At 48.0% G+C, this 144,179-nt stretch overlaps 1 protein-coding gene across 1 annotated transcript; it reads right to left on the reverse strand.

The window, feature by feature from the left end:
- Positions 1–25,157: 25,157 nt before the first annotated feature.
- On the reverse strand, positions 25,158–92,416 carry TCERG1L (transcription elongation regulator 1 like). Its single transcript, XM_086752832.1, has 14 exons — positions 92,294–92,416; positions 92,027–92,158; positions 90,719–90,865; positions 89,668–89,848; positions 80,536–80,718; positions 52,778–52,903; positions 45,931–46,025; positions 44,199–44,287; positions 41,570–41,724; positions 36,635–36,704; positions 33,900–34,035; positions 30,276–30,365; positions 27,419–27,537; positions 25,158–26,142 (listed from the first exon to the last, which is right to left on the reverse strand). Exons 1-14 carry the CDS (start codon positions 92,414–92,416, stop codon positions 25,986–25,988), a joined length of 1,803 nt encoding a protein of 600 aa, XP_086608958.1. The 3' UTR covers positions 25,158–25,985.
- Between the last annotated feature and the right edge of the window lie 51,763 nt (positions 92,417–144,179).

Raw genomic sequence — 144,179 nt, forward strand, 5'->3', positions numbered from 1 at the left:
ACACCAACATGACAAGAGTGCAAACTCTTTGAATGACACCAAACTCAACGAGATGACTGAGTGTGTGTGTCAGGTACATGACTCTGAAACCCACAGAGATCAGCGCAGAGCCCTCGTTTCAATCACAGGAGTCATTTCAGAAAAGCCAGTAAGAGCCTGGATGGAACTGGGGGCCCAATAGCACTCTGAAACGCCACTGTGGGAAATGCCAGGGACCCCTCGGTCAGTCAGGCAGTCTCTTGACATTGGGCAGCGCGAGAGCCATCCTTCACTTACACATTTCTAAAAACCCAAATGCAACAACGAGGCTTAAGTGGCAGAAAGGAGTTGAAATGGTGGCAACAATCTGCTCTGAGCATCCGCACACATCATGGCCCTGACCTGAGATACAGGTGGAGAACCTCACATGCGAAAGCTGGCCTCGGTGAGAGACACAGAGAGAGCAGCGGAGCAGAGGGAGAAGCAGGCAAGAGACACCAGCAAAGCAACGGGGGCATCGGTAGCATCACCTACACACAGAAACAGCAAAATAAAAAGGCAGGAAAAGATAGTGACAAGTGGCGGATGAAAAGGGGTTTGAACGACGAGCAAAGCAACTCCAGCCACTTGAGCCTGGCTACACGGAGGGAACTGGCGCCTTGTGCAGCCTGTATCACCAGACCTGCATCACAAAGTCCGACTCCAGCTCCAAACTTCTCTTCCTCAGAAACCTAACTTTGCCTAAGTGCTAGAGTGACAAGTGTAATAAAAACAACACTAGGAAACGTATGAAGAATTTCCCTGCCTTAATATCAGATCTTAAAAAGCAAAATAAACATTAATTCTCCACTGTCCCACCGGTGACACTGATGTGATTCATGGCCATTCATCCGCACAAGGCTATGTTCTTTTCTTTGAGAAAAAGAATATAAATCTTCAGATGAGCTATCAAATGGCTTTATGATTAATTCTGTGTTATCCTTGAATGTAATGCCAACGGGTGGGAGGAGAAGAAGAATATCCCACAGAAGGGGAACGGAGCATCAGAGAGACTCGGAAGCTCCCCAAGGTTAATCTGAGTGAGTTTCCCTCTCACAAATCACAACACTTCGGGGCTGGTGCTGGTGGTTCCTCCCCAAGCCCCGCAGAGGATCTGCCGCGGGCTCTGGAAAGCACAGGGAAAATCCTGCTCCCTTTCTGCCTGCTGTGCCCAAACGCTTTCGGCGCAGCTCCCCTTCGAAAGCCAAAGCCCTGCTGCTGCCGCGTCCCGCAGCAAGGGTTGTTTTGCAAAAGCTGAGCAAGCTCAGGCTGCGTCTGCCTGGCTCCCCAGAACACACAGATGTCTTAGAAAAGGCTGCACAATTCCCTCTTTCCTCATCTGTGCAAATCTAGTAGAACTGTCCTAATTTCAATTGGTGTGGAAAAATTATTTTTATTTGAGGTTAGTTAATTAAAAAAAAAAAACAAAAACTAAGACATTCCTACATGCCTGATACAAGCAAGGAATTTCACTGAAAGTGGTAAAAGATTTTATATCAGCTTTGGCTTGTATAGACCACAAATTAGCTGCTGTCTGCTTTGGTCTCAGGAGGCTCACCTTGTTCTGATCGCCAGGTTGGACCGTGCTAAGAAGCACCGTGTCAAGTAAGATGGATCAATGGCACTGGTGCTATGTGACTCTTGGTAAAATTCACCAATAATTTTATTTTTGAAGTTCTTGTTCTTGTAGAAAGGCACTCACCAGTGTGGAAAGTTGTGTTTAGTGGAACAACAGGGCAAAGTGCAGCCCTGTCCCCCGTCCTGCGCCCAAGGGATCCCAGGGTAGGGACCCCCAAGCCCCCAGCCATGCGTGGGAGATGTCTCTCCATTGAGTGAGCCAGTGTGGGTTACATTTACCATGAGGATGGGGATTTTTTTTTTTTTTTTTTTCATTCTGTCACCTGTGTGCTATCAGCTAGGTAGAGGCTGCCAGCTCCTCCACCGAGCCAAGAAGCTGTCGGCTCACGTTAAGGAGCACTGAATGCTACTGACAGGTTGTGAATGAATATTCATGGCCATTATTCTGCAATCTGGACCCTATGTAGGTATTACCTGTAAAAAAAAAAAAAAAAAAAAAAAAAAAAAAAAAAAATCTGAACTGATCTCTCAAGCTCGAGTCACAAAATTTTGTCAAAATAAAATGTGGTTAAAAATAATCGAGGTGGCAGACTGTGTTGTCCCTGGCACAGATTGCTGCTTCCTTGGGCATCTCTGGTCTCCAGCAGTGTAAAACACCCAAGTTCCCTAGGGAAAAGCTACAGATGGGTGTTGCAGACATAGCCATTGTACTAAAAGAAGTAGTTCCACATGGCTGGGTATTTAGAGAAAAGAGTAGCAGCACTCAGGGCCTTCTCTGCTTGGTTTTATAGAAGGAGGAATGGCCACTCCCTCAGGAGGTACCACCACAGCTTCCAGACCTATGACCCCAGCAAGCTTTTAAGAAACTTCTGGGAATTTTCTCAGAAAGTTCAGGCTTTTTATTTGTCATGACTCAGAAAAAACAGAAATGAAGGTCAAAGCATGAATGGCCAAGACTTACTAGAGTTTAAATTAAATCTGGAAAAGAGACTGAGAAATACAATGTGAAAATTGTTGATGCCATAAATTACTAGAAACCAGTCAAAGGTCAAAAAAAAAAAACCAAACCAAATAGACTGCGAGGACAGTTAGTGGGTACCAAATGAGCCCAGGTCAGTTGGTAGGATGATGGTGGAGGAATCCATATCTTGTCAAAGACACATTAGTACAAATTTTGGAAGATTTCTTGCAGTTATGTTGGGATCAGAGCTGGGAATCATTTGTAAGAGTAAGCTCATTTGCCCACTGCGTGGTATTGCTCACTGTGAGTAAAGTGCTTGGTAGCATAAAAACAGAGTAGGAATCAAACACCACGAAGGATACCTTAGTATCCTACATAAATTTATATTCTTCTAAACAAGAGTGGCCTTACTTGGAAAATACCCTCAGCGTTTCTTACTACCTCAGAAGAGTTGGGCAGACATAGAAAGTCATCTGAGTTAATAATCTGGGTGAAAAATCAAAAAGATGGGATAGTTGAATTCCAGATGAAATAAGAGGACATAGTTAGATGTAGATATTTAAGGAATTGCAAAAAGAACATACATTAAACTTGACACCTGATCTATCTTGTTATACATAAAATACCACCACTTTCTAACGCAAAATTACTTTTACTTTTGACTTATTTTATTTTGCTGAAGGAAAAGTCTTCCACAGAGTAAAGCATCCCATCCTACAATGACAACATTTCAGACAGTCATGGAGAAGGACCTGACAGAAGTCACCCCTGCGAGTTCATGGGTGACGGTGCCAGGGCTTGTGCCTCCTACGGGTACCACTGAGGTCATGGGCCCCACAGGATTAAGTAAAAAAAAAAAAAAAAAAAAAACAAAAAAAAAAACCACTCCTCCTATCAATTAAAATATCCAAACATGTTATGTTAGGTCAAAACAAATAAGGAAGATAAACTCCCATTCACCATGGTAAAATTCAATTACGAACTATCTGGGTTTGCAAGAACTAATCCTAAGAGGTGCTTCTCCACAACACCCAAGCTGATGATCAGAAGAGACAGACAGAATAACTTACAAACATGGCCATCACCCAGAAGAGCAGTGCCTGTGCTCGAGGGGTGGCAGGAACTGAAAACCAAGAGTGGGTTTGGCCCTAGCAGCCAGAGAAAGCAACGGCTACTCTTCACGTTGATTAACTTGCTACAGTACAAAGCAGTAACGATATGGACACTTCTCTGCGAGCTGGAAACACATCTTACAAGGGTGGGGTCTATGTACTGGAGCATGAGTATGTCGTGCATGCATAAAAACAAAGGAGCAGGAGGCGGCTTTAAAACAGGCCAGAACTGAGCCAAATACACCGTGCAATTCCATGCAGGAGTCAAGAAAACGTGCATGGTCTTTGAACGGAAAAGCGAGAATAAACGAGAGAGCAAAACCGTCTTGTTTTTCCAAAAGGAGCTTGTACCGGCTGCTGTACCACCTAAAAGATGTAGAAACTCAATGTTTAGGAAAGTCTCAAGAGCATCAGAGGACAAAAAAAGTAACTGAAATATTCTGCTTTCATCAGTTTTCAGCTAGGAGGTGTCAGCAACGCATCTGCCCTATCTCCCCCATCCACCACAGGGAAAGGAAGCTTTAGGTCTACAGAAGAACTGGCTTTTTAAATTCTAGTTGTGCTTTTGCAAATCTCTGCAAAAGTTTAAATAAAAAACAAAAGGAGAGAACACACAGCTGGTATCCTCAGGAATGATGCACATGAAGAGCAATGAGAGCCGCACATAAATAATAACTAAAGTCTACCATGGAGGCGGTCACATCCAACGGTTAAAGTACCCGTGGCTGCTCACTTTCACTCAACAGTGGAGATCAAACTCACCAGGACGCCAAGGCTCACTGGAGAAGGCACACGTAGGTACGTGGTCCTTCAGGGTTCCAGGCAAAACCCTGCCACACGCTTCTCTATCCATTCTTTTGAAAATTATTCTCTTTTTGACAAAAGAATGTGGGATAGAAATTAGTGACCTCGCTACAAATCACTAACACATGAATTAGAATTACTTAAAGCATCATTAAATTATCTTGTAATGTTTATTCCATTTTGCTTATACTGTAGGTTTTTTTTATTATTTATTACAGAAATAAACGATTTCATTTCTCCAGCCTGCGCTCCAGATAAGGCACGGCACTTGGGAGCTATGGAATATATATGTTAATCAGCTCCGCCGCTGCCCCTGCCATTACCAGCCCCGTTCATTTGTTCCCTGTTGTCATTCCCGATTACACATTTTTGGAACAGATTACTGCAATAACAGGGGGCGGGCAGGCAGCTCCCCTGCTATAGGTGTCCTCAGATCAATCTTCCGATGGCAGGTGAAACAGATTTTTTCTAATAAATTGCTGGTCTGCTTTATGTTGCCTGTAACTTTTCCGTTTCGGAAATCAATTAATATTAGCGACCCCGAGGAAAGGTGGCTACAGCTTTGAAAACAACGTAACGAATCACTATCAAAAGAGTAAGTGAAATACAGTACTGGTGTTATTTGGAACAGCAGATTGAAGACTTGAATTATTTTTCTGGGCCTCCTAATTCAGCACCCTTTGAAAAGAAAATCGGCTCAGCCTCAGAGCCAGACATCTCAAGCAACGTGCTCGTAACGCCAGCTTTTTCCTGCTGCTTTGTTCTGGGACTGTCTGCTTGGGTTGGCTGCTCAGTTTGCTATTGATTTCTTTGTGTTTTAAAACTATCCTGAGCAAATTGTCCTCCCGAGCGGGTCTCTCAGCACAGAGTTCGGCTGCGCTCCACGTTCAGATTCCGTACAGATGCACGAGCGAGTCATCGTTGCCGCCAAGATGGCTGCTCCTTTCTGCATTTCTTCTCAGCAAAACTAAAAACGGCACAAGATATTGAACGTAGTACCGATGAATTACAGATATACGCTCATGTACTATGCACAGCACAGCATACGTAGCTGCTGCCTTTGAAACCCAGTAACTGGGGGCTTTTGATCATGTAGACCCTGTCAAAACACCACAAAAGTCTGCACCTCACAAGAAAAGTCAAATAGAAACCCTCCCCGTCTGCCGTTTTGAGTGAGTAGGTGCTCCTCAAACTGTTGAATTTTATCAGAAAGCCATCGATTAATAACAAAACCCAAGACCAATGCACCTCTACCCAAAAGGCATTGTTGACACAACTTCCCTGTTCCTCTTGACCAGCCTTCAAAGGCCTCCTTTTTCCGTCTCTGCCACTGAGCAAATATCCAACTGCTTCCCAGGCGAGCAAAGGCCTTAGACCCAAACCGCACAAGACGCATCCCTGGAGCCGCAGGGAGCCCAGCTGCAGCCAGACGCCACTCTGCGCAGAGCTCATCTCGGCTTCAGATGCATCTCAGCCTTTCCAGCCGTTGAGGCTGGAGCAATGACTTAATAGACACAGGCATGGCCTGGCACGTTCCATCAGCTGAAACAAAATGGGATTGGAGCCACATGGAACTGATAATTAGAGTATAAACTCATACTCAATAACAAAGACCAGCAGCGGAAAACCCCAGATAGATAAAGCTGGAGTAAGAGAATATGTTGTTTCATCGTCTCATTTCTTTTATTCATGTAGTAGAAAATTACTGTCTGTCTCAAAACGCTCCCTCATACCTCTGTTTTCAGAGGGGTGGGTCATGGGGAGAACAGACCTCTTACATCCTTCTGAGGTCTAGCAACCACCAGGTTACATTGAGACCTTCTCACCACAAGCCACCACACGGACATGGGTGGCTGCTGCGGATGGGACCACGGTTGCCCACCTGCTCTTGGTGAGCAGAGCGAGGCGCAGCCTGGGCTCGCCCAGCACTGGAAGGGCGTCCTGAGGCACCAGGGCAAACACTGGGCCTCTGCATGCCGAGGTGAGAGCTTATCATCCACCCAACAGACAGCCGGCTGTATTTCTGGCATTAAGGTGCCCTTCAGACATGATGCAAGGAGATATTTGCAGTCAACTCTAACAGCAGAACACTTCTGTATAAAATATTTTCTACTCAAATGTAAGAAGTGCATCCCAATTTCAACCTGCTGGAAAAACCCTGTGCCGGGAGGAGAGCAGGGGGGATGCAGCAGCGGAGCAGCATCCCACCAAGCAGCGCCAAGACCAAGCTGCACCTCCCGCAGCTCCACACCGCCCCGTCTCCCTCAAGCCCACATGCCTCGTGGGGTGGGGACCGCTCCGTTCCCATGGCTGACTCTTTCCAGCAACCTCAGGGTGATTTCCCTCATTCCAAACACAATGCAATAAACCCCAGAATGACTCAGTCGCATATTCAATAAAGAGCTTTACTTCAATTAATGACTTTCTTTCAATAATTACTTCATTTGTTTCGAATTAGGAACTGTGAATCCACTGATAAATTGACTGATTCGAAAGATTTATTCCCACTGTAGCTTCTGCTAGTTGGTTTTTGCGCAGCAACACATCGCGGTGATTTACGCCCGGCACTCAGCTCCCCCAGCAGCGCCGGGACGGGGCAGGGCAAGGGCTGCCAGCCCCCCACGAGGCTTGCCCACCGCAGCCCCCCTTGTGCTCCCTTTGCTTTTTCCTCTCTGTCCCCACAAGCACGGCGCGGGGCACAGGCCAGCACTTCACCCACATGTGCCTCAGTACCCAGTGCTGCACATGGCTGAAACACAGTCATGCTCCAAAAATAGCCCCTAAGTGGCCGTGGTCAAAGCCTCTCACATTTTCCAAAGACAAGGGTTAATTACTGATATCTAATTACTTCAGATATTAATCTAAACACTGTCCCAGGTTGCCCAGAGAGGCGGTGGATGCCCCATCCCTGGAAACATTCCAGGCCAGGTTGGCCGGGGCTCTGAGCAACCTGATGTGGTTGGAGATGCCCCTGCTCCTGGCAGGGGGGTTGGACTGGGTGGGCTTTGAAGGCCCCTTCCAACCCAAACCATTCTATGATTCTATGTGTGCATGCAAAAGAGCCTCTTAAAAACAAACAAACAAACAAAAAAACCAAAAACACCCTTATTTTCAAACTTTTCCCAGTTCTTAAGTCAACCCAACCTGTCTGATCTGCCTCTTTGCATTTTCCGTTTCCTCCCCACTCCCAGTATTCGCAGGTGATGTTATTACACGCCAGCTTCCATGACAGGAGAAGTAAAACCCTGACACAGAACATTTTCCAGAGCTTTTTTCAGGTTAAACGTAAGTAGATTTGGTCTGGAGGAGCTAATCCTTTCCAGACACATTTAGCTGTCTCCCCAAGGAGCGGATCAAACTGTGCGTATTTCAGAGCTCACCAATCACATTAAAAACCACTTCATTCCACTGCAGATATCCCTAACGCCTCCCCGCACAAAATGGGAGCCTACGCATGAATTCCGGGCGCTTTCCCCCTCCTCCCCAGTGCCACAGGCGAGCCAAGCCCACAGGAGCTGCTGGATGGGGCAGGGCAGAGCCCCGTGCCTGAACCCGCCCTCTGCCCGCCGAGAAATGGGAAAGAAAGGCACAACCCTGCCTTGCCCGTTTGGGTCCACTGTTCCTGTGATCAGTTAAACAATTTGCTGAACTGCTGAGAGGAAACACCTTGCAGTCACTCACTCACTACTCTGCTACACCGGTCTAGTGCCAAACTGCTTGCAGGCTGACACAACCATAGCAGCAAAGTATTTTTGTTAGTTTAAGTATTTAGTACGGATTAGTTATTGGACACACATAAAGGTTTATTATCTCCATTTGTCCCTTTTCTGCTGGATTGCTGAAGGCACAGGATGAGCTGCTAGCCACGAGTGTTAAATCCTCACGATGGGCTCCTCTGGGATGGAGCCTGGAGCCTGGCCCTGGGGAATATTTCATTTCCCACAGGAATTGCAAGGTGATTGAGGGCTTTTTCATGGAAGTTCACCTTCATTGAGAAAAAACACCCCACACCACACTGAAACAGGGGAATCTGTGCCCATTCACAGGGTCCCGCTGCTGCCCGTGCCACTGCTGCCTGGCCTCGAGCTTCCCTTCTCCTATGGGAGCTGGAAACCAGGCTGAAGATGGAGCCCTCCAGCACTGCTGGGAACCAAAACTGGGGTTTGTTTTAATTATTAAATGTCCTGAAAAAGTGATGAGGCTCCGTGAGTGGTAAGAAGCAGAGCAAGGAACTCATAGGCATCTGTCTGCACTCAGAAGATGCTCTAGATGAGTTCGCTGAGCAGTAAATGGAAAGAGCAGCCAAACTATTCCCAAACACCAGTGCTCTGATACAAAGAGAGCCCAGTCTTGTTCCCTTTTTTCATTCAACCACATTAGAAGGCTAATGAGGAAGGTGTGATCTACAGGAAGAGGGCATACAGGATTTCTATTAAGAAGTCTATAAGCCTAACCAGATCCGCAATACCAGCGGTAACAAAATACCATTCTGTGATCCTCACAACTGAGATTAAAGCCTTCAAGCATCCCACAAGATTAAGTAAATTACTCCCATCAAGCATAATCTGCTGCCCTTTCAGGACTTGGCTTAGCCACACAGTCAACCAGGGAAGAATATTTTATCCTTCTAAGCAAAAAAAATATTTTTTACAATGACACTTCTTTGTAAAAACCAGAATTTTTAGAGATAACCAAATCCAATTTTCTTTGGCCTGGCTTCTGCAGGACAGCAATGACCAGCTGGATGTTGTAAACCACTCCTCAAAGCTCCCAGGGCCGGGTTTAGCCCAATCCCTGCCTGCTGGTCGCTGTGGCAGAGCGGAGGAGCGAGCCCCTCTCCTGGCATCAGGGTACCGACGTCCCGCGTGTTCCACTCGCACCATGCTGAGCGTGGGTTGGGTCACAAACCCTACCATTTCTAACTGGCTGCAGAGAAAAAACGCTTACCTAGCATGAAACAAACTCCATTGTGATTCGACTGAAAAAGCAAGAAATCTACCCAGAGATGCTTTCAGGTGACCTCACACCAGACCGTGCTTTCCACCTTCAGCCATGTGTGTCCAAGGCATCAGGGTGTTCTCCACGTCACCGCTTTTCGACCAGACCTGCCCCTGGGTGCCAGCCACCGCCGCCCCCACACTTCGGCTTTTGCAGGGCAAGAGCCAGAACCAGAGCAGGAGGGAAAACAAACCAGGAGAGTCCATTACAATCGCAGTTTAAATATTTATTCTGAGGGTTATTACCAAGATTAATGCCTGTGCACAAACTTGTTGAATTAGTACCCAGGTTAATTGAGGACAGGATAATTGTACAATTTCTATATGCATAGTTCAGTATATATATCAGGTAAATGAATAATAATAGAATAATATTATTTCTATTCCTCATTGTTAATGAAGTTTTAATGTAAAACTCCATCAGGTCTGCTATCAGGTTTCGATGTTTTTAAATTATCGCAGCAAAGTAGGCCAAGAAAAAAGCGGGAGGTCGGGCACGGATGAGAAGCCTGAACCTGCAGAGCTGAGCGGGAGGGAGCGGCGGCAGCGCTGGCCCTGTCCAGCACAGGGCACGCCTCCACTCGAGACATGGCCAGCGTTAAGGGCAAATTAAAAGCACGTTAGGAGGAATCTCAAGATGTTCAACAAAATGTTATGGAGGAGTGATGTGGGGCAAATGGCTTCACCTGACACTTACGAGCGTCACAAAGGGATGCAAGCATCAATTTGACAAAATTATCGCAGGAGTAAAAGACTCCAGGGAGCCAGCTCAGCTGGGAAGGAGCACATTCGATCAGAGCAATGCAGATGGTAATGGAGTTTTCGCTTTAAGTGACGCGATAGGGCATTACAGGAGAGTGATGCAAATTTTAACAACCAAAGTGTTGGAAAACCCCTGCCTGGCCCATGGGGAGGCTGCTTCTGCCTGGCACTGTGGGAGTTCGTGGTACCAACCCCCATGGCAAGACAGGGGAGGCCAAGAGATGAACCTGCACCAAGGAGGCTTTCCATTTACCCCAGGACAGAAAAAAGAAAAAGTAATAATTAAAGTTGATGAGAGGATAACAGGCAATGGCTGCGTGCACAGAGAGCAAGGTCTTAGCTCAACCCTTTGCTGTGACAGGAACAAGGAAACTGAAATTTCCAACCAGAAACCACAGTCCAACCGAAATGAGAAAGCAGCATCTTAAAACCAGGGAGGGTTTTTCTGGGAAGCGGGCACTTTCCCACCCTGAGCGAGTGCAGAGAGGAGCACGAGCAGCAGCTGCAGGAAGCGGCACGTCTCCATCCCTCCCCACTTCACCTCCCTGGTTAATTGGCCGTAACGGCAGTTATTCCTTGTCTGGAATAAATGAGGTGTCACTTTTCTGGGACAGCACCATGGAAGCAGCTGTGTGCTCACCCTCCCAGCATCAGGCAGAAAAATACAGCTCTGAAAGTGCTAGGGGAAAGGAGTCTAAAGGCAAAATTTAATTTGCCTTGTACCTCCAATGTCCTCCTCGAACAGCTATAAACTTCTCCCAGAGCACCCTTCAGTTTGGCATTTAACTCTTTCCAAGGCAGGCAGCCCAAAAGCCCATTGAAGTCGGATGCCCTCATGCCGTGCTTAGTCCATGCCTTCTGAACAACAGTTCTCCCTTGCTTCCCAGAGATGTGAAATCTAAGCAAGTTATGTTTGCAAATGTAATTAATTGTTGTCAGCACACCTATCTCTGAAGGCATTCAAAGAACGTGTGGACGTGGCACTCCAGGACATGGTGGTGTTGGGTTGACGGTTGGACCTGATGATCTTGGAGGTCTCTTCCAACCTTAAGATTCTGTGATTCTATGATTTCCAAGGCTCTTCAAGCGTGTGTTAAGTACAGCAATGTGAGGGAGGTGCTCAGACAATAGCACAGGAGACGGTGGATCCCTCCTCTACACAGCAGATTGTGGTAAAATAGCCACCACATCGCAGCTCTCCCAGGGCATCAGCACGTTGCCCAGGGGAAATGGAATGGGGCTGGGGGGCCAAAACTGTGTGGATGGGAAATGCAGACTTCCCCAGTTAACACAGCAGCAAGCAGCTTTCTGGCTGGCACTCTCTTTCGTTCAAAGAACAAAAGCAGGTTAAATGGCAAGCAGAGAAAGACCCTGCTCATTAATGGGGTTCATTATTTCCTGAGCTCTGCTTAATCACCCTTTTAAAGCTGCTGTTTGCTAATTGAACACTTCCCCTTTTTATCAGGAGATAAAAGGAACGAGGAGCTGTTGGAAATGGTTGATTATACACACGTACACTGGGCTGCTTAAAGATTCTGGTAGAGAAGAAATTTGTGTTTACCCTAAACTAACCAGCTGCTTTGCTCTCCCTGTTTTCTGGGGACTTCTCCCAGCTCCCTTTGCAAATGGCCTCACACATGAAACGCACTGCTCATGACCGCCAGTCACTCATGTCGGCTGCGGATCAAGGTTGGCTGGCACCACCCAAACTTGGGGCAGGTCCCAGCACGTGTGCATCCATGCAGGTGACAGACAGTGTGATGGAGACAACGGCGGCAAGCCGCAAGCATGGGGCAGCAGCGGGATGTCCTGCGCTAACGTGGCTGGGGCGTTTCCTATGGGCTCAAACCTAACAGTCAGAGATGTGACCCAGCACTCACATCTGTATAATTGTCTGCAAAAAACCTAACTCTAAAAGTTGTGTGTCTGTAAGAGTTGCTAGAAAAGAGATTTTAAGGTCATTTACACCAGCACTGCCATCAGAATCATGGTCTCCTCTCCAAACAGCAGCGGCTCCGTAGCTTGTGACAACTACTCAGCTTGTGACCAAGAGAGGGAAATCAAACCCAAAGTCTACTTGATCACAGCTTGGAGAGTGGCTGAAGATGTTCACACGGCCGTCATGAAACGCCCTATGAGATGCAAGCTGAGCTGGGGTAGCGCGTGTGCAGAGGGGACAACACAGGCACAACAGGCGGGCAAATCCCCAGCGCACAAGCACCCTGCCCTGCCGCAGCCTCCTCGAGCAGATCTTGCCTTGGCCCACCGAAGGAAGATATTTTTCCGGTGCATCACGGAAGACAGATTAACCGAAAGCACATCTCACTCGGGATGGGCAGAGCATGGTGCTGCAGATACCAACCCAGCTGAGGGAGGTTGGCAGGACTCGTGTGGGATTTACCCACAGTAGAGAGCTGGCTTTGCTCAATAGCTAGGCAGTTTTGAACAGAGTATCCCCTTTTTTTATCCCCCAAGCATAAATTATCAGGCATAACACATAATTGCAGTGAGAGAGAGGAAAACAAAAGTTAAATGAGCTAAACTGTAAACAGAGACACTATTTTGAACAAGATAAGTGTGAAGTAAGTGAACCAAGACTGGCTTAAACACAGGGGAGAGAGGATAATCGAGTTCAGGAATTAAAGTGAAAAAACAGGAGATGGAGTTTAGAAGGACATCTATCGAGCAGCATACCAAAAGATCGGGAAAGTCAAGCCAAGGATAATCCCATCCCAGCAGGATTCATACAAAGTGCTGTTCTCTGACTACAAACACTCTGCCCAGGCCTGTTTATGACCCTCACTGTTGTTTTTGGTTTATCGATAAATGCTGTGCCACTTTCCCATGTGGTGACGGGCTTTGGATGAGCTGTGGAAGGACAGGAACTGGCGACGGACTATGCTGGCCCCACGAGCCGCTTCTGCGCAGTGAGACCCTGCCCCAAGAGCGTGCGGGTGCCCAGCACCCTCCAGCTGCCCACCAACACCCATACAAATCCCAGTGCCACCGCTCTCATTTCCCTGTGCTGTTTCTGTATTTTCAATGTGCTGCTGCAGCTAGGCCAGGAGCATCACGAGCGGAGAAGGAAGCAGAGGAGATGGTAGCGGCAATAATTTTTTTCTGGTAGTCTCCATAAAGCAGTACGATTTCCCATTTCCTAGCGTTCATTTCCCAGTGTATTGCTTTGCCAAGAGGAGTTGCCCCAGTTACTTGGTATTTTCCTCCCTTTTCAAGCCCGGCCAATGCCGTGCTGCTGAGGCCACACTGTTTGCAGTACCTCTGCCCATCCTTCAAGCTTCACACGCGTTGAAGCACGCCCTCTCTCTCCTGGTCCCCAACCATCTGATTTTCTGTGGGTAGATAGAAGAGAAGAGCATCTTCTCTTTAATTAAAACCTGGGAGCATCTCCCCGAATGGATGGGAAGATGCAGGGATTCAGTGTGAAGGTATATTGTATATTTCCTTATGAAAAGCACCATGTCAGAAGTACAAGGAAGAACTAGAGCTATCGCATATTTCTTATCAGAGTGCCCTTAGCAGCATGCAAGGTAGCCACGAAGATTGCTTTAGAAATTATTCTGGCTGTGGAACATCAACTAAAGTTGGCTCAATTTATTTACTTTTTTTTTAAGCTTTGAAGTTATGTCCCTACATTGACATATATATATATATATAATCTATAGATCATATATTCATTTGCTGTGAAGTAGGTATCAAACTCCAGCCACAAACCCAACACATGGGTTGGGTAATTACCGTTACTCACAACAGCAGCTAAGACCATTTAATGAAGTATATATATTTAGCATAGCAGCCAGAATTAACGTTTGTTTATAGAAATACAAATAAAACCCATGTGCAAAACCATCTGCCCCTGTCATCACTGTCAGAAGCAGCTGAGCTACCACCAGCCGCCGAGCCACCAGCTTTACCATCGCTTTGCACGGGCGCGACTGAAGCTACCAAGCCCATCAGCCGCAACAGGTTCTCCAGTTTGTTTTGCTTGGCTTGGCTTTTTTTCATTTATTTGGGAATCAGACTGGAGCTGGCTGGACTGAAAAACAGCGTTTCTGTTTCACTTGGATCACAATCAGCTTTTTGCTGGGCTTCCTGCAGCGGGTTCCCCCGGCAGCGCCTGGGGATGCTCGTACAGGAGCGGGGACCTTGGTGCCCGGCCGTCTGCCTGCCTGCTCCGGGGCCGATGCCACAACACGCCACAGCAAAGCAATGCTCTGGTTTTTGCCTCTTCCTTACGGCACAGGTCCCCTCACTGGGAAACAGTCTGCTAAACACGCAAAGAGCCACCGTGAGAAATTAAGAGAGATCTGAAATACGTCTTGTCTTCCCGACCATCACGGCCGGACCGGTGGAACAAAACATCTTGTCCGTTGTTTTGAAACGAATACATTAAATAAAGTATCAAAACCCCCACCTCCACCTTATCCTGTCCAACACCACCAAATACCAGTTGGAAACACAATGGTTTTATCACCATGAAGGGTTTACCATGGAACAATAATCACAAGCTATTTACACAACCCAAGAAACAGCTGCCAGCTCCACCAAAGGAAACAAAACCCTTTCCTCTTGTGGTTAAAGCCTACCAGCCAAGACTAAAGACATCCAGAAACATGGACGGAAATCCAGAAACGTGTTTTTTATGCGGTGAGAACTCCTGTCTGAAGCCCTGAGGAGCAGCTGTGTGACTGGCTTCAGGAGCAGCGGTGGGATCCCGCCTCAGCACAGCCATCCGGATTCGTGGCGACTGGCGGTGGCGGCAGCTGCTGGCACTGGGATGAATAAATCAGTGCTGGGATGAAAACCTGCAATCCCTTCTCCTAAACGTGTTTCAGCTTACTTTTGGCATTCTGCATAATTTGTGTTATCATTCCCAGCATATAAAGTAAACAATCGTATGTCTTTTTTTGTTTTGTTTTTCCCTAGTATCTCTCCTGCCACAAAACTTTCCTCCTAACAGACGACACGTGCAGAATACTGAAAAAGAGCAGCAGAACAGAGGGGAAGAAGCTGCCTTTTCCCTTCCCAGTCTCCACTTTGGAGAACAACAAATGCAAAACTCCATGCTTACGGCGCTGGCGGCCCCCATGACGAGTGCAGTGGGGCAGGGCCGAGGCTGCAGACCCTTGCTGGAAAGAGCAACCCTTTCTTTTAATGGAAATATTCTGTACCGGACAGCCTCGGCGCAGGTTCTGAGATTCTCTCCGAGCAATAGGTATTTTTGGAAAAAGCAGAGGCTGTGCTCTTGGATAACGCGGGTCCCCAGAATAGTTGCCCTTTCACCGCAGGGCTCTGGCATCATGGTGTGAAATCCATGAACTCAGCATGGCGCAGGTGCACATCATTCCTTCTAGCATTTTCCTACCCACAATTAAATAAAAGTCCTTGCCCAAATTTTATTTATTTGTGCAGGGAGCCCCTGCACATTGACTCTTGGGAGGTGTCGAAACCACCGAAGCCTTGAGCAGATCTCAAGGAAAATGTGGCCACGCTGACCCTTTTAGCAGAGGTGAACGTGCCAGCATCAACCCCAGCGGGGTCGGGAACCAGCGGGAGCAGCCGGGGAGCTGGGCTGGGGCCAAGGGCTTGGCACAGAGAGCAGATTATGCTCTGCCGGGGGTTGGGTGTGGGGAAGAGGCTCGGTATCCTGGGGACCTGACCAGCAGAAAGTCATAGAAACAGAGGATTCACCAAATCATAGAATCATGGAATGGTTTGGGTGGGAAGGGGCTGTTAAACCCCACCCAGACCAACCCCCCCTGCAAGGAGCAGGGACATCTCCAACCAGATCAGGTTGCTCAGCTGATGGTATTTCCAAAGTGAAATTTCAAAATCGCCACAGAAAAGTGTAAGTTCTGATTTTTAATTTTTTTTACACTGACACAGAAATTCCTCACGCAAGCCACCCTTGTTAGCCAACTGCCCAGTACCGTGTGCCTCTCCTTCCGCCACCATTTTACCTCCTTCCCACGCAGCCACTGCAATGTTGGTAACAACTCTCCACCACGACGCATGAGGAAGACCCTTTGGCAGGTTATAATTCTGTCACTTTGTGTTTTATTTATTGCACTGCGTTTTGTGGGTTTTACTTAAATATTTTTGAAAAAAAAATTGACAGAAAAAACTTATTCATGCAATTAATGGAAACACAGAGCAGAATATTCATCCTCAATTTCAGTATTGAAATTTGTAGTTTGCATTTAAAAAAAAAAAGTCAAAATAGTTGGGTTTTTTTTCTTAAATTGCCTAAAGCAAATACTTTTATTTTACAGCAGTACCCTGATCTCCTTTTACCAAAGCAACCTAGGGCTGCACAGATTTTGGTGTAGCAGTCTCAAAAGCTGCCATGCTAAAACTGCAGAGACTTTAGCAACATAAAGTGATGGCAGAGATGTGAAAGACTTAATAACTTTTAATTAGCCAATATTTGTACAAATTGGCACTGACAAAAGCATGGAGTGCATTTGTCACCCACAATTCTCCCCTGCCAAAAGCCGAAGGCCCTGTTAGTGCTTCAGCCGTGCTTCTTGGCTTCCGGTGTCAGAAGCAGAGACGATCAGTTCTGCTTTACTGAGACGTTTCCCTGCTCACCAGCCACGGCACGGTGTTACTCGCCCAACCAACACCTGCTGAAGTGATTCCAATACAGAGAAATTAACGTGGGAGAGGGCTGGACTGCATTTCCCTTTGCAAGGCAACATGGATGCTCCCACATCTGAACCACCACCATTCCCGGAGGTTATTGGGACAGCTCCAGGGATGGAAAGACACCTCGGTGGAAAGAGTCAGAGCAACCCCTCAAAGCGACTGATTTGGGGCCAGAATAACACATGGAGATTGGCAGGGCCAAGAACAACGTCTGCTCAGAATCACAAAATCATTTAGGTTGGAAAAGACCTTTAAGAACATCAAGTCCAACCATTAACTCATGTCCCTAAGCACATCTACGCGTCTTTTAAATCCCTCCAGCAACGGTGACTCCACCACCTCCATGGGCAGCCTGTTCCAGTGCTTGACAACCCTTTTGGTAAAGACATTTTTCCCAATATCCAATCTAGCCCTCCCCCTTGAAAAGCAGCAAAGAGTGAGGGTTCTCTTTGTCCCATTTTAGCAGACACGCCACACAGATCCTCAGTGACCCAAAGATGCCAACGCATTGGTCCCACCATCGTGGCAGGCAGTGAGGTTGCCCACATGTCAGATAAAGGCTGGCGAGGCGACTTTTGAGCCATTCCCCAGCCCAGCATGAAGCACACAGACTGACTGGGGGGTACGTTCTCCAAAAAAAAGTCTCCAGGATAAATATGGACCAAGTACCTCATCTGTCTTATCCGTGCTGTATCCAGCTGTGCATTTTGGAGTTACCAGCTGAATGTTCTTTGTCTTGAGAGAAGTGAGGACATTTCAGAGCTGGAAATTATTTCATCTTTCCTGTAAGGAGCCCAAATACTCATGAAACCTGTGGCTTTTCTGATAGAAAAGAGAGGCATTTATAACTTGCAAGAATTAAACGCCATCAGGATCTCTCACGAGACAGGATCCCGCCCCAGGAGACTGGAGCTGCAGGTGACAAGCAATGACCGCCCCACTGCTCTCCAGTGGTCTGTAAATAATACACGTTAATTAAGGCCTGAAGTTCACCTTAGGCCACAGACAAAAACTTAGGAATGAATTAAACGCCTTTAATCTCCTTTAGGATTATAAGTACTCAATAGCAACACAGTGGAAAGAAAAAGCATTGCACTTTGTGCTGCCAAAACCAGCTCGTCAGCATTGCTCGAGTTCTTCAGATTTTCTAGTTTTTGCTATTTTATGACCTTCCTAGACAAAGCATCCAAACACATTTCCATCAACCATGGACAGGTTTTCGTGCAGTCCCCTGGGCCTCTTTGCACCTAGCACCCCGCGCCAAGAGCTCTTGGCTCTGAGCAGCACCATCGGTGCTGCAGGGAAGGGGATTCCCCCACCGCGAGACACCACAGCTACGCTGAATAGTCCTGAGAAAATACTAGCAGGTTTTGCTAAAAAATAAGAACATACTGTAGCAATTTGTAAGATTTATGCAGGTTAGACACAGCAACTTCCAGCTGACTACGTTTAAATCATTAAATCAATATTTTATTATTTTAGGAAGAAAAAATATCACATCTTATGGAAAATTATGTTTAATACAAACAAAACACAGGCCTTGGAAGTCTCAGCCTACCGTGCTTACAACCACGGCCTCTTTAGATGTGGAAGGTCTTTATTAAGAACACTCTTTGAAGTTAAACATACTCTTGTTTTCCATGCAGTGCTTGTTCCAAGCAGGAACACTGCTCTCCTGTGATGCCAGAGAAAATGTTCTCTCTTCAAAGCAGGAAAAGGAGAAATATTAAAAAAAAAAGAAAAAAAAAGACATTTTTCTTCACCAGATAAGGCCTGGTCTCAGAACACGGCAACGTAACGCTGCCGCTTGCCCTCCAGCCCACGGCATCGCGGCACAGTGCTGGGCTGCCTGGGATGTCCCAGCACCCTGCTCTCCTCCTCCCTCTCTCGTGAGGTCATTCAGCTCTTTTGGGGCAGTTCAGCCTTGATTTGGCACCAGCAGCAGCAAGTTACGCTGCTCAAAAAGTTGGGGGAAGGTGGTGAAGAACACAGCCTCTAACAAGTGCCCCGTGAAGTTGCGTTGCTTTGTGGTTTGTATTTGAGGAGGTGGCACCGCAGGAGTTTGTGGAAGGGTCGGTGGGGGTTCTTGTATCAGGAAGGACAACGTTGGAATTTAAATCTCACCTCAACTGCGCTCTGCCGTGAGGGCAACGACTGAGCATCGAACAGGAGAGCGGCTCTAGCTGAATTCATAACATAAAAATTACAAACACAAGACGATGTTGGTTTGATAAACACTGGGAGTTGTGTAAGAGAGCTATATATACGGGGGAAAAAAAACCTGAATGATTAGGCTTGGTTAATCCTGACGTGGTTTGGTTCAAAATCAATGATGGTGAAAGAAAAATAGGTCTCCACAGGCAAATGTGGAAAACTTAACTTTGAAAGGTACAGACTGGTCCTTACAGCACAGCAACACGTATGTAGAGTACAAATGGAGATTCTCCAGTGCAACTGAAAAGACCAAAATGTGCATCTCAAGCTGGAATAAGAACTCACAAGGACAGGCTTTTTTCCTTCCTAGATAAATAACAAGCTCACAAAGACAGGTAGATGTTCAGAGCATGTAAATAAAAAAGGCTAAATCACCAAAGAAATACATTTTTTTTTAAATCAGATGCTAACTGAAAAAAAAAAATGAACTACAGAAAATATCGTGATAAATATCTTGAAAATCTTTTTTTTCCAGTTAAATACTGAAAAGTTATTCAGTTTTATAAACAGAAAGAGAAGAAAAGAGGGATGTGTTGTGATCTTTAGTGAGGACAGGAACAGCTGTCTAACTGTAGCTTAAGAAAGAAATCCTTCATTTTTCTCCCCAAAGACAAACCCTGCTGAGCACCTGAGTATGGAAATACCATAGATCGGAAACGAGCTGCGAGCAAACTCAAACACTTTTGATGTGATCACAATCCCAACACCTTTAATGGGCAGGAAGAGCAGGAGGCACAGCAGGGACAAGAAGGGTGGAGAACAAACCCAGCGGAGCAGCTCATGGCTCCATGACTGGAGCAGAGCACTGGATTTTTTTTTTTTTTAAGGCAATTTATAGGCAAACCCCATCCATGTGATGCACCTGGGCTTCAGAGAAGGATGCCACACCACGAGGTGCTGCAGGAGAAACCCGGGGGCTACGCAGCATCAGCTTCAAGGCTTGGCACGGTCTCCACCACGTGCTGACCGCTAACGAACCTGACTCAAACTTAGGAGGCTTAAACAGCAGAAAGCTGGCAGGTGGGATGAACAGCAATGGGAAATGTTTAACAGTGAGAACTGTGAGGTCAGGTACCTGGGGATTAATTTGTGCTAAACCAAAGGCAATCATCGAGAAGAAACACAAAAGACTTAAATTTACCTGATACCTGTACGGCAATTGCACCTAATTATCAAGTTTGGCTGTAATCACTGAAAAAATTCTCCATAGATAAGAATGGTAGTCAGTGGAAATAAAAACTTAGAGACAACTGCAAAACTGAGTGTCTAACCAGAGAGGCTGGAAGAAATCTGCCAAATGGTGAGGGGTGGTGGGGGAGGGCACTTCCTACCACCACACTAAGCACTCTAAAGGAGGGGAAGAACAAGTGTTACAGGTTTTCTATGGTTTCATTTCAACTGGAAATTAGAAAAAAAAAAATATTGTCAGCAAAAAAGGGCTACAGTCTGGGAAAGCATCACACAACTCGGCCGGAGACGGGATGCAGGAGAACAGGGAACAGCTGAGCAGCACAGACCAAGTCCCTGCTTCCTTTGCCGTTTTCCAAATTTAAGCAGTTACAAACCAAGAGGTGAAGCCTGACCCTGCGGATGTCAGCAGGAAATTCAACAAAGCCCTGTATCTACACATTAATTTAAGGTTACCAGGTATTAGGAGCTTTGGACGCTTAGAAAAATGTAAACGCACTGTTCTCAGTGTCAGGTACACGCAGCGTGCCAGCGACTGCCGTGGCCTGCGCACCAACGCTCAGGAGTTGGGTTCCCAACAGATTTTCACACGTCCACCCATTTCATTTACACAGCTACGTATTTCACCTTCTGTCCTAAAAAAACAGGTTAACGCTCACTAAAACTACATACATCTGCAGGGTTTCCATTATCATCTCCCCTCTTGCCTGTAGGGTGCTCAAGGAAAAAAAGTCCAATTTATAGGAATTTTGATAAACCATAAAGCATTCAGTCAGGGTAGGCCAAGTAGCCAATTTACTATCTCAAGGTAACTTTTCACAAACTCATCAAAAGCCAAATACTCTTCATCATTCTTAGGTCCCTCTCTGCAGAAAGGTGCCAAACTCGGCCCCGTTTGCGAGAGGAAGCACGTTTTCCACATTTCCAGCTGCTGCCCTGCTTTCCTTCCCAATACGAAGACATTATTAAATACAACAACCTCAGAACAAGTTGGAAGAAAACCACAAAAACCTGTCTGGATACAAAGCAGCTCCGGTACAAGCAAACGTGCCAGAAGTGTACTCGTTATGAAAAGCATGCGGAGAGGCAACAACCCTGGATGTCACAGCCACTGCTGAAGAAATACAACAGATAGATATTTCATTGATGGCTGGAAGGATAAATAAAGTTAAATTGCTCACAGAAGCCAACCCAATGCCTCTTGCTGTGAATCTAGAGAAGTAAATTTGGAGTCTCTTGGGAATGTTGCCATCATTTGTTTTCATTTCTTTGACTTCTCTTCATTTATGCGAGAGATTAGCTCTCCCAACAATGATCACAGCAATATAGAAACGTGCTCCCAGAGGAACAGGATGAAAGTAATATTTACCAAAGTAAACCCAAGTGAAGAAATCAAACCAGAAACAACTAAGTTTAAAAAGGAACAAAAAAAAAAAAGAACAAAAAAAAGAGCCACAAACTACTCAGGAAAGGAAAAAAAATGACTAACTATCACTGAACCACCAAACTGCTACCCCACAATGTGTAGCCTTGTTAGGAGGCCAAAAAGCAGAGAAAAACCCAGGTCAAAACTCACGAAAACCCACCACCAGCAGTCCTTGGTATACTTTCACATTGCCCATGTTGTCCAGAATTCATTCACTAAGTATTTTTCATTTCCTAAAGAAAAACCCCATAAGATTATCACCTTAGTTTTGCCTCCTATTGACCTCCTTTGTGGCCAAATATAACCTGCTAAGGATACAAACACACTCCTCCTGAGCATTACTCAAGCCAAGTGACTATCAGTGTTTTATCAGCAGGTAAAGCCAACGTGCACCAAGCTCCAGCCCTTGGCAGTCCATTTCACCTCTACTTAGTTTTAAACTACACCTTCCTTAATTCTAGGTTTTGTTTGTAGGGGAGGCAAAGCCAGAGCTCCCTCGGGATACGCACCCTGTGCTCAGCCCAAATCCATTCCTCTTCCTCAAGTGGTTTCCCAGTGACCCAACCAATGTACAAACACATCTGCTGTACTTATCCTGTTCTGGGTATTTTTTGAGGTTTCAGGGCTGTCGTCTCTACACTGTTGATTGAACTGGGAACCATTGCACACTTTGTACTGTTGTGTTTTTTTTTTTTCCCCCCAGCTTGAAAACTGAGAAAGAGCAGATATCCAAAAACCCCAATGCACTTACCTGAGCAAAATAACACCAATTCAGGCATGGACAAGAAATCGTGGAGCAACTGAAGGAAGACACAGAGCAACCGGAGGCTCCAACAAGATCAACAAAACCAGTAGGCAAGCATCATCGTGTGAGCAGACAGCAAGTACTGCCCCAAGCACCGAGGTGGAACCTAGCCCGTTTCCTTCTCCCAGGCATTGCTCAGACAAGAGCCAGCTGTTTCAGATATATGGAGTTTCCACACCACAGGTAAATTGCTGCCTGTGCCCACATGGAGCCAACCAAACATCATGGGCTTCAGCTGGAGCGAGAGGTCCCACTGGAAGGGGAAACCCTCCCTGCTCAGAGCAGGCAGGGAGCAGTGCGTTGGGGTCTCTGAAATATCTTTTTTTCAGCAGGTTCAGAGAACCAGAACAGCCGAACGCCTGTCAGGAGGGGTTGTGCATAGTTAGGCTCCGGGGCATGGGGAACGGTCTAGAGGAACAGGGTGTTTTTGGGGTTTTTCCCCCCAACATTATTCCAAGTTTAATTTCCATGCATTTTTTTTTTCTTGCTACTTTAAAACACAGCAAAGGCTTTCTTCATAGAATCATAGAATCATAGAATGGTTAGGGTTGGAAGGGACCTTCAAAGGTCATCTAGTCCAACCCCCCTGCAAGGAAGATTCAGTTTTAGTTCTTATTCCCTTTTTTCCCCTGTAGAAATAGCAAATTCAGGGCCATTACGTGGTTTATTGGCTCCTTTAGGAGCACCTAGGGTCCTTCTAGAATTTTCTTCTAACTCTAACCAAAACCTGAAAGCCTCCCTCACATACACACTTCTTTTTCTTTCTCATTTTCAGAAATCCAGCACAATTTGACCTTTTTTCTCCTTTCAATAGCCAGAGCGTCACTGCTTGTCTCAGACTCAGGAGAAAGGGGCCCAGCAGCCCTGCACCAGCAGCCCCATGCTCCCCCTCTGCCCAGCCCTGGTCCCGGGGTTAAAAAATGGCATTGGGCTGGGGAGGGTGGGAGTGTGACCCCCCAGCAGCCTCCCAGCCCTGCACCAGGGCAGCGGCCTGGGATAAAGGAATCCCCCTCAGCAACCCGCCCGCCCCAGAGCATCCCAGGACTTAACGGATGGATTGCACTCATTTTGATGTGGCAGGGATTAGGAAGCACAGGATTCCTGGAGAGATGGACAAAATTAGTAAGAACAACCTGAACAATCTAGTGACGATCCACCCACAGTGCGACTCTTGAAATCACTCTAGAGAAAAATTCAGTGGGTTACTCAAGTCAGGAGTAATTAGGTTTTCCTCTTGGTTACCCAGATAACAGGGAGATGCCCTCAGTTCAGAAGGTAAAAAGAGTCCTGAAAATTGACTCCTAACTGATGAACATCAGTTTTCTCTGATCTGTTCCTGTGGAGCGGTTCAGGCCTGGTGAACGCCATCTCCCGTGCGCTGCCCACCGCTAGCGTGGCCGTGCAGAATAATGATCTCCCTTTCTAGACTCAACTGCACTGGCCAAGTCCGAGGCTTTCAGGGTTTTATTTTTGAACCCCCAGAAGAGCAGTACCCCATTTTATTCATATTTGGCAGAGGAGATGGCAGTACAGGCTGGAGATCCGCACACACATTTCAAACCACACCAGGGGTACCAGCCACAAGCGTCCAGTCATAACAGCGAGATCTCATCGGTTTTCTGCATCTTACTTTTTCTTTTTAACAGGAAAATGTGCAAAACCTTGTGAAAACCCCTGTGCAGTCTGTCTTCAAGTCTACAGAAAGCCCTGCATCTCTTTGCTGGGTGGCTGCTGCCCAGTCCCACCACACGCACATGTGAACAGCGTTGGGCTCTACTGAACTCAGATGGGATTCCCAGGCCACACACGGCTGGGAGCCAGCCAGGCTCTTCCAGTGATGTAAAAATAATTGTTCAATGAGGTGATGAGTGGCTATCAAGTCTTGCAAGCCATGTAAAATCAAATGGCAACTGACCAGCTCGCTGGGTCCTGACACACAACCCTCACTGGCAGAGACAAAGCAGGCAGTGTCTCCGTTGAACCTGGTGAATCCCACCCAGCAGCACCATTCCTCGCTCACCCCAGCAGCCACTTTGGGTCAGGTCTTCCTCTCATAGGAAGCACCAACAATTTTTTCTCACATGGAAGTTTGAAACTCTACGTACTTTCCAAACCACAACTTAGGTTAAGTACTCCTCTTTGAATTATTCTGAGTTGTCTCTTCCAAAGCTTTAGAAAATACCCTTTGTTTCCTTGATTATAAAAAATAACCAGCACACATCTAAAGAAAAATCACCAGTAGTTGGGGAAAATATCAAAATCCCCCCTACCAAATAGATATCTATAAATCTAATGAGTAATAACTTAAAAATTAGGTCAACTGAGAAAATGATTCTGATCACACACAGAGGAGAGTGTGTCTTTCCTGCAGCATAAAGGAAGGGATACATCGCTGATCAGCGGAGCTGTGCTGATGTTCTCTGGCCACGATGTCCGACCTTGGTAGCCAGAGTGATTATTTTGCTCTCAACATGCTCAGAACTCCAGTTATCTTAGTGGAATCTGCACACCAATCATGAGCATCAGGAGTTCTCCCTGGTTTTCTACCTCTCAAGCAAAAACCAGGATACCTGCACTACTTTACCTGGTATTTGAAAAAGTTTAGAAACTTAAAACCCCCTGAAAATTGGCTTAAAATATTTATTAATTAAAAAAGTTAAATATTTATTTATACAAATATGATGAGAAAAATCTCATGCAGACTTTTCACATACAGCAACATAACCGGAATCACACCGTGATGGCTGCACAAGAGAACTTCTTCCCGGGAACCCTGATGGAGATGAGCTGCGATGGCCTGCGCGCCCGAAGGCACCACTCATGGTAAGTGGAGAGCAATTTTTGGAACTTAAGAGTTTTCCTGTGGAACATATGCCAAGATTTTCACACTCTTCACTAAGATCAACAATTAATATCTGATCACTACTACTCAGAGGACTGGACAGAGACGCGTGAACACTGGTGACGAGTTCCTGCAGAGCACCGCACCTCAAACACTTCATGGTAATGACCAAAGTTGCCCAAAGATTGCTTTAGACGATCCCCCTAAATGACGAAAGTGTCTTGAGATTGTTATGGATGTCATCTGCTTCTGCGTAATTACAAATCTGCACTGGATTCATAATTTGTGTATATTACAAGTAATTTGCATAATTAAAACAATTAAGGGATTGACATATCATGGCAATTAGAAATGCATCAAACTCTGGATGTTGTACAAAAGAGAGCTTCAATATGAAACATTAATTCTTTGAGAACAAAATATCCTTCTGATTCCTGCAGAACAACTTTCACAGATCCAACGTTCAGCCAACTCCGGGGAGAGAAAGTTTTCCTCAGGGCGCTCGCATCCTCCTCACGCTGCGGCGAGGTCGGCCCCCAACGCTCACCCGCCACTGGAGCTCCCTCCGGCACCAGCACTGACCTGCGTGTTTATTGCCAGTTTCTGGAGTTTTTATCTCATTTTCCGTAGCCTTATCCTGTTTTCTTTGTCCCTCTTTTTAAGAATAAGTATGAACTGGTTGAAAAAATGCTCTTGGTCCTTCTTCTTCTGAACAAGGCGAAACCGCTGATCTCTCCCATATTTCTCTGCAAATTCCTTGAACGTTGTTCTGCAGAAAAGAGAGGCACGTTAAAGCTGCCCTTCGGCCTGGATCTCCCTTCACTTTTCCCACAGACACTAAAAATGGGCATTGCAGGGAATATTTGCCCAGACACAATGGTAAACCCCAGGAGGAGGGCTGTACCAGAACGGCCCAGGCTTGGGCTGAGGGATCAGCCTGCAATGGCCAACTTCCAGTTTTGGATTTAGAAAAGCCAGGGTGATAGCTGGCGGGACAATTTGGAATCATGAAGGCAGCGTTTGCTGCGGCCCAGGTCACTGAAGTTTAATCGACGGCCCGTATGTCAGTAATCAGCCTCTAACAGAGCGGAAAGCCGCAACGTGTGTAACCGCGCACAAACGCCCGGTGACGGCCAGCCATCCCGACACCTGATGAGACAGCACGCAGGTCTGATCCCTCCTAAGAAGAGCAAGAAATTAACTGTGACTCTGAGCGACAGGCACAGTGCAACCGGAACCCATAGGCAGCTCTGCTGGGGATGTCACCGTGGGGTCCAGCGTCTGACTGCCCATCAAACCAAGCCAGAGACCACTGCTGGGTTCTTCGATGCCATGGTCTCAAAAAAACCATTAACGGGTAAAACACTCTCTGTCCTGCAGGCCAGCACAATTTTGCCCTTGCAGACTGAGAACATCATTGCTGGAACCAGCGTTTAGCGGCTGCGTTAGCCCAGAATATTCCCAGTTTCGTTGTAAAAAACGTCTTATAATCACTGCTCCCACAGAGCCTGAGGTGTTCCTGTATCTGTGTGTCTGGGTACGCAGTGCTGTACAATTACCTGCACGTTTTAGCAGAGAAAACTGTAATTTCTTTGAATTTCATTAAATTGTTCCAACTATTTAACCAGATTATAATATATAAATCTCTCTATTTTCATACACCACACAAATGAGCAGGTGCTACCCTAAGCACTGCACTCGCCATTGCACAGTTTTGGGTCCGTTACTCAAAAATCAATGTAGAAAAATAAATCGCTGCATCGCATGCTTTATTTTAATTTAGTGATGTGGCATTAATACTGACTTCGTTAAATGATGTTTCTCTTCCATAAACAAACAAACCTAAATACAGCTTTTTCACTCCTTACACCTGTGTGCCTAACAGAAACGAGATTTACCACTCAGGTACCGACTTTATGCAGCTAATATAGATGTGTCTGGGTTCTATAATTCTACCCCATACATGCACAGACAATAAATGTGTTATGCAAAATATCACCCTTGAGCACGCTTCTCTGAACAGATCTTCCTAAGCAATGCCGTACCTTGGCGATAGCTTCGACTCTTCTAGGAGCTTTTTAAATTCTTCTTTGGCTAACAACAATTTATTTTTCTTCTCTTTGTACTCTTCTCTGATCCTGGTCTTGACAAACTGTTCAAATATCTTTCAGGAGAGGGAAACAAGATAGGGCGATTATTAACAGAGCTGTTATGGTATTTGCTCCTGATCAAAGGGCTGTCAATCTCCTGACGTACAGTTCTTATCGGGCTCGCACGCAGCTCAATCTGCGTCACACAGCACCGATCATGTTCTCACAAAGTAGCTGGAAGAAGGTGCTGGATAGACAGCATCGCCATTCCAACATCGACTGCAACGTAAATAAAAACTCCCTGGCTCCAGCGTCTTGCTCATGTTTTCACTCCTACAGCATTATTTTTGTGCATCCCTACAACTGGCTGCATTTCTTCAGCTGGGATCTTGCATCCTTCCCAGCTTGCTGAAACTCCTAGAACGCTAAATGTCAATATTCTGCAGGGTACCCCCAAGACAGCCTGGAGACCTTGCAAATCTGCTGTCAAAACTCACGAGCTTACACATGATCCTCATGCACACACAGGGTGGACAACCTTCCTCTAACAGCATCTGGCAGCAGGGCGCTCAGCAGCAGGATTTCCGGCATCGTGAAAAGGAGTTAAGGAGTTCACCACGTCACAAAGTTCTGCCAACTGCTTCAATCACATTTTTAGTACCCAAAATCTGGCCCTGCGGGTTTCACGCCCTAAAAAAGCACGGCGCACTAAGCCGTTGAACAAAAGGAGCTGCTCCTCCAAGCGCAATTAGCTTTCCATCCTCCCCACCCTTTCCAGCACAGATTACAGACATTAAATGTGATTGCCACGGTCGCTGCCGCGGGTGTTTTCTCAGCAGGTGCAGGTGCAAGCCTACACGTCCGGAAAGCTGGAGTAACCAAGCTACAACTGGTGTTTAGTATGGCATGTGGGAAAGGGAAGATTTAGCACTGGAAGAGTAAACACAAAAACGGCCATGATAGAAGCGCTATGAAAAACCTGGGAAATCTGGATATATTACACTGTATGCCATCGCATAGGGTGAGCGTGAGACGGAAAAACGGAACAAAAGGAACAGGGGACATTGTTATTACTCGCCTTTCTGGCGGCAGTGAGTCTATTATGAAGGTAATAAATCAAAATTAACAGATAGCTCGTTACTGTAATACAGCTGCTCCTTTACCCTTCACTGTTCCTTGCTTCAACACCTTTCATCTGTTAATAACCCTTGGACAGTATCGGTGAGCAAGCAGAGTGACTGCCGATGTTCAGTACAGATCGTTACGTTCCTTGGGCACTGAGGACACCCCCACACCAGCCTGTGCTCCTGGAAGTCCAACGCGCCTCAACAGACATTCAAGCCAAGAGCAAGCTCCCTCAGAGGCCTGCGGGTCACAGCCAGAACACCTTCCCTGTCCTCTCCAACCTCCCTGCCCGACCATGGTGAGAAGAAACCTGCCGTACAGCCCACCATGCACACATTCCTCCATTCCTTTGTTCCTCCATTCCTTCATTCCTCCATTCCCTCCTCCATTCCTCACTTGCACTGTGAGCCACTTCTCACCTCCAACCCCCTCCAACATAAATCCACGTGCGTAATTTAGAAAGCACTCAGACGCTCGCTGTTCAGGACGCAGCCAGCACGCGTGAAGGTAAATGTTTCCATAAACCTAAATAATGTCTGCTACTCATTTCAGCTGCACTTCAAGGAGTACGTTCATTACACCAGGCATCTACTCTCGTCTGGGTCTAGCTTGTCCCCCAGCAGTGCTCTAAGTACATTACATTATCTGTACCCAGGATGTATTTTTATTTTATCATCTCCAAGGCTGATCAAATGAAGATGTAACACATCCCGATTGACTCGTCAAGGCCTAGGCTCTGTCGTTGCCGATTCCCTGAAACGAACACAAACCTCCCCGCCTCGTCTCTTGTCCAGCAGTATTTCCCATTCTAGCAGTTCCTCTTACATTTTCATTCCCATCTTTCATTAGTATTTTATCTCACTTTTTTTCTTAGGAAAGAAAACATTGGAAAGGTACTGAATGAAGATGTATGTGCCCAGGCCCCCGGTGAACACCTATGAGCAGCTCTCTGGAGAATCACAAGACAATACAGGCCCCAGCAGGAATAAGTACATTTTTCATTGAGTTTATTTAAAAAATGGACAATTCCGTATTCAAAATTCTTCCTTCTCCAGGGTGACAAAAGACTGGTAAGGAAGAGAAATAGCTACAGAACAGAAGCATTCACCTTCTCCACAACATCCCTGCATCTCTCCTAAATTTTTTAGGCTAATCTGCAGCCCCCAGGCCCTTTCAGATCCCCAGCAGTAATTAACACCCAAACAAACAAGGCAGCAGAGTCCACTTCCCTATGCAGCCTGCCAGAAAAACTAAATCCTTCCCATCAGATGCCAGCGCAGCCACCGCGCTCCATCCATTTCTGTCTAGCAAGCTTAGTTATTGCAGAATACAGCAGTAAATACTGCCAAACCCCTAGAAAATATTCTAAGCAATAAACATGAAGTAGTCTCTCTACAGTATTTAAATAATTCAGAGTGGAAATGTTACCCGATGGCCATTCCCCGTTCCACAGACTCCGCAGGAGCTGTTCCTGCCACCCAGGAGAGCGTAGCTGCAAACCCGCTGCTCACCGCTTGCTTTTCAGAGGCAGCCCTTGCGTACGAGCAGAGCCTACATTACAAGACCCACTGAAAAAAATATAACTTTACGCAATTATTTTATCCAACCCAGACAATTACTCTGTCACTTCGCTGAATCTGGGAGACGTTTGCTGGCAATCAGAAGCCACGCTGGAGGTAACGCTCACCTGCTTGCGCTCTTCCGAATTCAGCAGAAGGTAGCGGGGATCAAACACTATCTTGTGTAACTCTTTTTCCCACGTAGAAAACGCCGAAACCTGTGAAGTACACAAACAGAGCTGCATGAAGGCATTTTAATAAGGATGGGAAGGAAGGAAATGTTCCAAGGTGAAGCAGAAGCGTAGTTCAGCAAGCTAATGAACCCTCCGACAGATGCCTCGGAGTGGCTGGGAGCTGAATTTTAATCTGGTTTTGGAAACGCTCTGGCCGCCCCCACACCACTAGCATTGATTTGCTCTAGGACATCTCAGCCAGTGTCTGGGAGACGTTCATGACACATTTTTGTGAAGGAAAGAATCTGTAGCAGAAAGGAAAACGCCATTTTATTATCCCCTTTGTACAACAGGAGCATCAATTGCCATTTCAGCAATCATCTCAGCTTTAACTGCCCTCCTCTCCAGAACTTCAATTATGGCCCAAACGAGGCGTCAGTGCATGCACACACCAAAAACCTGCAAAGCGCCGCGCGTCTGGAGGAAACACGCCGCTTCCCTCCCACAGCGCGGTTGCTGCATCTCCTCCATTTCCAGGCTTCTGCCTTTTCCCGCTGAATCCAGCTCTCCGGAGCGGGACCCCGGGCGCCCACCCGATGCCAGGCATCGCTCGCATTCCCACAGCGCATCGGAGGGAAATGTCACACTCCTGCAGAGGTTCTTCCATCTTCTCCAAAGCCCTTCTGGAGAGCCATCACACCACCGTCCCAGCCGGTCCCCCCCTTGCCCGGTCCCCGTGGCCCGGGGCCTCCTCCACACGCCGTCCCTCGCAGCCTGCAGCTCACCTCCACGCCCATGCAGGTGCAGAGTCCTGAGCTCTGGGTTTTTCCCCTTCAGAAGGATGAGCAGCGGAAATGCTCTTCTTCAGGATGTCTCTTGTGCTCTCTCCTGGACATCAGCTTTGTTTCCAGTACACAGGCCAGTCTGAACTCAGCGCTGGCTAAGCTCAGGCCGATTTATCATGTCATTATTCCTGCTTATGATTTCTTCTTTATTCATTATCAAATGTCACATGCTGCAGACACACATCTAAAATAAACGGTGGCTACTGATTTTCGTAACTTAACTCCAGCCACACGTCATATGCTGTTCAGGACACTCGTTCTGGAGCTCTGCACACACATACAAAACATGACTATTCTGACTCATCTCCCAGCACGTATTGTATCCTGGTCTCGTTCCCCACGACGGGGCTTCAACCAAGGAGCACATGCGTGGGACGGCGGGGTGGCACCTCCTCCCAGAATAAATAATGGCTCCTGAAGCCTAGCACCACCACGGAAGAACAGGAAAGGGATCCCAACTCGCCACGAGTTCCCAGTTACAAGCACAGGGACAAAACAGAGATGGGAAGGTGGGGGTTAGGAACCCCACTCCCCCTTTTTTCTCCCTAAGAAGATAAAATCTTGAGAGAAAATACCATTTTGAATCCTTAAAAAGGCATTGTTTCACTGACACCATCCCAGCAAGGAGCAGAAGTTCCTAGAAATGCAGACTGGAGAGCTTGGGTATTCTGATGCCATGGCTGTGAGGGAGCCAGGAAGAGGCTTTGATGTTCTCAAGATTTTGTGAAAGTTTTTAAACTTCCACAATCGGGTGACATTTTTACATCGGAAAACTTGCCGCAGAGTTAAGAATTCTGCTATTGTCTTGGAGCTACACCAAAATCACATTTTATTTTATTACCACAAATATTCTCCTGTTGATACAATTCATGTAGGAAGTCTCAGAAGTCCACTGAAGAACCCGATCCAGTCCAAGCTCTCTGTAATGCCATCAAGTAACCTCTTGAGAAATAATGCTACAGGGAAACGGCACGAGTCGTTCGTTCAAATAATCAGTTTAAGATAACACTAACGGCCTCACTGCATTTCAAGCAATGCCAACCAGCTGGTGCTAACCAGCGGCTTCTCTGGACACTTAAAAAATCCTCAGGGCAAAAGCAAAGTAACCTATTACCTACACATTTATAAATAATACCAGAACCAAACAGTTAACACCCTGAATTTCTTATTTCCATGAGCAAGTCTGAATCTTACACCGGAAACACTTGAGGAATCCTGCTATAGAATATCCACAATACTTCGAGATTTTGACTTAAAATACGCCAGAAGCCTTCAGCCAGTGCTCATTCATGGCGCTTCTGCATGTTTTAAGCATAAATAACAAAATGTATTAATAAGGCAGGTCTGGCGTGGAGATAATTTCCACTGGACTTCTGAAGGTCTAATTATCTGCCTTGAAAGTCTGCTGATTACTCGTGATAAATTTTACAGGCTTTACTGTCTAACAACGGCCACCTTGGATGTTTTTTCTGTACAGAAATCACATGAACGTCTACAGCACACCTATTTGCAGTGCTGGAAGGAGGCACAAACTCTGCACACGCTGCTCCAGCACACACCCATCTACATCTGCAAGGCGAGCCCCCAAACCTGGCATGCTGCTTACTCCACCCACGCTCAAAACCAGCAGTTCTCTGGAGGAAGGGACACTGCGAGAGGAGCTTTTGTGGAGGGGATTTTACGTACATGAATAACGGCATCTGCAATTCCTCACATTGATGGGAATCTTTATGCGGTCAGTTCAGCATCAGTTTAGAATAGCTGCCACAAAAAGCAGAAGTCAGGCCGAAGCTCTTTACAAAGCCAGTTGCGCTCTGTAATTCGTATTTCACCGACGGTCACGAGGCTCGCAGCACTGATGGGTTCCATCTGCAAACTGAATTTCTGCTCCATCTATCGACTCATAATCTTGCTTAGGTGATGGCAAACCGGCTGCAGTAACTCCGAGCCCTCCCGTAACCCGTACCAGCTCCAGGGCCACCAGGTCTGCAGGAGGGAACGACGCTCCGGCTGCTCTCGCCTGGCTGCCCGTGGGGGGGCCACCTCTTCTTGTCCCCGTTCAGCCCAAAGCCCTCAGCATCCCGTGCTCCTGCACCTCAGCCGCAGCTGGAACCCCCAGCTCTTCCCAGGGAAGTCCAAGGACAGCCAGGCAGGCGCTGTTCGCCCTCCTGAGATTCCATTACACCCTTTCCTAACAGACTGGGGGGATCTGGATGGCCAGCAAGTGAATTTGACTTCCCACTGCTGGGATCGCTGGAGTTTGGGTGATGAAACCTCTCCCAGGACAAAAAAAAAGCAAAGGGCTGGGCAGAACTGTTCCTGAGGCAGGCGCTGTCTCTCAGGTGACGTACGTGACAAGTCTTGGTCTCTGTTCATCATTTCTGGGGTTCACACAGGACCCCTGGGATAGTGTGTGGCTATGGTCCCCATGCCCCACCAAGCCACTGGTCTGTGCTGGTGGAGCTACCACCTCAGTTTCCTTTGGAATTTCTCTGGAACTGCACCTGCCAAGGGCTTTTGGTTCTGCACGGCCATGTTTCACTGGATGGCGTCGGAAGAAAAGTCCCAGTAAAGCAACACAAACCCGAGACGGTTACCAGACAGAAAAACCCCCTCTCAATAATTCTTCCTTGGACTGCCAAGTCATGGTTATGAGATGGTTCCTGCAGCGGTCCCAGATGACACCCTGCTTTCAAAAATGTGACATGTCAAGGAAAGGACGCGCGTTTCTTACCCCCCTCTCCAGAAGCATGTCTCGGAAACGGGTGATGCGCTCTTCCAGGGGAGGCGTCACCTGCGGCGCTGGTGTCTCCTCATTTTTCTCCTCTGTTTCAGCCTTCCCCTGGCCAGCAGCCTGGGAATCTTCTGTTCTTTAACAAGGTAAGACAGAAAACAGTTCAGTGATTGTCAACTTGGAGGGGATTTCTATCCCTCTCTGGAGAACCCTCCGGGACAGCAGGGCCGCTGGCGGGCAGGGCGTGGGCGCTGGCAGCTGAGAAGCGACCCCAACCTGAGTTCATTATTAAACTGCAGGGCCCCGCCAAGGGCCCTCCGACAGCTCGTTACGGGGAAGGATGGCCTATCGGCGTGATCAGAGAGGAGCTCGGCAGTGAAACACTGCGCTATATTTCAAGCTGCAGAAAAGTGACAGCTTTATATAAAATTTGTCAAGGAGTGGAGACTTTAAAGGAGCGACTGAAGAGACTCATCTTGTTTTATTTCTCTTTCCTCTGCTTTTGTGCCCCAAAACCTGAAAGCCAACACTAATCTCTAGTTTGTGTTCCCATGCACCCCACGAGCTCGCTTCTACGGGAAGCAATTGGGCAATGCATCGCACGGCCAAACCTGCGATAACGCATCGGCGAAGAACCTGCCCGTCGCCAGCGCCAGGGAGGTCTACGTTTATCCGGACAGCCAAGATTGCCTCTGATTAGTGGGTGGGTCTGATTGCTCTGAGCAGTGGGTGGGTCCAGTACAAACTACGTCTCTCTCTGGAAAGGTCAGGAGCCTTCAAGCGCTCCCATGGTTCAAGTGAGGATAATGACCATAAGGCTGTTTGATTTTCAGCCTCCTACAAGGCATGGCTGCATCTTCTACTGATGCAATTTTTCCCACTGTGGGATAATACTTAATCTGAAATTTCAACAGGAAAACAATTTTTTATTCCTAAGCAAATGAATTAGATCAGTACGTAATGTGAGCCCTGGCGTATTCTCTTCCTTCTACAAATAATTACATTGCTCTGACATTTATCCTAAAACGACGCTGCATTACCAGTGATTTGAGAGACACCAGATTGGTGTTCTTCACAGAACGACAGTGACTTTTATATCATAACAGCAAATTCTGTACTGTGACATGATCCATGAGAGGCCCAATCCAATTTCCAGTACGCACAAAGAGCTTTTTCAGGCTGAAATGGAGAGAAATACAGTGCACGGCTCCACCAGCCAAGCACCAAAGAGCCCTCGCGCCTTCCGTCGCCTTACGCAATGGAAAATGATGCTGCAAATCGCACGGACTCTTTTCTCATGCCAAAAAATGGCAATAAAGAATACCATTTTCTTTAGCAAATTATACAATAATCTGCACAAGCAGCTCTGTGACTTCCTACTCGGAAGGACACACGGGAAGTGCGATGTTGGAAGCCCGCAGATCTCCAAATGGAGTGGGCGGGGAGATGTTTTTGCGTAACTCCGGCACCCACGGAACAGAGCAGAAATGCTGGGAACTCCATCTAAGCAGAGGAAAAAGCATTTTTACTGTGCGGGTGGTGGGAGCGCGGGGCAGGCTGCCCAGGGAGGCTGCGGGGCTCCAGCCCTGGGGATGCTCAGAGCCCTGAGCGGGACCCCGAATCTGTGTCGCCTGTGACTCAAGCGACCTTTTTGAGGCCCAAAGGATGCAAACCCAGCCCACGGATGCTCTTGTCCGTGTGTGATGCCACTGCAGCATCGGCAGACAAATAAAATTATATCAGAATGGATTTCTACAATTAATAAAAAAATTAAAAGAAAATAATAAAAGATAAATTCTGCAAATATATTAAAAGGTGGTCCATATTTGGGTCTCAACTATTTTGACCATGTCCTTTTGAGTGTAAAGAAAATAAGAGCCTGAAAAACCCAGAGTTAGTCTTTAAGAGTAAGTCACGGAACTCCCGTGAAGACAAGACAATATTCCTTCTCCTCAAGCAGAGGGTGAGAGGCACTGCCCGACCTTCCGACACACGGCACAGACAAGTGCCTTTTTCTGGAATTTATGAACAAGCTTCTGGACTTTCTGAATTCCATTTATGTACAGTAATGGAACAGCATTTTCACATTTTCTCCGCCAGCCACTGACAGGAATCACATTAACAGTACACGGAAAATACCCGCTTCTGCACACAGGTCGTAACACCAGCTCGCTGTCGTCAGACGCGCTGACGCCAATAAAAGCATTCTTAAATAGTTTCACACTAAACATAAACTTTTATACTGTTTATAAATACTAAATACTATGTAAATAGCAAAAGTACATATTTAGTATATATGAAGGATAAATCTACTCTTTCATACAAAGGCATTAAATGCTTAAGTAGTCTGAGCATTCAGCTCAGGAGCATCTGACCCTTCCTTCACAGCAATACAAATGCCCCAACGAGGTCAAAGAGCCACCCAACGCAGCAGGGTAAGGACAGCAATTTAAGAGAGAACAGAATTATTTCCACTTTACCTCATTTTCTTGCTATTTTGGCAAAAGGTGAGGGAGTTGCTTATTTGCCACAGGATTTTTTTTTGCCTGTTACTTGACGGGAATTTGAAACACACATGGTGATAAAGGTGAAAGAGGAGCACACCTCCAGATATCTCTGACATCACAATTTACCGGGGCAGTTATCCACACAGAATTGCATTTCTCTTTGCAGTTATTTGTCCCAGACGTTAGCTTCCCCACATTACATACAGATAAGTAAACTTTAGAACTTACTTATTTCTCTTAGTTTTGGTGCTAAGATCATCATTTTCATCCCCCGGACAAGAACTAACACATTTGTCTGCTAAAAAGAAATAAACAGGTTTTAGGTTTGAAGTAGATAAAAGGGAACACAAATTCCTCAGATTAACCTTTCGTTTCTTGCCTTTGGCCGCTGCTCAGGCGTGTACCACCTTCCGCTCTCCACACAGAGCTTTAAAATACCAGGTATTTCACCAGACCCTCAGAAACACCGTCATCCCAACGAGAGACAGCAACAAACCCAACCAGTTTCGTTCTGAAAAACCACTCGTTGGTCATCTTGTGACTAAAACTGTTCATTGCTCATTTTCGACACGAAACGCGGAACAGACGTTTATTTCTGGAACCTAAACTTCTTTTTTGTGTACACAACCTGCAGCTTTCCCCAGCACCCCCACAGCCAGGCCAGCAGAAGCCGTGTCCACCCAGTGCCTGGTCTGTGCTGGGGACTCCTCCGAGGCTCACCAATGGGTTGGCTGAGAAACACCAACACCAAACTGGACGTGGTTAGCTTGGGAACACCAGAAACATCGCGCCTCAGCGGTTTGGTACGGGACTGGCACTGGAGAAATGTCTGGCTATTTAGGAAAGTATGAAAAAATAAGTTAAAAATAAACATAAAATTGAACTTAGATGATGGAGATAAAAGGTCTGAATAACTTGATATGGTGAGATGTGATCTCACTGCAACCAGATGAAACTCCAAGAGACCTGCTAGAACGCAGGGTCCATCTCTGTATCACTGAAGCCAACAGAAATTGGCCATTTATTTCAAGTCTCTATTTAAGAACCTTGTTCCTTAGCTCATTTTGTTTCCCTGTTTTAGGGAAATTGCATGTTTATTAGTCTGCTTGCAGCAAAAGTTACCTTCTATTTACATTCAGTGCTTGGACACAGCACACACTGAATCACCGCGAAAAGAACAGTAAAAATCAAATGCCAGCTGTAAGGTTGCGGTGTGCGAGGCCCGGGAACAGAGACCACGTGAGGAGGAAGGGCACAGCAGGGGCAAACGGATGCAGTGCCAACAATAACATGAAATGATAAATAAGGAGAAATGAATGGCATTGCAAAACGAGGAGCGTTTGATCTCAATTCCTGACAATACACGAGCATTATGAACAACACGCAGACGCTGCGCTACACTCAGACAGTATGAACCCCGACGGGATCATAGAATCATAGTATGGTTAGGGTTGGAAGGGACCTTCAAAGGTCATCTAGTCTAACCCCCCTGCAAGGAGCAGGGACATCTCCAACCAGATCAGGTTGCTCAGAGCCTCATCCAGCCTGGCCTGGAACGTTTCCAGGGATGGGGCATCCACCACCTTTCTGGGCAACCTGTTCCAGTGTTCTATGACTCGCATCGTAAAAAATTTTTTCCCAATATCTAATCTAAATCTACCCCCCTCTATTTTAAAACCATTACCTCTCGTCCTATTGCAACAGGCCCTACTAAACAGCCTTTCCCCATCTTTCTTGTAGGCCCCCTTGAGGTACTGGAAGACCGCTGTCAGGTCTCCCTGCTCGGCGAAGCCCAGCCCTGCAGCGAGCCTTCCCTGTGCGACCCTTCCACAGGACAAGAGCCAGCTCACTGGTGATGACCAATGCTTACGTGAAGCCCTCCAGCGACCTGAAGGTGAACTTGAATTTGAAGTCATCTTATGACAAGATCTTTCATAGATTTCTGAAAAGGATATATAATTTTTAAATTTCGTTGTGAAAAATATGTGAACTGGGCATTCATAAAACCAAATCTTTGATTATCGTATCGCTTTCAGGTAAAAGAACTCTGGTAGAATACAGCCTTATTCAGAGACGACATCCATCAGCTGGCTCCTACCGCTCCTCGCGTTCCAGCAAACCCTGCTTTGCTGTGGGCATATGGTCTGGCATAAACGGGATGAGAGTCAGCCTCATCACCTCATCCCTTAAAATGGCAGTGCAAACTCTGTACGACGTGGCAAGCGGTCTGTACGCTCTCACTCAGGAGAATCACATCGCACCACTGGATCCCAGTGAGATCGCAAACTGCCTGTGAAAGGGAAGAGAGCAGCCGAGCACAAACTCTAGTAATTGATTCAAAGCCCTGAGGAACAATATCGCCTGACAGTAACCTTTCCATGAAATCAGGAGGCAGAGCACTGTCCCTGTCTGACCATCTATCCAGCTTAGCGCTGGTTAATTGAATCACTCAGCTAATCCTAGCCATGCCGTGAATCCTGGTTCATTCCCAGCATTTCCAGGTGAGTTCAAGCGCTGTCAATCCACTGGCCACAGGCAAAAATCTGACTGGCAATTGTGCAAAGAGCCCTGGCACCCATGTGCCACAGGTAAGCCCAGGAACTTCCCGACGCTGCTCCCAGGGAAGGTGCTTCATGTCTTTGTCTGAATGCTGACGGCTCCAAAATCTTTGTGGGGATGGAGTAAACTAAATCATAACTTGTTTTGAACAGGGATCACACCAGCTATGAATCAATACGCTGCCAGACAGCCCTGACCGGGGACCAGGGAAGACCAAGGCACACGAGTCCTGGCACCGCCGTCCGTCCTGCAGCAGTGGGACCCCCACCCAGGCGACGTCCGCGCTGGAGGGCCTGGGTGCTGCCGGCCCAGAGCGGCTCCAGCACGGCTGCGCCTCCGCCCCAGTCCCACGGGACAGCCTGACGGGAACCCATCAGCGAAAAGCCCTGACGCCCTCATAAATCTCCCTGAGAACTAACGCTTTGTGGAGGCAGAGTAATTGATAAATGAGTAATTTTTCATTGATGCCTGAATTATGAGTGCACTTGATCTGAGCGATGTGCAGATAACCCGCAACACCCCGTGAATAACTACGCTTGCCAACTTCTTTTTGTGCCTTTGATTTAAAAACTCTAATTAAAACTCAGCAGCAGCAACTCAGCTAAATAAATTTGGCAACCATTGTTGCAAGCACACAGCTCATTTGCGTTATTTATTTACTCCAGATTACCAGCTATGAGAAATGGCCACAAATAATGCCTTTCAGCTCAGTAGCTAATATGTACTAATTATAACCTGGCTGTCTCAAACACCGAGGAACCGCGGGTCCCAGCGGATCAAGGAAGATGAAGACCATTAGCAGCCATGAAAACCACGGTCGTAAAGACAGCGGTGCCTGGAAATCTTGGTGGTACTTACAGGTAATAAATAAAAGGGATGGAGCAGACAGCAAAACCCAGATTTTTGAAGTGGCACATGTCAAGAATGACTTTAGGCTCTTCTCATTAATTAATAACAGACCACGCAGAGTGACCCTCAGTTTTGTCTTTGGCCATCGTTCCCCTTGTCAGTAATTAATCAATCTTTCACTGTATCCTGTAATAAAAACCGTATGTTACACTGTTCTCCTGGAGAATGAACTTCAGCAGATACGATACACTTTGGAATTATTAGATATATGGCTAAAGTTATTCAAGCTAAAGTTATTCCAGCCATAAACAAAAATTATATCTATATGAACATCTGACGATTGAAATTTATACTGAAAAGTATAAAGACATTTTATGTCGATAAGGACTACACTTAGAGAAAACCCCTCTCTGTGGCTTTTCCTCAGTAACCACCTGCTAATAACAAAAGTCCTGACCTTCGCTCCCTTTTATCTCCCTGCAGACGGGCGTCTCCTGGCCTCACGCAGCCTCACGGCCCCACTGCCGCAGCGGTTCACTGGGAGCCATGCCGGTGGATCACAGCGTGCGTTGCAGCCCCGGGACTGACAGAGCTACCTTCTTGTCAGTTATAAACTACTACACATTAAAAGAATGACAAAAGTGTCTTTTTTTTTTTCCCCCTTCCATTTTTCTAGACCTCACCGCTGAAGAGCGGGCACTGGCTGAGGGAGGCTCTCCACTGAAACTGCTGTAGAGCAGAATATTCAAGAACTACAAGGAGCTGACCAAGACAAGCAGCACTTCAAACAACTGCCGTGCACCTAGACATCCTCCCGGTAACAGGAAAGCCAACGTAAAGCGTCAGGAAATAAAAGCAGCAATGAGACAGCATGGAGCAGCTCCCAGCAACAGAGCAGAGAGAGCCAGCATCAATGGGTGAAGGAAAATCTGAGAGAAATGTGGTGGAACAAACTACGGAGCCACCACCGCAGATGTTGGGACACTGGGCTGCTCCCAGACAAGACCTGGACTGAACAGGCGATGGACAGCAGACCAAAAAGACAGCATGGTGAGGAGATGGGATGGGAGAGTCAGGCTGGGAAAACCGCCTCTGCGAACGGGCCATCTTGGGGAGGAGCAGACAGCAAACACCTTGGATCACTGGCAAGCCAAGGGGAGTCTTCCCAACTGTACTTTGAACCACTGCAGAACACACGCTATTCTTCAGCCACAGTTGTCCCCTCAAAACCAATTCTACAGCAGAACCACCTGCCACAGCACGTAGAGGGTGACTGTGGAGTCATGTTTAGCCAGAAGCACTCATGTTTCCACCAAACCTTTACCACTCATTAGAGATTTACTGCTGGGGCTTTCCCCCTCTACAACTTGGTTAGCTACGGACTATCTGCTTTGTGTAACAGCTGAACAACACATGGGTGATGCACTCCTAACACACATCTTGGAAAAAGTGTAATAAAACATAAAGACAGCGTCCGCTGAGGTGTATTTTATACATCAAAGGTTCATCCAACGTGAGAAGCCACCTGTTTCCTCACTGCCAATAACGAGAATGGTCCATCCTTCAGCTCAGCACTTCACTGAAAACAAGGATTTTGCAGTAAACATCAATTTTAACACAATACCTTATACGGAATTTCTAAAGGAAAACCCTTCTAATTACGGGTATCAAACTTTCACTGAACGTACTTAGCAGCCAAGTTTCACTCGACACTGGAGTTTAAAAAGAGGCAAATAATCACAGGGCTTTAGTTACTTGCTGCAGCTTCCAGCTTGCGCTTGTGAGGCGGATCCTCGATGATGCGGTTGATGTCGCCGCGGTGCCGCAGGTCCACGGGCTTCTCCCAGACCGACAGCTGCATTGTAGGGTTGAAGAAGAAGACCCGGTCATCTCCAGTCCAGACTACACACCTAGTCCAAGCGACAAACCGTGCTTAGAGAACGCCAGGTACGCCCACGAACGAGAAATTAAACCGCGCCTGGCTTGCTGCGTCCCGTGCGCAGCGCGTGGGCGAGGCTCCGCTCCGACCGACAGCCTGCCCCAGCCAGGGCCTCGCAGAGAACCTCTCCATAGCAATGAGATGCCACAGAAACGGTCTAAACACCCCCAAAACACCCAGGAGGTGAAATATTCTATTGCAGAAGGGAACCAGCCCCCGCAGAAGCCCGCCACAAAGGTTCGGGTTGATTGTTACCATCGGTTCGAATTTGAAAAATGCAACCAAGCTCTGCTGGGCAAACTGTGGTTTCTTGACTTGGTCAGGCAAAATATGCACGGCAGCAGCTCAGCCTTTTGTCCTGACATTCATTCTAAATCAGCTAAAATAATAAGAAAATAAGTATCGCGCCATCCTTAATAGACATTTGAATCCCTCATGTTGTACTTCACTAAATCTGTATGTAAATAAACAAACAGAGTACCAGTCTGGAGCCTGCACCTTCTGAATCCTAATGAAAACTAACAACCACCACACACACTCTTATAACGGGAAAACGTGGGTCTCTCTGAAGCACAAACACCTGGAAGGAACAAATCTTAGCAGCAGCAGCTCTGCTGCTTAACTGTTATTAAAAGCAGGGAACAAACCTGGTTTAAAAAGAATGCTGGTCTGGGTAAAAGACTGCAAGTACGAAAAAGGCTGCATCACTGCTGAGCACTGCAACGAGACATCCAACGCACCCGCGTACCAGGGGTGAGACATCACCACCCAAGCACAGAATGAAAAACGCACGACCTCTGGTTCGCATCACCCGCAGGAAGGAAGCCCTGATCCTCCCATCGGCAATGATCAGGTATCGCTACGACTTCTCACTCTGCGCCTCCGAGCTGCAGGAGCCCCAGTGCTCCCAGGAACACCAGCCCAGCAGCCCAAGCCTCTGCGGTGAACGGCTCAAAGCAAGTTCCCCGCTCCCGAGTACCACAGCCGTCCCAGAGGGAAGGGAAAAAGCTTGGTGTTTAGGTGAAGAGGACAGACGCAGCTGATTAATTCAAATGGGTTATTGTTATCTTTTTATTAATTACAGTCAGGGCAATCCTGGCCAGCAGTAAATGTCTGCTTTGAAGCGCTCCTTGCTGTACTTTGTTCGGTTGGCAAGTACGCACACATGGACGCAGAACATGGACCGCTTCGGGAATTAGTTACGTATGATGGTAAACGTGACACCTGCGTGGGATCTGCGGTGCTGCCACACGCATGTGGGACTGCGGAAGCCGTTACCCGACAGAGATCATAGCCAGTGGGTGTGGAAATGCGCTGCTCTGCCGGCCACGCGCACAGATGCTGATGGTGCTCACCGACCACTGAGCATCACCGCTCTCACGTGCCGTCACCCCAGGTTCGAAATGCCGGGGTCCCTTGTGACACCTCTTTGCTTTTCCGTGACTAATAGAATTTGACGTTTAATTTAAAATTAACGTCCCGTTCCCCATGTCGCACGTCACCTGTTCCTCTCTGGTACAATAACGGGTTCAATTATCCCCAGGGGACGTGTGGTATTTCGTTTGTCACAGAGCACAAACTGGAAATGCAGATGCTGTTATGTTCACGTTTCCCTTTAGCAAATCATAATTTCAGAATGAGTAAGGGCACAAGATGATTATATTGGTACTTTTTAAATTTCATAAGGTGGTAAACACTCCTGAAAATTTTCCTGCCATTAAAAATGATGGTCTAGCTACTTCTGACAGGTGCGTGGTGAAAACATCAACCGTGGGTTCTGCAGAAGCAGGGAGTCAACCGGCAGGCAGGGAGCGGTTGATGTAAATGCAATTTCGATGGATGTAAATTCAGAATTTGTTGAATTTTTCTTGCATATCTAGTTTCAGCCTATCAAAAAAATGGTAAACTGTGACTGAAGCACCCTCAGGCACAATCCATGCTCCACCATGAGCCACAGGACAGATGAGACGCTGTCACCCCAGAACAGGGGACAGCTGTCACCATGAGGATTGTGTCCCCTCCCTCTGGTCCCACAGACTAGGTTTTTTGCCTTTTCTTGCACCCAGAGTACTCGCTGGGTCACTAAACAGTTCTCCGGGAACCCAGAAATGGAAGGTTTCTTCTCAGAGATTAAAATATTACGTTACCCAACACATAGTTACCTGAACAGGAACGTGGTCAGGAAACCTGGGCCATGAGACACAACCATTTTCACTGATACAACCTGAAATTAACCCCACTCTTGCAAGACAGCAAGAGTTGTCCACCCCCAATAAAATAAGTAGGAGAGAAAGAGGATCGAGCAGAAGCAGGAACAGGAAGCCAGCATTGCTACTTAACACCCAGGGTCGCGTATTTTCCCTGGTACCAGACCACTAACGTATGCTTGGTGAGGGAAACAGCACTGATGAAGGACTGCTAGTAGGTCTGATTGCATCTGCTTACCATGGTGATCCCGGCACCGGGGTGGAGGCCACGGGCTTGTTGCCGTTGGACGTGCTGCCATCCTCATTTACGAGTTTAAAAGAATGATCCTGGAAAGAGAGAGAGAGATCAGCCAAGAAATAAAGCTGGTTCAGAAGTCTGTCACTGTTACACAAACCATTCTCTTTAACGTGAAGTGGATTACCCTTATCGCCATTATTCCACGAGCGGCTTCATGAACTACCAGCTATCTCGAGAACAGCCCAGATAAATGGGAAATAATCAAAATGTCACCTCACACCAGCTCCAGCACCGGAGGCGGCGTGCAGCCGAATGGAACCGCTTGCATGGGCGCGGTGGGAGCAGCCGAGCGAGCCCGGGGAGCCCACCCTGCTCCGCACTGCTCAGTGCCCCGGCTGCCAGCGCTGCCGGATGGCTTCCGAGCGGTTTTTCTGGTACTTCCCAAAGATGCAACGACACTGGCAACCCTCCCTGGCTTCAGCAGTGCTTCACCGCTGCAGAACAGCAATTCCTTGTGGGAGCTCACGGAAACGAACTGCGCAGGGCAGGCGTGGGAGGAAGGCAGGGATCCTGCTCAGCGCCGTATCAAAACATGAGAAGCGCGTACTTAATTAAAAAATAATAAAGCATATGCCCAGAGATCTTCAACTTGAAAGTCTTTCCCAATTTAAAGCCCTGAGGAACGTGCCCGAGCGCCAGCGCAGCCGCCAGCGTGGGGAACACCCGCGGTGCCGGGCGAGCAGGGAAGCTCTGCTCACACAGAGCCTAACGGCAGTGCGTGACAGGAATGAGCCAAACGAAAACAAACTGCATGGAAGCGCAGTCCACGGGTCCTCCTCCTGCGGGACAGAGCTCCTGCTGCCAAAGGCAGGCGTGCAGGGAGTGGGAGCGCGGGGGAACAGACCACATCCGCTCCCGGGCTGCAGGGCGGCTGCGAGCATCCTCTGCCTGCTGAGCCCAAGGTGCTCCTCCACACGCCCCCACTCCGACAAAGGCTTCCCTCTTTCAGCTTTAGCCGTTCTCAGCTTGTCTGCACGAGCTGTGCAGAAAGCAAGTATTCCCATTTATTTCACAGAAGCTGGGAGTAGGTTTAGGTCCTGTTCCTTTATAATCTAGGCTTTTTCACGGAAAGCCAATGAGTTACACACACACAGCAGTACCCACCTGTAAGCTGCACGTGCTATCCGCTATCCGTTTACCTTTACCTGACAGTTTTATTTAAGCAACCATCCATGCTAAAGGAGCGCACAGAATTCTAAATTAGAAATGCCAAAAAGGTGGGGGGGCCATGAAAAACTTCTTCCTTGCCGCTGGGGGTGATGCTGCGGTAAGCAGCGCGACGCCCCACGAGGGGCTCCTGCTCCAAGGGGGAGCCCAGCTCCACCGCGGCGAGACAGTCACAGACACCCTGGTTCTGCCCTTCGGCTTCGCGGTCCATGAGCCTTTTCCTGGGCTACGTCCCACCTCCGCATCTGCACGCATGCCCCACGCACCGGCTTCTCCTCCAGCACGGGGAGAAATCCAGCCGTGAGCATCCCTCCTGTGACACTGACACCGCAGTGACAGAGCTCCTGTAAGCACCGCAATAAATTAAACAGAGAGCTCTTTAAAACGGACTGCAGGAAACAATCCCCCATCACAGCTCCAGCCAGAGGACGGTGCTTCAGCCTGACTGATTTGTGCCGTTCAACACTTTAAAGAGGTTTTTATAAGAAGGAATTCCCTCGCAGACCTTATCGCCGTGGCTGTCCACAGGAGCACTCTTCCTCTCCGCGTGTAAAATCAAGGTCGGCGGGCAGGAGGATCTACTGGACTCTTTGCCGTTACCTGTGGGAGGAAAGGACTTCATTTAACGTGCAACACGTTCCCAGCAACCCTAAACTGGCGAAGAAAAACCAAAACCACTCTCTGCGGCTCCAAGTCTCCTCACCTCTTCCTCCGCGCTCCGTCCTTTACCACACGCGTATCCGTGTGAGGACTGTATCACCTTCCCAAACATCACGCTGTGTGTTAACCGGACACGTCCACGCGCTTTAGGCTTTCATTGCACTCAGCTTTTTGTCCTGCTATCCCTGAGCTCTGAACTTCTTTCCATGCTCCCTGGGGGCACGGAGATCCTGCTGTGCTCTGGGTTAACCTCCGTGGGAACCCCCAACGAGCGTGGAATTGCATCTCCACTGGAAGCAGCTGTGAGAACAGGTTCCTCTCCCTTACACGCAGCTGGCTCCATCCCAAAGTGTTCCCACACTACAAAACGTGTACGTCCTGCTAACACAGAACCCATGAGACAGTACGGAACGGTTAAAACAGCAGTGGGTACGAGACACAGGGCTAACATTGAGTAAAAAGTCATTTTCGCAGTAAATATTTTAAAAGATATTACTTTTTCAATTTCTTTTTCTCATCGTCTCATCCTTCCCTTACTCTAAGAGCACACATTTGGGGGTCTGAGCCAGGGCAGTCCCCAGTCACCCGGCCCACGCCGCCCGCGGCAGGGAGCACAAGGAACACGTGTTCTCCGAGAGTTAAGCGGCGCCAGAGAAAGCGTACGCAGCCGCTCCCGCTGCTCCTCCCCAGCTCGACATTGCCTTCGCCCCGGCGACCGGAGCAGCGACGGCCCCCTCGGGGAGCACGGCTGCTGGCGCGCAGCCACCCAGGGCTCTGCACCGCAGCCCCCGCCCAGGCTTCGCGGGGGAACAGCCTCCCTGCAGCCAGCCCCCGCTGGTTAATTATTCCAGAATTAACAGCCGACTGGTTAATTATTCCAGAATTGAGCGCCGTAATGAGGACGAGCCATGACGCACCTCGCCTCTCATCCATCTCCAGCGCTGCAGAGCTCCATCCATCTGCCAAACCAACCACGGCTTTGGTACAGCACCTTCGAGAAACTGTTTGCAAGCACTGCATATTAAACATCAGGTCCATGTGTCAAAATACTATTCAATGAATTTTAAAATTACGCAGACTACAGAATAGGAACCGCACTGAGGAAAAGGCTCTGCCATTTGACTCTGCTTCACCATGCAGTAGATCACAATAATAAAAATTTAAATATACACCATTTTTCTCAGAAGATGACTTACTCCATTTTTACAAAGACGTACAAACCGCATCCATTAAGTTCTGTATTACAGGAGCTAGGAGGGAGCAGATAACACATCTCAACTTCTCTTTCTTCACAAGGCACAAGGCTGGGCTCCTGGGAAGGGGAAGGAGATCCCGGCAGAGCGCTGGGGAGGGCCAGGGACATCGCAGGGACAACGCGGGGACCCGGCTGGGAGCGGCCGGGCGAGCAGCGGTGCCAGGCACCAGCACCCGGAAAGGCAGGAGGCGAAGGGTGGCACCTGCCACCGTAACTGCTCTGGGAGGTCTGAGGCACAATTAGGGCACCCTGCTTAAATTAAACCCTGCCCATATATTTTCCAGTTCTAAAACACAGCAGAAGACACACAGCGTGCAGTTCCTTAACTGTTTTGTGGAGGCATTTCATCATCTTGCCCCATCTCTTCCCATCGCCCTCCAAGGACAGCATGGCTGAGAGGGGCGGTGCAGCTCGGCATTCCCAGCTCCTGACTCTTCTGCTCTTGCCATGAAATAATCCCTGAAGCGACAGCTCCGGAAGGGCAATCAGCTGCGGATGAAACTGCCACAAACAAACTGCCGTTCGGATTCTGCCACTTGAACGTGGAGCAGCCGGACATGGAGCAGCATGCTTGGGAAGGGATGCTTAACGGACACGTGACAGGGGAATTGCATCAACTCCTCTTCCAGCTTTGTTTCTTTCTCTTCTTTTTATTATTATTAGAATTTTGATTTTTTTTTTTTTTATAGTCTTCATTATCCTGTTGGGTTAGGAAGTAGCCAAGACCTTTCACTCACGTATATGCATACGCACATGTCCATGAGGAACAAGAGAACTGGTTTACTTAGCTTCACAAGCATTAACGCAAATCTATAAATGTCAGCTGGCCAAGTTAAACAAACGGTTGCCCAAGTGAAATTCTGCAGGAGCTCCCCACCGCCGGGTGCTGCAGAAGTGAAATAGGAGAGGGAGCCTGAATTGCGCCCCGGGAGCCGTGGCGCGACGCAAAGGGAGGTACAACGCACGGCGTAATGGCTTTTGTCATGGCTGCTCCTACGCTGCTCTTCAATACCTGCAGCTCGGCGTGAAGTACGGAGCGCAGACGTCCCAGGGCAGACCAGGCACGGGCTCCCGCGCACGGGCAGCCCTCCTCACGCCCGTTTGCACCTGATGCACCTTTTTGCGCTCCCAACACCCCAGGCAACCTCTCTTTTTTCCCTTCCAACAAGCTCCCTCACGGCACCCGAACAGGAAAGCTGAAGGCCCAGGGTGGGACTTGGTGCTGCAGCTTTTGTCGAAACAGAGCATCCCCAGCGCAGCGCATGTCAGCAAATTTCTGCAGCACGCAGCTCATGAGCCATCCATATGTGAAATACACTTCCACCAAATTTTGGACAGTCAGCACATATAAAACAAGATGGAAATAAAAAAAAATTAAAATAAAGGAAAAAAGAAAGCCCTGAATATCACTGTGCACGCCAGGAGTCATTTATTTTTATAGCTATAGTTGAACATTGCAACCATTTTCTCCCAGTATAATGTCAAGAGAAAAGTAATTCAACTTCTGTTTCCCCTGGAGCTCTGGAGTCGGGCGCTGGCCCCGGGTCGCTGTGCCCAGGGGACGCCAGCTCCCGCGCAGCCAGGTGACGAAGAGCCCGAGCCGCTGACCCCCCAGCCGCTCCGCTTCCCGAGGAGGACATCCAGCAGACCGCTGTCGGACTCCTGAGATCACTCCAGCTTGCTCCTCCACACACGCAGGAGAAGGACAGCCAGCAAGACGCGTGGTTCACCCGCCACGTCCGCGCTCAGGTTCACTCTTTTCTCATTAATTAACCTTTTTCCCCCGCTCTTTAACTCAAGTGCATAAAATAAATCGCAGCCTGACAATTAAGCTACCACAACATATTGCTAACATAATCACGCACCTTTTTTTCTCGTCCCTAAACTTAGCAGCGTAATTACCGACGATGCGTTCCCGCGGCTGCCGTAACGCTGCCGAAGGACGCGCCGGAGACGGGAGGATAAAGATGTCTGATTGAAGAGCCTTCGTGGAGGCTCTGCGGCAGGCAGAGACATGAATAATTCAGTGTGAAAAGTAAAGGGGAAGCAGCAAAACTACCTTGGGTGTAGCACAGAGGATGGAGGTGTACGATCAGAAACATCTTATTAAATCAGAATTAGAGAGGGAGAGGGAAGACTGGTTCATGTCACAAGAAACTATGGCCAAGAGATAACAAAAACTTGTTTTGCAAAGGTATTTGGAGGCCAAATCTCCGTTAATCTCAAAAGAAGTTTAAAATTTTGATCCTAAATGCTTCCAAGAATTGGATTTATTGAAGTGCACAGATCTAAGCACTCAGGTTTTTACTGTCCCACCAGCATCTCCGCAGGCCAGTTCCATCTCTCCCCACAACCTACTGCTTCAGGGTTTTGAGATCAGCCTAAAAATTGTACCTGGCCAACTCAACTCCTCTTCTGCCGGCTCTTGCTCGAGCCACGCACGGGGTTTCAGCACTGGCAACGTCAGCTGGGCCCACGCCGTGCTCCCGCAGGCGGGGAGCCCCCTCGGCCCATGACCACCGCCCCAGGGAAGTGGCTCCTGCTCCAGCTCACCCTCTCATGAGCACCTGTCTCCTCTCTCAGAGCACGTCTCCTTGAGCGGCGCTTTTTCTCCTTCGGCTGCAGTCTCAGCCCTTTATTTTTTTTTGGAGATTTGTGATGGAAACAGCAGAATAACGAGCACAAATCCTTTGTTTGGTGTGCCGGACCGCGGGCTGCTCGCCTGCTGCAGAGTTCTAGCACAAACTCATTGCACTGCTGGACTTCTCAGGCACGCTGCCAGCACTGCCCAAGAGATGCTGGTCACCACTAGCCTGAAAAGAGTTTGTTAAGACCTGCACGGATTCTTGCCGACCTTCCTTCCTCTGCTCCCTCTGTGTGATTCTTTCTAAATACCAAGTTCAGGATCTCAGCTCGGATATTCAAGGCACTTCACAGTCTGAGCTCTGCACGCCTGTGAAATGCCACCGAGCTCTGTGAAGGTGGCAGTTACAGCCCCACCTCTCCTGTACCCACTGCAAAGCAAAAGAAGTTGGATTTGTAGTTGAGACTGGACTTTTTCCAGCTTCCAACACAAGAACAAATCCTTACTAGAAGCCAGGTTCATTGCAAAATTTACTCCTGCTCCAGAAATATAGAAAATGTTATTAATTTTGTCTTCAGAGAAAGACAGACTTTGCGCTGTCACGAGGAAACTCCAACTCCGCCAAGACTCACTGAGCACCCGATTTTCTCTCTCGAAACAAAGCCAAGGAAAGGCTTATCTATACTGCGAAACGAAAGCATGCCTGAAACGTCATGTAGAGTCTGTATGCTGGCTCAGTACTGCCACCACAGTTACCGGCAGCGGAACACGGTGGCACAGGCCTACACACGACCATCAAAGCGCCCTACGTACCAGGTGTAAGGCTCACAGCTTAACATGGAGGTACTGCACTTGTCTGTCCTCGTCCTCTCTTAGAAACCACCAAAAAAACGCAGCACTTCGAGGCTGATGCGTGAAAACACTTTCACTACTATCATTTGCTCTTAATTATCATTCCTGCTTTGATTGGTTTTCCACTGGAGATAACGACAGTTGGTAGTAACCTATAGAGAGGAGTGTGACCTCCCCAAAAACATTACAGAAAAATCCATACCACCCTTGAGTGAAATTACCATTTTTCTCTTAAACGTAGCTGGCAGCAAATCAAAGACGACAAAAGGAGGAAGAAGGTGGTATTTTGTATTTCAATAGAAAGCTGGAAACAAAAATATAATGTTAATCTGATTTACATTACTTGTGTGCATACAAAAATGTGACGATTACTCTTCCAAAGTGGTGGCCTCCCACCAGTAAACCCACTGGATTTAGGCAACCAACTGACCAAACATCACGCTGGCCTCGTCACCAGAAGCCATCTAGTCATCAAAAGGCTCCATATAGTCAAATCCTCATTCAGCACAAGGGATAAAAATCAGGAGTGTTCGTGTTTTCCAGCCTGCCAAGAAGATTACGAAATACATTTGACACGATATGTGTTAGAAGCCACGATGGCAGATTTCAACAAGCTGCAGATCAGCACAACCCTTGTACAAATCTTCGTCTTTCTGTCCCCGCGTTCTCTGAACAGCTTTAATATTTCCTCCGTCTCACCTGCTTCTGACAAAGTAAGTCACCACAGTTCCAGTGGCTCTAAGGAGGAGCACGCAGGCCTTCAAGCACAGTAACTGTACAGACGACAAAAGAAGTAGGCGTTTACCAAAAGCAAACCAGATCAGAAACTTCAAACTGAGGTATGTCACAAGAGACGTGTACGAACTCTCCTTCAGTTTAAGGTGTCTATGTCCTAAAGATTTCAGCAATCTGCAGACAGAGCTGGAACACCCAGCAGCATAGCTGCAGCCGCAGCGCCTTGCAGACAGGCACAGCAGGCAGACCCGCTCCGAAGGGAGCCTCCCGCTCCACTGACCGACTTACCCGGCACAGCTGCCCACAAAGTGGTTGATGAAACTTCTCTTTTGGCCGTGGGCAGAGCCGGTGAGCCAGAGGTACCCAGCAAGGAAACAGCCCAGCTGGACAACTGACAGCTTCCAGACCAAAACTCCGTACAGGAACCAGCACTGAACCAGTACATTCATCTCTGACTCTGCAACACCTCTACCACCGCGCTAATCCCTAGGTGTGGAGGATCAGATGAATCACACCTGAACTAAGTAAGTCCTGGTAAATCCCAGGTTTTTCCATGAAACACAGCTGGGAAGGTGCATCCGGGCTGACTGGCATCCCCTCTCCAAGGCTGCGAGCATCCAGGTCTGGGAGAAGAACAACCTGTACAGCCCCATCACAGCATCCCACCTCCATTGACAGAGCTCAGACATCATCCTAGGAGGAATTTTACGTTATTAGGAAAGATGTTCCCAATTTCCTGTCAAAACCTGATCGCTTTTTGATCATGGTTTGCAACATGCATATGTGAATCTAAACAAAGCCGCAAGAATTCCTCCAGCCTTTGAGGCAGCACTGCCCCTCCTCTCACGACAACACACGCACATTTACAGGACAGTGAATAAACCGGTTTTATTGCACAGCACAAAGCGTCCGTGGAGGCTCTGGCTAACAAGGCCTCACAGAGCAGCTCTCCAAAAGATAACCACGTTATCGCTGCACCGCTCGTGAATACCACCAGCATGGGAAACGGAAAGCCCAGGGACGTCTTGGAAACTCGCCTTTTGCGTCCTCAAACACAAAGCCACTGCCAAACGCCAGAGCGAGTAAACAGGATCCCAAACACTGAACACGCTTGTAATTAGCTAAAGCAAATATCGTAAAATTTGAGTTGATTTTTTAGGAGTCTCCCATCTCCATGGGGTATGGAAAGGATGGTTTGGTTGGAAGTACATAAATACACAGCGTATGCTTCAGGAGTACCCCCAGTGCAGAGGAACATCCACACACCTGTTAACGGCTGCTCCATCAGATTGGCCGCCATGATCGTCACCGCCGGCGCAGAGACGGCAGCCACCCGGGCGACCTGCGTCGGCATCAGGGGACCCAGGCGAGCGTCCGCTCTGGAGGCAGAACCTGCATTCAGACCATAAGGAAACCTTTTATTTTCCCCAGTAAACAAAAACGCCTTTTAAAACCTCACTTTTTCCCAGCTGTATTTCACAGAATGCTCTTTTAACCCCTGCTAAACATCTCTCCCTGCACCCATTTGATTGTTAAAACAACAGGCTTGACGGTTTGTTGAATCACTGGCCTAGTCCGGCCACGTCGCCCATCGATTCTCATCCAACAAGCATTGGTGGAAATTTTAAATCACTAGAAACGCGACCCTCAAAACGAGAATCTGCAAGGATATATGAATGCTTTCAGAACAGATTACAGCAAGATCAGTTTTTTATTTAAGATTAAATAGCACACCTCCGGTTTTTCCCGTCACTAATCAGGAGCTGCATCCACCAGAAATTACTTTGCCAATAATTTAAACCGGCAGCTTCGTTCAAGGCAATCACAGTCTGCTCAGACAATTTACAAAATGGGAAAAAAATACTGAATTGCTCATATACGGTATTCATGATAAAGCAGTAATCAAGTCTGCTCCAGAACTGTGCTAATTAAACCAGGCTACTTAACCCTCGAGAATTGCCAAGTTTGAGGTCAAACCTTGAACACCAGTTTCGCAAATCCTTTTTTCAGGAACTGAGAGCCCCCACCACACCCCCCCACCCCGGTGTCCCACCCGCCATCCCCACAGCCGGCCCAGAAGCCACCATTTTGAAGCCAAAGGGGTAGCGGGGCCGCGTCCCCGGGCCGAGGCAGGCGCCGGGAACATCCCCTGACCACCCGCGCGCAGGCCAAGCTGCACAACGGCTTTTTAATGCAACTATAACAGCATTTAATCATTAAATGGTCACTTTTTCTTCCTTAAAACCAGAGCCCAGGGTACCGTCTGGGCAAGGGGGTGTCTCCTGGTTGCTCCAAGGGTCAGCAGAGCCGGCTCTGCAGGGGCACAGGAGCCTTCCCACCCTGGCCACGGGTCCTTCAGCAGGCACCACGCCTTCAAAGGAGAGTGTTTTAGCAACAACAATACTGACGGTGCTAATTACGCTAATGAAGCTGTTGTCAGGCAGACATACATTCCATTGAATGCAATCCGAATGACCTGAATGAGTAAAACAAAACACACATCGCAAAATTCAGAGATTTTTCCTCCCATCCCAACGACCAGGAGACTGCAGTGGAAGGCAGAAACTCCCCAAGAGAAGACAAATCTGAGTATTTTTTGGCCACTAAGTCAGGATAAGAGAAATTCCCGCAAGACACGATCAGTAGCATGATACAGAAATTACCCTGCAAGATGCTCTGATAAATGTAATCCAGAGTTGTCTGGAAGAAAGGAAGATAAATCAAGCATTTACGGCAGAGGAACAGGGCAGTGTGATGGTGGTTGTGCCACCTACACACAACAACGCTACTGCAGGCGCTCATAACTCGGCCGTCTCTAACAAGACAGTGAACTACCTTTCAGCTCGAGACAACGGTCAGACCTCAGGCAACGACGGTTTCTTTTTTCTGCTTCTGTCAAAGCCCCTGGCAACACTATTACCTTGGATGCGCGCTCCAGATATAAAGAAATGCAAAGGAACCATCAATTCCAACACCAAGTTCAAGGCACCTTCCATTATGCCGAGCAACACATCGCAGGCTCACGACAGCTCCCCCCATTTTTATGGAGATGCCCAACAGGACACACCACGTGAATGGCCTGAAGTTCTGGTTTCCATACCCTTAGAGACCCTTTCTCAAGGCAGGATGTCCATCTGTAACTTAGCTCTACATTACTGTACAGTTAATTCCATGAATAATATCTTACACAACAAGAGTTTGGCTTTCCTTGGCGAAAACAAAAAGGTCACTTCCAGAGTCATCCCTGACCATCTTTGAAAATAACAAATAAAAAAATACTGGAGATGAGCATGGCTGGGAATCTCTGCCTTGTCCTTTTCCACCTCCTGCTGCAGAAGGTCTCCAGGAAACAGGCTTGTCACAGGCAGCTCCAGACTTTCCAGACAAGCTCTTTGAGGAACACTGAGCTGATCCAAAATGGGCCCACCAGCATGGCCGGGCACCGCGGCTCACATCACTGTGTTACCTTGCCAGGGAGAACATCACATCTCCACCGGTCCCTGCCGCAGCGGGATGCTGGTCACATGGCGCAGGAACTCCGCGTGGGCTACATGTGCAGCCACGTGAAGGTTCACACCCGAATTTGGAGGTTTATAGGGACACTGGGTAGATGTAAGCTCCCATTAAGGCAGTTACACCTGACACGCACCAAATACGCTGGAATGATGTGAGGCCATCATAACCTTTAAGGATAAATATTTATGTTTTCTAGCTCTTCGTGCCCACAAAAATCAGGCTTTGCAACGGAAATAAACTCTGCGGATTGAGTGTGACATCATAATCCACACAACCTTCCAGTCTGAACCCAACACAACCTGGGCTGGAACAAGACCCCAGCACGAACTGTCAAGAACCTGACACCCACCAACCTTTGTGCATTTTATGATGAAATTGAGGCAAGTTTTACAACAAAGCAGCACTGAGGAGGGGAGGGTAAAAGTGATCTTTCCTAGGAAGTTTCCGATTCTCACCAGAGCAGGGAGCCCCGACGGGCAAGCGGTGCGTGCTGAGCACATCTGGGCCAGATTATTTCAGCGCAGATGCATTTTGCTGTCGCTCACAAACTCCAGCAACCTGCGTCTCCATTTGACCGCAGCGAGGACGTGGCAAGGACAAAGCAGAGGAGCGGGAGGTTGGGAAACCTGAAGATCCTCTCGCAAGCGATGCGCTGCCCTGATTTGCATCCCTGATGAGCAGACGCTGATTTGCATCCCTGATGATGGAGCCTGGAGCGAAGAGCCCTTGGGAACGGCTCCTCTCTCCTCTGCTCCCAGGCAAGGGCAGCCCAGCGAGGCCAAGTCCCGGAGTCGCTCTGGCCAAACTGGGAACAGCTACAGCTGCACTGACTGAACATGGGAACAGGAGTCAAATTAAATTAGACAGAATATTTTTCCTGGAACAGACAACTAACTTTTCCACCACTGTTGTTCCTAGCAAACAGTATTTACTGGCCGTTTCTTTCTTCAGGCCGTACCTTACAGACAGGTCACTGTTGCTAGCTCCCTCTCCTCCTCGCTCGCGGCCAGAGCAGACCTCAGGAGGGGCAGCAGATGCATTACCGACACTTGTGACCCGGTTGAAAGGGACAGGACATGTTTTCAGGGCACAACTGTTCTTTAGGAATGTTTACTCCGTGCCGCAGCAGCCCCACCAGCTCTCATCGCTCCGTTACACAGCGCGCGGACGTCAACCGCCACCTTACCAGGAGTCACACTGCCCGCGGCAAAACAGAGCGACGCAGCGGACACGTCCTGCTTCTGTCGCCACGTTTCACTTCTCACATTTTCCAATTAAACCATGGCACTTCCAACCTTATTTTAAAGCTAACCTTGTTCAGGTTTGCAGTTTGGCAAGGGTTTAAGCCTGATTCTCCTCAGTGGGATTCAAGAAGCCTTTAACAGCACTGCTCCCAAAACAAGAGGGGCCAGGTAATTTATTTTAACGTATTCACATTGAAAATATCTGCAGCGTGGGCCTAACCTTACCCGTGGTGAAGTCAGCACAAATCTCTGCTGAGCTTTACAGGCGCTGAATCACGCTCCCGAAACCACAGCTTCTCCTCCTGCAACACATTTGCCTCTTGCAAAGCGGCTCTTCACGCCATGGGATAAAGGCTCTGAATGCATTATTGAACAGCACAGTTTGTCATTCGTACTTATTCTAGCTAAATATATCCCAGAGCTTGTTTTTATCAATGGCTCTGTAAGACCACCTCACAAACAGCATCAACCAGACGCGCACAACATGACCAGGTGACCGCAGCGGCGCTGGGCACATCACACGCCGAGCCAACACAGCGAGGTGCTCAGCCTATGCGAGGATCAATCAGGATAATATTTCTGAGAACCTCTAAAATTCAGCTACACAACCCAAACCCTCCTTTGGCATGCGAAGGTCTCCGGCTGCCCTGGCGCAACCAGCTCCCCCAACGTCAGGCTCCACGGCACAGGGCAGGTGATGCTCTGCCCACCACGATGCTGGGCACCAAAGATGGGTACTCCTGCCCTCCCCTACGCGGAAGGTTGTTATTTAAAAGGATATCTTTAAATCAGGTAGGTTATTTTTTGCGCTGTAGACTACTGTCCAAACAGCACCCAGTAGGAAGTTCACTGACTTAAAGATAAACCAAAAAAAACCGCTGTGCCTTCGCTGCTGGGAGACTGAGACTGCACGTGGGTGTTGTAACCGGAAAGCTCTCATCAGAGCCCACTGGAGTCAACGGGAGGACACCAAGAGCCTTCCAAAGTGGACAGAAATATTTAAATGCTGATTCAAGCCTTAAACAGTTCAGCAGCAGGACCACAAATGGCAAATGCCTTCACCACAGCCTGTGCCGCCAGCCCAGATGTGCACCCGACGGTTAGCGGACACCGGCCGCGCGCAGCGCAAGCACCTGGGACGCCTCTGCCCCATGGGCCCGTTCCGACGGAGGGGTTGTCCCGTTTCGTCTGCACGGCTTGGGAGCTCAGCATCTTCAACTCCCGTGAATGCTCCGAGGTCTCCACTCCTGCCGTTTCCCAGCTTCATCTTCTGACAGCCCAGATTTTCATTGCATGAGCAGCCTCCTGCCAGCGCAGCTAGTCTCAGGCATGGGAAAATGGGAAATTTGCTTCCTTTCCTGGAATATTTTCATCCATTCTAGCACTTTGTTTTGTGGCTGGCACACTAGTGTTCCAATTCCTCTGCTTTGGCAGAGATTTTCTTCTCGTTTTTTTGTTCAAGGATCACCTTTGGTTTCTAAAGGCAGCAAAAAATTTCAGTGGTATGAAGCCCAAGAATGGAATTTTTAAAAGTGTGCCAGTCACCAAGGAGCAGAAAACCCATTAACAGTGTAATTCTGTTGACTTTCAAGTCACTGACGCAACGCTGCAAATCCCACGCTCAATAAGCAGCCCAGCAGGTACTCCAAGATATGCTTATTTCTAAGTCAAAAGTGAGCCACAAAGATTCTTTTTTACACCCAAGTTGAAATGTAATGAGAATGTATTAACAAAGAGCATTAAATATCCAGTGGCCCGGCTCTGCGTGGAATGGCTCTGCCCCCCCCAGCCAGCGTGACCCGCAGAGCAACGCGGACGCAAGGCGGGCTCCGCGCTTCGCCCTTTCGATGCCATTTACAGGAATCCCGCTTCTGCATGGAAAAATCACGCAAAACCCAACTAACCGAGCCCAGGAAAACCTAAAGCAGGAGACAACCAGGAAACATGAAATAAAACTCTAATACTGAATCTAGACACCCAAAAGTGCTTTCCAGATTGAGCTGCTGTGTCCTTGCGTGGGAAGCGCCCACAGAGAGCAACCGTCTCGGCAGCAGAGCACACCACTCACAAACTTGCCATCAGTTCCTTACTTCTCACTGACAGTAATCCGGAATGCATACAGGCCCGTGGAGAGGATGAACGCAGCTCAGTAAAACCCATTCCAGAGCGCAGAGGATACAGCCGGCACGGAGTACATCACCCCCCTCCTTGTTGTCCACGGGTCAGAGTTTTACTCCACATTTTCCTGGGTTCTGTGGATTTTTCAGCCTAAAATCTGTGCTCAGTGAACAATGGAGCAGCTATTAATAAACTAATTGGATATAACATTAAATTAAGAGAAAATATAACAAAACAAAGGAACAACCCTTGCACATATCTGAAAAACAGCCACCAGTGCACCCGGGGTGCTGCAAACGGAGAGCTCCTGTTGACTGCAGGGAGACCCTGGTTTGAAAGGTGGCCTTAATTCCCAAACACACACAAAAAAAAAACCAAAAACGTGTAGCAGTACCATATCCACACGGACATTAAGTGTAAGCTGAACACACTGCATCGGAGCAAAGGCCCTTCCCGAGCAGCACCTACTCCGGCCACAGAACATTGCAAATGCTGCGGGGAGAGAGGAGGAACGGAATGAGGATGGAGTGAGAGACAGGGAAAAAGTGTAAGGAAAAAAAAAACGCAGCGACAGCATGGTATTTCAACAGGATGCTCTTCCAACCCTTCAAACACCCAAGAGCTGAACAAGCCTTAATGGGCGTTCTTTGCCCACAAATGTCTCTGCTAACTCTTCTGAACCCACCAGGATAAAACCACAGAGGCTTTTGCACTGACAGAACTCTTCAGGAAGGACCTCCAAGTACTCTGTCGTTGGCTTCACACCTGAGAACTCTGGGTCTCTGCAAGAGGCTGATGCTCGCCTGCACTTCCCACATCTCCCAGGACCTTACAGACCTCTGTCCCATCCTCTCCCACCCTAGCCTTCCTCCCTGCTCCAGTCAAAGGGCGCAGGGTTGCTCATCTGTTCTGGCACCGCCCTGACACTGTGCAGCCAGAGGGTCACCAGGAAACAGGAATCGAGACTTGTATTTAGATAGAGACACACATACATACACATATATATGTCTCATTCAAAAAGAATCAAACTATTGCCACACTGCCAAGGTACAAAACTGGTTTAAAGCAAAGCACTGAACTGTGAAGCAATCTCACCCAAATTCTTGGAAACTGCTGGAAGGAACAGAAAATTGAAGAGCTGATGAGCGAAGCCCTGCAGTAATCCATTCCGCAGCAGCAGCTAACGAGCAGGTCCCCGGGGAGAGCAGGCACATCCCAGCCTCCTCCCGTACCTGGAAGACACTGCCCTCCCACGCGGATGCAGCTGCCGCGACACGGACACCGTGCCAGGCAAGGGGGAAGGGTGCCTGTGCCCAACACAGCGTCCACATCGCCTTCTCGCTGCGTGGGCTGGCCAGTTGCACAAAAACGCTCCTCGTCGGCTGAGGCACTGAGCCTGAGAGGGACCGGGCACCGGGCACTACGCACAGCCCCGGTCTGGGTTGAGGAATGCAGGCAACGCCCGGCTGCTCCCGCGCAGCTGGGTAACTTGGAGCTAACTACTGCGAATGAAAACCCAACGCAGGGAAACCACGGCTTGCTTATAAAAATCATCGACAACATTCCACGTGTAACTCATTTCTGTGGTCTCTCTAACGTCTCCTGTGGGATCTGGACGTGAATTGAGAGAAAGAAACAGGGGTAAAGTTAAAAAATCTTGAAAAAGAAGATAATGACCTGAAGAACTGTGTAACTAGGATTGAGCAGGGCAGGCAAGAAGCTGCAGAAGGAACCTGCCACCCACTACAAACCAAGCCCAGCGGAGAAATGCAGTCCTGCTGGTGAGGAAAGGGACCGGCAGAAGAGCCCACCGCAGGATGATCGGCAATACGGGAACAGGGCAAACCCACCTCTGCTCCAGCTCTTCACTACTGAGCTGTTACCTGGGAGGAATCTGCCTGTTCCCAGCCCCGCTCACCCCATCACCACCGCTGCACCAGGACAAGGCCACGCGGACACTTGGCACCCCCCAGTCCCCAGCAGCACCCCCCTTGCTCACCTTGGCCCAGCCAAGCTGTCGCCAGCACCGGGGAGGATTCCTTTGTAAAAATTCCTGAAACACCAACACACACTTACTACTGAGAAGAGGAGAGCAACGAAATTAATAATTTTGATCGCTGTGGCTAATAGCCAGGAACAGAGTCAGACACAAAACCACACCAATTTGTCACCGCTGTTATAATTTTGTGACCCCAGAAGCGAAGATCAGGGCGCAGGGACTGTCCTTTAGAAGCAGCATCTGTCAGGATCAGGTGATTTGGGGCAATACTGTTTATTTGCACAGGACGAGAGAAGTCTCTTTGCTTGAACAAAGCAGAAACCAAACAGTAACAACAAAAAATAATTGTTTGGTGTTTTTTTTAAAAATCAATTTTTACAAACCATGCAGGCTCCTCCAGCTACACGCAGCCCCTCAGCTCTGCTTCCATCCTCTCCTCAAGGCCACACCACGTTTCTCCTCACAGCCACAGCTGGCTAAACCCGAGGCTGCCCAAAGCCACCTTTGCTGAATTCTCCCTCCTTACTCCATTCCTTTGAAAGGCCCAGATACGACCTGCAAGTAGTTTTGCTTGTTCCCGTGAACGGGACTGACCTGGACGCCAAAGCAAAGCCAAGCATCCACGGGTTCATCACCAGCCCAGAAAGGGAGAGCTGGTGAGGAGGGACAGCTGGGAAGCTGGTGAGCACAGCACCGCTTGTGTCAGCAGGCAGCAAAAAGGAGATGGATTTTGTGAATCCAGACTTTCCTTGTTTCCCATCTCAACAGGAACAACACTTTGAATGTTGGCAGCATCATCGCTTTTGGCAGAATTACCCCGATTGCTTTGCAGCTCTTTGTCCAAGTTTCCCGTGGTTTTATTTTTGTTTGAGTATTTCCATTTTTAAATTATAAAAAAGGAAATTGCTAGTGAAGATCTATTTTGCTACTGTACTGGAAAGTAGCAAAAATAAAATATAATGACCCGGGACGGAAAACAGAACAGCAGTGAGACGGAAGGGTGACGGGTGACACCAAGATGAACGTTTCCGGGAAGGAAGAGCTCTCGGCAGGTTCTGGTACCGCCTGGCGCAGACACGAGGGACGCGGGGCCATCACAGCAGGCTGGGAAAAGCATGAGCTGGCTTATGAATTCTGACACCAAATTAGATATTTTTCTTAGTTAAAAATGGGTAGTGTAGAAGCTTAGTCACCTCACTGCCATTCCATCAGATTAATAAATTGCCCTATAAGGGGGCCAGAAAATTAGCGTAGGGCTTTCACTCTTTGGTTAAATGAAAAACAGTAGCAGGGGTAAAAGGTACCTTTTAAAAAGCAGGCGCAGAAATATGACAGCCACGCTGAGGACACGGCTGCCATCAGCATCAGCCCAAAGCCCTTCGTCCCTTGTTCATCACAAAACTTTTGGGAGGTCAGCCACAAGCGGTTTAGTGAGGAGCTTCCATCCCCCCAGCACAGCTCCCAGCTCCTCAGCCTAGCTCCCACAGAAGCAAAGTTTTTTCTTCATACCTTCTTTTTTAGGGGATATTGGCCCAAACACACCCGTGCTCCTCCACAAATACATCTGGAACCACGAGTAGCTTTTGTACAAACATGAAAAGAAAGGTTGATCTTTCAAAGACAGGATGAACACCTCCGTACTGACGAGCAGCAGGGCAGCGAGGAGCAGAGAGGTGCTGCAAGCGCGTGGACCGAAAGAAGGTGATGGCAACACCTCAGCTTTTCTGAAGTGCCCGAGCATCCAGGAGAAGGGGAAGCACTCTGAATGCCAAAAAAGCTTCAGCTGAAGTTTGTACTTATTTAAATACCAGGAGGCATACATCCAGGGGAAACCAGCCCTCATTAGGTCAGAGAATCACTTAAGGAGGTAATTACCTGTCTCCTCACACACGTACTGGCCAGCAGACACGGCTGGCACAGCAATCAAGTGCAAGTCATCTCCTCCAGCTGCCACTGAGCTACCCTGCTTTGGGAAAGCCTTGTCCCATCGTCCCTCAGCACCGAGGAGTTAGGGCTGGCTGGTGTCAGCTGCAAGGACTCCGCCCAGATTTCAATCCCAGGGGCCTGTGTTTGGCAAATATTTACATTTCATTACAACCATCCTCCGTTACACTGTGAACGCCAGGCTGGCAAGTGAATCCTGCATAAAAAACAGAATATTGGAGAATGTTTTCCTCGACATTACTGGCAGTCTCGCATGTCATGAGACGATCTGAGGGATGGCGCGCGCGGCAGCGGGGCCCCGAGCAGCGGGAGAGGCACCCGCAGAGGAGGGGAGAGCGGCAGCACGGCCGGCTCCTTCTGCTTAACGCTCCCACGGGGAATTTTTGTGATAATCTACACGGGAAAGGGCTGTGCTGCCTGGAAAAGGCGCTCGAGAAGATGGATTCAGCTCTCAAAGCACAGTTGAAGCAGAGCAAATAAATATCAGTTTGTTTTAACAAGACTAGCCTTACTTAGGATGAGTACAAATGTGTGTATTTACTGCAGCGGCTCGCAAAACAAACAGCGTTTCTCTTTGTTTGGTTCCTACAACTCAGCCATCTGACTGGCAGCGTTTCAACTCCGGAGCCTGCACAAGTCCTCCGCCGCTTTCCTGCCACCAGACACCAGCTCTGACACACGCTGCGATTCCTCCCTGCATCCCACAAGGAAGGTCAAGAATATTTGTCACATTTGGATTTTCAAGGGAAGCGGTCTGGGGGTCTTCGGGAGGTCCCAGAGGTGACCCGATGGACAGCTAGGCATCTGTACGGCAGATTCAGGTCCACCGACGGGACGGTGACTTTGCAGGGTCTCTGGGTAAGTCTTCAGGCTTCCTAAGATCAGAAAATGATCTCACACCAGTTAGTGACTTGGTATTTCCACAGAGACGAAGAACTTCAGGAGGATAAAAAAAGCAACCCACCCTTGTCTCACCTCGGCAAAGAGAACTGAGCTCTGTGGCTTCGCTGTGGTCACAAGTAAGGCCGACTCCCCAACTCTTACATCCCCCTACACACTAATTCAGATTGCATTAAAAACTTCATTCCTCGTGGGATTTTGAGACAGGACTGTTGTTTCCCATTTCACCTCACTTGTGGAGCAGCTCCTCACAGCACAATCTTGCTCAGACATAAATCTACTACATGGCTCCCGTGGTATTTTCAAGTACACCCAGCAAAGAAACAAAGTCTTTGGTCTTCCCTTTCCTCTAGCTCTCTCCTTCACGAAAGGGATGCGGGGGGCTGGGGAAAGAGAGGAAAACGCTGGCTCACAATATGGCTGGACACAAGTTTCTGTGCGAGGGGCAGTGATTTTTGGGGCCAGGGTAGGGCTGGAGGCAGTAACGCTGCGCAGGCTGAAGCACAAAGGTGCTGCTGTCGGGCAGCTCTCAAACCACCGACCAGAAGTCAGACCAACACCAACCGGAGCGAGCACTCCAGGAATACCCGGAGATCCAGCATCAGTGTCACCAGAGCATGGCAGGGACATCGGGCCGGATTCAGCGGCTGCCTCCCATTTCCCACGTGTCCCTCAGGACGGACGCCGCCCCTAACGCGTGCGAGACGGCAGGCGGGCGAGCTCCGCCAAGGCCACCCGGCAGCTCACCCATCTGCTCGGCGAGTCCTTCCCCAGGGTCAATCCATGGAAATCCCTGCAGGAATTCTCACTGAATTACCTTGACCTCAGCTTTGGCGCGCTCTCAAGATATTTCTGTCTGTTTCCCGTATTTGGAAATATTTTGTTTCTTTGGGACGGATCGATAAATTTGCAACGCCTACGGGAACGTGCTGGCTCCCTCGCGGATGCACAGCAGCCGCTCTCCTCAGACTGAAGTCAGAGCTGCCTGAAGAAATGAATCAGCAACAGATAACAAACGAAACAAGGCATCTTCGAGGTGCCAAAAAATTATTTATTTTTTTTTAAAAAGGGATCCTTCTTGAGCCAAACCAATGCCTAGTAACGCACACCTTCTCAGTGCTACGCTTCTGTTCCTGCCAGCTACACAAACAGTGGCTGTTCTGGGCTGGAGACATTTTTTACCGTGAAATTTTGAAGGAACTAGAACACTGCACCAGATCCAGATCAGCTGGGAGCTCTGGGAAACAGCTACAGCGTTCTTCTGCAAAAAGGCGTTTTTAAAATATGCAAAACTTGTGCTTAAAATTATGCAGGATATTATAGTTTGTTAAAGAGAAATCAGGGATCCTAAGAAAACAAATTTGGCACCTTTCTTTTCTCACCAGCCTCCATTGCTCTCAGGGAGTCTCAGGTCTGATTAAGCACAGCAATCAGGACACGGGCTAATTACAACTGCAAAGAGAAATTACAACAACGGGTACTGCACCAGGGATCAAAGTGGAAACAAAGCGTGAGACCACCGTGATGAACATCCTCCCCCAAGAGCAGGGAGGCCAAACATCTCCCTTTCCCTCCTTCAAAGGGCACAACCCGGGGTTCTCACTCATGCCACTCTCCCAGGTCACAGTTTTATGGCACGAGGTGTCCTTCCTCTGGACATCTTCTGCAGCGAACGTCAGCCTGCTCTGCAGAAGCGCTCAGGGTCAATAACCGACCTGGTAACGGAGCCAGCAGCGCACAGCGCGACCGGCTCGCACCTACAGACCTGGGAACCTGGACAGTGAATTGCCACCAACTCCAGAACTTCAAGGCCAAAACTGGAAGCAACACGGGTTTGCTGGGTTTTTTTTTGCACCAGAAATGAACAGAACTGAAACTGAATAAGGCACTGCCTGGATGGCCGCACTCACTAAAACAGAAGGAAGCAGATTCAGATTGGACATCAGGAAGAAATTTTTTACCCTGAGGGTGGTGGGGCACTGGCCCAGGCTGCCCAGAGAGCTGGTGGATGCCCCATCCCTGGAAACATCCAAGGCCACCCACCCGCAGCTGGCTCCACCGTACAGGTCAGCAACAAATTCTCACCAGGAAGCAACTCAGCGCTTTGACTATTCTAGCTGTTCGAAGGGAACTCCTGGGCACATTTTAATATTTTAACTGCCTAGGAAGCGCCTGGTTACAGTGAATCTGGACCAGCGCAGGTTTCGTCAGGAAAGGCACACAGAAAATGTAACAGAAAAACAGTATGATGAGGCCCTAAGAGAAACTGATATCATTTTTTAAAAAAACATTTCTGAGTATAGGTATTTGATATTTTTATGTGCAATGATCCTTGTTTCCTTAAGGATAAAATAAAGAATAAATTACCGTGTCAAATAACAGGCAAGCTGCGGGTCACCATCCATTTCAGACAATCAGGTGAGCTGTATTCCCAAGCAGAGCCAAACCCCAGTAACACAACAATTACTTCCACAGAGCCCAGTCAAGATCACACAGCGTGCTCCTCCTGCATCTTCGTTACTGCCTTGTCTTAAACTCGGGTCTTCAACCATCTAAAGAGCTTCTGGAAAACCAAAACCACCGCTTTCACATGGCTGCTTAGTAACAGCAGGCTCGGTGCCATCCTTCTCCAGCCCTGTAGAGCACTGGAGGCCTGGCTGGAGGGCAAGATGCCAGTGCGGACTGAGCCACGGTGGCCTGTGGACGGGTATGGACCAACGGCCCTTCCTGTGCGGGAGGCTCCCAGGCAGAGCCTTCCACCCCGGGATGCTCTAAGCGTCACGCGACGACGCACAGATGGGTTTGGTACCATTTATTCCTCCTACACCTCCTCTTTTTAAAAGGTCTGCTAGTTCTGCAGATGCCAGGTCGGGATTCAGGAGACTAGGAGAACTTCAACAATCCCATTTCCAACTTCCTGGCTTTGCCTTTCTTCCCAACTGCAATGGCAGGTTCTCCGCTGCCGGTGTTGTACAAACTGCCGTTCCACAAACAAGTGCCAGAACAGCGCTTTGAGTAGCAGAAAACTCAAGATTTGTCTCTGAAGATGGAGCTTGGCTCTGCCATGTGCTATGGAAAACACGTAGAATATAGAATCATAGAACGATTAGGGTTGGAATGGACCTTCAAAGGTCATCCAGTCCAACCCCCCCTACAAAGAGCAGGGACATCTCCAACCAGATCAGGTTGCTCCCAGCCCCGTCCAACCTGGCCTGGAATGTTTCCAGGGATGGGGCATCCACCACCTTTCTGGGCAATCTGTTCATATGAGATTTTGGAGCTGGGTCCCAGCTCACCCACAGGTGGCTGGAGACGCGTGATGCTGGGGAGCGTGTCCCCCAGACCCACCGTGGTACCCAGTGTGGTACCCACCACTGCCCTTAACCCCATCCTGCAGCCCTCGCCCCTTACGCAGGGAGGAAGGAGATGACTGTCTTCACATCCACGAAGCGACCAGAAATAAACAGTCCGGCTGCCCTACATGATCGCAAATTATGATACTGCTCTGCAACGGGTAATTTTCATTCACTGTGATTTTAACAGGACAATTGGTTTTTAAGGACGAAGAGAAAATACGATTTCATCTCATTTCATGCAAGCGGATATTTACAAGACACAAATCATCAGGATGACACGGCCACAAATATTAGATTACAATCTGTGCTGGACTGGCATGCTTTTAAATCACTTCGCTTCCACTAAGGCTTACCCCAGAAAAATCCTTCCTCCAAAATTATCTGTGTGGATACCAAGTATACACAGGCACACATACAAATAATAACTTGAGGGAAGGAGAGCAAAATCAACCAACCCCAAACTCCTAACCAGGACTCGCTGTTGCATCTTCACCCACGTCCCTCGCACCCACCTAGTGCCGCCGCAGCAACCGCAAAGCCAAGCCCAACGCCACAGCTCCCACAGAGATCCCTACGCGGTAACTGGACAGCTACGGCAGCATCCAGCTCGCCAGGAAAGCTCTGCGGAAAATGCAATGCCCCAGCACAGGCAGAAGCTGAGCTTTTGTTTCTGCAGGAGGTTTTTCAGGTTTCGTTTCAATATTCGTTGCCACAGCCGCTTCAGGAACGAGGAAACGCTGAAGTAAATTGCTCACTGGAGTGGGAACTGAAAGTGTGCAGAGAAAGTCAGCACATATTTCTGTGAATGTGCAGAGTCAGTACTGAGCGTCCGGGCGCATCTCCTGCCGAGGGGCGAGCCGGGGTAAGATTCTCCTGTTCACTTTCTCTCCTTTAACAACCTGGGTTCTTGCAATTTCCAATAAACAGAGACACAAGTAAAGTGAAAGTGGCTTCAAAACCAAAGTGAAGTCAAAACCCCTTAAAAGTCAGCTGAGGTGCCATGTTTAGGCTTTCTAAAAACCTGGTACTGTACTATTGATGCTTGATACCACCAGTTAAAAACCAACCAACCTCTCCTTGACCTGAGCGAGGGGAAAGCCACGGCACAAGGCACCGCAGGGCACACCTCCACCCCACCAACAGCTGGTTTTAGTGGTTAAAAAAAAAAGAACAACCCTGTACAAATCTCCCCACTTCAGTATGGTTTTGCCATTCAACTGGCGTCGACTGTAGGCAGTCACAACTCTGCTTGCTTCTCAAAAGCTTTGTTGCCAGGTTTGGGAAAGCTGAAGCTGCTCAGTTTCAAAGATTTCTCAGAGGAATTACTTTTAGATGGGTTCTTAGCATCCTCATTTCTTGCCTTTTGGGGAGAAACAGTTCTCCAGCTCCATACACCCACCCCGAGACAACCCTGCCCAGACCCGACCACCCCACCTCTGGTGCTGCCTTCGCCCACCTGCGCTCTCCAACAGGAATTAATCCCCTTTGCGCACGACATCAGCCACCTCCCGTTGCCAGCGTTTAATTGAAAAAGAAATCCAAATTTAAACGAGAGCTCTGTGACCAGCAAAAGTTAACACAAAGCATTTCCCAACTTTTAATGAGATTTCTCATCACAACAGCCGTGAAAGCAAGACTCATCATAACGGCATTAAAAACGACACCTTCAATAACAAAAATAGCAGGACTATTAAACTGCACTTTAAGCCCCAGAGTTAGAACAGCAAATGACGCAAATCCCCGACTCCTCATCTCGTGGTTCCGTGTCGCTGCTCAGCTGTCCGGACTGCGGCTAACCCAGTGCTCCAGATACCTTGCTCGGGGTCAGGTTCCACAGCTTCAGAAGACGGAAAACACAAATCCTCCCCGAAAATTTTCTCTCACCTTTTTTTATTTTTAAAGATGAACAGTACAACCCAGAAGATACCCAGCTTCTGAGCCATCAAAGGCTGCTTCCCTACCCGGAGTCACGAAGGCGGAATTCCCCATCTCTAGTATTTCAGGTTTCCCTGCGGTTTTACGAGCTGGGCAGCCACAGAAGGGCACCAGGAGACACCCCTAAGGTTTCAGCCCTGGGAAAGATCTTGGTATACTGAGAACTGACATCCTCAGCACCACTTACTGTGCTTCCTAACAGCTGCATACATCAAGTGTGAAATTAGATTCCCTGCTTTTGCTCTCGTTAATTAACTCCTGGAATCCGTCTCAGTAATTACAGACTGTACGGCACCCGGGGCTGGAGCTGCAGCTCTCCCCCTTCCCAAGGGGCTGCTCCTCCTCCTCCTCCCGGCGAGGAGCCCGTCTTGACCGACAAACCCCTCCAAACCCCCCTGCCCACCGCCCAGGCTACCCTGGAGCTGACTTTTCCGTATTAATTACGGAATCACAGACAGGTTTGGGTGGGAAGGGAGCGTTCAAGCCCACCCAGTCCAACCCCCTGCCAGGAGCAGGGACATCTCCAACCAGATCAGGTTGCTCAGAGCCCCGGCCAACCTGGCCTGGAATGTTTCCAGGGATGGGGCATCCACCGCCTCTCTGGGCAACCTGGGCCAATGCTTCATCACCCTTAGCAAAAAAAAACTTTCTTCCTGATTTCTAGAAACCAAAGGGCTGTTCCTTCTTTCAAAAGCAGCAGCATTAGAAGCAACTACACTTTCCCTCCTGCCTCTGTCTGCTTGGATAAGAGAGGGAAGGCAGTTCCGCAGAAAAGCGGTGGAAAAAAAAAAAATGGGGGGGAGCAAGTATCAGACTAGAGAAATCTCATGTGAGGATAGCAACAGACACCAAAATATCTACTGGAAACCACAAACAACTCCACAAAGCATACTCCTCAAGATTATTCTCAATTATGACAAGTTTCTCCGAGCTACTGAACTGTTTGGGCAACATGGGAAACGGCACTCCTTCAATGGACATGCCGTGTCCCACACGTCCCGGGATAAACTCATGCCGTTTATCACCATTTATCATCACAGAAACCCTGTCTCAGATCTGCTCTCCTTCTCACATGGATACCTTTCCGGTTGGATAGTCGCCTGATTTTCAAAACACTACACTGAGAAAAGACTATCAAGGTGATATTACTGCTGAAGAGGAAATCTTGCCAGAATTGTGCCAAAAAAATGAGGCACCCAAGAGCTGGATCCCGTTATCAGATGGTAACGGTGGGATGTCTGAGGCAGTATGATTCAGCAGGAAAACAAAAATTCCTGAAAACTCCTCTAGCTGCTCTGGGCTGCGAGGCAGGACGGGGGAAAGGCACAAGAAAAGACAGAAGGGAAGGGGGAAAGTAAAAAAGGGGAACAGTCTACTCGCCAGGGACAAAACCTGCTCAGGAGGACACACACACAACGGTACCGAGTCCTCCAGCGCGCAGCGAAAGGTCAGTTATCATTCTCCTTCCCAAAGCCACCACAGCCTGCCAAACCCAAGCAGCCCGGTGAATGAGATCCTCCGGAAAGCAAACAATATGCTAATTCTGAAAAAAAATTTCAAACACCACCATTCCCCCAGCAAAATCATCCTTGCCTACAGCAAACAGGGCACACCTGCCAGGCACGCCAGCAGCCAGGGCTGGATTTGTGCGACGCTGCCCAGAAGGTCAGGCTGCTCGTTCGTTAGAGGCAAACGAAATCCGTACGCTCAGCTTGTGTGATTTACACAGCCCGCGGAACGGACTAATCCTCTGGATTTGCCGTCAAAATAAGCAATGTGTGAAGTGAAACCAAGCTCTTCCGCTCACTTTTAAAATAAAAAGGTAAGCAATTCTATTCTTTTTTTTTTTTTTTCCTTCAGACTGTTTCTCTTCTGTGCTTCATTTTCACAGCCAGTAAAACCAAGGCCACCCGACAAGAGATGGCACCGCGTGTAGGTTATTGCTTACCAAACACACAAACAAGCACCAGCAGCGCTGGGGGCCGCCGTCCCGCTCCAGCCCAAGCTCCGCAGCCCATGAGGACGGATGGCGGCCGCCCCCTCAGTGCCCCTGCAGCCAGGAGCCCCTCTCGAGCGTCGCCGCTCCCGAGCGACGCGCTGCCAGCTGCTCCCAGCCCGCCTTCCCGGGAGAGCCGGCCACGGGCAGCACCATGTCCTCGCCTTTAGTCTGCCACCCCATCTTACAGATCCAGACCTACCCCAGCACGCTCTCAACACGTGAATTGTTCATCTATATTTCCAATACTGTAACTAGTAACACTGGTATTAAAGAAGCAATAATTTAAATTTTTCTGGATTGTCGTTCTAAAGATTACCTCCTCTTAACACCCTTCCATAAAGGGCACGATCGCGGCATTACCATTTTCCTCTTCAGTAAAGCACAAACGAGCTGTAACCGACGCCGCAGCCACCGTGTTTTTCCAGCAGCGGTCTGTATGTGTTTCCAGGGACACATGCCTGGAACTCCACCGAGATCACTTTCGGTACCGCTCACTCCTCTTGCATTTCAGAGCATGACGCAGTCCCCTCGAACGGACAGAAAAGTTAATATTTGGTTTTTGGCAAGTTTCTCAGCGCAGCAGCTCCTAAGCCTGGTGACCTCCCCAGCCCAGGAACACGACAGCCGGTGCCAGACGAAAGGCTCCATCCGAATTATTCATCTCGTCCATCATATAAATTGGAAAATAAGGGCGTGGGTCCCCAAACCCAAAAGCAGTGATTTACGTTGAGCGTGGCTCGGCACACTTGGCAGGTAACAGCCTCCAAGCGCGGCGGGTCCCCGAGCGGAGGGTGTGCCCCTGCGGCGTGCCCGTCCCGCGCCCGTGGGAGCCGCCTGCCCGTGCCGGGGACGGGAAGGGGACAGTGACCGCCCCACACCTTCCACGCCCCGTAACACCTCTCCCTGGCCCTTGATATGGCCCCATTTGCAAAACTTCTGCAATTTTTTTCCAGCCTTATGAAAACTAACTCCAGCGTACAACCTCAACCTCTTATTTAATAGGATGTAATTCAGGGAGAATACATGAAATCACACAGCATCAAACCTGCAGAACTTCCACTTTCTCTCCGTCCTATCAGCCTATTATTTCTGCATGAACTAATCCTTTGTATTGCAGAGTAAAATTTTCAGATACTCATTTCTAGGAGGATATGAGTTGTAAGTTAGGTTTGGAATTTTGAAACTAGTAAAGTAGAAACCAGAAACGCAATTCTCTCTTTTTTCATTTTTTTTGCACAATTCTTAGGATGGCATAAGAGTCGAGATTTAAAAAAAAATAACTGGTTCTTGAGATCATGACGGGAAATCGACACGGCATCTTCTGCCTTCACCCGACAGCACGGCTGTGGTGCCTCCTCCGCACGGGCGTTGGGTCGCGGTTCAGAGCAGGTCCTCCATCCAGAGCGCCCGTGTCCGCCTCCCGCCGCGGGTGAGGGTCAGCGCCGCCCCGGGGGCTGCCCGACCCCCTGCCTCAGCTGCGGGAACGTCACCATCGCGCTTTGCATGCGGGGAACAGAACCAAATTTGCAGTAAAATCAATGAAATTCTATTTAGCTACTCTAGGGAAGCAGCTATGGCCCACTTAAAACTGTAGAATTTAATTAATTGTCCTTATTTATATTCTGGCCAACGAATCAAGATTCATTTTACCTCGTTAAATTTATTTACACTTCTATAGCGGGGCCTGATTGAGAAACTCACAAAGTCAGCCAGGAAACCTCCGCTGACTCCTGACTCTAACTGGTGAAAGATGACTGAAACCGGGTGCAAATCCGCTTCCCGCCACCGCAGAGGCTGAGCGGGCACAGCTGTACATAACAGCAACCCCGCAGCACCATCCGTGTCCTCACAAATGAAAATAATTAATTAACTGAGGAAAAAACACGCGTGTCTCTTCTCACTGGTAACATACGTAAAATTTTCTCTGGTGCAAGAGAAACCCACACAAAGTAAGGGCACTCCTGTTGCGTCTCTCCATCTTCCACACGGACCTTGGCCAAATTTGCTCCTTTGTACCACTAAACATCACCACAACACTTCTGGTAACAGTAATTCTTGTCCATCCATCTTCTCCTGGAGGTGGGCAATCCAACGACTCTCTTCTTGAAACGATTACGTTACCCTCACAAGACCTACTTCTTCATTCCAGTCAACTTCTTTATTTTCTTCCAAGACTTCTGCTCCACTTACAGTACATGGAGCTTAGCTAAGACTCTGCTTTAAGCTACAGAAATCTCAACTAACTTTTAGTCTTCACTAGAAAAAAACACGAAGCAGGAGAACCCCTTATCGAGAAGTCTTCCATGTGGAAAATGTTGTCTCCTGCAGCTAACGAGGAGGAGCTGAACTGATGTGAAATTAAATATGTGAGCAAGGGTAGGAAACGCACACCCGCCCCACGAATCTGCCCCCAGCCTAGGCGTCACGCTGAGGGCGGTGGGCAGGTTTGGCACATGGAAAAGGAGACCTCATCCCTATGGATCCCCAGCCCTTAGAGCAGCGAGGAAGACCTGCAGCCATCCCAGCAGTCCCCAGCACAACCCCTCCTCTGAGGGGGGAGATCACGAGAGCTATGGCACTCCCGTCCCCCTCTCTACAGCAGTGCACTGGCATTTTTCGAAGGAAAAACCTGCTACTTGCTTTAACCAGCAGTTAAACACACAGTAAACTAAGTCTGACTTTCACGCCGTTTATACCAAGCAAACCGTTGGGCGTGAATGAAAGGATTTGAGCTGTTTGTCTTGTCTAATGACTACATGAAATATTTATTAAGTTTTTGCTATTGTCAATATCTTGATATTACATTCGAGACACTGACCCAGTTTCCTCTGGTTCCCACTAGAGACAACAGCTGTTCACCCCCGAACCCAGCGGGACTGATTTGTAACCGGTCCCAGCTTGGCCGCAGGATTCCTGCAAGAGAAGATGAAGTACCCCAGCAGAACGTTCTCTCTGCAAGTGTATTTTTATCCCACCGCACATCCCTGCCTTCTTCGCACGTGCCAACACAGATAGGAAACCGGAAAGTCATTTTGTGCCAAATATTAGCTGGAGTAGGAAGCTATCACTTTAATAACTATAAACATTCATTTGCTTGCTTCGTTACACCGCATTAAAGCCAGGCGGATCATTTACAACCAGCTTGTTAGAACTACTCGGCATTCAAGGTCCAGCCCGTTGTACTGCCAGACACGCAGGACATCCAGGAAGGGGAACAAAAACCTTCCCCAGCAGATGAACATCGCGTTTCGGGGTGGAATACTTGGATTTGCTCATTTGCTCTTCCATAAACGCTATTTCTTGCTCACCTAAAATCCAGGAATTCCAGCGTACATAACAGCTAGACTATCTGAGATGACAAACGCACAAGCAAAATTACCACTGAGTGAATCATCCTAACGATGGGAAGGAGCACCCGGGGAATCAGCCCTGCGGAGCGCACCCGGAGCGGCAGAGCAGGCAGAAACGACCCCAACGCCCAGAACCGCACAGGCTCTGCAAGTATTTACTCACCAAATTGCATTTTTTAATTAATCTTTTTGAGAAAGGAAAGAGAAACGTTTGTAGTTTCCATTGGACAAATGCAGCTTGGTGTTAAACACTGATTCCACTCCTGTCACTGAATCACAGAACGGTTTGGGTGGGAAGGGACCATTCAAGCCCACCCAGTCCAACCCCCTGCCAGGAGCAGGGACATCTCCAACCAGATCAGGTTGCTCAGAGCCCCGGCCAACCTGGCCTGGAATGTTTCCAGGGATGGGGCATCCTCCGCCTCTCTGGGCAACCTGGGCCAGGGTTCCACCACCCTCAGTGTAAGACATTTCTTCCTGAATTTCCTGCCAAAACCCCAGCCAGCGTTCCTCAGCCCTGCAGCCCGCTGGCCCATCCCAACCCCACCAGCGAGAGGAGCAGAACAAACCTCCAGGTAACTGCAAGGAGCTGGAGATGTCCAACCTCACCCCTTAATTTCTTATATTCCTTTCCCCAGAAAAAATATTTCTCATGGACAAATTTCATCTCACCTCACCCAATCTCACCTACGAGAGCAGTGAGCAACGGGGGAGGGAAGACGTCAGGCTGAGCTTAAGGGTTTCATTCACAGGAGTAACTCCGCCGCCACGTGAGCTTTCCCCAGCGTGTGCTGTGCCCACTCCGAAACAGCATTCCTTCCGTCTGCTGGGGAAGAGAAGCTGATTCTTCCAAAAAACACCATAAAAATAACCAATTGCTGTTACGAAAATGCGGTTTGTATGAGCAGAATTTGCTAAAGAAGCAAGCTGAGAGGGACAGGAAGGAGCACGTAGAGAAACACGGGCATTAAGCGCCGGTTTTAACACAGAACGTTACTGGGCCGTTACGGTACTGATAGGAAAAATACTTAGTCACTTCCCAGCTGCTCTGTGGCAGCCTAAGACATTACATTTAAACCATTAAATAATCCTGAAAGCAAGGGAACAGGTGGCAAATGGTTGATATGGCAGATGGTGCCTTTTTTAATATTTGCACTCACTGCTAATTTAGAGTCCATCACCACAGACTCGTCCCTTACCTTTCTCGCTCCAATAATTAAGAAACTGTCTGTGAGGGTACGAGAACAACCACCTCAATTCTTAACTCAGCCGCCATAAAAGCGGTATTAGAGCCTACTAGATAACCCGTACCTCAGCTACTCCACACAACTCTTTATGTTCCCTAAGTTTATTGCATTTGTTTTTTTTTTTTTTTTTAATAGAGAGTCCTCTTGAAAGCCTTGGCTGGATAGTGCTGGAAAATTAAGTGTTCTCCTCACCAGCAGAGCAAATCAGCATGAAGATGCAGCCCAGATCACCGAGTAGCTGCATCTCCACAAGCTCCCATTTAGTTTTTATGTTAAATCTGGCACGAAAACTAAGTTAACAGCATGGCTGACATTAAATATTTACGGGAACATTTTGCCTGGTACATGTATGAGCAGAACCACCAGTGGATGAAAAAGAAGAAAGGGAAAATGGAACAAATAACCCAAAATGGAGCTCCAACAGCATTGCTGGAACCTTCTCCATGTCTCCGAACGGTTGTCCTCATGCACTGCAGATCGCATAGAAACACTGCGCTAAGACATCTCTCACCATACGGTGTCTCTGAACGGCTCCATCTCCTCGGCATGTGAATTTTCTCCTGGTGAACATTCCCAGGCACAGTGCCCGAGGCAAGGCTGTCCCCAGCAGGGACCATCTCTGTGTGGATCAAAACCCATTTGGAGGGAGAACTGGACAGCAAGAGACGATTCCCCGGGCTGGGGGAGAGACGGAGGCGACGGTCCAGGCCTGACCACAGCCAGGCCCATCTCTGCGTCACCAGTAACCCCAAGGCTCCACTTTGAACCCTTCCTTACAAGCTTTTACACCCTCTCTTAATCCCACTTGATGGAGACAAGTTATTCAAAGCAACCTGAACTTTTTTCAAGAAGCATTGGTTACAACACACTTGGCGCTTGCAAACAATTTAACTTAAATCATAAGGTTCTCTAAACAAACCTTAAAAATTATCCTTAAAAAGGATCATTTAACAGAAGAGCCAGAGAAGGCCCCACACCTTTTTGGGATGCAAACCTTCAGAACGCAGAAGCTACATCCCAAAGGTCAGGGTGCCACGTGCCAAGCATGCATCTCAGGTTCACCCAGCTGCCTGCCCTCTGCTTAAGGATGGTCTCCAGCTTGGTTGAGGCTTATCTCATACTGCATGGAAGACCCCACACAGTTTTTATTTCTTACCAGCTTAAAACTCCAAAACCTGCTCCAGCCAAGTTCTGCGAAGGGCTGCCACCAGCACTCCGTGTTTTAGTGCGTTAGAAGTGGAGCTCACCATAAGGGAACGATAACAGACACCACATTAAACCCAAGGAAACCTCAACGAAAGAGAAAGAGCCCATCAAAGGCCCTGTCCATGAAAGAAAATTGAAATGTTTAATGTTGTTAAAAGTATCAGGGAAAAAAGGACTTGTGTAAACAAACATGGCATCAACACAGCATGCTCCCAGCTTCTTGGCAAAGTCCGGAATTAATTAAGACAGAACTCCACACTCTGGTGGATGGAAAAGAGAATAATGTATCTGGGAATTGTACAAATACCTAGCAATGATATTACAGAACTGATCACCACGGGACTTGTCTTGAAGGGTCTGAGGTCAGCAATTTTTAGATGAGATTGGCTGAAGAGGAGAAAGTCTGGAAATCCAGTCTGAGGGACACCAGCTTCCATCTGCACAAGTGTCAGTGTCAGACTCCTCCAGAAACTAATCAAGCTGCTCTCTAGGAAAGAATTCTGGGATTTTCCCCACATATTTCCACACAATTTTCTCTCTTTTTTTTTTTTTTTTTAAAAAGCCAAATGAGAGGTGACTAACCAACCCAAACCAGCCCGGCGGATCCTAAAGTGGAGAGCAGAAGAACACTTTCTCCCAGCTGTGGGGACCAGAAGCCCAGGCCCCCCCATCGCATCTCCCAGAGCACAGCTGGAGGAGCCCAACCACAGACGTGGCTCCTGAAGGGCTGGGAGGGATAACATGCCTTCCAGGTGGCTACCAAACACAGATTTGCTCCATCTGAAATCATTACCAAATAAAGATAATAATAATTTTTGAAAAGGAACTTCAACACAGACGTTCTCCATGCACATTATAGAATCATAGAATGGTTAGGGTTGGACATTCATCAAAGCTGGGATTTTTTTCAAGTGTGGGTAAGGCTTGGGAAGGAGAGACAACACTGCTCCCTTGTCTTCTGCTTAAAATATCGCTGACTCCTCACCTTCAGAAAGTCAACAGCACCTTAACTCCTAAACTCCACGACGCGTTTACACAGCTCCTGATGAGGTCAATGGCAGAAACCATCTCTTACAGGTTGGGAACAGCCATGTCCAGTTGTGTGAGCAGTGCATGAGCCCCAGCACAAAACCAGAACGGCGCTGGTATGCCATTTCACCCCCCGCACTGAGACACGGAGCAGTAACATCAACTTATTCAAACAAAAACTGAAGTGTAGGGTATTTTATGTTTCTTCTCTGCCATAAATTTATTCCATCGTTAAAAGTTTCTAAGATCAGCGTGATGCCAAAACCACAAAAATGATGAGAGAAGCTTCTCCCATCGCAGAGCCAAGGGAGCGGCGCATCCTCCTCCCATCAGCTTGTCCCCAGGGCGAGAGCCGGCAGGATCCTCCCCAGCATCCCGCGCACGGGACGGCTGCAAAACCTCCTGAGCTCCCCCGGTGTCCTGTAGTCCATTACAGCTCTACTTCTGATGTTCTTTTACAAGATGTAGAATAAAATGTATTAAAATGAACTTGGAAAAGTTACCACTGCATTCTGCATACTTGGAGTTCTCCTTAATTCATAGTATCCAAAATTCATGGAAGCTCCAAAAAACTCGCTCTGCGAGGCCAGAAAATCGCGTCGGCCAGCATGCACCACTATATCTCCCCGACAGCCCACCCTGTTCCACTAACTCGCTATTTCTTACTAGCTCAACGAGTTCGCTAATTAGGCTGAGAGAAAGGAACCCAGTTGCACCGTAAGGCTGCCAAACTAATCATACTAAAAGACCTCCTTTGAAGTAAATATTCAATTATGAGATTATTGATTAACAAACCGCTGTGATTAGAAGCACAGTGCTGCACAAGGTGGGATTATAACACCCATCTCCAGCATAACCAATTAACAGTGTGTAACTAACTACACAACCTTCAGCCGTACAGGGACCAAGATATATGGAGATTTAGGTTGGAAATAATTTAATGTTTCGTTTCCTAAGTTCATTCCTACCATCTGAACACTGCCTCGCATAAACTTCGGACAAGGCGAATGCGAGAAGCTCATTAATTACCACGTTACGTTACAAGTCACACACAGACCAAGGAAGACGCAGCTGCCCCGGGGCCCGCAGATCACACTCCCTCCCAGCCGCGTTTCTCTGAGAACGATAAGCCGTCTTTAACGAACCCGACACCCAGACGTGTTTAATGGAGGGGACAGCTGCCTTTGGCCAACTGGCCATTTTTTTCTTGTAAGTGAAGTTAAACCCAGCGGCAGCACCTCACCCGCCGCGTTTCAGCAGCAGATGTGGGGGCAGCCCCAGCCTGCGCAGAGTCCACGCCGCGTTTACAGCTCCCGCAGGTCCTTCTCCCCACTTTTCACTCACACCTATGGAAAGCCTGGCTCCTTCGCTGGCACCACAGGAACCCTCGCCCCTCTCCCATCAGCTGGCTGTGGCTATGCTGCCCTGGAGCCAGGCGGAGGATGCCGGCCCCAAGGCCACCCAAACGCTCCTTCCCTCCCACCAGCCCAGCACCGACTGAGGAAGCTCTTCATCAAGCTGCTGTTGACAAAGATTATTTAAACCCAGCACCTTCGAGTCCTCTTCTCCACCGGCACAATAAAAGGAATTTCATTAAAATGCTTCATGTAAGCCTTTGCGAAGGCGGTGGCCTTCCCTCCAGAGATGGTGATTAATAGAGAGAATGGCTAGCTGAATCTCAGGTTCCTTGTACATGGACCAGGCATCTTCAAGATTTCTTCTCAGAAAAGCTACTATATATTCTGCAGGAGCAAACACCCAGAAGTGTGTGGTTTACTGTGAGTGACGGATAATAGGATGATTGCTCAGGCACTCAAAGCGTGACACCCATCATACACAAGGAAAGCAACAATTACCATGGCCTCACACGTTTATCACCGCAGAGCCGAGCCGGTTACCACAGTGGCAGAGCTTCCCGGCATTACAACGTTCGATCACGCGTTAGGCAGAGCTCACCTCCGCAGCTGTACATCAAAAGTCCAGCGACAGCTCCTTCCCACTTCACCCCAGCATCTCCGTTCAGGGAAGAACACATCTAGCAGGTGATTCTGCTTTTCAGCACAGACAAAGAATGATTCCTTTCCCCTTTGGATTCTCCTCTAAGATGCTCACTTACAAACAGCCAAAACGGTTCCTGTGGGACAAATACTCTGCGGGCAGCGTCGCCAACTCCCTGCCCTACAGCAAAGACTGAAGGACCTGTACCTGCACTCCGGGGCAGTTTGCTCTCCAGGCTCCCCAAACACAAGCACAGTCCGTACGCCCTTGGCAGGCGTTTATCCGGGCGATCCTAACGGCTGCTCAACAGGAACAATAATTACGGAGATACGTTTCTCACAAAGATTTCACCTGAACACTGAAAATCCTAACTGCACACCTTCTGCAGAATTCAATCTCGCTGTGTCTTGCTGTGTTACACTTCAAGAACTAAAAAGATGAAAAATGCACCCTCATTTACGTTTTTAAGTTAATTGCTATGTAACATTTCTAAATATAGCCTTAAGCATTCCAGGTACGAACAGTTTCAAGAATTACCCTAAAGACTTTGAACCAGACTTCCGCAGCGAGTCAGGGATGCCGCTGTGCCTCCCTGGCTGCCGTGTTCAGAAAGCTGCTGCACAAAGTCGTACCAAGAAAATAGCATTCCTTCCAGTATGCAGCCGCATCTAAACCTATTGCAAAAAAATACAAAACCATGGCTATGTTCTTCCAGCATATTTTATAATTATAGACATCCAAACAATCTACTTAGGTCTCAACCAAATATTACTGTATGTCGAGCAGACACCTTCCGGCTGTCAACACCGCAAACCGAGGATTTGGTGATCTCCAAATAGGTTGGAAAAAGCTTTCCAAAAGCTTTTGAAAAGCTACGGCCATGCTTTCTCACACAAGTCCCTAATACAAGAGAGGATGCAACCCAGTTCGTACAGTGTCCGTAAATGTCCCGGCGACACAAATATTGCAAATGCATGTGGAGTTTTGAACCCAACTTTTAACACACAATTTCAGAGAACGCCTCTAAACTGCACCAGAAAAAAATAACGTCACTTCCAGATGACAGTAACACCACCGCATCCCCGAGCATCTACCAACACGCACCCAAACTCACACCCAGAACCCTCTCTGCTGCAAAGCCAAGATAAAAACCTGCTTATTAGTGCCACCCGCGCGACCTTACCTGGAAACGGCGAAGCCAAGACTGGAATTCTGATAGGGGAGAAGGTCAGCACGCGGCAGGGCTGGACGCCGGGCGCCGAAGGTCCCTGAGGGGCTTCAGGCTCCACCGCCACCATGGCCGCGGTGGCCGCCAGCGCCAGGGTCTGGTTGCCACCAACTGGTTTAAGGCTATTCTGGCAACCACCTGCGGAAGGGTGAGATAAAGCAGGTTTTATTTTTAATTGGAAACCAGTGGATTTACCTAAAATTATGTTTTCAGCATTCTGAATTTCAACGCAAGACGGAACAAAAGCTGGCAACATTTCCCACGTGGCCTCCGCTGTTTGCCTGTCCCCTTTAGTGAGACACTAAATTTTGAATATATGATATAATGTATTTTCTAAGGACTCTCAAAGCCTCTTTCCTAACATTCTTAAAGCCCTAGCTTGTGGCTGGTGCATTTTCAGCCATTAAACCCCACATATGTGAACATACCATTATAATCCAGAGGGACAGGACAGGACTGAGTCACACACAAACCGTGCAGAGTTATTTAATTTAAATTACGAAGCCAAATATTTGAACACATTGGTCGGCATTTTCTTCAGCTCCTAGAGCTTCATAACGATGCACGATCACGCTTATTCTGAATTTTCCTGAATATAAGTTGCCCCATTTCAAATCCGAGTGGTTTTGTTACTTGCTGTATTAACCATCCACTGTTACCGCGACCTGCCCGGCTGTTCTCCTGCATTAGGCACACAAGTTTTACAAGTTTCAGGTACCCGCATCCTTCATCTCGGAAACACGCCATGCAGGGACCTTCCGATGGTTTTACACGGGAACTCAGACATCCCACAAATCAAGGCCCAAACGCGTGTCAGACTGTGTAACATTCACCTAACAAGCTGTGGGGAGAGACCTTCAGAGCTCAATCTTGGCTAAATATGTTAAACAAACAAGAAAACAAGTCGTAAAAAATCTTAAGGAGAAAATCTAATTTGACAAACACCAGCTGTTGCTCCCTCTACACTGAGCTATGTATTCAAAAATTAAGCAATCATTAGCTTATTATGTCATTTAGCAAATGTTTTCAGTGCATGTGGAAATCCTTCAGGCAGTAAGAGCCAACTGTAGCGCTGCGAAAAAAAAAAATCACTGTTTGATCAGACTCCTTGCTTCAGACACACCATGAGCTTGCAGGGTTTCTTCTTCCACGTACGTATCTGCGAGGAAAACAGGAGACCACGGGAAGCGGGACCCTCGGAGCTGCGTCGCTCCGAGCAGACACCTACAGCTGAGCAAGCCCAGCGGAGATCGCATTTCCCTACGCAGCCCGGACGCCTCATCCAGGCTTCTCCATCCTCCCCTGGCTTCAGGCACCTAAAAAGATTTGACTTTCAAACGCCAACCGCTGTTTTGTTCTGAGCTGGGGTTGGGGAAAGAGCGGCTCCGTGGCTTTTGGACAGGAACCTGCTCTGCTGCAGCCCTGGGGCTCCTGAGGCCATCTATTATATCAACTTTGGGGAGCTTTGCTCCTTTATAAACAATTATCTGCCCAAAAAAAAAATACGCTTTCTGCATGTAGAAAAACAGAAGTCAAATAGTTTCAGTAAGCATCACAAAAACAACCTTCTATTACTTCTACTGCATTTGTCAATTCCAAGAAGAACTCATTTAACACACCTGCATACACACTAATTAACAGGCACACAGGCAAAAAACCCACAGATATTGCAGTTTTGACAATGCAGTCATGGAGAGATGAAAAGCAGATTATTCTGCCAGAGATACAATGGAAATTTTAAAAATAAATTAAAAAAAAAAGAAATTAACGTCAACTAATCCAGCTGTTTAATGCAAGTTTAGTGCTCATTCACCTGAGGACTGGACCAGACCATCATGTCAAACACCTGGCCTCCAAGAACCCACCCACATCCCTAATTCCAGCTGTCTGCAGTTGGGAAAAATCCGCAAAACATCTGAAAACTACCCTTGTCTAGAAAAATCACTTTTCCACTGGTTTCCTACCGGGTACACGAGCAGAAAGGTTGTTTACTCCTCATTTGATTCTTCTATTTTGGAGAAAGAGAGGCGAGTTCCCCAAAGAGCCCAGGAAAGCAGCAGAATACGACAAGCCTCCGTTGCTTGGGTAGCCGAAGTCTTCCACCAGCACGGATGAGCAACGCTCCTGAAGCGGGGCTTCCTTATGAAAGTTTCATCAGTTCCCTTATTAAAGTTTCATCAGCCAGTTGAAAGGGAAGTTTGGGCGATTTCCCTGCCTTTGATGAAGCTCTCTCTCCCTCTCTCCCACTAAATAATTCCGTGAAGAAAGGACTACCCCGTAATTGTTAATACTGGAGAGGAGAGCGCGGGGAGGGTGCCCGGGGGGTCACCAAGCCCACTCTCCGGCTTTGCATTCAACTAAGCAATCACCCGAGCAATTTATCGACCTCTAACATAGCACGTGGTTTGCCAAAGCGACTGGACGCTGGCCCAGGACGTGACTTGTTGAGAGCAGGGACTTCCACCTGCACTCGGGATTGCCGGAGAGAAGTTCTTCTCTGAAACAAACCAGATTGTGTAAGTATTTCCAAAAACTTCTTGAAAGGGTTTTTTAGAATCATCGTTTATCAACTCACATTTACATGAGGTTCCAAGAGCGAAACGCCTTGAAAATAGCAGTAAAATACCATCATTGGTACACTCTTGAGGGGAAAACCCCACAATTTTTTTCTAGCAATGGTGGATCCCCCAAATCTGTTTTCACCAAGTCACGCTACGTCCTAGGCAGTAAGGTAGCCTTTTGTCTGCCAAAATAACAAAACCCATCTCAATGTCCTTCCCTGCCTTCCAGCTCTGCTCTCACGCAAGCAAATCAGAGGGAAATATCTGAGATGAGCAGCACATTTTGATGGGAAGCAACTGACGAGCAGAGAGCAGCTGAAGAAGCAACGAGTGGCTTCAGTACATCCAAGGAGTTGCTGGTTGGATTTGGACTCTCCTCACTTCGAGCAGCGGCACATGTTCCCTGAATTTAAAAGCCAAATTCCCAGCTTTCTCAACAAACTGTCCCTTAGGCTGGTTGAAGATCAAACGCAACATGCTGAGTGGAAAGAAAAAAGCAGGAGGTCCAAGTTTAGTGGGCCAGGGGCAAACTTCATATCTGTAGACATTTTGTGAAAATCAGGATTTTATTTTTTTTATTATTAGAGAATTCTTCATGAATGGGTAGAAGCTAGAAAGGTGAGTTACTTTTTTATTGTTTTATTCATCAGCAGGATGAGAAGGCTGTTTACCACAAGCCCTTGGATCAAGCACTAGCTCTTCTCCTTGCTCCGCTCCACTCTCTACCATTTCAGAGCTATTTTCTGGTGCCATGAAGTCAAGAGGACCTACACCCCTCATCTGACTGAGACACCATTCCTTGGCGCCTTGGAAGAACACGAATTTATAGCCCAGCATCGATACTTGCAGAAGGCGGCAGACGACTGAGAACCCACTGGCCCCGCTACCAAAATTGCATATGGTCTGAAACGTCAAGTGCTGAGCGGCTGCAGTGGCATTTATCAATCAATACGACGAAGCCACGGATTGACCTAAACAGCTTATTTATCCAACGCAAAGGAAAAGATATTGATATCCCTATCTTCTGCAGCCCAGAGGGAGGAAAAATAGCTTATTGTCTTCTCCATTTGTAAACTCCAGCTGCTGCACAAGCCTGCCAGTAACAGCAGCACTCACTGCTCATTTTCCTGCTCATATGCAATAAATAAAAATACCTGGCTCCTCCCAAAGAAGAGCAGCCTCTGCAGATCACTGAAAGATCTGGATGTCTCCACATCGAGCTCTTGGGGCCAGATGGGACAGTACTAGGAGAGTCAGAGCTACAAGCCTTCCCCATAAACACATCACGTGGAGGTTTGTTTCTATACTTTAAGTGAAAAAAATGTTAACTGGGCTGAGGTTTGCACTGGACTTTGGCAGATAACAGAAAAAGCACAAACTGAATAAGGAAAATAAGAACTCAGTAAAGGCTGTGATTGAAGTCAGAGACTTAATCAAATGTTTGTCTCTGCAGTGCCTGAATGCTCCACAAATAAAGAGGGTTTTCATGGCATTTTGGGGATATTCAGGTTCCTGCAGTGCTATTCTTGTTTTACAACCAGGGACCCCTAGCACGTGCACATTAAATACAAGAGAATCCAACTGGAGAGCCCCAGAAACCGACTACCTGTATAGACACACGTGCTTCAAATAGGAAGCTTCCCACCTACAGAAGGTGGGAGGTCCTGTGGCATGAGTTTCAAAACTGGTAAAAAACCTAAGAAAACTGAACCCAAACTTACCACAAAGCAACCACGTTTCTTCCTAGATTTGTAATGTCTGAAATCCAAACTGAAATGACCTAGAAATCTGTATTTGCACATATATGCAGATACAGCCAAAAACTTGTTGTGAACGATATCAGATCAGTTCTGTGAGGGTTAGTGGGACTGAAAGAAAGAAAAGGATACTGGCAGGAAGGATCAAAATTTCAATCTACATAGGACCAGCAGTGCTAAAGCAATCTAGTGAAAGGATAGACATGAACTGATTTCTGATTTCAGCATCAATGTATGGAAGAGCAGGAAGATTGCTTTTGAGCAAAGAGGCACTGTGGAAACGTAGAGGCAGCAGCGAAGCTCTGACTTAGCAGAAAATACTGTCTATTGAAAAATCATTCCACAAAAAAAAAAAAAAAACCAAAAGAAAACACAACAACAAAAATGTGATTTCAGACAACTGTTTTCCTTCAAGGAAGCCAACACTGAAAAACATGGAAAGCCTTCCTCCTGTTCCAAATGAAAAAAAAATACTCTGAGCATTTTGCTGAAGATGAAAACCATTCAAACGCTTTCACCTCCCAGCCTCTCCTCCCGGCTCTCACAAGGCTCCGGAAGGAGGCCCCCGGGAATGCTCCATGTTTGCCATAACACGTTCCTCTGCGTACACCTGAAGACGTCCATAGCACCAGGGCCAGTCCAACGCTCAAGATCAGTAAGAAAATGCAATTTATGTTGAAATACAGAAAAAAAAAAAATTAAAAAAAACACTTGAGGATTGTCAAGCGTTTCAAAATGAAACCAGATGTTCAAATGCTAGACTTGTGTAAGTGCAAGAAGACAGCATCCAGGCTCCATGATTCACCCCAAACCTCGCCAAAGCTCCTGTACCACAAACACTCTGTTTTCAAGGTTATGCAGGTCTCCAAATTGCTACCGAGCAACTGACCATGACTTGAACCCCTAGAAACTCTTAAGGGCATTTATTCAAGAAGCCATTGGCAAGATTTACAGAAGCAACCTTCATTTGTTTGGGGGTGCTGCTGGACGAGAAGCTCAACATGAGCTGGCAATGCATGCTTGCGGCCCAGAAGGCCAACCGCATCCTGGGCTGCATCAAGAGGAGCGTGGCCAGCAGGTCAAGGGAGGGGATTCTGCCCCTCTGCTCCGCTCTGGGGAGACCCCACCTGGAGTACTGCGTCCAGTTCTGGAGCCCCCAACATCAGAAGGCCGTGGAGCTGCTGGAGAGGGTCCAGAGGAGGCCACGCAGATGCTGAGAGGGCTGGAGCAGCTCTGCTGTGAGGCCAGGCTGGGAGAGCTGGGGCTGTTCAGCCTGGAGAAGAGGAGGCTCCGGGGAGACCTGAGAGCGGCCTTCCAGCACCTCAAGGGGGCTGATAGGAAAGCTGGAGAGGGACGTTTGACAAGGGCCTGTAGTGGCAGGAGGAGGGGTGGTGGCTTTAAGCTGGCAGAGGGCAGGTTTAGATCAGACGTGAGGAAGAAATCCGTCCCTGCGCGGGCGGGGAGGCGCTGGGGCCGGTGGCCCAGAGGAGCTGTGGGTGCCCCGTCCCTGGCAGTGGCCAAGGCCGGGCTGGCCGGGGCTGTGAGCGCCCTGGGCTGGTGGGAGGTGTCCCTGCCCAGGGCAGGGGGGGGAACTGGGTGGGCTTTAAGGTCCCTTCCAGCCCAAACCTCTCCATGATTCTATGATTTCTATGTGCTTGCAGCACTGGTTGTGGCCAGGATTTGGTTCAGGCATGGAGGGGAATTCCATATCGCAGGCTAAGGGTCTCCCTACAGAATTCCCAAGTCTGAATGCAGACAATCTGCTCAACAGCACGACACCCTGAAATGAGCTGCAGGTATTAGGGCCTTCGGTAAAGAGCCCAGTAAAGACATTATATTACTGGTTCTACTGGAGCGCCCACACAGTGTCAGGTTTAGCATCACACTGGTGTTTCCTGGAGAGCCAGCAAGCTTTCATCCCTGCAAATGCTGGAGCCTGTGCAATGAGAGAGACAATTCCAGGAGACACTGGCTCACTACGCCTGCATTTCATTGTCTCCTGCTTGCTGAAGGGTGACTAACAAATTCCAAGCGCTGTAAGCCATCATCTCAACAAAATCACTGAGTTTTTGACCTCCATGGGGACGCTTGAAGAGATGACAACACACTTCACCTGTACCTCCTGCTCCCTCCCTCACAGGAGGCTGGATGACAGGCTTGCTCTCCAAGGTTTCCTGGGAAAACCGGCTCGAACACACCAGTAAGAACTCATCCTTTGCAAGGAACCACTGTTGGCAATGCTCCTGAGAACCAGGAAGGCCAAACTGCAAAAACATACCTTGAAACATTTCAAACCGCTTTAATAGCATTGGTAATAGCTAAAGCCCTGAACATGACGTGCCAAAGGGCCACAGCTTCCATCTAACGGGTGCCACCAAGGGGCCCTGCATGTGTTTCTTCATCCAGTGGCCACCGACCGCACGGGGACGTGCCCAACACGCAGATGCCACGGGGGCACACCTGACTGGGATCAAACCAGCCCCGACTGCACCCACCCCGCAGGAAACAAAAGTATGAATCCTTTCTCTGCAAAAGTATCTAGATGCTGCCTTCCTGACAAACCACGCAGTATCCAGCAGACATAAAACAAGCTATCATTCCTAGGTGGGAGAACAGAACGTCGCTATTAGCTTTAGATACACCAAGCGGTAAGCACATAAATTCACGGTTTGCAATACGCGCGAGAATAATAGCCGCTTCCTTTTCTTACAGAAAACAACACCTCCCGGTAGCTGCAGCTCGCAGCTGTTAAATTTGTGCATTACCATTTGCCAGACTCCAATACCTCACTCCGTTATCTTTGTAACGTTGCTGATACATTGAGGAAACAATTATATCATTACCCACAACCGCACAACGCAAACCTGCCGTACGACCGACACCCAAAACGAATACAGCCGCACAGCCTGCAAAAAGCTTATTAACTTCTCCGTTTGAGCCACTTAACGAAGCAATCTGCTCCGTGTGTTTTTATTGCTCTTCATATTAAGTGTAAAGATTATATAGGAACTGCTTCCAGCGCTACCGAAACACCTCCTAGCAGCGGCTTCCGACTGCGGCGGCGGGGCGCCGGTACTGCCCTCCTGCAGTAACGCCACCGCCGCGCGCACCTCTCCGCATGAGCCCCGGGGCTCCCGCACGGCCGGGGATGCTATTGGATTAGCATTGATTGCGTCAATCAGAAATGACATTTAAAGAGGGACGGGAAGATTTCGGAAGATGGTTGGGGGGGGTCACAGTGCTCCTCCCTCACCTCTGGCACCCAAACGGGAGCTCAGTGCGTTTCTGAAGAAGTGGCAGCCAACACTGAGCACGCTGCCGGAGGAAGAGTTGGACCCGCCTGAAGATCTCCTGCGAAAACAGGCTTGAGTGCGCCCGACTCTTCTTTTCTCTGTCCTCCTCACAGCCCACAAACGCGGCATCAGACTGGGAATGCCCCTGCTCTGCCCAGCACGCTTCCCTAACCGGCTGCCAGGTACGCTCTTGCCTTACATCTGAAATGTATGTATCACACCTGTATGTGATAAAATACGCTTACACGTGTCTAAAATACTGAAATGTTTTAAACATGCATTAACAAACAACGAGCTGTCACTCCCCTGCACAGAACACCTCCCTCACCATCACGCCTGTCCTTAAAACCACGCTTTGAACAGCACATCCTGCCTGGGAACACAGCTCCACCATTCCCCACAGCATCCCGGGAGGAACGCATCAGCGTAGCGGGGTTTCGCCGGCGGCGGTCTCAGCTCCAGTTGAGCATCGGGCGATGCTGGCAGGAGGAGGAGGCAGCGTACTGCAACGGATTGCTAAAACATCAAAACATGGAACCGATTCGAGCGGCTCAACGTGTTTCAACACAGAACAATATTCACTGCTAATTAATCTGGCAAATGAACCCAAACAGTGAGGATCTCTTCCAGCACGCTCTCACTGAATCGCTGCGTTACTGGCAAAAGACAGGAAACTTCCCGCGTGCCACGCGGCTGCAAACACGAAACGCTGCACAGGGCTGAGACCCAGGGCAGGGGGCTCTGCCGCCAGCCGAACGGACGTTACCTTCCATCTAAGGCAGGAGCAACGCCAGCAAGCCATTAAGAATATCCCAATTCTGAATTTAAGAATATACATTAAGGGTTTAAACATCACGAGCATTTTACTTCTTAACCTTTCCTATGAGACAACCGCTATTTCAAACGAATACTGTAACTCCGAAACAGGGAGATTCAGCTTTGCTGCAAGGTATTTTCTGCTCTTTTCCAAGCATAAAGCTTCGCTCATCCGTCAGCAGCTGCGGCATACCTCAGTTATACAGATTAATGGAATTTATTCCACAAAAATCATTGTGCACGGCTGAGCCTTAATGAGATGATGGATCAATTACTCTTCCCTACTGATAGCTGTCTACACAGACCACACCAAGTTCTTAAAATCAGCCGCCAACAGGAGAATTACACATTAACCCCGCAATTTCTTGTTTGACAATAAACCAAATGTGTTGGGAGTGGCTGGCCCCTTCAGTCTGGAAGCTGACAACCAATTACAGAATAATCTGTTATGATCTTCTACAATGACACATTGTCTTTTCTTCCTTTAAAAGTAATTTAGAGGATGAAACTCACTTTGCCAGCAAGGTTCAGATCAAGTGAGAGATTTTCAGCTGAACAGAATGAAACCCCTACTTCAGAAAATGGCTTATGCATCTTTGGGAAGATGCATTTAAAGAAAAAAAAGAAAGTACATGCTTAAATTATTGAAGCCCTACTGACCTGGTATGAGCTGAGGTGCCAGCACCACGGTGGGAAGAGGCCTGGAGGCAGCAGCTGGCCTGGCTATAGCCATAGCGACTTGATTTGCCATTAACAGGGGCTTCTCACTTCCCGGGAAGAGTCTTGATTCCTCAGGATGTATCCACGCTGAATCCAGAGCAAACGCATTATTCAGGTAAATCTGTCCAGCACAAATAAATAAATGAATGTTAAGGTCTGAGATACAAAACTCAGAAATGAAAGTGAGAATAAAGTATCTCCAACTCAATGTTACAGCACAGACAGGATCTCAGTTCAGGGACAAACTTGCAAAAATAGATTGATTTCCGCTCCATAAATGTTGCAGACTGCATTTAGCTGACCATTTAAAAATTAACCAGCTTTTAACACGACTAAACAGCTGAGGCAGCATCACAAAAAGAGAAGAATAGCTGAAAGCAATTGTGTGCCAGACAGAGCTACTCCGGTGCAAGCCCATCTGCAGTCCAGAGGCTTTGGTCGCCTTCCGAACCGCAGAGATGGGGGGCAGGGAGGGAAATAGGATAAAGTCCCCAAGCCAGGTTTTAATTATTCAGGTAGGTAACGTACAGATGGAGGTAACTGTGGGTGGGACGAGGGTGCAGGACTGAGTGACACCCTGGCACCGGGGACGCAGCAGTGCTCGCAGTGATGCCACCGCTGCCAGTGCTGTACCATGGCATCCCTTCTGGGGAAAAGCCCAAGAGTACTCTTCTGGAAGTACCCAGAAAAAAGGGAAAATGGGAAACTCCCACAACCACATCCCATAGTAAAATGAAAACATTCTACTCAACATAATAAAGATTAATACTAAAAATACTTTATTCTTTCTATAGCTTCACAAAAGTGAAGATGTGTAAGTGCTGAGGTAGCCTCCTCCCCTAACCGTCCCTTACAACATTCCTCCTCCACGGGTTTTGCCTGACAAACTACTGACCTCTCGCACGCCTTCACAGTTCCCAAAACCTACAGCGTTTTTCACCTGATCTACTTCAGCCTTAAAAACACTTCAGCGCACCAAGAGCAGACTTACTTTGCAGTTCGGTAGCCTTTTATCAATCCAGTTTTTCCCAGCGTGAGGCGGAACCGTAGACGCATACACAGGTGGGAAAACAGGAACGAATTCCACGCCCGAAGAAGGTGAAAATCCTATGACCGGAGAATGAGCTCCAAATATCCACTTAGGGTGACAAAAACAGGAAGAAAAGTTAAGAAAAAGGGTTTACCCTGAGTAAAGCAATGCTTTTCACTATTTGCTAATTACACAAAAGCTGAGTACAGAAAATTTCAAGCATGTTCTTCAGCCCAGCAACTAGTTGTGTTTCTTAGGCGTTATATCGTGAGCAACACGTGGCGCTGACATTATAAACCGCTTAGAACGCCGTAAATCAGCAGCCTGGCAGTAAGGCAGTCCTTGGCTAATGGCTGCTAGTTGCCAGGGAAGCTTGGTTTTTCTCTCCTCAAACAGAATCTCACACACAAAATACAAACACCCCTAGAAAGTGTTTTTAAAATTCGTCTCGAGGCACAGGAGAACCAAAGGAGATGTCGGAAACGTATTTTCTCTGAACTTAAATCTGTCTGGCAAATGGGTTCGCACAGCAAAACCAGCTCTGCAGTTTATTTAAGTGGTCTCGCACTGGGAATAATCGCTGTTGGGGTTTCATTAGAGCCAGCTCTGCCTGCGTTCTCCCTCCCACTCGCTCCGCTCCCGAACCACCAGAGACGCTCGCGCTCGAAAAGGCTGGAAATCTTCACACGAAATCCGGCCGACACCACAGCACTCGCACCTCTGCTTTATTTTTACTTCTTTCTTGTAAAAAAAAAAAAATAAAATAAAAAAATAAAATAAAATAAAATAAAGACAAGGCAGAACTGTGAGCGCAGATCTCCGCTGCTACAGGACGGACGCTCCAGCCCAGACGCTTTCCTATTTGCGGCGGCCTGCCGGCAGCGATTAATAATTGAAATATCCATCGGGGGAACGCACTGACGAGACAGATCGGCTCAACCGACGTGACTCCAAACTTTAGTCGCTATGAATATTCAAAGAAAAAAAAAAATATATCCGGAGCACTTGACGTTCTGGTCAGAGCAGCGGGGCGTTTCGGGGCTCTGCCGGCAGAGAACGCGCCCTGCGGCCGCCGGGACCGGCTGAGGGCGAGCGGCCTCGCCGCGGGGACCGGCTGCCGCTCCCCCCCGGGAAAGCCCCGCCGCAGGGCTCCGAGTCCCGCCGCTGTCACCTGTCCCCCATCTGCGCTCCTCACGCCCACTCCCACGGGCGGGCGGCTGCCGGTGCCGCGGTGGCTCCGCTCCCCGGGGCTGGCGATGGGCTCCGGACAGCGGCGGAGGCGACAAACTTCAGCCCCTCAACCACCCCTCCCCCCGCCCCCGGTCCGGTTTGGCCCGGTCCGGCCCGCGCCCCCCTCACCTGCCCGTGGTGGTCGGCGGCGGCGAGCAGCGGCAGGAGCGGCTGGCAGGGGACGCGCCAGCCCGGGGCGGCCCGCAGCAGGGCGGCGGGAGGGGGCGCGGGCGGCGGCGGCAGCAGCAGCGGCGGAGGCGGCGGCGGCGGGGCGGGGGGAGCCCCGGCGGAGCCGCAGCCGCCGACCCTCAGCAGCCCCGCGGCGGCCGGGACCACCCACGCCCAGGGGGGCGGCGGCGGGGGGGGCGGCTCGGCGGCGGGAGCCCAGAGCAGGGGCGGCGGCCGCTTGGCTGCGGGAGCCGGCAGCATCCTACATGGCACGGGGCGCGGCGGAGCCGGAGCCAAAGCCGGGCCGACCCACGCTCCGCTCCGCTCCGCTCCCCGCCGCCGCTGCCGAGTGAAACTCCACTTCGCGGCGGGGCGCCGCCGGTAGAGCTCCGCCCGGCGCGGGGCGGGGGGCGTGGGGAGGGACGGGGCGGGGGGCTGGGGCTGGGGCTGGGGCCGCCCCGGGGGAGGGGGGAACCGGTAACCGGCCTGGCCGGCCTCGCCCCCGCCCCCCCTCCCCCCGTCGTTCCCCCACACCCCGCCGGAGGAGTGCTGCTTCTGCTGTGTGGGGAAAAAAACAAAAAAAAAAAAAACAAAAAAAAAAGGCTTTTCGGCATCGTATCGCGTGAAGGGTTTTCAGCAGCGCCTGGCGTCTCGGGTCTGCGGGGAAGCGTCTCCACCGGTTTCGGTGAACTGGGGGTTCGGGAGGTGGGACGGGGCGGCGCCGGGCGGCCAGGCCTGGGCTGGCGGGGAAGGCACCGGACACGGGACGGGGAGAGCGGCCCCCGGGGCCCAAGCGCCCCCGGACACCCCCCCAGCGAGGCCTTTCTGTCTTCTGTAGAAATAAAATCCTCGTAACGCCTGTTTGCTCGCCTGCAGAAGGAGACAAACCCGTCCCCGGCGCTGCTGCCGGAGAAAGGCGTTGGGATGGCGGTGCCCGGCACGGCGCTGAGCTCTGCGGGTGCTGCTGAGAACGGGGGGAAGAGACCCGCTGCCTGGGACACCACCGCTGTCACCTCTGCCATCGGCACCTCCATCGCCACCACCAGCTGGCACCATCCAGGCCTGCCCTCCGCCTCTGCGGGGCCGTGGAAGAAGCCGTTGGTAGCTCCTCATTAAAAATTAAGCCTTTAACACTTGGTCACGGGTACCCTCTAGCAGCGAGGAGTGAGTCGTGACGCTTCGTGCAATGGTTTGAGGAAAAACCTCTACGAATGCCCAAGAGCTCCCTTCTCTGGCCCAGTTCAGGCAGTCCCCAAGGGGAGCAACTTGTTTCCTTGCAACTTGTGGGCTCGTTTCTCCTGCCTTCTCCTCCCCGTTTTCCATGGCTCTGAGGAGAGAGGAGCTAAGCAAGCCTCTTCTAGCTGCTGGCAGCATCACGGCTTCCAGCCTCTCCAGCAAACATTGAAAGGAATGAATAACAGTAAAATGGGCTGAGCCTGGGTTCACAGAACGTACAAACGCTTCAACTTCATGGTTTAAAGTCGTTGCTGACATTTCCCTGCCGAGCCACCAGCACCGCTCCAGCTCTCCATCATAGCAGCGTGGCACGGGCTGCACAGTGAGAAAAGGCAAATATCCCGCTGCACCGGTCCTGTCTGTACATCACCACGGTCCCAGACCGTCAGAGTGTAGTGGAAAACCTGTTACACTGGGGTGACAGAGCTGCACGTAGCAAAGCAGGGGCTTTGTCAAACTGCACGGAAGAAAGTCAAAGGTCTGGGAAATTAATCTCTTCTCCTCAGCCTCTCTAATTCTATTTGGTCTGCAAGGGAATTGATCTCTCATGGCAGTGAATAACCTTAGTAAAGGTAATCCCCAAGAAGTCTTGAAATCAAGTTATGATGATCTGTGGATAAACATGGGAGCAGGGAAATACGTTGCTTACCATTATCCTCAGAGAGATACTGGGAAATACAGAGTTGAGTCATGTACAGAGTGACAGAAATCAGATAAAGAGACAATCACTTCTAAATGTTTTAGTCCTTGGCTATTTGTTAAACTCAAAAATCGCTTCCTCGTAATTATAAGTGAACAGAGAAACTGACATAATAATGACAACAACAAGAAACCCCCCCAAAAAGGTTGTTTCCTCTGAAATGCAATGGTCCTTGAGCAGTCTGTTTTAAATGCAACATACAAAGTATAAAATACTAAACAGCAAAATAGAACATTTTATTTTTATTCGTGGCTAAATATTTCTTTTTGGGAGGAAAAAGGATGGAAAAGAATTTGAAGTTCAGCAGCTGTTTGTGTTCACCCACCTTTGCGTTCAGCGGCGTACCCCTCCCGTGGCTGTGCCCCCTTCCCAGTTGGTGGCAGCTATGCACGGCCTGGCCGAAGGATGCGCACACAGGCATCAGCTGCTTTTTTGCTCAGGCTTCCTTTTCCTCCACTTTAAAAACAGTAATAGAAGCATTGTTGCCCCCGTCCCTGCAGCTGGGGCAGCGTTTGGGGGTTCCCCGGGCTGTTCGTGCGGCTGGCCGATGACAAGCCCCTGCACGAGAGGCTCATCGTGGTCCCCTCTCCATCACCCACCCCAGGCCGGCGCTGCCGGGGCTCTGCTTTTCCCGGCCAGCCCAGCGAGCGGCAGTGATGCCGAGCCCAGCGCTGGCGCGGAGATGAAACCAAGCCCGCAGCGAGCGTTGGGCAGCGATTGCCATCGCTGGGAACAAGCCCCCGCCCGCGGTGCCTGGGGGCACAGGACAGACCACCCCCCTCACCCCATGGAGCCCTGGGTGACAGCTGGGCGCTCGCTGGCTCTGGAGACGCGCTTTACAAAGTGAAAAGGTCCAGATAAAGTTTTCCTTCCCAGTCACCCCAGCTGCAGGGTTAACTGACTCCAGGAGGCTCTCCCCTGCGCTGAGCACTGCTGAAATTCATGACAGTGATGCCAACGGGCTGGAGACACTGACGGTCTGCTGGAGCTAAAGAACGGGAAGGAGAGGTGGGAGCAGAGACGTGGTAATAACTATAAATATCTAAGCATCCCTACCAGCCTCTGGGTGTAGCCAAACTGGGAAAACTTCACATGTCAGCAGAGGCGGGTATTTTTCACCTTTTGTGACAAAAGGGAGAGTTAATAGAAGGGCCATGGTGCAAGAAGAGAAGTGTTTGGGGCATAACTTTTTTTCAAGTATTGCAACTTCAACTTGGAAGTGCTTTGGGAGAAAGGCACCTGAGACAGTTAATCGGTCTCCATCGGGGCACACATTAGCCCTCAAACGTCACAAAGGGTATTTTAGGTAGCCAAAAAGCCAATTTAGCACTGGAATAAAAAGTTTAGATGCATCATCTTTGTTTTTAAGTCTGAAAAACTGATCTAAACAATCAAAAAGTGGTCCCTTTCGTTAATATCTAAATCACAGGCTTTTCTCACTGAGGACATTATTAACCACTTCCCTTCCTGCTGAGGTTGTCTTGTGGGACAGTACCAGGTAAGGCCAAAGAGTTTTCCAGAACAAGTGATGTTGCTCTCCGTTGCAGCACGGCGGCCATCCGTAGGGATAAATTTCATTTGGCACGGCACACACGAGCAGAACAGGATCCCATGCCACGGCCCAGAAGGCGTTGTGCAGGACCCCTAGTACAGATGTATTTGTAGCCACATGTGTTTGAACGTGCTGAAGTTGCCTGCAGATGACAGCGCTGACCAGAATCTCAGCAGAATTACACGCTTCCGCAAATCCCCAATAAATAAATTCCTCCCCGTTTCTCTGCGCTATCTAAGCTGCGCCCCAGGAACGAGGGCTGGGGCTGTCTCTGCCAGCTCTGCCTCCCGGGTTAAACCGCTCGTTTGATACCACAGAGGGGCCGGGACGAGGAGAGGGAATCTCCTCTGCCACCTCTGGGCATCTCGTACCGTGCGTCCCTCCACACCTGGATAGAGGGGTCAGACCCCGATGCCTCGACCAGTCCGGTTCTCACGGGGTTTAGCTGCCAAGGCCTGGCCAAGGAGGAGCTGCGCTGTACACGTGAGCGGTGGATGGTGGAGCAGAGAGTTAAAAACCCAACAGCCGAGATGAGTGGTGAAACAGGGGAGAGACCTCAGGAGACTACAAACAGAGCATCGCAATGGAGGGACCTCCCTCCGGTGGTTTCTACGGCTGCTCTGCCACTGACGCTTTTCCTTTTCCGAGTTAGCCATTTGTTCCTTCTTCAACCTTGCCAGCCATCAGGTTTCTTGGTGATCCCACCGGGAGATCATCTTCACCTTGCTGGGTGCTCAGTTCACCCCGCGGCAGTTTGAGGACCTGTCGGAAGAGGAGGTGATTGCACAAAGGTGATTAACCGGCAAGTTAAGCTGTAAAATATTAATTTCCTTTCCATTCTACTTCAATCAATTTGTTTTCTGATTTCTTGTAGAGGTTTTTTTATACAAAGATGGAGCTATTGATACCAAAATTTCAAACTCTGCTTATCTAGGAAAGGAAAACAGATGAGAGACCGCTGCCCTTCAGTTGCACGGTCAGCTGAAAGCCGGAGCATGGAGGGGACGGACAAACATCTACTGCCAGGACTGCTGGAGCAGCTAAAGCATTCACTAAAATCCTACATTTATTCTGACTGGGCTGCATGCAGAAGTCAAACACGTCTTTTTTTTTCTTTAAAAATAGAACAACTAAAACATAGACCGGAGTAAAGCTCTGCAGGGTTTTGGATATAGGAAGATCAATTCAGGTAGCTGAGAAAAGGAACAAAGGTGTTCAAACCAGGAGAAATATGAAAAATGGGATGTTTTGTATGTGCACGCTAGAGACCAAGTTGCTGGAAACATTTTCTTTTCGACTTGAAGAATAAAGAGCACAATGATTTCAGGCAAGATTTGGTTTTCAACTAGGCAGATGGGATACAGCTCTGGTCTGATTATTACCCTCTTTGGTGGCCGTTCCCAGTTCCACCTCATGGCAGCAGAAGGATTGAAAACCTCTGGGATAAAGATACCTACCTCTGACCCCGCTTTGTCCCGGAGCACTCCTGAGAATGCACACAGCTCACTTTGCTCTGGGCCTTCCTTTAAAAGACTCCAAAAAAGTTTCCAGGCTAGATTTGGGACTGACCCACCTGCAGGTGCATCAGCCCGCCTCCCCTCTACATCCACGTATGGCATCCTCCCAGCCAGGTACGGTACCAGCATTGCCAAGACAAGTGTGTTGGCCCAGCGCTGCTCCGCACACTCAGCAAGGGCTATCCACAGGAGACACTCCTGGTAGGCGTTGCTGGCCACAAGCAGAAAGAGACAAATTTCCTTACTCCTTCCTGTCTTTCAGAGCCTACAGATTGTCTGGAAGGAATCTGTGGATCTTGGAGGAGACATACTGGAGGAAGTTAGTCTCCTCAGAACCAGACTGGACCTCCTTAGTCCTCCAAAATGCTGAGGCGCTTGCTTAGCACGGAGGGTTTGAGGAGAAGACCTTGGATTGCAGCTGGTACACCCCAGAAGAGAATCAGTAGGGGCAGTTTATTTTTAACTTTTAGAAAGAGGGCTGCTTTCCTGATTTACGTTCTTCAGCCGTCACTGAAAGCCTGGAGATCTGGTTCTCACATTTCATCTGACACGTGTTTCGGGTACCTCAGGTAGCTAGGAAGAAATTTTGAGCATTCTAGGTTCTCAGTGAAGTCAGATCCATGAATTCACTCACAATAACTTGCTTAGAAATTAACTGTTTCATGAAATTCAGCAAAATAGGTATGTAATAAGTTCAAAACATCTAGCTAGTTCCAAAACAACAAACAACAGATGGTGCCATCTCAGATCTACCTACTACTCCAGAGAGACACTTGATGGCCAGTCACATGAACTCCCTTGTAGCAGAACTAACGGTAGGGTTTGTAGCATAGAGATTCGCATTTTTTTGATGCCTATTGGTAGCTAGTTTGTCGATGAAAGGTGCAGAGCAGTAACAATCTGCAGCACTGGCAGGGCAGGCAGAAGACACTGCAGTCCAAGCAAACAGCTTGTTTATTTGCTCTCAAAAAGAAGTCACATTTCATCCTGGGGAGATAAAATTTGTCCTCTTCCTACTCCTGTAGGCCACTCAGGATTTTAGTACTGTGGTTTGCATGGAAGCTGGAAGGAGAAGAGTCTCCATATCCGTTCTTACACATACATTTGTCATTGCTTAATCTCTCAGTTTTCCAGAAAAGACACGGGAGCAACACCGCGTTAACGGATAAGCTGTGTCTGATGTTCTGCAGTTTGCAGCAGGCACAGCGACCATTGGTCCTTGAAGGACGGTCACGCCGTCCACCAGCCAAGGAGGACACTCCCGGGTGCGGACACCACGCCCCGCAGCAGCGTTCGGGTGCCGAACGGGGGCGTTTGAAAGGCGCTGCGCCCACCCACCGCACTCCTGTGGTACCCTCTCCAGCGTGCACCAGCTCGGGCGGGGAGGAGACAGCAACGCTTCATGCCAAGGACAGACTTTTCCTGCGGCACCTAATTATCATCAGCCCACGCGCTATTCTCACCAATGGCTCAGAAGGCTCCGTGCAAAGGCGGCGTTGGGAGGCGGCTGGCTACACCGCGCTCAGGTTATTTAAAACCCACGCGGGGCGGGAGAGGAGGGGAGCCGCGGGCACTCTGGGCTCTGCAGAAGGTGGAAACTCATCACTACCTCTGCTTTGTAGACATTATTCCACGGTACAAATACATGTTTTTAGCTTCTTAATGAGGTGTTCTACCTCCCCGTGTTAACAGGGTTGTGTCAAAGCTCATTGCAAGTTTAAAACTTCACTTCATCAGCTGAGTAATTTCATCTTTAAGAGCTTTATCCTCTTTGCAGTAACTTTAATACACTTTCATTACCTAATTATTTCTCTTCCAGATTATGCTCTTAAATAACACCACTATTATTCTGCATTCAGTGGTGGAGACAGCATAGCAGATCACACACTTATCTCCAAAACCATTTTGGGAACCAAATGTGGAAGTGTCAGCATCAAGTTACACAAAAAAATGTACCGAGAACTAATTATTCCATCTGGAAACCTTCAGCTTTAATTTCTCCGCCACTAAATCCCCCGGTATCGCCCTTCAGTCACGTGGCTGTAATGGGTTCTGCTCCGCTCCCGGAGCGGCGTTTCCCAGCGCTTTGGAACAGAGCTCTCCCCGTCTCTCCTCATTGCAGCTCCTCTTGCTCACTGCCCCGTTACCCGTCTCAGGGGTGATTTTACTTTGCAGTGGCCTCTTAGCTCAGGCCGTTTATTCCACCCCCAGTCCCTTCTCCTGTGGTTCGGGACGGCGGCAAGCCTACAAGCAGGGCTGGGTTCTGCGTTTCCCCTCCGCCCGTGCTGTGCGCTTTCCCCCCACAGCGCCAAGGCAGGGACCCCCTTCATCCTATCTTGGATCCAGTTCCCAGCCCTGGTGCAGGAACGGGCGAGGAGGCAATGGCGCACGCCGCTGGGCACCCGTACACCGAGAGCGAAGGGCAGCTCCTGCATCCAGCCCCATCCCTCCACTGGCCCCGGTCCTGCATCCATCCACAGACACAGGGCTTGGTCCCGCAGCCGCGGGGCTCGGGAGCTGCAGTGCCTCCCTCCTTTCCACGGGGACCCCGACGTGCGCGGCTCCGTCTGCTGGCTCAGGGTGCAGCCGCCACGTCAGACCCAGCACAAAGCAGGCGGGCGCAACGAAGGCGGGTGGCTGGTCGGGCTGGCGAGGGATGGAGAGGAGCTGCTCGTTAGGGCATGCCGGCAGCTTCCTACATTTCCCAGGGAGAGGGAGAATTATTGATCACCCCGTTCCGCACAGGTTGAGTAACATCAAGATGTGGCTTTCAGCCTTGAAAATCAGTGCAGGAAACACTGTAAAAGGTGATTTTCTTATTTTGTGAGAGGAAACTTGTTCCTCAGAAGGAACTTAGGCTAAAAACCACACAAATTATTAAATCATCTCATAAAACAGCCAAAGATGGATTTCCAGCCTGAGGATGCCGCTGGTGTCCCCACCAGCTTGCCAAGCCCCACGTGCAGGTGGGCACAGCTTCACGGCCCCAAGGTGGGAGAGAATGGGCTCAACAGCATCCAGAGGGAGAGACTGGGGAAGGTTGTGGACAGTGCTGGAGTTGGTCTGTTGTTCCTTTCTACTAGTTTTCTTTAAACAGACAAATTAGCACCAAAATACAAACAGATTAATTTCACGTACACTTTCACTTGCAGTTTCCAGCAGTGTGTTGTCCCACTACGTGACAATGCCTTGAGTAGCAAGTACAAAACGATTGCTCCATCATTCCAGGCCAGCCTGCAGACCACCCCGCGTCCCAGCGCTGCCCCATTTCTCTGGGCCCCTGCCAGGCAGCCTCCCCTCTCCTTCCCCGCCTCAAAGCTTGGCTCGGGCTGGTTTTAACGTTGAGTTTCAGCTCCGGTTTTCCTCCTCTGAGATGGTCAGGCTCATTCCACTGATTTCAAAATCGTAAAATACATTTTTGGGTGGGTCTGTGGCTGTTGTTTTTCAGCTAGCCTTTGGAGTTCTTCTTCCCTCTTTATTTCCCTGACACTTTGGTCAATAAAAACACTTTAAAAACCAAGCCAAAACCCCTCCAAGTGCAGATTTTGTCTCTGTCTGCAGCAGGTAAACACGTGCTGTCTTCTCTCCAGAGATCTCCCCGTGCTGCGCATTCCTGTCTTTGGGCTGAGCATCACCAGCATCGTAACTTAGTTATGTTTTGCTCGGCTGAAGAGGACAACACCTCCAGCGTTAAAAGGAAGTACCGGGGGGCAGAAGTGAGCATTATTTTCTCTCTTCCCTTCGTTCTTCCATTTCAGCCAGAGACTCTCCTGATCCCCCTTTCTCCTCTCCGTGCAGCGCTCTGGGGAAGGAGGGCTCCACAAAGCACAGGCCCCCATGCCGGGGCAGACGCCTTTGCTGTTTTACGGCGATATTCCCAACTGACGCTTCCTCACAACGCGTCATTCCCCTCACAAGCCCCATTTGTATTTTGTTTGCTGCTTGGAGAAATCATTTTGTTGAGTAATAATCTTCCTTGTGTGAGAACTTCTATTTTCAAAGTGATCCGTGGAGCGGCTCGCCTCTTAACGAGTTTTCCTACGGGCTATGAGCTGACATCAAGAACCTTCTCCACTTGGCTTCTTTTGCAGACGGATTCATTGCAGATGTCAGAGTCAGCTGTCGGGTGCAGAAAGAGCAAAAACTGCTCTAGAGGCGTAGGGTTGTAAGATGAACCGAACACAAGTATGTTTCCGAGATCACCCCGGAGACACCTCCTCTCCAAGAACCAGCTCCCGCTTTGGAAGATCTCCCAACATTATATTTTAACACAGCTTCTGCCACGGCTCGCCGAGCTCACGGTGGCTGACATTCAGCCACATGAAAGAACAAAGCTCGGGTACCGTCTAACCCGAGATTGCAAGGCTGAGCCAGGCAAGGGACACGGCACTTTGGGCTGGCGGCTGCCCCCAGGAGAACCGGAATCCTGACCACGTGCCCCGGGAGCCCCGTGAATCCCTGCGGTATTGACTGCAACAGCCAGGTAACTCCTGCCGTGGCCCCCTGCTCGGTTTCGCTTACTCTCTATTCATTTTTCCTTATCTTAGCATGTTTGGAGACAAAAGGACCCATTACACCGCTGTGAAAGTAACACTGTAGGTCCTCGTCTCAAAACCACACAACTGCAATGAGTTTGCACTAGTTATGGTTGCAAGCAGATATCTTTGTTCATTAATACAATTAGACAAGATATTTGGCTGTTTCATCTTTCATAAAATCACCTGCATTTTTCCCCCTCTGGTTGATAGACCTGATCAGAGTTCTTAAAAAAAAAACCCAAAGCCCAACAACAACAAAAACCAGGAGCTGCTGTAACATCCTTTCTCCCACCCTGGAGCACAAGTACTTTTTTTTTTTCCTGACATCTTGGTCACAAATTCCCAGAAGTCTCTTACTTTGCTTCCGAACGCTCACTTCTCCTGTGCCAGGTACACTGTAGAAATTATAAATAAGCATCCAGCTTACCTAAAAAACCAAAATATGTTGGCCCAAAGTCTTTCTAGCTAATGGTTATCAATAAACTAATAGTTGCTGCATCCAAACTAGTTCCTTTCATTCAAGTAATAATATTCTTTGTTATTTCATCCATCCATAACGACACTTTCCGAACTTTATAAGATCAGCGCTCAGAAAACATTCAAATACGTTTTAAAGAAATACAAACTAAAAAGTCATTGAAACAGAATCCTAAATTATTGCTTTCTTCTCCTGAAGGAAAGGGAATGGTTATTTTTAATGTACAAATGGATATGATCTTAAATTTTCATAAGAAGATGGAAAGACACAGAGAGAGAGACAGGAACAGAGAGAAGAATTTCTAAGTAGCTTAAAAAAAATAATCAGTTAATGCAGGTTTTTGGAAGGAATACACTTCTAGCCGTCTTGGTATTCTCATTAGAGAAAAAAAAAAATCACTATTCCTGCTCAGTAAGGGCTTGTGGTCTACCTTGTGAAGCAGTTCAATTCTCCAGACTCCTTGAGGACTGCAAACACAAGACCCAAGCCTTACATCAGAGACCAAACCCCAGCAGCACCCCAGCCTGGCGCGGCGGCAGAGCCCAGGGGCCTTTCCGCTCCGGGACAGCCAGAGCGGGGAACGCGCCTGCCACGGGCGCCAAGGGGGACTTGTAAGGGCTGAAACCCGCTCTTTTTGTCAGAAAATTCCTCCGCTCTTTAATTTAAAATAGCCCAGCGACTGCTGCTGGGGCTGTTCTACTAGGGAGGGAAAAAACTCCTAAGGGTCTTTTTAGGATATTTTTGAGCAGGAGAAAATGGAAAGAAAAAGAAGAACTGTAATGAAAGCAAAGCTCAACTGACGAGCAAGCTCCTAAAGGGAAAAAGCAATCAATTCAGGGGTCCTGCCAGTAGACGGCAATTACATCTGCGGCAGCATTCCTCCTCGGTGATGGAGTTCTGCCTGGCTCTTGGGGTGACCCCGCGGAAAAGGCGGGGAAGGTCTGCTCATCGCAGTCTTTGGTGTCCTTGCTTGGAGTTTGGTTGCTGGGGTCTTTTTAAGTCCTTCCCCAGTTCTTCATGGGGTCTTTCAGAGAAAGCGATGTATAAAAACTGTAAATACGCTAACAGCCCTGTGTGCGCACGCTGGGGTCGGGGCAGAATGGATTCCCCAGTAACTTCCTAAAGAAAAAAAGTCCGAGTACAGATGTTCCTAAGCAACGTTGCCAACCTTTTTAATACTACAGCCAGCAGACCCTGAGAGTTTAATGCCATTCCTGAGGAATTATTTATCTGCTCGGGTAATTACATGATTAACTTTGCAGCCTTCCCTCTCCTAAGATCTCCCGTTAAAATCCTTCCGTATTTATGGGAGCGAGCCAGCAGAACTCAGTTTCTGATCAGGTGGGGAAAGTATAACGTCTCCAGTATGGGCTGCCACGTGCCATAGGTGAAGGCTTTCTCTCCGCTAAACGGAGCGGCTCTTTTGCTAACAAGTTGAAAATAAATAGAAGCGCTCCCTCCCCACCCAGCCGTGAGCACCATCCCTCAGCCGTGCCTGACACGGCCAGCGTCGCCCGTGAGCCGGAGCCCTCCCTGCCCAGAGACCTCCCGCTGCCTGGGTCCGCACGCAAAAACTCGGCTTTCGGAAGCCTCACTGGGGTTCCTGGTGAGGAGCCAGGCAGTGGCACTGAGCCCATCCATGTGGGACAGCACTGGCCTGTCAGTCCCGCATCACTTTAACTCTGTCAATTATTTTTCCTCTGGTCCGAGTAGGAGAGATGCCCCTGCCTGCGATCTCTTCGCTTCCAGACTCTCCTCTTGAATTTCGGCAGCCCAGTCCAGATCCCAGCCCAGCTCACACCGCACCCCTGAGGCCTTGTTTTATTTTCACCTCCCCTCACTCCACATTTTATACCTTAAAAAAAAAAGACAGAAAGTCTTGTATTTATCAGTTTGGTCCAATAAATGATCAAAGTCTTTAAACTGGCTCTTTTTCATTCTCTAGGAGTTGTACAGACACCCAGACATTAATCACGGTTGGGTTTTGCTCCCCCAAATCTCCCCTCCGGGAGAGTTTCTCCGGCTCCCCCGCCCAGGTCAGCGGGCGACGCGGCACTGCGGGGAGCGCGCAGGGCTTTATGGAAGAGCTGAGCACGGCCATGCAGAAGTGGAGGAGAAAATCCTCAGCGCCCCAACATGAACGAAAATCCCCACCGATCCTGCAGCAGGAAAATGCAGCATTTCACACAGCTCCCCTGAAAACCAGTAATGTTAATGCATTATCAAACTCTGCAGTTTGTTCGTTTTCTGTAGCAAAAACTGTCAGAAGCACAGAACACTTCATGCTTTCATCTCCCAGAAATAATTTGACAGTACTTGAAGATTTGATCACTTTGATTATGTTATTATTGGTTGTTGAATCCCGATAATAGCAGACTTAAAAAAGAATAAAATTCTCTTTTCACTACTTGCTTTGTAGCAGCAAGGTGTGCTGTGACAGGCCGTCACGCGGGAGATGTGCCATTTCTCACGACTCCCCAAGGCGGGTGTTGGAGACCGCAAATCCACGGGACGGAGGTGAGCAGGAGGCTTTCCCTGGGAGCTCCCCTGAGCCACCCATACTGCACTACCAGGCCGGCTGGGCACCATCAACCCCTTTCTCTGAATTTATCTCAAATAGATGCCAGAGGACGCAGTTCACCATCACAAAAGAATTCAGCGGCTGGAGGAAGAAGTTGAAAAACTGCAGCAGAAGCTCAAGACAGTGCAACAGTAATGCTGGCTCCAGGAAAGACAAATTGAAAAATTGAGAGAGGTTGATTGCTTTCAGAAAGAAAAAGACATATTCCCAAGAAAAGGCTATGTGATTCTGCCCAATGACTGTTTTGAAGTTGCAGAAGCACCTGCCTAGAAGTCATGAACATCAGCTTCCACTTTGCTAGACCAAGAAATTTAGTTCAGTAGAGCAAGGGCTGATGGCTCCTGTGATGGAGCATCCTGCAGCATCAGCGTTGTGCTTTACACTAGTTAGAATCTTAGAATTACAGACTGGTTTGGGTGGGAAGGGACCGTTAAAGCCCATCCAGTCCAACCCCCCTGTAAGGAGCAAGGACATCTCCAGCCAGATCAGGTCGCTCAGAGCCTCATCCAACCTTTGTCAAAAGTCTCTCCCCACCTTTCGTGCAGCCCCCTTTGGGCACTGGGAGCCGCTCTCAGCTCTCCCCGGAGCCTCCTCTTCTCCGGGCTGAACAGCCCCAGCTCTCCCAGCCTGGCCTCACAGCAGAGCTGCTCCAGCCCTCTCAGCATCTGCGTGGCCTCCTCTGGACCCTCTCCAACAGCTCCACGTCCTTCTGATGTTGGGGGCTCCAGAGCTAAGTGCAGTCGACTCTCTGCACCTCCAAACTTGCCTCCAAGCACTTTAAACACAGAGCAAATATGCCAAGGTTCAGCTTTTGGGTGGGTTGGTTTTTGGTTTTTTTTTTTTTTTTTTTTTAAATCTCCTGGAAAGTCTTCCAAGCCATTAACTTTAAAGAAACTGGCTGTTTCCTACAGAAAAGGCGATGTGCCTGATTAATCTCTGGATGCCTCGTATCAGGGCTTTGTCATTAGGCAGCTTTCTTTCGCATGCACCGCTTACTCCCGTAATCAGATAAAGTTGCCGAGCCGTGGCGTCAAGGCAGAGCACTGCTCTTCGGCTGCAGAGCTGATGCCCAAACGAAGGGCGCTGATGAGTGTAATGGCACTTGGAGTGCCGGCAGCAACATTTATGTAGCCCCGCAAACGCAGGGTTCCTTCTGGGGCTCTGCAAACAGAGGGATGGCTGGGAAATCATCTTGGCCATCTCTCCTTTTAGTAGCAAGGCTTTTATCTACGTTCCTCAAGTGACAAACTAGGCTGCTGCCAAGCCCAGAGCTCAAGATATGTTGGAGAGTTCAAAGGGACAGAGGGAGTTTGGGACTTGACCTAGCGTGACAGCAAGGGTGAACATGAGAGAGCACGTGTGAGAACACGCAAAGTTCTCCAGGAGCTCGATGTTCCTCCTAATCAGGAGTGAACTACTGCCTTTGAATAAATAGACGTCCGCCCTCTCTTCCCAAGCTCTTTACCCATCATCTGTGCTGCAACTTCATTAGCGGTAACGTTGGCATTGCCCTGCCTGCTGCGGGTGAGAATTTCAGCTCTCAACTCACAGGCGTAGTCCGAAATAAAGTAGATCTTCTGATGCAGTTAGAGATCTAGTTTTTGGTTTACTCGCGTAATTGCTGCAGTCCTGTGGATTGCCTGAACCCCGTCTGAAGATTCTCAGCAAGCGCTGAGGGGCAATTCACCGAGACAAGATACCCGTCTCAGGCTGCCCAACGGGACACCCCACAGCCACCTGAGAGCACCCGGCACCGGAACACTGAGCGGCATCACCCGTGTGTCCCCGCCGTGCCAGAGCCCTGGTATTTGTTGTCCCTCTGCCTCCATGGCCACAAAGCCTCACCAGTCCCCAAGCCAACCAGCCCCTGAGGGGGGATTTTTTTTTTTTTCCCCCTCAAAATGTCTCAGTTCCTATGGGAAATGTTTGTGCTTCCTAAAGACAGAAGAAACAGAACAGAGCACTTCAAAAGAGGCAGGAGATAACTGGTTAGTACAACTGCCACGCAACTGTCTGTCTGGACGGGGCTTTGCGTGGTGATTTGGCATGAGGTCCCTAGAAATACAGTTCTTAAAAATGCTTCTCAGGGGCTAGAACTCGGGATTTTGCTCCCTGACAAACAGGTCTGGGTCGCTCCATCTCCTTTTCTTGGCCAAGTACACACAACCTTGCACTTGCCCTGGCTCACGTACCAGCATGGCAGGTCTCAGGTTTGTCTCTGGCGTCCCAGGAATGGTCACACAGACAGAAACTGGCCTTGGAGGACCTTCTTCCCGGTCACTGCTGCACATCAGGATGTCTCAGCTGCGAGGGACTGACCAGGAGAGCTCAACTCACCGGCGCAACAAGGTCAGTGGGTGGAAAACAAAACCCTGACTTCAGAGACAACCCTGCTTCAGAAGACAGCTTTCCAAACACGGGTCACTAGGTTTGCACAGGGCTGTAACAGGCTGACAAATTTGGTTTGGAAGTGAAGAAGCGATCTTCCCAGGAAAGAATTGCCAAACCATCAGATCCGACCACACTGCTAGCGATAACGGATGGCAGCCAGGCTGGGGGGGAGGCTGCTCCAGGCTGAGTGGGAGCTGTTGATCCCGGGAAGCCGCTCAAGCCTCTGATGACAGCCCAGCGAGCCCCAGTCACAGGCTGCTCCTTCAGACGCACCCATGTGCACGGCGCACGCGGGTGGGAGCATCCCTCCATGGGGAAGCGTTCTCGGTTAATGTGACGTTTTAATGGTATGGCTCCGTTGTTGAAGCCTCTTAGATTGTCAGGAAAAACTGCTGGCTCTTCACATTGTACCGGTTCTAATACAACAGCTCTGTCCCAGATTGCAGTGAATTCTTCACAAGACAGGGATTGTCTATTAGTCTCATAGACTCGGGACGCAACACTGAGCACTGTGAAAAACTTAATTCTATCTAGTTTGTGGCTAAAAATTATCCAGTATCTATTGTAAAACCTCACTTATCTTTGAAATGCACAGACAGTACTGGAACACAAAAATCATTTGAATCGGATAACTTCTGGAGCATCCTCTGGAAGAGAAGCCGTCCATCCCCAAGCCGTTCGCTCCTGACTAACCTAGAGACACATTCAGTTACCATTTCCTTTTCCCCACTGACACATGACATTCCACAGAAGCCAGAAGTGCCCGTTCCGGCCCGTCCTGCACACTGACAGATAGATTTTGCTCCTGCTGTGAGTCTGGAGTCAGCTGAGCAAGGCGTAGGATCCGTCTCGTTATTTCCTTCCTCATAGCGTTAATTTTCCTCCTTAATCCAAACACGCTTTCTGCAGCCATTAAAGTAGTTTTAATCTAATAAAACACAAGCAGCATGGATCAAAGAACATCCCAGAGGCACAATACGCAGAAAACTGCTCATGTAAAGTTTAGCAACACAAAACGCAAAGCCTATTTACTGCCTGCACAGACAACCCAGAGGTGGGAGAGAACCGCGAGACACGCGTGCCGCTTTATTCCCCGCACGCAATGCTGCCTATCCCATTAAAGTGCATTTCACTGATCACCAGTTAACATATTTCAATTAATTTATATAACATGTAATAGTGTTACATGGTACAAAGATAATACTGTAACTTGTTTTTGGATTAAATTCTAAATTACTGCAGAACGTGTCCATTCCTAAATGAAATAACACAGACTGCTTTTCTCCCCTTTCAAGAACAGGCACAGATGTAATTCTGGAAAACTGAATCATTAGCTGATGTACAGCTTTCATTAAATCCACGGGTGCCAATTCACCCGTTCAATTCAATATGTGCTGCTTCAATTATAAGGGGCAGATGCCAGCGACCAGAATTTGACCTGAGAGCAGTCCCGTCACCCTGGTACGGTGCTCGGCAACCTGTCCCTCCCTGGCTCAAACCACTCAGCCGATCCAACCCAAGTCAAGCCTGGTGGTCCACCAGCTGTCATAAAGGGCACCCAAATTGGTTGGCTGGTGTTTCTGACACCACTTTGGTATTTCAGCCCTTGTTCAGACCCAAAGAGACCATCCAAGGTATTTCAGCCCTTATTTGGACCCAGAGGAGCCCATCTCTCCTCTCCAAGGGCTCCTCTGGAGCCCATCTCTCCTCTCCAAGGGCTCCTCTGGAGCCCATCATCTGGCCTCAACCCCCCAGTTCTTGAAGGAAACTGGGAACCGCTTCCCAGGTCTCAGTGAGATACCTCCAGCAGCACGGCAGCATGGCCCGGGGGACGGCCCGCTGCAGCCCATGGCTTGCATTTCTCACCACTCTTTTTAAGATTCTGCTTTGGTCTACTAGAAAGCACAAAAAAAAGAAACAAAGATCACTTTCGAAAGAGCAATCTTGATAAAAGGGTAAGTAATGGCCCATAGTGCTCTGAAAGATGTTTGCTTGTCAGCCTTGTTTTCTGCGTGAGCGTGATGGTAAGAGATTGGCATAGCACAGGTCAGGTCCAGTGGAAAGGCTCAGGGAAAATCGAGTCAGGAAATGCAGGGATGGGAGAGGAGAGAAAAGCGATGGAGCGAGGGGGTCGGCAGCAGGAGGAGGTTGGGATAACCTTGTTTTGTGTAGTTCCTCTGGAGTTTGCCCGGTTTTCTTTATTCTTTACTCTGGGTGTCTCTGTCCATGTCGCAGCAAGGCTCCTTCTGACCCAGAGCACCTTCCAGGTGATGAGCTCTCCGTCCCCTCTCCAAGCCTTCCCTCTGACCATGCTTCTGTGCTCTGCCACGCAGATGCCACCACCCAGGATTCTGCTGGGAGAGCTTTAATCACAGTCGGAGCACCTCCAGGCATCGGCTGGGCTCCCCAGCTCTGGAGCGGCTCTCCGCCGTTCACTGATCACGTGCAAGGCTTTGCACTCCCTGTACCAAAAGCAGAATTTGCACTCAAAGCCTTCCCTAACCCATTAATAGTTTGTGTGGCCCAGGGACGAGACTCCCTGGCAAGCCTCTGGAGCAAACAGGGCGTTTGCTATCTCAACGCAGCCAAGAGGTGAAGATGACCACCGGCAATGGCACCCACGGGCTCCTGAGGATTTTGCCCCCATGCAGAGTTTCCCACCTATCTCACCAGAAATTCTGATTAGACCCAATAACCCATGTGAGAAACTCCTGCGGGGCACTGGGGAACGTGCCTGTCCTTCACTGGCACACGGTCGTGTTGCTGAAGGATGAAACCATGTCAGTGTGCGATATATCTCTTGAAAAATAGTGAAACACAATCTAATACAAGCTTTGTGAATGCAAAGGAAAGTACACCTTATCCATCCTGAATAGATCCCATGCCTTCTAAATTTAAAAAGTTAAAGAGAAATTCCAACTCAGTCAAACAAAATGTGCTTCCCTTTGCATTCCCATTCTGATCTATATATCGTAGTATTTCTGCTGAAGGTTGCCTAATCAGAGGTTACGCGGCACCAACTGGAAAGCAATCCCCATAAAAATCATGTCAGAATTTTTCTTAGAATTCCAGTTAATGAAAGGACAAATAAAATACCAGCATTATTTCCAACCTTTGAAAGTTTCCTTTCTGAAGAGTTCTTTTAAGAGCTAATTAATCAAATCAGTGATATTTTTCCAGGGTCAGTGACTCATTACTGCTGTTCTAGTTGAAACTGAAGAAGTCTGAAATACGAAACTGAATAGATCATATTTCTTCCACAGATGGTCAAGCTGCAGTTGTGGGAAGGATAGACATTATCTTGAGGCAAAAAAAACATTCTGAATCACTTTTTTCCCTCTCTCTTCTTTTGATAGCAGTACAGATTCAATGAGATGAGATTACCAGAGAGCTTTCCATCAACATCCAACCAGCACTTGGCTGGTGGAGATGTGCACCACCAGGTTCACACTCTCCCCCTGTAACTAACCCAACAAGAGCCTGAATGGGCTGATATTCATAAATATATTAATTCAGTTGTCTTCTTCATGCAGGACGACCAAAATCTGGTGTTGACTGCAAGGATGGGGAAGGTGTTTCTGAATTCAAGACTAGCAACAGAAGTCAGGCAGAACTGCCTCCCTCCACCTTGGCAGCACGCCCGTCAGGGCTTCTTAAAGTGTGCATGCAGAAAGCAATGCTAAGAAAATTGTGTTGAAAGGAAATGCAAAGAAATTAATGGTAAGAACAGGCAGAGAGAGAAGATTGATGAAAGGCCATCAAGAAGAAGGGTAGGAAATGGAAAGAAGGATGAGTAGAACCAAGGGGAGAGAGAGATGGATACTTCAAAATAAGTGAGAACAGTAAGAAAAAGAAAGAAAAAATAATGAAAGGAAAAAGAGAACAAAGAAGCTCAGTTAAAAGAAGAACGAGTTTTAAACCATCTCACAAATGCGTGTTTCTTACACGATGAAGCAGAGGTTAGGCAGAACTTGATTTTTACCAAATGCTTCAGCTGAATGTTGAAAGTTAGCTAAATTGCTGCACAGAAGAAGTGAAAGCCAAGGTAGCCCTAGAAAAGCTGAGAATCCCACAACTGAACCTGGAGTGGGAGGAAAACCAGCAGACGCGATGGCAGCAGGACGTGTAACATAAACTGTTACATACAAGATGTCTTCATGGGCAGATCATTCCTATGTCTTGTCCTGAAACCTCGCCCTGATCAGCTGCACGCCAAACACCAACCAATTGAATTTATCGTCATCTTCCTGAGGACACACACCCAGACATTAACCTAATGCAACTGAGCATTTGAAGAATTTGTCTTCATCAGCAAAGTAAAATACGCAGGCTTTTCAGATCCACAGTTGGAGGAAATCATTTATGTAATCCCAGTGCCAATGTCAATGCCATGGAAACACAATTTCGGAATTGACATTATGAGTTATTACAGGCTATTAGAAGTTTTGTTTATTTTCTTAACTAATGTCTGTCTTTAGAATACAAATTACATGCAGAAACTTCTACCTGCTATTGCACATAGTCTAAAAATTGTCATAAAAGAAAAAAGTTGGCTGAGCAAATGCTGCTCAGGATCTCCAGTTTTAACCATCTTGGTGACATTTAAGGTTTGGCAGAGACTACACAGCATCACAGGTGACATTACAGGTAATAGACGCTGTTCTAACCAGTAATCTGGTGGAGATGGCAGGGAAGGATGATTATTACTTGGTGCTGCTTTCAGCGTATCTGCTCAAAGCCACAGAAAATATTCATGATGCTCTGGGTGTTTCTCCACTTCAAGGCAGAATTAAGGGCTGGATTTTTCTTTGGACACTGCAAGGTCCAAAATCAATGGATGTATTGGTACCACTGCTCCTGTTAGCCACTTTCTGTGGAAAATAGGGGCTGAGTACCTTTGGCTGACTGTGCCCCCTTCTCATCTCACTCAAGTGCCACTTTGTGCAATCAACTTTCCAAAAGTTCAGTCTCAGTTCTCAAATAGAAAGTCACCCCAAGCGCTTACATATCATTATTTGAGGAAAACCAAGAGCTTACCGAGGCAGTGGCACAGCTGTAGGTACCACACGTGAAAGTTTGTTGTTTGTTTGTTTTTTTCATTTTATAGACAAATATATAAATGAGGATTATGGACCAGATGCTGAATTTCTTGTTCAGGAGAAACCCCAACGGGCCTTTGCAGGTCCAAGCTGCTGATGAGCGTACTGCTCCATCCTGGGCGGTGGCAGCTCCCAATGCGGATAGGAACTCTGACAAGGAAGGGGTTTTTAAGTGACAGATGAGGAATGTCACACAGCTCATGCATGGATGAGGTGGTTTTTGTTCTTAAGCAGCAAATCTTTAAAATGTTTATAAGAAACCAGATTAGCCAAGTGAAAACAGGAAGGGTTTTTTTCCAGAAGGGAATGCATGAAAGGACACTTTTAGTGGAGGAAAAAAAAAATATTGGCAGCGCTAAAGGCCCTCTGAAACCCTCTTGGTGGTAGCCGGATTTTATAAGATTGTTCAAATTAAAAACATAACGTACATATCCCTACTGCTGTTGTGATGTTGATTCAAACCCATGGAATTGTTCCTTCCAATTTTATTTCTGCCAGAGACTGTTTGGAGCAGGTTTTCCTCCAGGCACCTAGCTGGAAATGTTCCCCACAGCCTCCCATCCGGATAGTATTAATATTTTCCTCCAAAGGCACGCATCTCCACAAGGCTCTGCTACACTCATGACTAGTAATTAAAAGATTCTGAAAACCTTCAGGACTACACCCACACACACGAGAATCACATGGCAACCTGCTGCTGCTGAGCCCCTGATAATAGCCTAATTAATTTGCTATAAAAGAACAAAGTTGGATAATCACCTCGAGGAGCCGGCTCCAGTTTCGCCCTTCCTCGACCTCCCCAGCCACCTGCGCATGGCCACGCTCCGGGAGGATGGGTGTACGCTCCCAGTACGGCAAAAATGGCCAGAGCTTTGCTGAAAGAGCTTGTCTGGTACGGATTTTATTGGAGTTGCAACCTTTCATGAAATGCCCGTCCCCAGCATAGGACTTCTCTGGCAAAGCATGGCTGATATACCTGCAAGTACCTCAATGGAGAAGAGCCACCCAGAACATCACCACCTCAAGGTGACGGACCACCACGCTTCTCTCAAACAGGGGCAGCGAGATCCTGCAGTATTTTATTGAGAATTGACTTTTGGATGACTTCCATCCAAATTAAGATGGAAACAGGACTATGGGGTAAGGTCATATCCATGACACCCAAGAGCACAAACAGATGCAGTTTCAGCCGACCTGCACCCGCACGGCAGCCAGGGCTCCTTGCAGCACCGCGAAACGAGCTCTGTACCGCGAGATGGGCTGGAAGGGTGAAGGAAAAGTCTCGGGTCCAAATTAGCCCAAAGTGGAAAGAGAGAATCAAACTGAAATGTTAGAATAGTTTGTATAACAATATTTTTGTTTAATTTACAAACGGCTCTGTTATCTGCTTTGCAATCTTTGTAGCAACAGCAGAGAAAGGAGCGTAAGATGAGAATTATCGGGTAATAGTATTCATAAGCAAGCCTTATCTGTCTCTGTACAGCTGGCATATTTTTATAAATAGCTAAATTCTTTAACCATTCAAAGTTGGGAAGCTGAGAGATTCACTCCTCACCTCATTTCTGAGAGGAAATGGATTGGTGTCTGCTGTACAGCCGACTTCTAATTAGTCTGAGCTTTTCAGCTTGGCAAGCCCGATGAAGCCCCCACGGTATCGAATGGCCGGCGGTGTGGATGCCAGAGCCCAGCCGCGACGCGCTGTGGAAGTCACGGTGGCGTTTGAAAAGGGAGAGGGAACTTGCTGACAAAGCACTGTTCCTGATCGCCATTCGCTCAAGGAAAACGTGGTCCCGTCACTGGATTAGACCATATGAACAAAAATCGTTGCGTTTTCTTCCCCATTCACGTCTCCATGTGTAGATTATGTTCAACAACAACAACGGATGAATTCCAGCAATTATGAAGATATTCCTATAGTCAGGCATAACAGCTTTAAAAGCTTGAAGTACAAAGAGCCTGTTTTTTTTTAATATGCTTTAAATTCCAGATTCAAGTAGGCCACTGTCATTATGACTTTATTGTCTACTTTAAATTTTTATATAGTTTAAGGTAGTAATTTATTTTTTCCTTTACTGAGAGCTTCCAAAAGGTCAAGCTGAGAGTGGTTTCTAGGGAATAGATCATATAACTGCTATAAACGTTTTCTTTAAAATGGCTTTTTTTGCACACTTTACTAGAGCTTTTATTTTGAAGGAAACAGTTTAAGGAATTTTTCAGTGCCGTTTTAGTGATTAATAATTAAGCTCACGTGGTTTGACTATTTTTGCAATTTCCAGAGGCAAATCTTCCTCTTCCCAATCTGATGCTCACTTACAGAAATGCGTAACTTGCATTTCAAAAAGAAGAGAACAATGGGAAAATAACACGTTATTTAGATAATATTGATTTGTTGAAAATTAGGCAATTGCTTTGGAAACATCAGGGACTGATTTCCTGCGTCGCTTTGGAGGCGCGCAGCTTTCTCAGCAGGGCTGCGGAGACGGGAGCCGCGGGCGGGCGCCCTGCTGAGCCCTTCGGCGGTTCCCAGCGCCCAAGGTGCAGGAGGCAAACTCCCCGGCCAAGAAGGGGCCGTTGCTCCCCCAGGAGCCCTGCGTGCTTCTCCTTCCGACGGCTCAGGTTTCTGGGAATTCCCGTTCACCCCTGGGTGTGGTTGTATTGGCTCTCTGAGAAAGAGGCACTGCAATAAGTTCATAATCTGAGTTCAGAGGTGAGAAAATGTTCATTTATTTTATTTTTTACTTATCTAGACTGAATTTTGTTAACTTTTGGAAAATTTTTGTTATGAAAAATCAGGTAAGAGAGTATAGTACCCTCAGCTAATCAGCACGCTCACGCAGAAAGGTCCCCAAGTACTCTCAGCAAGAAAAATATTTTTAAACAAAATAGAGAATATCATCCTTATTTTATGATATAGGGAACTGAGGCAGGCTGGAAGTCTTGCCCTGGGTGATGTAGGTAATTTAAGATCCGAAGTCCTAACTCAGGCATCCTTAGCCCTCATTTTATGACGGTACTTTGTCAGCTCCCGTCTTCTGCTCTTCACTGGGTGGTAGCATTTTTCATGCTTAGCGGTGGGCCACACCACTGTAATCTAACGTAAATCCATCTAATGTTGCAATAGAGACAGTAAAGCAATAGGGAAGGACAAAAGGTAAAGATTCTTTGTAATGTGTTCAAAAATCAAGGAATGGAAGCATGCAACAGAAAACTGAAACATCCAATAACTGGCAATATTTACAAGAGATACATCACTAATGGTTCATTTAGCTTTGCCACGTCTTAAATTCCCTCATTTTGTGAAACTGAAATTATTCGTGAGACAGTTTATTATGAGCAGATTAATATTCATTGGACCATTGGCAGAAGATGTACGCTTAAAATCTCTGAATTGTTTTGCAGAAGAGAAAGGCCATCATTTCATGAATTTTGGACAGAGAACTGATTGCAATCAGTATTATCCAGAAGTTCATTAGGCACTGAAATGCTCTGTGCAGAAAGGCATCGTTTAAGTGAATCACTGCCTGGTTGTCAGGCAGGGAACCGCTCACCGAGTTCGGTGTTTTATAGTCTTGGGTTGCATATTATGCCTCTCTGGAAAGCAAGGACTTGGAAATGTGTTCATACTGCTGATAAGATTCAGCTTATTAGAGGTACGAGTTTGAGGTTACATCAACATCGATACAGCCAGTTCACGGAGTATTTGAGAAACAGCTGTTTCCAAACTTAGAGCAACTCACCTTAGATCTACGATAGAGCAGCACAACTCAGATCTACAATCTACTAGGCCCTCAAACACCTCTCCTCGCCATCCTTCAGTGATGACCAGAACATATTCGTTGTTTACTAGCCAAGTGTCAGTTTCAACAGGATTTCTGCAAGTTCAGTCCCTGACCCTGCTTTCTTTCTCCATTCACCTAAGTCATTAGCAAGTCAATAAAGCAAATGCTATCAGGAAACTTCCGCCATGGGATGTCCACCTCTGCCAAACACACTGCAGACACCAGGAAAGCATTTCGTTATTTGACTTGCACCAAGACACCCGAACAAAAATCAGCAGACAAGATGTATGTGTTTAAAAACAGAGCATTGGCATGCCCTCATGCAAAACACGAGCAAGGAAGACACAAAGGAATACGGGATTTGTTTCCTGGGGATTGTAAATGTGAATTGGAGGGCCGGAGAGCTGCCCGCTCTTACTAAGGAATGGTTCTACCAACGCATGGCTCCAAGGGATCATGGTGATAGCATGGAAAATGAGAGAGGTAACGTCTCATTGCTCGCCCCAGACACCCAGCAGCAGCGTCTCTTTTGTACCAGTGTTCACCATCAGGACGAGCAGATATAAAACTGTCAAGCACAAAAAGAAAAAGCAGTAACGCTGTCATCATGAGGCAGCAGGGAATAAGGAAAACATGTCTTGGATCAATGAAAAAAGCATTTGCACTTCTAGGACTCGTCTAATTCAGAAATCTCCAAAATTACAAATGTTGCCTCATGCACGCCAGTGACTACAGCTATCTGTCATTACAAATGGGTCCTTTTCTCAAGTTTTCCACTTATTCACGCACTTTTTTTTTGCCCATGTCAACAGCACCATGACATTCCTAAATGAGTATTTTCTTTCGTTTGGTTTTGCCCCCAATGAAGACAGAACGTTACCTACTAAATAAAGCGGGCGCGCAGCACGTACGCCTTTGTTACCACCCGTAAAAGGAGATTTCACCATGAAATCCACTGTTCCTCTAACTGCGATTCTCAAAGCCCACTCCTAGGCATTCTTCTCAGTAATGCGTTTAATGCAGTGTTTCACAGTTGGCTACATAAATCACACTGTGTAAAATTACCTGATAACCTGCAATTAATGATGACAGCTGCAAATGGATGCATTCCGCATCATCACATAAGGCTTCACTCAGGAAAAATCAAATCTGATTGTGGCTTCATTAGAAAAGAAGTGTTCTGTAAGACACCAGCCCTGGCTGCACTTCATCAGTAGCGTATCCCGAGCAAGACAAGGGGTCTGCTCACGAGGAAAAAATTGTAGTGTCTAAAATTACATACTTAAAACTGTGTCTCGTTCCAGCATTCAGGCATCGTAAGCTGGTCTGTAATTCAATATCCAATTTGCTGTTACCTTCCCTCCCCCAGGCTCAGGAAAGGATCCAGCCAGCCTCACACAGAGCACGCGCTCTCTCCAGGTGGTCAGGGGAAGGACCGTGCTCCCGTAGCAAAGGATTTGGCAGAAAATCCAAAATGCAAATCAAGTGACCTTACTCCTCCCTTCCCAGTCCTTTGCTTGGAGGCCGTGCGACACGGGTGGGTCAGGGACTCCAGCCGTTGACCCTACTGCAACGTCCCGATGCTCATAGGGGCACTCGGATGGTTCGGGTCATCTCCTGTGTCTTTGCTCCATGAGCACAGACACCCAGCCTAACCTTTTGCTCTGTTTTGCTCCTTCTCGCTTCCATCCCAAGGTGCAGGGTCCAAGCTGTGCACAGCTGTCGTGGTTTAGCTCCAGTCAGGAATCCAGTACCACACAGCTGCTCAGTCAGCCCTCCCCTCCCCTCCCTAGATAAAGGGGGAGAGAATCAGGAAGAAAAGACAACTCATGGGTTGAGATAAACACAGCTTACTAGGATAGCAAAAGAAAAGATGATTTTATATATATAATGATAATAACACTAATAGGGGAAAAAAAAAGAAGAAGAATTTTTACAATCCCACAAACAAGAACAACAAATGATGCACAATTTCTCACCACCCAATGCCTGCCATGAGCAGCAATCACAGAATGAAAAAAAAAAAAAAAGTCAAACTGTAAACAATTACAATTGCTTCCCAACACAACGTCATTCTTACAGGCCAACAGGAAGGCCAAGGACCACCACAGCTTAAGCTGTCCTTCCCGCATGTCCCCTCCCAGCCTTGCTCTTCCCCGCCCACGCAGCCGTATTTCGCCGTGTCTGTTTGCTTTGTTTACCATAAAATTATCTGTGTCAGGGTCAGTGCTTCACCTTGAGCGGTGGAAAAGTGATTCTCAGGCATTTTGAATTTCTTTTTTCTTTGAGCCTGAACACGCACCCTGAGAAAGGACGCTCCCTCACCTCTCCCCGTCTTTTAAAAACAGAGGGATCTGGGGAGTTGGGAGAAGGGAACTGCAACAGAAAGTCTGATCAAAATAAAATGAAAAACTCATTGCACAGTCAAACTGCTATCTAATATCTTACAATACTAACAACATTGAAGTAATGTAATACGTGAGCTTTGGGATTTTTTTTTTCCCCACCACCACCACTTGTGACCCCATAGTCTCACCCACACATGATGCTATTCCATGGGAACCCTTGAAACCAGATAACTTCATGTATTTATGTGCAAAATCAACGTACATTTGCATTTCCTAATGAGAGCAGAGCTTTGTAATAAGCCTATTTTTGGTCTAGGTATTTATAACTGTCCCATACTAAATTGAAAAGAAGCAACAGTTTATAAATTCATCCAGTATTCGCATAAAATGCGTGGTTAGAGCCAACGTTAATGAGTTCGTAATAATCGTTGCACCTACAAAACCGATTCCCGAGCTAAGGAACGGCAAAGAGCAGTCAGTGGCCAAAATTCACACGCATCCCCACAAGTTTGAGGAATTATTCTTTTCACCATTTTCACCTAAAAGCCTCTCATCGAGGGGAGATGCAGAAGCGCTGTGAGCCACACCACAGTCACAACTCTTCGGCAGCTTGGAGGGGCTGCAGATGAAGAGTCCGGCGTTTGGAAGGTAAAGATAACACCGCGCTCTGACCAAGCGCGGGGAGAGCCCCCGCCGATGGTGAGGAAGATCTGATGCCTCCCGATATGATGCATAAACCAGGTGATTTTTTAGTCGGGTTACTGTTATAGCCCACATGCGACACAGCAGCGAGGGGCGGGGAGGCCACAGGAGGAGACAGACCGCAGCAGGGCTATGATAACCCCCAAGCCCAGCAAACCCCAAACAGTGATGAAGTGCCCTATCAACCCCCCGCCCCCCCATCCCCAGAGCCACTCACCGGGACCACAGAGCCGACCTCCTGCCCATCACCTCACAAACAGCCCCACTGCCCTCCCCAGCCCTCTTATCCCCTCTCCCTGCAGCTGCCCCCCCATCAGGGTGGGATTGCCCCCAGGTGGGTGCTGAGGGCAGCCGCCCACCCTGCCCCTTCCCTCCCACCCCTATGGCTGGCAGCCCCTCACCACCAACACGCCTCTGCTCTGCGCATCGCACCTTCTCTCCTCCCAGGGCGAAGCTGCTGAAAAAGGGCTTTTTTTTTTTTTCTAACATGTTTAAAGCTGTTTGGGAGAGACCTTGAGATTATAGACGTGACCTTAACATTTCCCACTTAAGGAGCAACATCATTTTCTGTGCTCCCCGTCTGAGCTGGAAACACAGCGAGGATGAAAGGGGCTGACTTGCTGGGGAGCACCAGAAAGAGAAGGGAGGAAAATCAGCTTCTTGCACTTGTTCACTGCGATGCTGGTCCACGCAGGAGCAGTGGGGCTGGGCACAGATGTCGTTACTCTTGGCTAAGTTGAAGAAAAGCTGAATTTACCTGTCAGGTGTTTCACACCCCCAAAACCTGCCGAGTTGGAGAAGCTCAGCCAGCTGAAAGGCTCTCAGAGGAAACCTTCAAAATAACGGCGTTCCCGGTTCTCTACGTACGAGCAGACTTTCCCTCACCAGTCCCATGTACGGCTTGCGCGTGGCTTTGAAGCAGACGTAACACTGCGTGCTCTTTCCCATTACAATATGTTTTTAATATTTGCCGTTTCATCTACTTTGCTTTGATTTTTATCTGTTTGTTTTAAAGCCGCAGTGAGAATTGGATTTCTCCCCCCTCAGCCCCAATCAGCTCTGAGTTGTTTGCGTTCCTGTTTCTTATCTTCCACTTTCCTCTTTCCCAACCCTTACAATCACGCCAACTTTAAATCTATGAAACTCCCTGAATTGCCCTGCACAGAAATTGGCTCAGGTTTCTGCCGGAGCACAGCGAGCTTAACTACGTTGCCGTTATTAACTTTAATAGATGCCATGTCTCAATCCCTTAAGCTTTCTGCTTTGTCTTAATTATCCGGAGCCTCCGTTAGCACCGAGAAGCTGAGCTTAGCGGTGAAACGCTGCACGTAAACACGTTCCCCTCCTGACCGGGTGGTGCCAGCATCCTTCATCCCAGGCTGCTGGGGGACCCCTCCTCTCCATCCCGGCCACGACAGGGGGTGTGCGGGTGAAGCCCAGCCTTGGACCAACACAAAACCCACCTTGTTTTTCCGTGGGTACAGCACATAGCAAAGATCCTGTCTGTCAGGAGAACTTGGGCTTTCCCGTTCAACTCAAAAAGAGGTGGTGGCACGAGCGCAAAGCCGACAGCAGCAGTAGGTAATTTGGTCAGAGTTTCCTACCAAGGAAATTCTCACACCCCAGGGCATAATATTGTCTGCTCTGTGGTCAAAAATATCTGTCCTCTTGCTGCTAAACCCCGTGCGTCTGGCTAGCTACACGTACAATTCTGAAAGCGTTATGCTGACAGCTAGGTTGAAATGCAGTAAAATGGTCCGGAAAAAAAAAAAAAAACAACTAAAATCCTGCAATTGTGAACTTCCCAAAGTATTCTTCCATTGGTATCTCAGCGCCAGGGAGACCTGGCTGGAAACAGCAGAGGCAGAGGGGGGAGAGGGAGGGTCCGCACCAAGAGAATGTCCACCACCGCTTATTTGCTAGCACACGAGGAGTGATTTTTTTCGCATCCTTGGAAGGTGTGGTCCTCCCACCACTCATGGGTTCAGCGTACGAGGAGGCTGCCCGGGTTGGGAGAAGGTCACTTGGAGCAGCCCACCCATGGAAAGTGCCCATGGAGACGGCTCTTTTCCAGGGCAGGGCACTGCTCTGTAATTCCAGAGCGGTGACATGCAGCGACGGTGGGAAATGAGAAGGTTACTTGGACGTTTGGGTGCCACTGCAGCTGGCCCATGGCGGTGGAAGGTGGAGAAGGGTTTTCCTCATGGAAATGGCTTGGCTCCTGGAGCGAGGAGAGGATCTTAATGGCTTGAGCTCAGGAACTGACAGAGGGAAAAAAACCAAACCCAACTCATGTTCTGTTCAGAACAGATTTTTTTTTAGTGGCAAAGTAATTGTTCCTTAATTTGTGTTTCTTTTATGCAGTCAGATAGCTGTCGGCATCCAGGAGGGTGTGAAATGCTGCAAGGACGAGGTGTGAAGCGTGGCTTGTAGCAGCGCTGGTCACCATGGCTGCAGGGCACAGCGTGACACCAGCGTTGATCAGATGTGCTGGATTTCATCCTTTTTTTTAAATTATTTTTTTTTATTATTTTAAAAGTTACTTGGATAACAAGAGGGTGAACAAGAGCCTGATAGAGCTGAGAGCATCCAAAGAGAGAGGACAACCGAGAGCAACATTTGGAATGAGATGTTTGCAGAAACCTGCCTCTCTGCTCAGATGTTTTACAAATGAGAACGGTGCCATTTAGAAGAAAGGTTTCCTTTGGAGAAAGGTGAAGTTAGGCAAGAAAAAAAGCAAGTTTGGGAGGGCTGGTGGGAAACTGCTGAGGTTTCCCAGGGAAAGAGATCACCTCTGTAACTGCCATCGGTTGGATGCGCCTATTGCGCGGGAAAGCCAGACCCTGAAATGCGCCACTCCGGTGGCATTCACACTCCCGCCTTCAACTCTGTCTTCCGCCCACGTGAAATGCATGAGCAAAGATGCGGAAGAGGGGGAAACGCAAAGCCTGAGATGCCGCAGAGCCCATCAACACCGCTGCAGGGGCAGAGAAGTAACCAGGCAATCTTCGGCTCGCAGGCGTGCACTGGGGAAAGCCACCTCCGAGGTGGGAGGAGCCGCTGAACCACCCGCCCTCATTCTTCACTCTTTCCCATCGCCAACAAGTCAGAAGATAATTTTTACAGTTTTTTCCTCTCTTTTACAAAATCAGTAGCTTTCATCTGAGTTTTGCACACAAGTAGTAAATCCAATTACTCCCATTGTTGCCAGCAGAGCCGACACCTTCCAGGTGATCTTCTTTCCTGCCCTCCCCTCGTTTAGTAGCCCTGCCTACTTCTGCAAAATGAGTAATTTGTGCAGAAACACATTGCCTCTAGCAAATACTTTGGCTTTATGTTTTCTGATTTTGTAATGCAAGGAATATCCTTACTGCAGATCTATTGTTTCCTTTTTAATTCTTAAAAGGGAGAAAAACCGTTCAGTATTTCTGAAGTCTTTTCCTGTACTTTCAGAAGCAGCAGATAAATTAAGTGAGTTTCATTTCAGGAAGGTTTTTTTCAGATATTCCCTGGGGCAAAATTTTGAAGTAGCAGCCACGACATCAGGTTGTATCAAGCATGAACAGTATCATACATATATATAAAAATATGTATATATCTCTATCTATCTTACATCTTGACATTTGAAACCACCCCAGCAAAAGTCCTCTTCATTTTATATGTTGCAACAATTTCAAGCCAAGTGCATGCGTTATAGTAGGAGTCTGCTGAGTCAGCAGTATGTATGTACATTTTCCTACTTTTATCATTATTCCTTTATGGTTTCACAAAAATTGAGTCTCGTTATAATTTAACCACCCTGACTGATACTGTGCAATTTGGCACGGAGTCCTTCTTTACAGTTGTCTCCAAATTCACCTCTTCCCACAAGTGGGTGTCTGTCATTACAGCTGGCATTAATACTGAATGAACTAACAGCTGCTTCTTGCTAATGAGCCGGAGCAAAGCGAAATCTCTCTCGGTGGCTGCAGTTTCAGGCTTGGCAGCTTGCCTGCAAAAACCTCTTCGAAGGAATCTGGCTGGCTGGAAGCATGGGTCTCAAATGTTTTTAGCTTTCTATCAATCTGCGGCGACATTTCACACACTGATGGTACGTTTCAGAGGGGGAAAAGCAGGGCTACGTGTCTGTTCCATGTACACTACCTACAATAAAAGTTAACGGGACTACTACAGGCCTGTGTGATCATGGCATAAGCATCCCAGTGCCTGAAAGTCTCTTAATATTCTCCCCATAGAATCTTTAATGTTGGAAGAGACCTCCAAGGTCATCAAGTCCAACAGTCAACCCAACACCACCATGCCTACTAAACTATGTCCATGGCCATACTCCTATGTGCAATGTTGTAACACAATAAAGCACCAGATGAAGTAAAAATGTAATTTATTTATTAAAGATAACCCATACTGTACGAACCTGAGCAGAAGGACCAGCTAGCCAGCACTGCCAATGGCATCCACGTGCCCTCTGAGCAAGGAATTCCACAAGGTTTATTTTAAGTTTCTGTTAAGTCCCACTGAGATTGGTATCAATAGCCCGTTGCCCTCAGTTAAGCGCATATTTCATTTACCCTGACGTTGGCTGGGTATTTAAGTGCTCTGTGGCAAAACCCCATTTGTTCTCCTTGAAACATCATTTTCACAAAGGTGAGGGGACACTGAATGTGGCAGTAACCCCAGGAGGCCACAGGTAGATCAAAGACATGGAATTATTAACCAGCTCAGGATAATCTGCCATATATGATGGTAGGCATCAGCATAATTAATTAACATAAAAATAGCTAGCAATTACAATTGTGTGTGTTTATGTATATATACATAGATGCATACACACAAGGTTTTACTGTGAGTGAATTTTTTTTTTGTTTTGGGTTTTTGTTTCCCCAAACAATACATTTGGAGGAGCCCTTCATTTGCCAAGCTTTTATTACAGCCAAGCCACCAAAGTGCAGATTTCCCCACCCAAATGAAGCATGTTCACCCACTTTCTGCCTTTGTTGGGTCCTTCGCTTCATCTCACCCAAAGTTTTGCCAGCTTTTTCAGAAATGACATATGGAATGGGTATTTCGGGGTAGGAGAGCCACAAGAAGTGAGCCGCCATGCCACGGGCAGAACGCGACCACGCAGCCTCTTCCGTGGGACGCGGGGCGATGCCGGGTAGGCTCACGGCGGAAGGCACTGCAGCTCCCGGGAGCTTTGCCCTTACTCTGCCATTCTGAGGAAGCATTCTTGACTAGAGATGAGCAGGTTTTTAACAGCCTCATTAAGAACTGCATGAGTAGGAAGGTCTCTCCAATCGAGATTCAAGAGACTTCCCTTCGGAACCCCGATTACCAGCAGCAGCGCACTACAGTGTTATTTTTCATTAGAGGACAGGTTCCAGGTTAAGGTTATAGTTAACCAGGCTCATGTGGACAACAGAAACTAAACCCAGATGAAACACTGACCTGATTATTTGAAATAAATGTGCGCTTCAAAAGAGATCCCCGTAGCTGACAGCATTCGGCTGAGCCGTAGCAACGCCGTACGTAGCTCATCCGAAATAAAAGCACAGGGCTGAAGAACCTGGGCCCTGGGGGGACCGGGGCAGAAAGCAGTTGCCAGGCAGGCTCACCACCATGAAATAGTCCTTTCTGACACTCATCTGAAAAACACGATAAAAACCCAGTCAACGCTTTCTTTTCAAGCACGTAACTGCAAAGTTTCTGACAAGTTCAGTGTTTTTCACAGCATTACAATTTTCCTTTAACTAGAGAAACATTTCCCCAGGAACATTTTCCTGTCTAAAGCAAACTGAAGATGTCAAGTGAAGCCTAGAATATTTCTTCTGGAGCACAGGAGTTTAATTTCTGACTCATTTTCACCATTTATGTTGACTATTCTCCAACTCAGGCCTTGCATTTACTTTCTCTTTGCTTTGAATCTGTTTGACGATGTTTCTTAAGAGATTGAGGTGAGGATGGGTGCGGGGGCAGGAGAAGAGCTTGGTGAAATGAATTTTTTGACAATAAATGGAATTACAAATTAGGATACTATGCCTCTAAAGATCTTTGAAACATAGTCTCTTTTTTTAAATTCAGAAGTTTATGAATTTTTTTTTATAACTTTGAAATGCAAAGTGCAGCAGGTTTTATTTCTCCATTTTGGGGAGATAAAGCATCATGGAACCAGTTTTTCATACCGAAACACCGTGGGGCAATGCGAGCTGGTGCACTCTGAATGCAAAGCAGGGAAACACAGATTAGAACAATTAGTGCAAAAACATCTGCATCTCTTGTTAACCATAGGAACTGCCTGGCAAAAGTTTTTGGGTTTGGTTTTTTTTTTTTTACTGATAATTGGAACTCATTAGAATAACTTTTCTTCGAAGTCAACATTAACGACATTTCAGAGCTTTTTATTTTCATATTTACCTAGTTAGATTCCATCTGGCTTAGGCTATTTGAAAAATAGCTGTTTGGAGTGAGAGACTGGACTTTCAAAGAAATAGCTGCTGCTAGCAGCTTAAAGCTGAACCTTGCCTGCTCCTCAGTCATCATGATGACCTGAGGTTGCACAGTTATGTCACATGAGGACCTCTCCATCCTGGGACCACATGAAGACATTTGGTCGGAGAAAGAACTTTGGTGTTCCTCCAGATCAGTTACACATCAGAAATGATTTATACCAGGAGGATGAACGGTGTTTGAGACTGCTGATAACACAGAAACTGTCTGACTGAAACACCGGAATAATTTCAAAGTTCTTTAGGTTGGAGATACTTTTGGTATGTTAATTGTAAATGGAGCTGTAAGGAGACAACAGGCAGAAAAGGCCCTTGCGGTGGATCGCACTGTGTAATGTATTTTTAGGAAACCCCTTCCAGCTTACTCCAGTGATACGCTGGCAGTGCTGGCAGCCCCTGGTGATTTCTCACCGGGACTGGAATTAGTCAGCAGCGTGGAGAACTGGATGAAATCATACATGGTACTGCTCCACGATCACAGTTATAAGGACTACTAAGGAGGTACCACCTGCAACTAGGAAATACAAACATTAATGCGCTTCCTGCAGAGATGCAAGATGGAGAGGTGCCTTCTCCTGCATGGCATTTCAGGATCACACCTTCGTGGTGGGGGCTGCCTTGCCCCCTCCAGGCTTTGGACAGCTTGGAGAACCACACACACGGGAGCATTGGGCTAGAGGAACAGCTAGCGAAATGACTAGGGATCTGCACTCGATGCCCTTGCACAAGGTATTGCTAGTGAGGTTCCCCCACAACGTCCCTGTCAGGAAGCTGTGCTGGGACAGCTGGAGCGGTGTGGACGCAGTCCCTGACGCACAGCGGTTCACCCGTCACACATCAGGGCTGCATCGGGCCGGTCCATCAGATGATGGACCCCACGTTTGCTGCTGCTCCAAGCAAGCTGCCCCACATCACCTTGCGCACCCTTCAGAAATCCCAGCCGGGTCCCCGCCAAAGCACAAACACTGCAGGTGGGATTTCAGCGGCGTTGCAGAAAGCCGCTCCCCATCCCAGCGAGCGCTGGTGAACAAGACGTCCGAGCCCGCTGTTCCTCTGCATCCAAACGCCAGGACAGAATTAGCTCACGAGGTCTGCTTTGTGAGGCCAGCCCGCAGCATGTATAGCAAATGCGGAGCCTTCTATTTTTAATCCCTGGAGTACAATGTGCTTTTCAAAATCATGCCCGTACGATAATTCTGAATCCCACGCCTGAAGGAAAACAGAGCAAGGGGAAGATCAAAGAAAGCGTTAAAGTGACATTCTGCATCCTCGGTAAAGCGTTGTGCCCTCGCGCCCTGAAGAATATCTTCAATGGTGTCACTTAATCCTCTTCACATCTTCAGAAAAGTTAAAAAAAAAGTGTAACAACAAAGAAAAACAATTACAGTTTAATGTCAGCATAGCACTGCCTACAGTTTACCCATGTTTGCAATAATATCTAAACTGCTTCCCCAGGTAATGTCCCGCGGGAGCTGCATGGAAATGACCTCTTCCATCAAGTCATGCAGCAGCTCTCATTTTGGCGGGGGCTTTCCACCAGCCCAGCCCAAACCAGCCACCGGAGCATCCTCCCAGCACACTCTGCTCCGGCTCTGCCTCCCTTCACCTTGCAAAACGCCTCTCACCCTCCGCTTACAAGCGCCTCGTTTTCCCACCTCGCGGACAATGAAGATGCACTTTCGGTAATCGTTTCCCATTATTGCTGCTAGAATGCAAGCCTGCAATGCTCCTTGGACTGCAAACTCTAAAATAGTCAGAATATGACATCCACGGCTCTCCATCAAAGAGCACAAAACATTTCTACATAGCAGCATTCACCAAAAGCACTGAAAAGTGACAAAATATTAGTTCTAACTCCTTTCAGAATGACACATTACTACAGGGGTATTAGCTGAGGTCTCCACTTTTTCTAGTTCCTCTGATTTAGGAAACCAATGTAAGGTTTTCTAGACGCTGCATATGAATAATTTAGTAATCGCTCCATTCATCGCTGAACGACTTCCCTATTTCACCGGGATCAAGCAAATGCCGACACTGCCTCGACACATCACATCACAAAAGGAAATGGGCAAATTTGTAGTTAAAAGACAGAGTAATGCCCAATAAATCTCCAAAGAGGGATTGGTATGTCTTAGAGCTGCAACCCCAGGTACGTACGATACACAAACTCCTCACGACTGGTAGGGTGAAAGACTCTATTGCACGGCTGGGAGGCACCCTATTGCTGCTGATTTGGGCCGACAAGCCAACAGAAGCCACTTAACACCAGGTACATCAACAATCAGAAGCTGTCATTATGAGTTTAAATAAAGACTTAGAGCCCACATTTACTTATCTCTGCAAGCACTGACATTTATGAATAAGGATTTTAAAATGAAAGTGTATCGTTTGGAAGAGGGCAAATCAAAGGAGGACCTTGGAGGCAAGGAGAAGCCATAAAGTCAAGACCAAGACTAGGGCGAGCAGGACATTCACTCATACAGGGGCATTTTAAGAGACACTTTCTCATGAGAAATGAGGATGGGAAGGGCATTCAGACGCAAGCCGGCTGGCGGGGTTCATTTTGAGCCATACACACTGGTAGCAACGGGGTTACTGACATTCAGAGAGGCAAATCTGAGCCTGCAAATCACTTTTGTCGTTCCCACAAAACTTCCCTGGTGTGATGATTCAACACATCCCAGTGCAACTCCGCTCACTGGAAGCCTTTGGAATAGATTTATTATTACATCACTAGAGGGCTCTAATTCAGTGGAAGCAGGTACATTCAAAACATCACCTTGGATTTGCACCTGGCTGTTTGAGGTGGCCAAGGTTCCCAGAAAATCTGCCTCGGCAGAGGTCGGGAATGCAGCTGTGTCGGTAAACAAGCAAACCCGGATGCCTCCCCAGCGCAGCCGGCATAACAGCCCTTTAAATTCACCGATGCGTCTCACCTGTTATTAATTTTACAATAGGAGGAAATGTAGAAGTAAAACCCTTGCTTTAAGATTAATGCTTGTGAGCTCGGTGCTAAGCATTATTTACTCATAAATAAAATTATACCGTAGTCATTGAGTCTACAATGGCTGCACATTACCGCTTTCCCTGCGGCCGAAATGTGACTCTGCAGAAGCACTCCCACAAGTGGGACAGCTGTCTGCTCCTACCAAATGCTCCCTGGGAAGCAACTAGAGATATTTCACTGGAAGAACTCTGCAGAATTAGTTTTGGCTTGTTGTTTCAAAGAAAAACACAGAAACTTTTTTTTTTTTGAAAAAGGAGCATCCTGTTCATTCTGCTCCCATCCCCAGGTGAAAGCTGGACCTCTTGACCTGCCCAGCCTTTATGCATTGGCACAACAACAGTGGTTGTTCCCATGCATCCTCTCTGTGTGCCCCTTCTCCTCCCCCCGTCCTTTGAATGCTTATCCTGCACATTGTCCCTTGTGTGAACCGGAGCTCCAGTTCCAACTAAGGAACCTGAAACGTTGCCTCCAGCCCTGGAGCAAAGCTGGTGGGCAGCCGCTGCATCCATGTACCCCGTACAGGCTCCCTGTCTGAAGAGTGAAGCTCCGTACATAGAGATGTGTCCAGAGACCAAGCACCACCATTGACCCAACAACCTCTCTTCCAACTGAAAATGCATTTCTTTGGTGTTGCCAACTTTGCTTTTAGTACCCAGCCACATGCTTTTTTTTTTTTTAATTTTCAAATCTTCAAATTTAGCGCAGACCTCAGGCTCACTTCTGCCAGGAAAGGCCATGGGACAACTATTTGTTCTTATTTTCTTACTTATAAAGGAAAAAGCTGGGGGAAGGGGGCATGGGTTTTTTTACTCACTGTTACCCACAGTTACACCAGCAAGAACCAGCTCTGGTCTGGCTTCCCCTGTTGGGAGAAATGAAACCATGGATTCTTTGAATTTAAGCACATATTCCTTTATCCTTCGATCTCTCTCAGCCACTTACCCAAGGCTTCTTGGGGACAAGTAGGGGCTGAGTCTTCTCTGTCCAGTGCGGCATTGACATCCACCTTTGGTTTTAATGGGAGAAGTGGGGTTTCTGATGCATCCAAGCATCTTCAGGAAAGGCAAGGGCAGACACCGAGGCAGCCTCAGCGAGCCGCATCTTCCAGCCAGCCACTCCTGAACAATGGGCAGCAGCACTGCTGGTCCCTCCTGCCCTGAAACATGGGATTTCAACTGCTGCGGTGTTTGGTGTGAGCCTTGCACAAAAGGGATTTATCAAGAAAAACGCTCTTTTCCCTGGGAATTGGAGGATGCGCACAGGGGCCTGACACCAGCTCCCTAAATGAAATACCTGTAATTTTTACTTTGTACTTAAACTGCTGTAATTGAGTCTTTTTACAAGTCTGAAATGTGTTTTTAAATATAAAGTTCGATACATCTGCAGCTGAGAATATTTGGCAATGCTTACACACAGACTCTTGAAGGAAGTTTTTTAAAATAACAGCTTTTTCAGATTCCAACAGCGCAAGCAAACATATGCTTTTCATAGCGCTCACCTGCAGCGGCACCTGCGTGCGGCAGATTAAAACTCTCAACCAGATATTTGAAATAAAATCCAAGCTAGCAAAGAGAATCACCTCTCCTGCTGAAGCCAAGCACCATAGAACTGGTTTTACACCGGAGGAGAGCTCTGGGGCTGGGAATGGTGGGAGCAGAGCCAGCAGGCACCGAAGGAAACTCCACCCGAGCCATCATCAAGGACATCGATCGGTGACCGAATTTGGGGCACGGCTGTGGCGCTTCCCCCGCAGGACCCCTGCGTGGTTCTCTCAGTGAAGGCACACATGAGATGGAAGGGGCTGCGAGAGAACCGCCTGCCTGCTACTGCAGTTTGGTTGTACGACGACCCAGCAATGAGAGAAAAAAATCCTCCCACCGTGTTACAATAGTTCAGAGCGGAGCCACAGCAACAAGGATAAACAGATACTCGGGAAGAAAAAACAGAACATCATTTTCCTTATCATTTAAAAAGCGCCAGCTGAAATGAAAACATGCCCTTTCCAGGAAGCACAGACCTTTCCATCTTTTTTAACTGAGCAAGCATCTGCTTTGACAACGAAGGGAGAACAACAGACCCAGAAACAACAACATGTTTATTTTTCTCATTTGGAAAAAGAAAACAGGTGGATGAAGAATTCCCTTCCCAGCCTGTTTGGAAGCCCTGCTCACCCTCTCCGCAGTTAGTGCGGCTATCAGTAACGCTCCTTTATGTCCCAGTGAAGGGAAAGGCTCCTCCCTCTTCACAGGCCTGGAACATTAAGAATATGTATTTTACAGGATTTTGTAGAAAATATCTTTTTTTTTTTTTTCTTTCCTCTGAAAAGTTCAACGTTTTCTGCCAACTTCTGCTGTGTTTTTGTTGGCGGTAACGTTCACACTTTCATACTGACAGCAACAGAGACCAAAGACATTGACAAACCCCCTTCTTCATTACTTTGTACAATTGCCTTCACATAACATGAGGCATTTTAAAATCTGCTTATAGGAAAATACTGAGAAAGCCATTGCTTTGTCATGAACCTCTAATTGCAGGTATCCTTCCCTTCCAGATGGATCTTGAGTACCTCGAGCTTTGCATTACATTTAATCTGTTGACCTCTTGGACCTGCTTCTTTGGAAGACACAACGTAGCGTATTCAAAGATAACATTTAAGATTTTTTTCAAGACTGCCTCTTCATGGTCAGGAGCTCCCATAATGCACCCATGCCATCTGGAGCTGTTATTAGTTCGTTAGTAACAGTGTCATGGTAATGATGTATTATTCGGCAATGAGAGCCCAGCTGGCTGCGACAATTCCAGCTCTGTAAAACTGTACTGAGAAATTGTACGTACAGATAGTAGGATGGCGTGAGATGGATTCCCACAGGGGACTGAGGTGGTCATCAGATCTTTTTGGTTCTTGGGACCAGTTCTACTTTAGCACCTCCATTCAAGTCAAGAGAGCAGCTGGGCTGGACCCCAGGGGACACTCAGCGCTCTCCAGTCGCTCGCGGGGTCCGATCCACAGGACCAGGCTAGAGCTAGGCTGAAGCATCTTCGCTCCCCTCTTAAAAAACCTCCTATGTCTGTTCTTCTGAAAATCTGTTAGAAAATCTGTATTCTCAAAGCCTCCCCTCACAAAATCTTGCACCAGAGAGGATTCATTTTTGATGCGGAAGCCACAGACAACGCTTTGGACAGTGAAGGGACTGTAAAAAGGCTGCTCTTGGTGCAGACCAACAAGGCACAGAAGACCCAACAAGGCTTTTTCTGTCTCAGCCAGACATCCTGGCATTTAACTCCAACAGTTTGCACCAAGATCTCAAACGTTAGGATTGAAAATGGACAACATTTAGGAGGAAGGACAAGGGACGCTATTTGGCACTGCAGCTCTACACCCCGCAGACCCAACCTGCTTTGCATGCACTTCCCTGCCCCTCCTCATCTGTTAAGGATTTTATTCCTCACAGCACTTGTTTTCATTTTTTGTCTGGAAGTTCTGCTTGGCCCATAAGCAAAACTCAGATGCATGAGACAGATCTGCCCCCAAGCCACGCTGGAACAAGTGGTGACTCTCTCAGGTTTGCATCTGCTTGCCCTACTGCTCCTGTGATGCTCGTGTAGAGAGCAGTAAATCTACAGTGACTACACAGTCACACAGTGACTTGCTGTAGCTGTGAAGTCTGTAAATCACCAAAGGAACAGCCCTGCCCTGCATTAGAAAAGACACGTTATTATCCTGTATTTCTGAGCCACTGGCAAATTCTCAGATGTAGCTACAAGCTGAGGGCCTTGTTTGTCCAATATCAGAGTTTCTGGTAAGCAAAACAAAAATGGTATTAAAATATTCTCTTGAGAAATGTTTTGTAATATGATGGAGTAGCAGATAACACAACTGACTATTAAATGCTTTCTCAATATGACCTTTGAAAGTAACAGATAAAGTCACTGGTGGATGAATCCCACCGTCCCCCCCCTTTGCCATTTTGCCCTTTCCAGTCACGGGAGAGGTTCATGGAGGAGGCTGCAAACTGCAGAGCAATCCCCCAAAGGCATCATTCAGCACTGCAAAGCATCTTCAGCAGAAATCCTCCAAGCTTATTGATGCTGTATTGCTGTAAAATTTAATTTAATAGAAGTCAGAGGGGAAAAAAAATAAATCCATATCTCTTCAAGCATGCTGGTCCTTAGAGCAGTATGAAGGGTCATCTTCAGGAGCCAAGGGCTGAGATGCGTCAGGTTACTCCCTTGGTATTTAGGAAGCAAAAGAGACCCATCAAAAGGCTGCCACTCAGCTACATCACATAGAAGGACGAGCTTCCAGCCCAGGAGGAACCATAAGGATCTGCTGCAGTGGGATTCACCTTGCCTTGCCCATCTGTAGCATCGATGCTCATGTCCGCGCTGGCCGGGTGATGCCTTGTGCGCTTGCTGGGCAGTGCAATGGGACCTCCTGGCCTCTGTCCTGTGGTGGGATGAGTCACTCCTGGCAGATCTCTCAGCTCCACAGACAGCCCAGGTGAGGAGCCAGCATGCCAAGGCTGTCGTACAGACCTCCGGTTGGTAATCCAGTGAGTGTCCTGTCCCCATTCGCTGCTGATGACACGCGTCTGAACAGAGGTTTCTATTTGTTTTGCAAACACCAGCTCTCTCTATCATGATGAGAACTGGAGAGGAGAGGAGGAAAAAGCTAAAAAAAAAAAAATCTGTTCCTACTGTGTGCTTTCAATATCATTTTGTGTAGCATCATGTTTTCTCTCTGTACTCGTTCTCTTCATTTCCCTCATGCGGGTGATGCAGGGGAACACTCAGCTGCCAGCATGTGGTTATAAAGCCGCAAACGTTGGCAGTGGGACAAAGGGCCAGGCTGAACGCTTTGAATTATCATCAGCTCATTTCGGAAGCATGGAAGGAATGGTGGGCACCCGGCCAGCCTTCTCTTGGAAACGGGCTTCACCGCGGGCACGCGTGCGGCTGCCCTGCCTGCCCCCAGCTCTGGCGGCTGGAAACACCCTGTCACCATGAGCCACAGCAACGAACTTGCAACCAGAAGAGAAAAAAAACCCACTTAATTCCTAGATTTCCAATGGCTCTGTGAGAAACACTTTGTTAGAAAATTTGAGAATTTACTGTTTTCTCCTGTTATCGTGTATAACGAATCCCAAGCAATAGGATTTGCTCAGACTCAGAATCAATGCTTGGATTTAAAATATGTTGTGCGGCACACAATTTAAAGTCATTACTTCATTTATTCTGTGTTACTTCAAGGCTTTGTCACTGCTGGCTCATGTTTCATCCCATCCCTCAATTGCCGTGACAGCAGACAGAATCGTTAAATCCGCAATATGCACGGGTGGCTCCAGCGGCAGCACTTAGCAGCTCTCTCTTTGCCCATATGCCCAAAGACTTGTTCCAAACCAGAATTTTTGAGTAATTTATGACTGTTCTTATCAGGATACAGATAGATTATTGATTCGTTTAATCTAAGGACCTGTGGTTTTGCAGAAGAAAACACTATCCGTTTTTGTGCTGCTCCTTTACGTACTCTTTTTCTACAACAAGAATGTGCTGCCTGTTACCTGAACTGACTGGTTTGTTTTTTTTAACTAGTTTTGGCCTAGCTAAAACAAAGCTAATTTCAGAAAGCTTGATCAGCATGAAGTTTGCTCATCCTCCTCATCTCAGGACATCTATTGAGCGTCACCCATTCTTCCCTGCCTCGCCTAAGGGTGAGCTGGAAAGCCCACCCAGAAGGCCATCTCCTGTGGCATCCAGCTACTTGAATTTCAGGCAAAAAATGAAAATCCAACACTTGTATGACACACCCTCTACTCTGCTCCTAGCAAAAGTCACAATATTTAGGTATAAGTTGCCGGTCTTTTTATCTCAGAGAACTTTTTTCTCCTACCACTGGAGCCAGAAGAGATGCTACTGCTGCTAGAGAGAGCAAAATGCAATGAAGACAGTCATATGTCTTTTAATCTTCATCTTTTTTTTTTCTAATTATGATGAATCAAAATGAACCCAAACCTTTGCTGCCCCACGAAGGAGTGCCCAGTGTGCATTCTCAAAAAAAGCTCTTTCTCTGTAACGAGGAGCAGTGAATAACCAACCATTTCTATGAACAGAATCAAACCGCATTAAAATCTAAAAGAAGAAGTGAAGACTGTGAGCTCTTTCTTAAGAATAATATACCTTTCACCCATAAAGCGTCATGACTGGTGTATCAAGATAGTCAGGCACTGACAGCCAGAAGAAATCAAAAGTTACACAGGAATCTGCTCAGATAGCCAACTCCATTAGATCCAACACCACCCTGCAGATGTCCCTCAGAGCCTTTGGGATTGAAGTTAACATATGCTACAGGTACCACGGAGTCTCTACAACCTTGGTAATGCTCAAGACCTCCTGGGAGACATTCTTGGTGCAGTGTTTATTTTACATCATGTCCTCATGACTCGTGTCCCTCTTCTCCCAAAGCTTGTCCCGGCCAGACAATGGGAGGTCATTCCCCACAGGTTCCTGCATTCCCCAGATTCGTGGGGTTTGGGAGCCCCATGGTGACTGAGCCCTGGGGGTACACCAGCTTTTTTTTCCTGAAGCCAGAGCTCATGGGCTATGTTCACAGTAACAGACTTCAGAGGCAGGAAAGAAGAAATCTTCAGTCATTTCTTTTAGAAAACAGCAGCAAAACCTGGCATTGAAAAACCAACAAAAGCTGTCGTTTCCCACTTGACGAGAACATTATTCTGCAGCTGCAGAAAGAAGAAACTGGTGCCATTCCTACTTTAATCTCCCTTTTCCCACGTCTGCAATTATTCTGCTTTGGTTTTATATTCCAAGGTGTGCATTTTTACTTTCACACCTCTCCCTGGCTCGTTCCCAGACAAAGCTGTGGGTGCACCTTGCCCCACACCTCCCGGGGCAAAGGGTGCAGCCCCTGCTCCTGCCTGACCCCATCGCTCCCTTTTTTGGGGATGGTGAGGAACGTGCACCCTCAAGGGCACAGAGACCTGCACAGGGCCAGACAGAAAATGGTTTTACACCTCCTCCCTATCCTTTTGTGGAGCAGCCGGCCCATCTGGCTGAGGATGTTTTAGATCCTTGTTTTCATCTTTGTGGTGAAACCAGTACATTTCCCGGTGAGCAGCACTGAGTTTCCTGTAAATCACTCGGGAACATCATCCTCAGCAGCTCCCAAGAGCGGGCCAGACTTTCCTTGATTTGCTCCTGATTATGCCAGCACCAGGAAAGAACCACACCTGGAACTTTTACATCAGAAGATTTTTTTTTTTTTACCAAATGAGCATACTTCCAGGAAAGCTTTATCTACTCTCAGGATCTGACTTTCCTTTGTCAAAGGTCTCAAAAATAGCAGTATTGGCATCATCCTTGGCACATAAAGAAGTGAGAGCAAATCCTCATGGAAAGAGAGAAATGCAACAATGGGGAAAGAGCACTTCCGAGATATATTGCTGTTGTGGCTTAGCCCCACTCGGCAGCTAAAGTACCACACAGCTGCTCACTCACTCCCCCTCCAGTGGGATGGGGAGGAGAATCAGGAAAGAAAGAAAAGCAAAACTCATGAATTTGGATAGAAACAATTTGACAGAACAGCAGAAGAAAAGAAAACAGGGATGGAAAATAAAACACCAATGACAGAACATACCAAAGCCCGTAATTTCCAGTGCAATACTCACAGCGGATCCTGATGCCCAGCTCCCTCCCCAGCAGCCAAACTGACCCCCAGCCCCGTCCCCACTTTATCCCCTGAGCAGGAGTCCCATGGGGTGGACCAGCCCTGGGGCTCATTGGGGTAACCTGTCCCAGCTGTGGGGTAACTGGTAACCATCCCAGCTGTGTCCCCAGCCCCAGGGGCCACCGGCTCCAGCTCCTCTCCCAGCTCTGGTGAGGATTAACTCTGTCCTAGCCAGAACCAGGATATTGCATTTTTTTTTCCTTAGCAAAATCTTGATCAACTCACTTGGCGGTTTGTTACAGACACAGACTTAAACGTCGTTATTTCAGAATCGAAGGCCAAACAAGCCAGCCCCTAAACAGCTTTCCTGTATACAGAAAATCATCCAAAGTGGCTACATACAAAGTGAGACTAATTTATTTTTCCTTAATTAGTCATCTTCATTTCCTCCCTCTTTACCCTTAGCCAATGAGGTGTAAATTGCAGGGGCAGATGCATTTTCTGGGCTAAATTCCAAACTTAATGCTCTTCAAAAAGTGAGGAAGCACTTAGCATAGTGTTTTCAAGTTTCACTGTCATTAGGCACATTAAACTCACCTCGTTCTGAAGGCTTTGGCGACGTTGTTTTACCCATATCCTTCCTGGTCTAATTATGGCAGATTATGGACCCTGAGAGCAAAGACCTGAGCTCAGCAAAGAGCAAACGTTGTTCCGGCAAAGCCTTAGTGGTTCAGGGAAATGAGCTGGGGTAGCCTGGAGCATCTCTGGGTCTTCTGCTACAAACCTTTCGGAAGGGGTTTTCTCTGAGGTTCCTTCGTGCCCCAGACTTCTCTACCTCCAGGACGTCCATGAAGGTCCAGTTACTTGTGGGTTCCTCCACGGTGAGGAGCACAGCAAGGGCCTCAGATAGACACCAGGCTTGGTTCCTATCCAAAATACCACCAGTCTCATGTTGAGATCTTACTTTTGGTGTTTGCCAGATTATGGCAGTGATTAATGTACTACCAACCCATTGAAGTATTGCCAGTACAATAAGTGAAAGAAAATGATACACAATTTTTTTTTATTCCTAACATCACAACAAAAGCTCAATTTGGATCTTTTCATTTTCTATTTGCCAGTGCGCTTTCCTGCACTACAGGGATAACTCGCAATGGGTTGGGGTTTTTTTTCCATTCCGTTCCATTCCATTCCATTCGAACAAGCCAGAGCCCTTGTTTACAGAACTGAGCTCTGGGCTCTGATTTCTGAGACTTGCAACCACGACTGCTGGGCATGTGAATGAGGAGTCTGCGCGTTTTCCCACATCATTGCTACGGCAGTTCAATCGTACAGAGAAACTCCAGGCACATAAAAGCATAGGCGCAAGACTGCAAACAGAATCTCGAAGGGAACCTTTCTTGGTGTGCAACAGTTTCATCACAGACGTTGGTTTCCAATTAGCGAACCTCGCACTGAAGAAAGTTCATCTATTTTCATGAATTGCAAAAAACATACTTACTGTAAAAGGTGCAGAGATGGGAAAATATTTGGAGTCTGAGGATTTAAGAGCGGCCTGCCTTGCTGGAAACACCGTTACATTCAGCACTACCAGAATCAATACCATATATTTGAATTAAGCACAAATTAATCCACCTATAAAGGACTGGAGCGATCCAGTCAATTTTCTGATTGTAAACATAGCTTTTGTTAATATAGTAAAAATAAACCATTTCTCTTTCAGCCATAACTCCGATGATTAAACCTGTTACAAGCACAGCTTTTTAGGAGCTACCATACTGTAATTATTCATCAAACTGACAGAATAAAGATCCTTTTTATCCATCTTGTATTTCATCTACAAACATTCAGGCGTTTTGCAAGCAACAGCCTCACACACAGTCTCGGGGCTTTGCTGATAATATTGGCAATAAATAAATACTGGCAGTTCTGGCTGGAGGTGAAGACAGCGTCTTCTGCTCGTGCTGTACGTTATCCACTATCTCTGTTTAGGGGGAGGGTGTTAATATTAACTAATTCATCTTTTAAATGTATTCCCCAGCCTTACAAATTACATGGGCAAGATCCTCAAACGCTGCGATATTTGAGTTTTCCAAAGCTCTCTCTAAATGAGCATTTTTCTCTCTCTAAGTGAGTTTCAGTGTTACCGACCTTGGTGTGATGGGGAGGTGGAGGTTGCCCATGGGTGCAAGACCCAACAGGCACTGGGTCAAGCCAAAAAAAGGGCTATAGCTGCATGAAGGGGAATATCACAGCACAGAAGTAAGGAATTGTATTTACATGCACATCCTTTGGGTTGCTTGCGACTTAGGAAAATAAATTGTTCAGTGGAGGTCTTATTTCTGCTGGGCTGTGCCTTTCCTTTGGGTGAGGGCAGGAGCCTGGCCTTGGTTCCTTGCTCTACTAAAAATCAGCAACGTGTTGAAGGATGTAGTTGTAACGTATCACCTGAGAAAGTCTGGGGTCAAACAGGCTAATCATTACGGAATGGTCACACACAATCACCATGGGCTCCAAATCAAAACATTTTATTTCACATGTAACAGGGCTGCATGACAATGAGACCTTCTGCTTCTGAGTTGCATGGACCAACAAGGCACAAACCATCTTTGGGAAGCATAGGGAAGCTGAGCTCAATTCGGCGAGACGGAGCTCTTTGGCTCCCTGTCGCTCTGCCACCCGAAGGAATGACGAGCCAAGAGCTGTTGCAGGGAGTGAGCCTGGCGGCTGATGCAGTAAGAGAACAGCAGGCTGGGTCATCCAGCATCTATCCGCGGCATTTATTTCATGGGCCGTTAGATCCGCCCTCCTGATATAAAATCATCCGTCTCGGTAGCTGTAAAATCCATTACAAACAAGTAGAGGCTGCCACTTAACACAGCGTTATTTTCATTTACATCATATTATACAGGCCATTTCAATCTACATTCGTTTGGATTTTAATGGCGTTGACTTGGATGGCCTGCAGACAGACGGCAGGCGTTGTGTGGATATGTTATAATCACTGTAATTTGCGTTCATGAAAAGGGTGATGAACTTTAAGCGTTTGGAAGCAAGGAGGCTGGAGCGGACGCTCCGTAACTGGCCATCTTCGCCTCATTTGTTTTGTACGATCCCCATTAGCCAGCCTCACTCCCACTGTGCAATTAGCACAGAACCATTGCTTGATGGTGTTTTCCTTCGACTACAACTGGGTTGTGTGTTTCCTGAGATAGCTGTAGTTTTCACAAACAGCTGCACATCCCCTCTGTGTGGCAGCATTTCTGCCCTGGGATTTACCAACTCCTGAACAAACTTTTACTAACACTATTCAGCTTACACACACTATTAAAACTGTAACACATAGGCTTGCTATAACATCTAATCTTTATTTCCACAAACTTGATGTGTTTTAAGTGACACACCGGGGATAAGTTTTCCTTGCCGTGAGTTGGCCATGGTAGCAGTAAACGATGTTCACCTAAAATTGGTGCCAAGAATCTCCTAAAGGCACTCTGAGTTATTCCACAGAATAAAATAATGGAAAAGTGTTTTTAGAATTCCTACAGTAAGGTTTTAATATTTTAGCAGAAATCTGGAAATATCGCTATTAGACCAGCTTTAAATGTCAGTCCTAAAACAAGCCAAAAATTCTGTAAGGCCACCCAGGAAAGATGTTTGATCTCTCTTAGAGCTGTGAGTTTCACGGCGGCTTTCTGTTGGATTGCCTGGGGTGGCAATGGTCTAGAAAGCAGGACCTCCTTCCCTTGAATGGCTTTTACAGGGTTAAAGGCCAACAAAGTGCCATTTCTTGAATTTATCTCTGTGCAGAATTGAATATCTCCTTTATAAAATTTAGAGCAAGGGAAAACAAATTCCATATTTTGAACAAAAGCAGAGGACTCTTTTCTGTTTAAACATTGTAACCCAGTCTCAAAAGTAACCGTTCATCTTAGCATAATTATTTATGTGGCAGAGAATTTAGGTTTTGGAGTTGTTTCTGGAGCATCCCTGGATCAGCTCATTCCGTGCATTGAAGTGGCTGGTCTGTCCTTGTGGTTCCCCAGCCCGAAATTCCATCGCTTGGACAGGGAGCAGTGCGGGAGGAAGGGTTATGGCATCCCTCCTCGGAGAACCTCTCCTGGGCATGCGCCCTGTATCCCGCTGCGTGACGGCGGGTTTGGTTTCATACTACAAGGAGTTCAACTCAAGGCTCTGGGGTTTCCAGTACACATTGATCCTTGGACCACAGATAAGAGAAATAATCAATATCAAGCTAAAAGTGATGCTCTAGAGAGCTGTGCTTCTGAACATGGGGTGTAGCACAACCCTAGAACGAATCCCTGTGCAAAACTACGCTGCTGGTTTGCAGATGAGTGTGTCACACGTCTGCACCTTTCTGTGGGGAAATGTTAAAATGTCCCTGTGTAGAGATATTGCCAATATCGATCAGTGCAGCCAGAAGTGGGTGGATATAAAATCAAAGCCACCCAGATTATTGAGCTCAGTCTTTATGAGGTGCATAAAGAAGCCAAGGAAGAGTTATCTCTCCATCAAATCACTCTTCCCGCAGCAGCTCCGAGCAGTTACGGAGCTCCTGGAAATCCCCAGTTAAAAGGCTGACACGGACCAGCGTGTCCACTGCCGTGCTGGGTGATGTACTGGGGTCTGCAGGTCTGCTGGGAGGGGGACGGGAGGCTGGCCGGCATCCCGCTCGCTGCCAAAACCACGCCATGAAAGAAAACTCAGCCGTGCTCCTGCAGGCGCTCCCCTGTGACTTACATGGTGGATGATGTGCTTCTCGGTGGCCACGCTGCAAGGGGAACGGTGCCAGCAGCAGTGGCAGGGCCAGGGGGTCCAGCTGGGCATGGACACAATTGTGAGCACAATTGCCGCTCCTTTGCTTCATCCCAGGTATGAAGTTGGTTGAATTCGATGTTTCCAATCGTAACCACAGTATATAATTTTACATTTCACTTTAAAAAAATAAAATAAAAAAAATATCTACACACCTGTTGCACCTGAATTTGTCCCGACCTGACAGGTTCAGGGATCAAAGCAATCACCGCTCTGCTGAGGCTTTGCAGCAAGAGCTGACGGAGAACGAAGCGGGCCCAGCCGGAGGGATGGGTGTTTTACAGCCTGTCATCGCTTCCCACGCTCCCTGCTCCTCACCGGCGCGCTGAAAAGGAAAACAGCGAGGAGAGAGGAGTCGTCTGAGCCCAAGTCCTGTGGAAAGACCTTTCTCACACCACCGCTTGAAAATAGCAGTTTTCACATCATCGAGTGTATGGCCAGAATGAGCGTTTCTTAACTCTGCGTACAGATACATTTTACAGTGTTACACGTGCAGTAAGTAGGCAGATGCACTTGAGACAATACCCTTAAAGATAATTTGGAAAGCGGATCTATGCAGATGCTTTCCAGATTGTGAGCAGCCAGTCCAGAGGTGCTGAGCAGGCGGCCCCGGGGAGAAACCCGCCGTTCAGAGGGAACGCAGCGCGGGCCAGCCCGTCTGATCCCCGCGGCACCGGGCCAGCCCTGCCTCTCGGGCACTCGTCAGGGCCAGGAAAGTGAGGGCTTGGGCCAGAAATGTAACAGGAACAAAATCCAACAGAAGGTGTTCATGGTCACCAAGGTGCCATAAAATATGCAGATACAAATATATTTCACGTCAGTGAGGAGGAATAAGTGTGGGGAGAGTGCAGGACGCCAGCTGCCCAGGCACTGTATTTAATCTCTGCTCTGCCACTCTCCACACCAACACTGGACCCTTTCTTCATTGTTAAAGAGCTAATTTTGTGTTAATCACATTTCTGTCTTAAGAAGCAGCTTTTCTGGATCCCTGCTCTGCTTGCAATGCCTGGTGTGTAGGTTTTACAGAAGTCCATCAGATGAACCCTGTTTCCTGGAGTGACAGCTCTGCCCACGCGCGGTCCCCAGGGTCACAACCCGCACACAGCCACAGCCGCCAGCACCCCGGGAAATCCTGCGCTGAGCATCCTTCACCCGCGCTGCGACTCATCCTTCACCTGCACTGCGACTCTGCCACCGCAGGCCAGCGCCGTCGGCTGCCTTTCGTCCAGACTCCACTAGCGACATCTGCACCAGACAGCTGGAGAATTAAAGCATAGTTACCTCAGCACGCATCCTGCTGCCTTTGTTATTAAGGTATTGATTAATTGTGTTTAAAGTATACCAAATGACATTGAAAACTTGAATGGCTTTGCTACCAACCCAACCCAAAAATCAATTATAGCCCCCACTAAATCATATATATGTGTGTTCTTAGCATGCATAGTAGAGTTTAGGCTGAAAAAAAAATTGCCTTTTTTTTTTTTTAAAAAAAGGTGTTGTTTTAAGGTTATTTTGTGATACTGAGTTAGAGATGCTGGAATGAGTTTCATTTTCTGAATTGCAGCACTCCCAAGGCATGCAGTTTCTCTATAAAAGATGCACTCGCTGAGGCTTTGGTTTCTCCTGCAGCATGCAGAACGTGGAGCTGAGCCAGCTGACGCTGAGCGAGAAAACTGCTGCCCCAGCACAGAGCGAATCCCTTACTGGTGTGAGCAGGAGGGTCCCCAGACCCTCACAGAGGCGGCCCCTCCGCTGCAGGCACATCCCGGGACACAGCCTCAGGTTTGGCATCACTGCGTTTCCCAGCGACACTCCAAACTGCCATTTCCCACAAACCTGCAATTTTTCACTCCTGTCTTGTTATTCCCGTTACCAGCCCTCTCGTCCTTTCGGGGCTTTCACTCCCTGCTTGCTCGCGGGCAGGATGCGCCAGCAGTGTTGAAATGTGTTTGAAATGAGTTGCGGTTGCTGTCTCACACCCGTTGGGCTCTCCCTCTCTCCTGTCGCCGGCGGCCAAGAGCTGGAGGAGAAAGCCAAGCTGCCTCTCGCCCACCTGGGCTCGCAGCTTTCCAGACCTGAGCTCGGCCCAGCGGGAGAACGACCGTAACAAAACATCGAACTTCCAAGGCTTTTTGAAGTATTGTGGTTTTTAAAGTATTACCGTGCCCATGCTGAGCAACGGTTTTTAAAAAAAAAATCAGCTGTTCAGGGAAACTCCTCTGGTGCGTTCTTTCAGGAATTACATTGAGTCTGAGACTCAAAACTGGTGGTTTAGCTACGGTTGCTTAAGGCATGAGAGTTTAAAGATGCTGGTGGGTGTTTTGCTTGACAGCCCATTGGATGCCACCTGAGTCCATCCCATTCATAAACCCACTGCCTGATCTAGGTACCTCCGTCTTAAACCTTCTCAGGGCGAGCTGGTTGACAATTCTTCCAAAAAGCCAGGATGAGCAAAGGCTTCGGCTTCATCTTGGGTGGAAGTTGCCTGCAAAACATGCTGGGTCATTCCTCTCCTTCCTCTGCTGAGGTTTGGCAAGGGTAGCAGAGGTCCCAACACCATGCCGTCCAGCATACACACCCACTTGTCTTTGCTGGTGAAGCTCAGCGCTGTCACCAGTGATAACAACGCTCTCTTTTCACCCGAGGTGCGACCCAATGCTACAGCGCACCTCTCCAGCACCCGCTCAGCACCCAGAGGAAGGTCTCACAACGCTACCTGCTAAAGCAGCATCACATCAGAGATACACGGCTCCAATACGGGTTAGAATATCCGCTTTTCTGGTTTGCTTTATTTCCCCGCCCTCCCCTTTACCGTTTCATGTTGCTATTAGTACACCAGCAGGAACAACTCATTATAAATGCAGGGCCTTGGGGACTGTTATGAATTTAAAATGTCTAAAACCAAATGAATGAGTCCTTCAGAGCTCGTCTTCAAATCGGCATAACACCATTAATAATCAAACTGCACCATGACCTAAATAAATCGTGAGATCATACTTCATTTAAATACTCCTTGTCACCTATCAAGCTTGTCTGATGCTCTGTAGGGTTTGAGCGCTCAGCCAGACACGAGCCG

Source organism: Chlamydotis macqueenii, chromosome 7 (genome assembly GCF_036417535.1).
Source record: "Chlamydotis macqueenii isolate bChlMac1 chromosome 7, bChlMac1.mat, whole genome shotgun sequence".
In the NCBI taxonomy this organism is placed as follows: domain Eukaryota; kingdom Metazoa; phylum Chordata; class Aves; order Otidiformes; family Otididae; genus Chlamydotis; species Chlamydotis macqueenii.

What these genes read in the sequence shown, in the direction of transcription:
- TCERG1L (XM_086752832.1), bottom strand. Translation starts at nt 92,416, where the DNA reads ATGCTGCCGGCTCCCGCAGCCAAGCGGCCGCCGCCCCTGCTCTGGGCT. An exon ending in AAAGGCTACCGAACTGCAAA is followed by an intron (nt 89,849 to 90,718) that starts GTAAGTCTGCTC and finishes TGTGCTGGACAG; the next exon opens with ATTTACCTGAATAATGCGTT. An exon ending in CCGGTGCCGGGATCACCATG is followed by an intron (nt 41,725 to 44,198) that starts GTAAGCAGATGC and finishes CGCTTGGACTAG; the next exon opens with GTGTGTAGTCTGGACTGGAG.